Source organism: Blennius ocellaris, assembly GCF_963422515.1.
Source record: "Blennius ocellaris genome assembly, chromosome: 7".
Taxonomy (NCBI): Eukaryota; Metazoa; Chordata; class Actinopteri; order Blenniiformes; family Blenniidae; genus Blennius; species Blennius ocellaris.
In genome coordinates this window covers 29,816,852-29,945,575 of record NC_137656.1, presented here as the reverse complement: position 1 = coordinate 29,945,575, position 128,724 = coordinate 29,816,852, and the positions used below count along the sequence as shown (strand labels likewise).

Sequence of the window (128,724 nt, the reverse complement as noted above, 5' to 3'; positions counted from 1 at the left end):
CCTGGTTCTTGATAAAAACAATGAGGTCATCCGCATAGGCGGATAAAATCACGCCTTCACTAAAACCCGGTAAAAACACCCCCCCCCCCCCCACCCCCACCCCCCCACACTAGAACGTATCTTATTGAGGAGGGGTTCCAGAGAGAGTGCATAGAGCATCCCAGACAGAGCTCAGCCTTGCCTGACACCTCTAGACACTCTAAAAGGAGCACACAGACTGCCGTTTGAACTTCAGCACACTCTCAATGTCTCTGTACAGCACCTTGATCTTGGCTATAAAACCAGCACTGAAACCGAAGCTTTCCATGACCCTCCAAAGGAAGTCGTGTTCAACACGGTCAAAAGCCTTTTCCTGGTCTACTGAAATCAGACCAGCATCTATATCCAGAGAACTAGAGACTTCCAAAATACCCCGAATCAGGTGGATATTATCCACCCATGGACCTGCCACGGGTAGGTCTGATCCCGGTGGAGGACCTGCTCTCCATAGCTCTCCCCCAGCCTGGAGGCCAGGACCTTGGAAAGGAGTTTGTGATCCACACAGAGCAATGACACGGGGCGCCAGTTTTTGATGTCCTGCAGGTTCCCTTTCTTAGGGAGCAGAGTGAGGACTGTCCTCCTGCAGGACACTGGCATGGAAACCAGAGGCCAGACATTCATTGAACACGTCCAGGACATCCTTGCCCAGGATGTCCCAGAACGTTTGATAAAATTCAGCGGTGAGCCCGTCAATCCCGGGAGACCTGCCCATTGGCATTGCCCTGCAGTGCTGCCCGCAGCTCCTGCATTTCTAGGCAGGCCTCCAGATGTTCGTTGGTCTCCTCGGAGACTTGAGGCAGTTCCCTCAGGAACCCCTCGAGGAGACCTTGCTCCTCCTTGTACTCGCTCTCGTACAGGGACGCGTAGAAACTCACCGCTCTCTTCCTCATCTGGCTTGGTTCCGAGATCTCCTGCCCCGTGTCTGAGAGCAGTGTGTGGACCACTTTCCCCTGGACATTCTTTTTTTCCAGGGCTGAAGAAGAAGCTAGAGGGAGCATCCATCTCATTGATGTTTTGGTACCGGGACCGGACCAGTGCGCCCTGCACTTTAACGTTCAGCAGGTCGGCTAAAGCCATTTTTTTACTTTTGAGGCTTTCAAAATAGCCTTGATCTCCTGTGGACTCTCTTAGATGTTCCAGTTCCACTATCTCGGTCTCTAGTTTCTTCAAAGATCTGGTGATGTCACTTGTGACATTTAGGGGTGTGCTGCTGACACAGGAGTTTGATTTGGGTCTTACCGTGGTCCCACCACTGCCTAAGACTGCTAAAATCACCTTTCCTCTGTCTAAAAATCTCCCAAAAAAAAGCTAAAGCCTCTCTAAAACTTCTGTCTAAGGTTAAAACTGAGTTAAAATGCCAGTAGGCGCTTTTTGGTACAACATTCCGGACACAAATACTATTTAAAAGTAAACAATGATCAGTAAAACCAATAGGTAAAATGTCACATCTCTTAAAAACATTAAAGTGATGTTTAAAACAATAAATACGATCTAACCTGGCTGAGGAGATCCTGCTCTCTCTAAAGTGGGACCAGGTATACTAACGGCAGTCTGGATGCATCCTTCTCCAAACGTCCACTATGCCCTGAGAGTGGACCAGCTGCTTCAAGGCGTGCTGAGAGGCTGGATGAGGCTCTGCATGGTTGCGGTCTAAAGCCGCGTTTTCCGTACAGTTAAAATCCCCACCCAGAAACAAATAGTCCTCCGACCCACACCCACTTACCACCTCAGTTAACTTGAGGAAAAACTGCTTCCTCTCTGCACCGGCTGTTGGGGCATAACAATTAATAAAAACACATTTAAAATGGTGGAACTGAGCTTTAACTAAAAGCAACCTCCCCCCCTACACAGTGCTGGACCTCCAGTGAGTTGGGGTTAAAAGCCCGGGAGAAGAGGAGGCCCACTCCTCCACTGAGAGGAGTGTGGTGACTCAAAACGGCCTCCCCTTTCCACTCCTGCCTCCACTCAGCCTCATTGCTAAAATCACTATGGGTTTCCTGAAGGAACAGGACGTCTATCTTTTTGAGTGTGGCTGTCTCATAGATTGTTTGTCTTTTCCTCAGAACTCTGGCTCCGTTTACATTTAAAGTACCTAGTTTAAAAACATCCATAATAAAGGAGATGTTTAAAACCAGGATAAAAACAATAACATTAGTTAAAATAAACTTGGCTGTCAGCTTCATCTCGTAGCTGCTTTTTTGTTTTCAGCACAAGTTTCCTGAGTCTAAAACCCTCCTGCTCTGTGAGGCCAGACTGTCTGCTGCTCATATGGAGTCTGGCCGAGAAAATAAAAAGACTGAGGTCTGGGAAATGCTCCTCTATTTTCACTCCGTGCTGATTTTTTGTCTGTTGTAAAAAGATTTTTAATTTTTCTGCACTGTATGGTATTTTTTGTTGTTTTTTGAGAACTGTTAAAATAAATATCGCTGCTGTCTGACACACATTCACTTTCACCGTCTTCTGACACTCTGTTTTCTCCACAGCTTTTCTTTGCATCTGTGTTTTTGGTTTTTTTCCTCCTTTTTGTAGGTTTGTTTTTTGCGCTCTTTTCCTCCTCCATCTCTGCCTCCTCCACCTGCTCAGCCCAGGCTGCACTCTTTTCTGGCTCCTCCACCTGTTCTGCTCTGCAGCTCCTTCCTGCCCTCCTCTCCTTCCTCCTCCACCTGCAGCTCCTTCCTGCCTCCTCTCCTTCCTCCTCCACCTGCTGCTCCTCAACAAGCTCACTTTTTTTGTTGTCTCCTACTTTTTCTCCTTTTCTTTTTTCTCCCTCCACCTCACCAGTGATATTTACAATTGTTTCATTCACGCTGCATTCAGTGCCATTCACTCTTCCTCCCTCCTCCCAGCCCCACCCGACACACTCTCCTCACTCACGCTCACATTCACACATTCCCCCGGTGTATTTACGTCACTCACCCCGTGCTTGGTGCTCTCCTGGTCGGTCACAGCACCGCATCTCCCGGGAGCCCGGACCGCGGAGTCACCGCCGGGGGGGGGGCCCCCCAGGCGGAGGTCCGCGGGTCCCCGGCACCGCGGGTAGCGGAAGCCGCGGCTGGCAGCGCCGGGGGTCTCCGCAGAGCCGGGCTGAGTCGACTCAGCTCGCAGCGGACAGGATTTCACCGTGTGTCCCTCCTCACCGCAGCCCGAAACATTTCATTCCAGCTGAGCTCGCGGAAAACAATGTAGTCATAATCATTTACTCTCACACGGAAACGGAGGCTGAGCTCCTCACACCGGTTATTGAGTATCATAAAGACTTGTCTCCTGAAACATGTCGTGTGTTTCAGCAGCGGAGACTTAATTCCAGAGGCGATGTCTTTGTAGCTGGAAACTACTTTGCCAAATCTGGAAAGCTCCTTAGTTAGGAGCTCGTCTGGCGCATAAGGAGGGACATTGGACAGGATGACCCGGACAGCCGGCTGAGACAGCGGCTGCACCTGGACGAACCTGTCCAACACGGTGATTCCTGTCTCCACTACGGAGTTGGCATTCTCCACCTGGTCCACAAAGACCACCACGGCGCTGTTCATCCGGGCCGCCGCCTTCACGCTGCTGTAACCGACCTTCTCCCCCACAGCCAGAGCAACCTGCTCCACGCTGCAGGGGAAAGGTGCAGAGATGCGCACCCCGTGTTTGCGGGTGAGCTTCCTGAGCTCCGACATGGCGGCAGCCAGTCCCCCGGCAAACACGGACCACACAAACCCACCGAACCCCAAGAAAGATTGAAATAAAACAAAGGTGCTCTGTGATTATTAAACTACAGTGATTGTGAACATTGACAAAGAATAGAACAAGAAAAAAAATCACATAAAACTGTGACAAACGCTCCCCGCTCACACACGCTCCCAGCCCTTCCGCACTCCCAGCAGAGAGAGAGAGAGAGAGAGAGAGAGAGAGAGAGAGAGAGAGAGAGAGAGAGAGAGAGAGAGAGAGAGAGAGAGAGAGAGAGAGAGAGAGAGAGAGAGAGAGAGAGAGAGAGAGAGAGAGAGAGAGAGAGAGGAGAGAGAGAGAGAGAGAGAGAGAGTTTTTTTTTTGATTTTTAAAAACACTTTTTTATTTACACTAGATTGTCAGAAGACGGTTACATTGTGTGTCAGACATTTTTTGTTGCAAACAATCATTTTTTTAAAAACCGTGTAAACTGCAAATCTTCATTTTCTAAAAAGCACAGAATGTTCTTAAAACACCAGACCTCTTTAAAAGAATTCAGGTTATTGTTTTGTTTAAAAAAACGGTATTCAAGCCAGAGTCTGGATTTGACATTGACTCGCCACACTTCCATGACATTCCTGCCCTCCTTTGTTCTCCACCTTGTTCCTCCTGCTGACGTAGATCGTCATCTTGGCTTCACCTGAGAGGAAGTTCAGGAGCTGCCATTTGGCTTTTCCACTTTTTTTTGTAGCCAGCTCCCATAACAAAATTCCTCTCAGTAAAAACAACACTAAAAAGACTAAAAACCATTGTTAAAGAGTGAAGAACCTGTGAGTCTCTTGCACCCGATAAAAAACATGGAAAACAGTCTCTCTCTGTCCACAAAATGGACAAGAGTTTAAAACAGCAGGTTCATGATGGAGATAAAAGCATTTGAGGCGATCGCAACCATGTAAAATCCTCCACTGAAGGTCTGCAGTCCGTTTCTTTAAGGGGGGTTTGTAGAAGATCCTCCACTGTGGACCAGGTCTGCCCTGACCCAGTCTTTGTGACCACACAGTGGGGGGTCTGTAGAAGATCCTCCACTGTGGACCAGGTCCACCCCTGACCCAGTCTTTGTGACCACACAGTGGGGGGTCTGTAGAAGATCCTCCACTGTGGACCAGGTCCACCCTGACCCAGTCTTTGTGACCACACAGTGAAGGGTCTGTAGAAGATCCTCCACTGTGGACCAGGTCCGCCCACCCTGACCCAGTCTTTGTGACCACACAGTGGGGGGTCTGTAGAAGATCCTCCACTGTGGACCAGGTCCACCCTGACCCAGTCTTTGTGACCACACAGTGGGGGGTCTGTAGAAGATCCTTTAGAGAGACCCCTGTCCGCCACCACTCTTAACGGACAGCTGTGGTTGGCCGGTAGAAGTGTCACACAGGAGCATGGCACCAGCATCACCGAAAGGAGCTAGTTCAAGGCTGGTGCCAGGGCCAGTTCTTAAATGAGCATTGCCAAAGAACTAGTTCTATTTCCACCATTAGCGGAGCCAAGTGAGAGAGAGAGCACGCGGGGCTAATTTTATAACATTTGGGCATCGCATTGTGTTGTATTGTACATTTCTGCTCTTTTCACTTTATTTCTGGACGTTTCTGAAATGCTTCAGCATCAGGAGGAATGGAGGTGTAGAATGATAGAACGAGGAATGGAGGTGTAGAATGATAGAACAAGGAATGGAGGTGTAGGATGATAGAACGAGGAATGGAGGTGTAGAATGATAGAACGCTGCTCTAAAGCCATTTATAATGGAAACCTATCTAAACACACGCTGATTAAAGTTCTCTTTCACATGAAGCCATTAAAAGTCTCATTTTATGGCTAAAAAAATCCAAGCATTCATTTACAGTAGTATGTAGTTTGTTTTGTAGTTGCTGATGAACCAAAAGTGTTCCTTCATTATAAAGTTCTGTGGTAAAAAACAGTGGAGCGTCTCGTCGCGGAGCACAACGCAGCCTCACACTGCATTGCACAGTGGCTGCAGCACCGCATCCTGCGGTCATAACACGAAACAGGACATGGAAGTGAAGTTAGTTACAATGATGTTACCATGAAAAGCGTGAACACAATGGAAAACTGCTTCTAAATTCTATATCTCACGCAGCTGACAGCACAGCAGAGGAGCTCTGCGCCTCGAGAGCCGCAGTGCCGTGATCAAGGATTAAATGATCTCATTCCCGCACCATGCAGTCTCTTTGTCCTCAAAAAAACATGGTAGCAGTCGCTAATTGCAGTCCATGTCCTCCTGCGGAGATCTCTGCCCCCGAGGCAGGAATAGTTCTCCTCTGGGTGCCCGTGTCGCAGAGAAACTTGTGACCGGAAAAGTAGCAGGTTTAGCATTCTTTCCATGAGCTGCGATGGCTTGCTATTACCCAGGCCTTGAATGGCGAAAATCCAGCGGGTCTCTCTTTCAGGGACAGTTCGAAAGTCTTAAGAAGGTGGACTTTGAAAGTTAAGTATTTGTCCTGGTTGGGGGGATTGCAGATGAAACCCACTAACCTGGAAGTGGTAGAGCTTCCAAGCGCTGCCACCACGTGGTAGTATTTCTTTTTTTCATCCTCGGGCATGCCAAGTGTGCCTCCACATGAGCGAACTATGTTCTAGCATCGCACTCCCAGAACTCCATCAATCGCACAAAAACATTGTTGTTAGCCATGTTCGCTACCACCTCGGAAACTTCCTCAAGACCTCAAATGTCGCGTTCACCAGTGTAGAGTCGAGGCACGGGAGTCGAAGGCGACGTGTTCAACAATGAACTCCAAGTTTTCTTTTCCATTCCAACCCAAACACTTCTCATAAAAACACCTTTCTTTTCTCTTTTTTTCCACCAACAGAACAGGCCCTCTACTGGAAACTCGCCAGTGACTCTGAAAGGGCCCCGTCTGGGGGATTTTCCATGTGGTGTCATTGCATCGTCTGATGCAGTTACGTTATTTTGTCATTGAAATTGGCTGTACCTCGGACCCCCCTTCAGCTCGGAGCCCTATGCAATTGCCTGTGTTGCCTACCCCGTTGCGATGCCTCTGTGAGTACTAGGTGCAGTATCAGAACCGATACTTAATACTGGTACTAGTATTGGTGCATATCCTTCCCTAAATTTACTCCTGAACTCGTTGACTACAACTGCAATAGATTTGATAGAAAATGCCTCAAAAACAAATATTGTACAAAGGTGAAAGTTGGACAACCGGACTTCAACAACCAAAGCTCTTTTGCAGTTCTTTAAACTGAGAAGAACCTGTTTAAATTGGGCCGCAGTGTTAACTCAACACACAACAAGCCGTTCACGATGGACTCATCCTGTCAGCTTTCAAATGAAAGTCTACATATTGTAGAAAATGTTTTGGAGAATTAAACCAGTGTTTTTCAACCTTTTTTGAGCCAAGACACACTTTTTTCTTTGAAAAAATCTGGAGGCACACCACCAGCCAAAAATGTTAAAATGTGAAACTCTGTAGCCTATTTTAACAATATAAAGTCTTTCTCATCAAAGTTTTATCAACAGGAATCAAGTAAATCCAGAAACCAAGTCCTTTTTTTAATAGTGCCTCCCTCAGTGTGAAACCTGGACCTGATGGATGAAGAGCTGAGATCCTGGTTCACATTCTTCCTTTTCAAAAACTTCTCCATCACTGTCACTGACACAGTACTTTGATACAAGATGGTAGCAGGAGGTGGAGATTAACCACACTGACGTCTGTTAAGTTTCGATTTCAACGGCAAAGTTCTGTGCTGCCCTCTAGTGGTGAAGAGTATTTATACATGATTACTCTGCACACACTGCTCTCACAGCCGACAACGGTTGAGAGAGCAAATGTTTTTTTAGAAAAAAATTTGAAATTGGATAATTTCCCACGGCACACCTGACTATATCTCGTGGAACACCAGTGTGCCGCGGCACAGTGGTTGGAAAACACTGAATTAAACTACACTTTGTGTTCAAACTGTGGGTCAAATAATGTGATAAAATAATCAAGAGAATGTGAAGAAATCATTGAAGGCACTTTCAGAGCTAATGGCTTATTTAATGAAATGTTGAGTTTTGTGCGTTCATGGACTTTTGGGAAGTGGGGGGGGGGGGGGGGGGGGGGGGGGGGGGTTCGATCAAAAAGGTCTACTGCCCGATATTACAATAACTAGTAGCCCTGCTGTTGGTTAATGTTGTCACCAGACAAATATGGAGTTATTATTGTGTGATCAGTTCACAAATTTCACTTCAGTGTTTGGACATTTCCTTTTTACTGAAAGCTTCAACATGTAGTGTATTGGAAAATGTTAAAATGGAATAAATATGTTGTGAGGGACAAATATATAAAGAATCCATTTTATAACACAATAGTTTGAGAAGTGATTATATTTCCATTCTTCTTCTAACTCCAGGCTTGACATAACCCATAAGGACAGGTGTCATTCAAAGCCTGACGTAAATGGACAGATAGACAAATAACATTCTGGTATTTGCACAAACTTCATCTCCAGCAAACCTAAACTCCCAGTAAACTGTTTAATATACTATCTGTATATTAAACAGTTATATACAAATAGACTCAAGAATATATCTAGATTCTAGAAAGACAACATAAGTGTGGAAGAACAATCAGTTCTTTATAAGAAGGTTCAGAATTTGAATTTTTACTGAATGAAAAATAGTGTAAATAAATAAATAAATAAATAAATAAATAAATGAATAAATAACAAAAGGGTTACGTAGCAGAGTCGCCTGACCCGGAAATGACCCTGACAAGAACTTCCTCCACCATAACCGGCAAGATGGCGGCGGACACGCAGGTTTGTGTGGCTTCTTCTTTTAAATCTCCTTGACCCCCGAGAGAGCTGATCGGAACTAACCTGGCGGCAGAATCCGCCGCGGTTGTGTCGTCTCTTTTCATGATTTGGACGTGTGTCCTGAAGTAGTCGGACAACAAGTGGACGTAGTGTTGCAGCAGGTTAGCGGTTAGCTCCGCTCTCCATGTAGCCTCAGCGTGGCTTTCGATCACCGCCTCACACCGACACCGGCTCCCGGCGTCTGCTTGCAGCTCACCGGAGACACTTCAACTGCCCCGAACTGACTCATCCTAGGCCTTTACCCCCATTTAGCAGCAATTGATCAACAAACTACACGTCCAGGCTGTTAAAGCATGAAGCAGGCCTCGACACGGGGGCTCCAAACACTCCAGTTAAGGCAGGGTCACTGGAACCAAACAGAAAGACCGTATCCGGTCCCAGAGGGACATTATATCTAGCGTTGCTCCACACAAGAAAGAACACACAGAAAGTTTAAGTTAAATGGCAACAAAACATAATTGAAAGAAAATTGGCAAAATTAAATAATCTATACAGGTGTAGTGAGTTTACACAATTCACCAACGGAACCTAAGTTAGGTTAAAGGTTTCCGGTGGGACAGTTGATGCCGGTGGTATCTTCCTGTTTTGGAGTTAGCATGTTAGCCACCGCCGAGTTGAGAAGCCGTTCTTTACTGTTCTGTAATAACTTCTGAATCTCAATTAAACTGCCGACGTTGGCACCGTCTTTTGACACGCCGCCGGCTGAGCAGTGACTTAAATAAGCATAGATGAACGACATTAACACAACACACATTATTTACACGAGGAGTTATAATCTCTTGTTTCCAGAGGAAATAATGACCAATAACTAACTTGCACTATCTTCCCTTGTGAATTTGTATTTATTGGAGTTTTATGGTTAATTCCACTCCATTATGCGTTTTTTGGTGAGAGTGCTTCTAAACGTGGCAGAAAGAGGAGACAGGTGAACCATTTTAACATTAAAATGGTTCACCTGTCTCCTCTTTCCAAACTGACTTCAACCCAATCTGGCACATGGGTTGAAGTCAGTCTGAATTCAATCTTTCCATCAGCAAGAAGTACTCTGTGTTTCCTAGTTGTGTTATTAGAAATGACAAGCTGTTTGCAGAGTTAGAAGTAAACAAGGTGAGGCAGCTTTTAGTTTCTATGCTGCTCGTTTGTGGAACAAACTCCTTCACACACTAAGCTCTTTTAAATCAGGTCATAAAACACTATTATTTGCAGAGGCTTTCCACAAAGGAATAGATTGAACTTATTTTTATTCCTTTATCTTACAAGGTTTTCACATTATTTGTTATCCTTTCTATGCCTTTCTTAATTGTCTTGTTTGAATGTATGTCCTTCATTTCCCTGTAAATCACTGTGAAATTCCTTGTTTGAATCCCCCCCCCCCCCAAAAAAAAGAAAGTGGAAAATGCAAAGAAAGAACAAGCTTCACAAATTGGGAGTTGTTTATTATCTCCGCCCGCCCACCAGAAGCTCCGCGTCGGCGGAGCCATGGTGGCGACAATGGTGAAAGACATTTTATTTTTAATGCCGTCTTTCAAGACTGCTACAGCAAATCTGTCCTCGGTGGGTTGTTAGAACTACGTCCGTGCCAACTGTCATGCGTAACAACTTTATTTTGTACTGCGCAGTGGAACTGAGGCTTTAGGACGGCCTGGGCAAAGGATGCTGTGCAGCGCAAACTGGATGACTCGTAACTGCGCCGAGCCATTTCCAGGAAACGAAGTGGGAGTAGGAACACAATCCACTCTCTGGTGGTTAGCCTGAAACGCATGGTGGAAAGTGTCAGCAGTCTGCGTCAGAGCTCGCCTGACCCGATCACCCGAAACGCATGTTAACGCCATGTCTGAACGGACCCTTAAGCCTCCCACAAACTGCGCGATTCTCGGCTATCGGGATCATGAAGGCCTTCACACTGTTCACAACTGTACAAGATGAGCTTAAATCATTGTTTTTGCAGACTGCATGAGCAGAATCTGAGCAGACTCGTGATTTTGCAATCAAATCGGCATGGCCACGCACAAATTAATCGTCCTAAGCGTGCACAACCCGTTAAGAAAAAATTAAGGTGCTAAAGATGACCAGAAAGTCTGCCCTGGTGGTATTCTTATTTGTGGAGACAAATTCCAACAAGTCCATAAGCAATTCGCCTTTGGTGTCCCACATCGTTCCAATCGCCATTAAAGCTCTTGTCCACTATACGTCGGTCAGCGTTGGTCTGAGCGTGCTTTTCTGGTGTTGTGTGGATAACTGCATCATGTCACACTGCATTTCTATACGTTTGTTATAAGATGACGTATTCAGATTCACCACTATGACTCCTCCAATATCAGACACAATCTGTTAAAGGTCACAGGCTCCCTACCGATCGTTCTGCTCTTTCAAAACTGCACAAAGCTTGACCAGTTTCAGGCGGGACCGTGGATCGTGTCATCGTATTCTCACACTCCGATCTTTCATCTCAGACGGCCGAGAATACCAGTTTGTGTGAGCCTTGAGTGGCCTTCTATTTTTAATGCACTTTATTGCACTGGTGGTGGCAATATTGAGTGGCTCTATATTGTAGTGGTTCGCACTCTCGCTGGGATTAGTTCCAGCAACCTGTGATCCTGAATAAATAAATAAAGCTCTATTCAGGATGGAGCTTATCTTGACTCGGCCTGCACACGGTCACAGATTTGTTATTGTTACATCAACATTCTCAATATAAATATGGCACAAGACTTGCTGCAACAAATTGTTTCCATTTGCGTCTGTGCTCTGCATACAGCCCTATAATGTATTGATGAAGCATTGTTTTTCTCTTCCTTATTTCAATTTGGTGGCAACAGGCCTGAAGTCAGAAGCACAAATATCCAGGCAAAGTTACTCAAATCTGCCACTGAAACACTTCAGTAGCGATGAGGGAAACAAATGTAGCGCAGTTGATTTCGGTTAAAATTAGATGCAAAAAGAGAGAGTGCTGTTAATGGGGAGTACAATTAAAGATTTGTACTCCACACTGCACAGAGACATTGGCACTATGTACTTTGTTGGGGTTTCTTCAATTACAAGTCATATTACAATGGTAATACTCAAAAACATTCCATAATTTGTTCTTAACCATTATCATCCAGCCTGACACTTTCATTAGAGAAACATCATCATCATGTACCACTCTGGACCACGAGCAGTTTTTAATATACGTTAAATTAAAGACTGATCATTTTAAATGGGTCCCACATTTCTAGTAAATCGTTTTTCGAACCCTGCTGCCAGCAGGTCAACATTGTGGGTCCCTGAGCATGGTCTTTAGTCCCCAAATGCACAGTTGCTTCAGGAAGGGTAAGACTGCCAAATCAAACATGCAGATCACATGATTCCCTTTGGCAGAGCCGTGCAGGAGCAGCGGAAATACAACTTTGTCCAAGGAAATTCAACAAACAATGTTTATGACTTTTATGTAATTTTTAATTTGACTTCAAAACTGCCTTCCAAAAACTGTAATCTTAACCAGACCTGAGCATTGTCATGGACTTCTCCTTGGAGTTTAACATGTGCAACATAGTTATCACGCTTAATTCTTTTAAAATGCGTCAAACGTTTTAGTTAATATGGAATGGGGATGGAAATAAATGACCAAACATTTGATTTTCACTGTGTTCTAATCATTTCAGATTATAGTTGTCCTTTTCACCTCCAAAATGATGAGCATATAAATGTCATTGTTTCTTCTCATTAGGTTTCAGACACCTTGAAGAAATTTGCAGTAAAAGTGACCACAGCCAGCGTGAAGGAGCGCAAGGAGATATTTGGAGACCTGAGACGATGTATAAAGGGCAAAGGTGATCAACTGTGTGCTCGTTGAACTCCCTGCATGATAATATTGATATATTAATGTTACATATTATATATGAATATTAATTCATTAATATATGAGTTTAATTATATTGAAATGTAAAGTTTCTGCTTCAGTCAGTAATAACCCTGTTTTAAATGGCATCTCTTTCAGAGTTACCGGAGCCTGCCATCAAAGGACTGTGCAAACTCTTCTGTCTCACGCCACACAGATATCGGTGGGTTTTTCACTTCATTTCACATTAGCTCTATCAGGATGGGATTTAGTTTTTCTGCAAAATGTAAAAGAAAAAAAAGGTTTCTCAAAGCGTGAAGAAGACGCTTGAGCCATTTTAATGACTCGTGTATGTCTGCAAACCTCTATTGTCTTTCTGTTCTTTCTTTTTCTTTTAATGAATGGGGGTGCTAGTTGAGTCTTCATATTCTTGGTGCTTCTTAGGGATGCGTCATCGCGCAGAGAGCTGCTCTCAGTCATCACGCTGCTCGCCGACTCTCAGCCCGACATGGTGGTCACCAGCCTCCTGCACTGCCTGCTCAACAGTGGAGTCATCAGCAGGACTGGAGAGCCCAGGTAACTCACTCAGTTTAGGTGTCAGCTTCACTTTCCAGGTTTTCAGCCGTAGGGATACGCAAGAGATCAATTGAACACGTTGCTTCAGAAATGTCAGTGTTACGCATCATGACTTTACCTGTGTGTTTGACAGGTAGGGTTGCAAGAGTTAACGCTTTGATAACGTTTAGAATCAGCGCTTCTGCCACCTCCCCTGGACGGAGCCCAAGCTTTTCCAGAAAGTCTTATTTTCTACTGTTTACACAACAACAAAGCCTGAGCATTTTCAAAATGTGCAGACAGAGCCCGAGTTTCCTAGAAAATCTTGATTTCACCTGTTTACGCAACGACGGAGCCCAAGCGTTTTCATAAAGTTCCATCTTGGGAGCAGTTTTTTTAGTGAATCTGAGCACCATTCTCATGTAAACAGACACCCAGAGCACAATGAGTGTTTTCAATTGAAATCATTGCTGTGTAAATGGCGCCTAAGTTTCCATTTTTCAGATTAAGGCTTTTCCAAAAGTCATTAGTGTATATTAAAAAAAGAGAAATAATAATAATTAAATTGATTAGAATATGTTGTCATGTTGTCTGAACTATAAATATAATTAACACAACATGAAAACATCAAAGTCCAACTAAAACATGGCAGTTAAAACCAGCTATTAAATAGTTTGTCATCAGATACAAATTTTCCAGGCGTACAACATGCTGAAGCAGTGAACATTTCCTTGTCTGTTTCATCCTGCTCATGCCCGTCCTGTTCTATTTGCAGTAAATGCACTGGCTCTGCCGCCTTCATCGGCCTGTCCTGGACCTGCCTGCTCGTCCCCATCGTGTTTTCCACCCCAGAAAAAAGACAAGGACCCATCTGGAAGAAAATGGTCAGTGAAAGACATTTGACCCTTGTCTGATGTGTTTTTATAGGTCATGTGTCCAGTCAGTCTTAACTTCATTTTGTTGGGCCCGGAATCCACGCTCTCCTTCAAGCAGTTCTCCCCCAAGAGAACCGGCTGCTAGAACAATGAGGAGATAATAGAACAGCAGGGGGGAGGACAGGGACCTGAGGGCCACAAGCCCCAGGTTGGAAAAGCCTCATCATTGGTCAAACCTGACCTGGACACAACTTGGTCAAACTGTCTCCCAACCAACTGTCCCCTCTTCTCACCCTGGTCTCCTACCAGGGACCAGGTCCCCTCTTCTCACCCTGGTCTCCTACCAGGGACCAGGTCCACTCTTCTCACCTTGGTCTCCTACCAGGGACCAGGTCTCTGCAGCACCAGGAAGACCAAGAGAGCACAAAGTGGACCACAAGAACCAAACCAAGGTTCAGCCCTCTGGCGAGCAGAACACAGAGTTTGGACTTTCCTTTTTCTCTTTCTCTTTCCCTGTTTTTCTTTTTGTGGATCCTGGGAGCCAGATGTGAAGCAGCATCCCCCCCCCCCCCCCCCCCCAGCTGCAGTGCTCTCCACGGACCTGCAGGAAGACCAGGCAGGTCGGTGCTCCCACACCGCTGCAAACCTCAACCTCACTTAAAGCCCAGCAGGGCCGTATGGACGCCCAGCCCGCGGACGGTGCTGGACCACACAGTGCAACGGAACTGTAAGAGAGCTTTTGTCTGGGCAGCACTGCCAGATTAGCCTGAAGCTAACCTGCAACTGTGTTTCACGTGCCGCTGATGAGCATCTGTTGTGTCCGTGCGTTCACGTGCACCATCGCAAGTTCAGGACTGTGGTTTTCCCCTCAGAACAGGAGATCCAGTGAGCCTCCTGCCCACTGGAACTCTGTGGAGATCCAGTGAGCCTCCTGCCCACTGGAACTCTGTGGAGATCCAGTGAGCCTCCTGCCCACTGGATCTCTGTGGAGATCCGAGCCTCCTGCCCACTGGAACTCTGTGGAGATCCAGTGAGCCTCCTGTCCACTGGAACTCTGTGGAGATCCGAGCCTCCTGCCCACTGGAACTCTGTGGAGATCCAGTGAGCCTCCTGCCCACTGGAACTCTGTGGAGATCCGAGCCTCCTGCCCACTGGAACTCTGTGGAGATCCAGTGAGCCTCCTGTCCACTGGAACTCTGTGGAGATCCGAGCCTCCTGCCCACTGGAACTCTGTGGAGATCCAGTGAGCCTCCTGCCCACTGGAACTCTGTGGAGATCCAGTGAGCCTCCTGTCCACTGGAACTCTGTGGAGATCCAGTGAGCCTCCTGTCCACTGGAACTCTGTGGAGATCCAGTGAGCCTCCTGTCCACTGGAACTCTGTGGAGATCCAGTGAGCCTCCTGTCCACTGGAACTCTGTGGAGATCCGAGCCTCCTGCCCACTGGAACTCTGTGGAGATCCAGTGAGCCTCCTGCCCACTGGAACTCTGTGGAGATCCAGTGAGCCTCCTGTCCACTGGAACTCTGTGGAGATCCAGTGAGCCTCCTGTCCACTGGAACTCTGTGGAGATCCAGTGAGCCTCCTGTCCACTGGAACTCTGTGGAGATCCGAGCCTCGCCAGAACTTTCCTCCTCTCTCTCTCTCTCTCTCTCACTCATGGTCATTACATCCCCACTCAGACTCTCACTCAACTCACACACACACACACACACACACACACACACACACACACACACACACACACACACACACACACACACACACACACACACACACACACACACACACACACACACACACACACACACACACACACACACACACACACACACACACACACACACACACACACAAACCCTCTTTCTTTGTACATAGTGTTGCTGTTTAGTAGATTAGATCTCTGTGTTAAATCACGTTTGTTACTTGATTGTGTTGGTTTAATAAATAATTTCTGAATTATTTATGAATTAATGCATTTTGTGAATAAACGCCTGTTTTCTGAATCGATGGATTCCTGGTAATCATTGTGTATTTATTGTTGACAGTTCACTGGTTTGTAACAGTCTGAGCTAGAATCTCACACCTTCCCTGTTATTTAAGATTGTTATATTTTGCACAGGAATATTAACTAACTTAAATAACCTTTTTCCAAACGAGACTAATGTTTTGGTATTGGCTATTTCCAGTTTAGCTGGTGGTGCCTCAATTTCATTATTATTTGATAAATAATCAATTCACTCAAATTAGTAATTTTTCATTAATAAATAATTTTTGATGATTTATAAACCTTTGAGTAAATACTCAGTTACTCTAGGAGTTGTTAATGAGTGAATGACATTTTACATCCATTCACAATTTCACGTTTCCATAAATTACTTCCAGTAATTTATTACTTTCAGTAATCTATTACTTAGTTATTTTAACGCTAATAGCCAGCCATAAATCCCTACATAATAGTGCCCCGAGGGCTGCACAACATTTGAATGGCTAAATTGTGTGGAGTTGACATGTCTTGCTGTTTCCTCATGGTCTGTTTTCTTGTTTGTGTCTGCAGGTGGAGACTCAGAGCCTTCTAGTGGCCGAGGTTGTTGGGGGAGCCAAGACCACAGCGCAGAAATCCAGCCTCAAGAGTCTCAGTCACCTCTGGGCGGAGGTGAGCGTTGATGGAGCAAGCTGCAGAAGACACATTCAAGTCTTAATATTTTTGTCGAAATTGTGGACAACATGCTGCAGATTATTTTTTAAAAAGCTTTTCAACAGGATTTGTCTGGATTTTTATCTCTGTGGAATAATCAAAAATGTGCAAGCATTAAGCTCTCTGCTCCTCAGTATTATTGTTTTTATGAATCTTGCCTGAGCTCAACACTCATACTGAAGAAGTCCTGTGAAGAGTAGTTCTGGTCTTAAGGCTCTTTTTCTGGTATTTTATCCCAAGGTATTCTGAACATTCTGTCATTTATATCTAAATGAAGAAGTAGTGCTCCTGTTAAATCCTGCCTATGGCTAAATGGCATTGAGATAAGAACCAATTTAACACATATTTTACTTTAAATTCAATGTGTTTGCACCATTTTAATGGGTTATTTTATTCGCTCTCTTCACTCTTTCTATCCCAGTTTTTCTCTTTCCAATACATTAATTTGAGACAAGTTCTTTGCTTACACGCCATTTTACTTTTCATCCGTTTTAATGGCTTAGCCAACCACGAGTGAAGCACTTCCGAATGAGGCTTTTTTTTTAATGCAGACTGACGGAGCCACAGAGATGCTGATGTGAGTAACTCATGAACTGTGTCAGCTGTGACCATTTGAATTGTTTAAGCAGGAACCCGGCCTGGTGGACCAGTACTTGAGCGTGCTACTGACTTTGGATCAGAGCCCGACCAGGCTGGCCCTGCTGGGTGTGTGTTTAGACTTCTGCTCTGCTCAGAAAGACAAAGCCACAATCACCAAGCATAAGGTGAGACTCTTTTTTGTTTTTTTGTTGTCACTTCTCTACCTCAATGCTGTCAAACTGTGTGGATGACTCGGTGCACATGTCCTCCATTCATCTGTTTTTCAGAGTGCTATATTGGATCTGTACCTGAAATCGGTTCTCATGAGCAAAACAAAGCCCCAGCTGCACGTTTTGGAGAAAAGTGGCTCTTTGTTGAGACACGTGTCCCACCCGGAGTTCCGAGAGCTTCTGCTGCCCGCCCTGCAGAAGACCATGCTCCGTAGTCCAGAGAACGCCATGCAGAGTGAGATGCCTCCACACCCGCCGCCGCTCAGGGTTTTGACTTGAAGCAGTCGTCTAAAACAATCTTCTGTGTCATTGTAGCCATTTCCTACCTGCTGGCAGCTGTGACTCTGGACCTTAGTGAGTACGCCATGGACATCGGAAAGGCCATCGCAAGTAAGACTTAAAAGTCAAAGACACAACCCAACTAATTCAAAGACAATTATAAGAAAATACAAATATTACATTTTTCAGTTTTGTTTAGATGTGACGTGTAAAAATAACATCAGAAGAAAAAATGTATTTCTTTAGTCATTCATTTCCATATTTATTGATTTATATCCAGATGAATTGTTATTCCAACATGTATTTATTGATTTTTAATTAGAATTAACAGTGAAAGTCATAAGCCATGCAGGAGCAGCGTTTTGGATCAGCCTGGAGCTTGGAAAAAACTGAATTGGATGTAACAAGAATACATGCAGTTGCTATAGTAATATATTTTATTGATTAAAGCGATCATTGTAAATCTAATAAATTAATATATAATTTTGTAAAGAAATTTAACTAAAATGTGTGGTTCATTGAGATTCAGCACAAGTGATGAAAAACATCAAATTAAAAATGCATCATTTCAAAAGACGGAGAGATACTGAAAGCAAGTTTTCTGAGTTGTGGTGAGATATGATTGTAGAATTCCACTCACTCTCTATGCATTTGGTTTATTCTCAGAGCACATGCTCTGCTGTCAGAGAAGTTTCTGGATCATGATGTGTAGTGTTTAATTCTCTCTCCAGGCCAGCTGAAAGCGAACAACGCACAGCTGATGGAGCAGGCCGTCCAGGCCATGCAGTACTTGGCCCAGCAGTGCAGTGACCCCACTGCGGTGCAGGACGTCACCACACACCTCTTCAAGATCCTCGCAGGTCGCTGAATTAACAATACAACCCCATCACAAGGCAGCCATTTTTAGTGAACACGCAAAACATTCGTTGCATTTCGGGTATTTGCTCACACGACAACGGTGATCAGATGTTTCTAAAAAACATTTTTTATAAAATGAACAGAAAAATTGCAAGACAAGTGATTTTCAGGTCTATATTTCCAATTATGTCTATAAATAATACACATTTAGATATTTTCTTGCTTGAAGAAAAAGGCTTGATTTAGTGCAACAATCAGTATTGAACTTGTATTGTGATTATTATTTATTGGCACCATGCTGCTCTGGCTGTTGTTTTTTTTGAGATCTTGAAAGAGAGGTGTAATTCTTGTGATCTTAGGCTCTGAAGGAAAGCTCACAGTTGTTGCCCAGAAGATGAGTGTGTTGTCCGGTGAGAGGCCTTTCAAGTCCTTTTTCATATTTGCTCTCCTCGAGACAGAATTGGCACTTGATGTGATTTTCCTGGTTGTGTTGCAGGAATTGCCAGCTGCAGCCGTCACGCCGTGTCGGGAGCCTCCAGCCAGACGCTCAGCTCTGCAGTCACCGTGATGTTCATCCCCTATTTACAACAAGAAGGTACAACCGCTCACTTTTGTCCTCCCCTCTGTCACCAAGAGGACGAGATGCTGTTTGCTCGCTAAGAGGGTGACGTCTCAGCCTCTTACTAACTTCTTTCCCACACTGTGTGGAAGTTCACGAGGGCACCCTGGTGCACGCGGTGTCGGTGCTCTCCCAGTGGAGCAGCCGCCTCACAGTGGAAGTTCCCTCCTCTCTGTTGGACTGGCTCAAGAAAGCGTTCACCCTCAAGACCTGCACGTCTCTGGTTCGACATGCCTACCTTCAGGCCATGCTGGGAGCCTTTAAAGGTCGGTTTCATTTCAAATTAGGCTTAATGGCATTTAATAGATACTTGTAGTGGCACTCAGTATGGGCAAGTAGCTCAAGGTTGGTACTCATACTTTTACTGGTCCTTTAAAAAAAGTGCATTGGTGCCTCCCTACCTGAAACCTACACATCCTCCTAACTGAAGGCAATCTTCTCATCACTTTTCTCTAGACCTGCCGCGATAATCAATTAATCAATTAGTTGCATGATAATTAAAAATGAGCTCGATAATGTTTCATTTACCAAAGACACTGGATAATGAGTTAACTTCGCTGCATCCGTCTCGACTGACGTATGAGGAGTATGACGGCGTTCTGCCCCGTGGGCAGCAGAGCGGCGTTCTGCCCCGTGGGCAGCAGAGCGGCGTTCTGCCCCGTGGGCAGCAGAGTGGCGTTCATGAAATACGTCGGACATCATTAACGATTAAAATGCCCTCTGTCTGGTTAATATCCTCTTAAAACCGGTCTCATGTCTGAATTTTGTGTTTATTTCACGGTGTAATGAGTCAGGAATTCAGTTCCACAGTGTGTAGCCAGCGAGGATGCTAGGGAAGTAGCAATGCTGCTGTCCAACTTTTCATCACGTGTTGCTGTTTGGACGTATTTTGGTCTGTTTTATATATTGGTTTTGGTTGTGTGGTTTTTATTCAAGTGCACTTTTTGTTTACAAAGGTCCTCACTGGATCGGCAGTTTTGCCTGTTAAATAGCTTAAAGGTATAGTAGAGGATTTTCTTCTTCCGGGTGGATCATCAAAATAACTGGTCCTCCCAATTGTCAATCATTCTGGTGATATATGACGTAAGCCCGTCGTACGTGCTCGTCCCTGCGCGCAGCTCACTCCACACGGTTCTCATCATGCCGGTGGCCGACCCGACGCATTATTCTGGGACATTTTTACACAGTTTCACCCCCTCTGGTGCAAATCTTCTTGTAAAGTGAGCTTATGTGAGCGATGCCGACTTGTGACTTGTAAACAGAGCGTGCACGAGGAGAACTGGGCTCGTCACGTCTCTCGCACGCGTTTTAGTAGGCGTTCCGTCTCGGGAGCAGGTACAGCGTTGCGCATGCGCATTTTTTTCAAAAGGTGGAGAGGGCGGTTCTTTCCTAAAATTCCTGAAAATCCTCCCGTATACCGTTAATGTCTGAGCCTAATGTTTAATATATATTGAAGTGCAATTTTGTTTACAGAGACTTTATACTTTATTTATTGTTTCGATTGTTTGAAGGTTTTTATTCAAGTGCATTTTTTCTTAACAGAGACTGACAGTCCATTTTATTTATTATTTTTGGTTTTGATGATTTATTTTGGATATTTACAATGTCTTTTTTCATAATGCATTTCCAATCTTAAATATTCTTAATACGTTTATTTATCTTTCAAAGGGTATACTTGCATTATTATACCATTATTATTATATCAGTGGGAAAAATGGTCTTAAAATGTCAATTGTTTATGGCAATAATTCGCGGGACAACTTATGGTCCAGCAAAATGTGTTATGGTGACGAGCCTACCTCTTTCTTCTCTGATGTTCAGGTGACACTCTGGCTCAAGCCTCAGACCTCGTTCCCTTGCTCCTGCAAGCGGTTGAGAAGGCCGCCGCACAAAACTCCCAGCATGCACTGCTAGCAGAAGGCTTGGCGGCTTCCGTTCTTCTGAGTCGACTGGCTCAGCTGGAGACGCAGCCTGGTGAGGCTCTCGGATGTCTGCTGGAGATCATTTTGCAAACCAGAGGAGAAAATGACTGTCTGGTTTATTTTCTCTTCACAGAGGGGAAATTCACCAACTTTTGGATGCTGATCTTGGACGAGAAGAAGCCACTTTTCACTACAGAGAAGTTCCTCTCTCAGGGGAGTGATGAAAGTAAGACCACTATAAGTATACAGTGGACTCATGAGAAACTCTTTGCACTTGCTGGTACTTGCTGGTAGAAATCTGCAAACTATTATAGTAATGATAGACTGGCATTTATCTTTACTCCATACAGCCTAACTATTCACTGTATTCAAAGACTCACCTGTTAATGAAAAACTCATTAGACTGAGGAAGCGTGTGCAAAACTGTCAACAAAAGATTCATTTCAACTATAGAACGCACTTTTTTAACCACTTTATTATTTACTGCATAATTCTCCATGTCCTTTCATAGTCTTGTTGTCTGCAAAATGTATCTACATTGTGTGTGATGAGAATCTACAAAACACACAATGAAAATGTGCCTGATATTTTGACTGATATTTATATCATTAGCACACGACTACAGTAATGTATGCATAAGCATGTGGTGCATTGTTCTTCTAGACAGCTGAGAATCTAAACCTGATGGCTCAATGACACTCTGGGACTCGTCTCACTGTGGAGATAAAAATTGAGAATTGTCATATGGCTGAGGAACGAGACTAACTCATTAACATCCTCTGATTCATCCGAGAACTTTAAAGCTGAGGAAAGTCACACATCTGCAACTCTCTGTCCAGAATGTGTCAAACACCCTGAAGTGTAAGAGTTACTGTTGGGGAAGTCGTAGTTATCTCTGAGTTTATTGTGAGGTTGCTGGATGTAGGTCACCACAGGTTGTTGAAATATAACGTGTGTTTGTGTCGGCTAGTGCAGAACAAATGCAAGTTAAGTGAATTTAATTAGCTAAAATACTGCTCTTGACTGCTTTAAAGACATTAATTGATGGTTCATCTGTGCTGTGCTCCACATCTAGCTCTGCTCACAGTCCTGCTCTTGTGTGAAAGACTGTTTTTGGATCATGCCCACAGACTGAACACCAGCAAATCACAGTGAGTCTCTTCATGAAGAGGAAAAAGCTACACGTCTCCAGAAAACTGTCCAACATATGTGATAACCTCCCCAGCTTAATTTGCCTCGTGAGAAGTGGAATATTAATTTATTTCTTTAATTAACATGACAGAAGTTGAACTTCCAAAGTTCCACCTACTATATAGGAAGGGTGAAGTGGAATTTTGAATGTACACTGCTCAAAAAAATAAAGGGAACACCTAAACAACACAATGTACCTCCAAGTTTATCACACTGAAATCAACCTGTCCAGTTAGGAAGCAACGCTACTTGAGAATCAGTTTCACCGTCAACATGGCTGGTGGTTGTCCTTCACTCCTGTCAGCCTCGAGGAGACCAAGATTTCAGTGGGCAAGCTGAAATCCTCATCAACCCCTGCGGACATTATACCCACAGCTCTGCTCACAAATATTTTTGATGGAGTTGGTCCTTTGGTTATAAAACCGATCAACCTCTCACTTGAACCTGGCTCGTCCCCAGCTCCTTAAAGCATGCTGTGGTGGACCCTGTTCTAAAAATACCAACTCTCGATATCATGGAGCCAAAATATTACAGTAGTAATGATTGTGAGTAGTATGATTTCAAACCCAGATCTTGAAATGATAATTCATGCTTTCATTTCGTCTCAATTCCATTTTCACCTGCTTCAGTAAGACCGTCCTCGGCAGACTTCAGATCCAGGGCTCGATATTAAGGATTGCCCGAACATCAGGGGCTAGTAAAAGCTTTGCTCGGGCAAGTGTATCATCTACCCACCTTGCTTGTTCAGCCCAACACCCTGCAGGGCCATTGGCATTGGCCAGAGAACTGCAATATTGTCAAATTGGCCAATGGCGCCCTGTGCTCTTCACTGATGGGAGCAGCTTTACACTGAGCACATGTGACAGACGTGACCGAGTCTGGAGACGCCCTGGAGAACGTTCTGCTGCAGCAATATCCTCCAGCACCGTGGAGAACGTTCTGCTGCAGCAACATCCTCCAGCACCGTGGAGAACGTTCTGCTGCAGCAACATCCTCCAGCACCGTGGAGAACGTTCTGCTGCAGCAATATCCTCCAGCACCGTGGAGAACGTTCTGCTGCAGCAATATCCTCCAGCACCGTGGAGAACGTTCTGCTGCAGCAGTATCCTCCAGCACCGTGGAGAACGTTCTGCTGCAGCAACATCCTCCAGCACCGTGGAGAACGTTCTGCTGCAGCAGTATCCTCCAGCACCGTGGAGAACGTTCTGCTGCAGCAATATCCTCCAGCACCGTGGAGAACGTTCTGCTGCAGCAATATCCTCCAGCACCGTGGAGAACGTTCTGCTGCAGCAGTATCCTCCAGCACCGTGGAGAACGTTCTGCTGCAGCAACATCCTCCAGCACCGTGGAGAACGTTCTGCTGCAGCAATATCCTCCAGCACCGTGGAGAACGTTCTGCTGCAGCAGTATCCTCCAGCACCGTGGAGAACGTTCTGCTGCAGCAGTATCCTCCAGCACCGTGGAGAACGTTCTGCTGCAGCAACATCCTCCAGCACCGTGGAGAACGTTCTGCTGCAGCAATATCCTCCAGCACCGTGGAGAACGTTCTGCTGCAGCAGTATCCTCCAGCACCGTGGAGAACGTTCTGCTGCAGCAACATCCTCCAGCACCGTGGAGAACGTTCTGCTGCAGCAATATCCTCCAGCACCGTGGAGAACGTTCTGCTGCAGCAGTATCCTCCAGCACCGTGGAGAACGTTCTGCTGCAGCAGTATCCTCCAGCACCGTGGAGAACGTTCTGCTGCAGCAACATCCTCCAGCACCGTGGAGAACGTTCTGCTGCAGCAATATCCTCCAGCACCGTGGAGAACGTTCTGCTGCAGCAGTATCCTCCAGCACCGTGGAGAACGTTCTGCTGCAGCAACATCCTCCAGCACCGTGGAGAACGTTCTGCTGCAGCAATATCCTCCAGCACCGTGGAGAATGTTCTGCTGCAGCAGTATCCTCCAGCACCGTGGAGAACGTTCTGCTGCAGCAATATCCTCCAGCACCGTGGAGAACGTTCTGCTGTAGCAATATCCTCCAGCATCGTGGAGAACGTTCTGCTGCAGCAATATCCTCCAGCACCGTGGAGAACGTTCTGCTGCAGCAATATCCTCCAGCACCGTGGAGAACGTTCTGCTGCAGCAATATCCTCCAGCACCGTGGAGAACGTTCTGCTGCAGCAATATCCTCCAGCATCGTGGAGAACGTTCTGCTGCAGCAATATCCTCCAGCACCGTGGAGAACGTTCTGCTGCAGCAATATCCTCCAGCATCGTGGAGAACGTTCTGCTGCAGCAATATCCTCCAGCACCGTGGAGAACGTTCTGCTGCAGCAATATCCTCCAGCATCGTGGAGAACGTTCTGCTGCAGCAATATCCTCCAGCACCGTGGAGAACGTTCTGCTGCAGCAATATCCTCCAGCACCGTGGAGAACGTTCTGCTGCAGCAATATCCTCCAGCACCGTGGAGAACGTTCTGCTGCAGCAATATCCTCCAGCATCGTGGAGAACGTTCTGCTGCAGCAATATCCTCCAGCACCGTGGAGAACGTTCTGCTGCAGCAATATCCTCCAGCATCGTGGAGAACGTTCTGCTGCAGCAATATCCTCCAGCACCGTGGAGAACGTTCTGCTGCAGCAATATCCTCCAGCACCGTGGAGAACGTTCTGCTGCAGCAATATCCTCCAGCATCGTGGAGAACGTTCTGCTGCAGCAATATCCTCCAGCATCGTGGAGAACGTTCTGCTGCAGCAATATCCTCCAGCACCGTGGAGAACGTTCTGCTGCAGCAATATCCTCCAGCACCGTGGAGAACGTTCTGCTGCAGCAATATCCTCCAGCACCGTGGAGAACGTTCTGCTGCAGCAATATCCTCCAGCACCGTGGAGAACGTTCTGCTGCAGCAACATCCTCCAGCAATATCCTCCAGCACCGTGGAGAACGTTCTGCTGCAGCAATATCCTCCAGCATCGTGGAGAACGTTCTGCTGCAGCAATATCCTCCAGCATCGTGGAGAACGTTCTGCTGCAGCAATATCCTCCAGCACCGTGGAGAACGTTCTGCTGCAGCAATATCCTCCAGCACCGTGGAGAACGTTCTGCTGCAGCAATATCCTCCAGCATCGTGGAGAACGTTCTGCTGCAGCAATATCCTCCAGCATCGTGGAGAACGTTCTGCTGCAGCAATATCCTCCAGCATCGTGGAGAACGTTCTGCTGCAGCAATATCCTCCAGCACCGTGGAGAACGTTCTGCTGCAGCAATATCCTCCAGCACCGTGGAGAACGTTCTGCTGCAGCAATATCCTCCAGCACCGTGGAGAACGTTCTGCTGCAGCAATATCCTCCAGCACCGTGGAGAACGTTCTGCTGCAGCAATATCCTCCAGCACCGTGGAGAACGTTCTGCTGCAGCAACATCCTCCAGCATCGTGGAGAACGTTCTGCTGCAGCAATATCCTCCAGCACCCTGGAGAACGTTCTGCTGCAGCAATATCCTCCAGCATCGTGGAGAACGTTCTGCTGCAGCAACATCCTCCAGCACCGTGGAGAACGTTCTGCTGCAGCAATATCCTCCAGCACCGTGGAGAACGTTCTGCTGCAGCAATATCCTCCAGCACCGTGGAGAACGTTCTGCTGCAGCAATATCCTCCAGCATCGTGGAGAACGTTCTGCTGCAGCAATATCCTCCAGCACCGTGGAGAACGTTCTGCTGCAGCAATATCCTCCAGCACCGTGGAGAACGTTCTGCTGCAGCAAAATCCTCCAGCACCGTGGAGAACGTTCTGCTGCAGCAACATCCTCCAGCAACATCCTCCAGCACCGTGGAGAACATTCTGCTGCAGCAATATCCTCCAGCACCGTGGAGAACGTTCTGCTGCAGCAATATCCTCCAGCACCGTGGAGAACGTTCTGCTGCAGCAATATCCTCCAGCACCGTGGAGAACGTTCTGCTGCAGCAATATCCTCCAGCACCGTGGAGAACGTTCTGCTGCAGCAACATCCTCCAGCAATATCCTCCAGCACCGTGGAGAACGTTCTGCTGCAGCAATATCCTCCAGCATCGTGGAGAACGTTCTGCTGCAGCAATATCCTCCAGCATCGTGGAGAACGTTCTGCTGCAGCAATATCCTCCAGCACCGTGGAGAACGTTCTGCTGCAGCAATATCCTCCAGCACCGTGGAGAACGTTCTGCTGCAGCAATATCCTCCAGCATCGTGGAGAACGTTCTGCTGCAGCAATATCCTCCAGCATCGTGGAGAACGTTCTGCTGCAGCAATATCCTCCAGCATCGTGGAGAACGTTCTGCTGCAGCAATATCCTCCAGCACCGTGGAGAACGTTCTGCTGCAGCAATATCCTCCAGCACCGTGGAGAACGTTCTGCTGCAGCAATATCCTCCAGCACCGTGGAGAACGTTCTGCTGCAGCAATATCCTCCAGCACCGTGGAGAACGTTCTGCTGCAGCAATATCCTCCAGCACCGTGGAGAACGTTCTGCTGCAGCAACATCCTCCAGCATCGTGGAGAACGTTCTGCTGCAGCAATATCCTCCAGCACCCTGGAGAACGTTCTGCTGCAGCAATATCCTCCAGCATCGTGGAGAACGTTCTGCTGCAGCAACATCCTCCAGCACCGTGGAGAACGTTCTGCTGCAGCAATATCCTCCAGCACCGTGGAGAACGTTCTGCTGCAGCAATATCCTCCAGCACCGTGGAGAACGTTCTGCTGCAGCAATATCCTCCAGCATCGTGGAGAACGTTCTGCTGCAGCAATATCCTCCAGCACCGTGGAGAACGTTCTGCTGCAGCAATATCCTCCAGCACCGTGGAGAACGTTCTGCTGCAGCAAAATCCTCCAGCACCGTGGAGAACGTTCTGCTGCAGCAACATCCTCCAGCAACATCCTCCAGCACCGTGGAGAACATTCTGCTGCAGCAACATCCTCCAGCACCGTGGAGAACGTTCTGCTGCATCAATGGTTCAGTAATGGTGTGGGGGGGCATTTCTTTGGACGGCCCACAGTCCTCAGTTCCAGGATGAGCTCCTCAAATCCAGTGTGAGACCAGATGCTGGTGCAGTGGAACCTAGGTTCCTTCTGATGCAGGACAATGGCAGGCCTCATGTGGCTGAAGTGTGTCAACAGTTCTTCAGGATGAAGGTGTTGATGCTCGTCCCCCAGACCTCAGTCCAGTGGAGGACATGTGGAGACCATGTATGATTCCATGTTGCACCACAGACTGTCCAGGAGTTCCTGATGCTTTGATCCCTGTCTGGGAGGCCGTCCCTCAGGAGAACCCCCCCCCCATCAGGAGCCCAGGCGTTGTTGGGAGGCCATACAGGCACGTGGAGGCCACACACAGACGTTGGATCAGCCTGGACTGTGATTCTTCACTTTTATTCTGAGTAGGATTCCAAATCCAGACCTCCATGGGATAATCATTTTGATTTAAATTGATCATTGTTATTTTGTTCTCAACGCACTCCGCTATATATTGAATAAAGACTTTCAACTGCAATACTTCATTAACTGAGATTTTGGATGTGTTATTTTCGTGTTCCCTTTTATTTTTTTGGAGCAGTGTATTCAAGACGGAAAATGATCCACAAGGGCACATTTGATTGAATTTGGAAGAAGCTGATTGATTATGGAAACCCAGCTATATGCTTTTAAACGGTCCCACTTGGGATCTTTCAATTCAATCATATATTGGTAAATGTAGAAAAGGTAAATTAACAAAGTTTGTTGGATATTGGGCTGTTCTCTTAACTTTAATAAGAAAAATTGATTCTAGAGAATAAAAAAAGAAAAAAAGCAGTCAAACGCTTTAACCATGAGAAAATATTTGAACTTGTGACAGAGGTAAAACGTTTTCTCCATGTGCAACCGAGCAGGATGTACCATCACGCCACAGTGGCGGTCCTCCTGTCTCGGAGCTGGCGTGTGAGGAAGAGGGCACAGCAGACCATCAGGAAGCTGCTCTCCTCCCTGGGTGGATCCAGCCTGGCGCACGGCCTTCTGGGAGAACTCCGAGCAGTCATCAACAAACACAAAGTACAAACTCTGTAGATTCCGCATTCACATACGTTGTCAAAAGTAGATTTGGACATGTCAAAGAAACCCACAAGTCAAGGGACTCCTCTTTTTGTGTGTTTCCTAGAGGGCGTCCTTAAGTGTTTCGATGCACTTAAGAAAACAAATTAGTGTGGGAATTGAGTGTTGCTTCCCTAGCAATTATTTTGGAATTATTCTAGAGCATTCATTTTGGCAACCTAAATCCCTGTTAAGAATCCGACTGCGGCCTGATCGCCCATCAAAAACTGAATGTTGTAAAACAGTGTAATGGGTGTCATGTCGTCATGATGGAAAACTACATGGTTTCACAGATCAACAAGGGTATCTTTGTTCCTCAATAGACATGTTGACTAATGTTCAAGATATAGAGAAAATTGTCTTTTAAGTTCATCTGCAAATGGACAAATACTACTTTTGGAGAGAATTGTTGAATAATTAAAAGGACTGACCTTTATTTATCCTGCTGTTGCTCACCTGTGGTTGTTGTGATGATGAAATTGTGGGTGTTGGTCCTGACTGACTGTTGCACACTTTCAGGTGTTGCCTCAGGATGTCCTGTCACTAGAGTCCGGAGAAGTGACGGAGCTGGGCCGCAGCTACATTCCCCCTCGAGTCCTGCTGGAGGCGCTCTGCGTCGTGTGCTCCTCCGCCAGCCAGTGGGGCGACCCCACCGAGGCCGAGAATCTGGCAATGGAGACTCTCATAGTGACACATCATCCCTCCATAGGTTTGATAAACATTTGAACGTTGTGTATGTTTAATCACTTTCAAGTTGGTTGAAGCCGAGTTTCAACATTTCTCTCACTGTTCATGTTTTCCAGTCGAAGCTCGCTCCGGTCTCTGGCCCGTTCTCCTCTCCTCCATGAACCTTGAAGCTGACAAGTTTATTGACAAGAACCTGGAAATTATTTTACCTCATTTGCTGGAAGTCAATGCTGACAACCAGGTAATAATTACTGAATGGATGAAACAAAACAAACATCTTGATGTCATTTCAAAGAAGAGCCAAAACTGCGAAACCCTTTTGGAAAACAGATTCGTCCATCTTTCAAGTTCATCTGTCTCCTCATGTACTCCAAACGGACTGTGGCGGGCTTGTGATTACTTCAAGGTCTCCTGATTTGTCTGCACACCCTAAGATGGCACAGAATGTCATCTTTGAGATTATTGTCTTTCACGTAAATCTATGGTCAGATGTGTTCTTGCATGGCGAAGCAGGAGCATTTCAGATCTGCATAAAGCTGCATCTCCACCGGTTCAGGAAGTGAGAACTACTCCCATGTGTCTCCTCAGGCGGTGAAGAACGCAGTCGGCGCCCTCTCTTGCCTGTCCCCCAACAAGCTGCTTCCCCGTGTGATCAGCCACGTCACCACAGAGCTTTCCCGGCCCGCGCTGGTTCAGGTCACCAGGGAGGAGTACGCCATCATGCAGACCCCAGAGGGGGAACTGTACGACAACAGCATCATCCAGAGGTGACGTGCAGTGTCCCCTCAGTGTTGATCATTTAATCCTGTCAAAAAGCCCTCAAGCTCATTTACATGATCAGAAAGTATGATAGCTCAGCGTAATCAGTAAATTGTAGGAGTCGGTGTTATTCCAGTTCCATCATGCTTGAAGTTTTTTGTTTCCAAGTAAGCAGGTTCATTACACACAACACATTTACACAAACGATGAAAATGTAATCATTCACACACTACCAGACAAGACTAAGCAGCAACACTGAGATTATACAACAGCCCAATGAAAAGAGCGAAGAGAAGTCAAAGATTGGTCTTTCTGCACCTCAAGTCTTTTAATCAGTAGTGTGTGGTGGTGTGTCAGTCAGGGCCAGCAGCAACAAAATACAACCCCCCCACCCTGCCACACATTATGTCCTACAGTAAATACACACTGTGAATCCAATGTAAGGCCACTATTTTGCATCAGTATTTAATCCACACCAACATGACAGCTGATCAACAATCACTGAATTAAACTCAATTAAAAACTGAACAATTGCACCTGAGCTAGCATCATGCTAATGGGAAGGAAAACGTCTTTTTACCAAGAAGAAACATACAGGACCAGGCTCATTCTACCGGTACTGGTTCTCAGGGCTCGACATTAAGGCTTGCTCGAATGTCCGGGGCTCGTAAATGCTTTGCTCGGGCAAGTGAGTCATCTACCCAACTAGCCCGAATGGGCTAGTTGGGTAGATGATACTGATGATTTCTTTTCGGCAAAAATCACTTGGTGTCGCCAGCGGATCATGCCATCACCCGGTATAACCATTTCTTGCCCCAAGTGTGTGATCACGTAATTCTCGCGTGAACGCCGATGATGGTAAGTGAAGACCGCGGCCGCTATTGTCTTCCAGATTCGTGTTTCCCATTGTGGTCAGTGACGCTGCGTCTTACCTGGAAAACGCGCATTCTGATTGGATCGCGTGAAATGACGTAGTTGGGGGGGAAACTCCTCGTCGTGTGCCATTTTCAATGTTTCAGTTCCATCAATATTCAGATCGTAACCGGGGAACGTATTAAAACTCAGTTGAAATCAACATGTAAAAACAACTTCAACTAAAGCAACGTATTTTTGATTATTTTGACTTTCTAATCCTGAAGTTTCCTAACTTTTTTTAATATATATATATATATATATATATATTTAGTGTCAAACAAGAACACTGCATTGTTTACCCTCACACATTGCATCCAATTTGAGAGACATGATTTGTCCATGGATGCAATTATACTGAGAAAGCATCCACGGTGCCCCCTCACCCCCTGTGACTTGGCTTCAGGCCGACTGCTGTTAGATGACTTTTGGCCTCAGAGCGTATTAAGGAAGGTGAACTCGCAGGACCTGCCAACCTGCAGCCTCCACCTGTCGCCATCTTTTGCAGTATCTCTCTCACTCCACTCCTAAAGAGAGAAGATACCAAAGACTGCAGCAGAGACACACACAGTTAGTGACTTTTAATATTGAGCAGAACGTATGAGAGTAACATTGATGAAGGTCTCCCAGCAGCAGAACTAAGAAATGGTCCTTCAAAGACGAGTCAGCAAAAGTCTACAGTCGGGTTAAAAGTGAACAATTGGTGGCAGCATGCAAACAGCAGTGCACTGAAACACTTCTACCTCTGTGAACATACATTATGTCCTCAGCACATATTCTAGTAAGGGTATTGTTTGACATTTACTTGTTTTTATTCATCTATAAACATCCTGCAGTGCCCAGAAGGAAAGCACCAAGAAGGTGAACATGAAGAGGGAGAACAAGGCCTACTCCTACAAGGAACAGATCATTGAGCTGGAGTTACAGGAGGTAAAAACTGAAGTCATCACCGTCACTCTTCAAATTATATGGTTATAATAGTCTGCAGGGGATTTCCAATGTGTATTTTGTCCCTTTGTGTGATCAAACAGGAACTAAAGAAGAAAAAAGGCATCAAGGAGGAGGTGCAGCTCACCAGCAAGCAAAAGGAAATGATGCAAATCCAACTGGACAAGGAGTCCGCTATTCGTACAAAACTTCAAGGGGTACAACGCCAAATCCACAAAATCAGGTTTTCAAAATAAAATGATTCAAATGGTGGAGTTTAAGGAACTGTGTTGCTCTTCCTCCAGTTGGATGCAGAGCTGCAGAGTGTGGTGGGACTTCTGGAGGCTACTCTCAAGGACAAACCCACTCAGATCACCAGGGAGTTTCCGGCCGTTCTTCAAGCCCTGACGCCTCTGCTCCAGTCTCCCCTGGCGGCTCCGCGCATCCAGCAGGTCTTTCTGGACATCGGAGTGTGTCTCATGCCCAAACATCTTCACCACCTCGGTATGAGGAAAAGCGTAGCGTCACACCAACGGCCACAGTTCTCGTTGTATCCGGAGTCAGTGTTGATCTCTGGTTTCTTCCCCTCAAGCTGTGCTTGTGGGTCATGTGACCTTACGGCTGCTGAAGCCCGAGTGCGAGCTGGACGAAGCCTGGGGACAAGAAGACCTGGACACAGCAGCCCAGCGCACCGTGCTGCTGCTACATAACCACACCGTCCCCCAGAGGGATGGCAAGAGTAGCGGTGAGCAGAGATTCATGACCTTGTTCTGGAGGGACCCACACTTTTAACACTGTGAGCTTGGGTAGCCCCCACCACACTATACAATTCCCCCCAAAAAGTTGCAGAAAGCGCATAATATACTTTAGGTAAACCACACTTTCATTGTTGTATTCTGCATCTAACTCTTTGGGTTCACCCTCCATCTGTCCAAAAATCACACACAAACAGCAGATTCTTTATACAATACAATATGAAAGCATTTGTAATACGAGGCAAACAAAAACCACATAACAGATGAACTAAAATAATCTGTGATAAAGACCATGAAGAAGAAATCAGTCTCACTCACTGCTCCTCCTTTTTTCTGTCAGACGTGGCTCCGTTTTCTGCTCCGGCCTTTTCCTTCTGCTTCCCTCTGTTGAACGCCACGCTCAGGGATTCTTCAGGCGGCCCTGAGGAGACGGAGGCCACGATGATCAGAGCGCTGCAAGTCATCAACGAACACTCGCAACTCCGGGCCGAAACAGACAGCAGCGACATCACGATAGACGAGGTAGGACCAAACCAAAAAAGCCTAAGAAAAACAGTGTCTGTGTCGATTTCTCACCTTTTCTTTAAACTATAAATGTTATTTTAGGCTGATCTGCTTTCTCACTGATCTTTGAAGTAGTTTCATGTTGTAGGTGTGAATTTGTTGGCTCCATGCACTGCGCTCTTTACATTATTAATTTATTAGTATTAATGAATATAAGTGCATTCTGTATTTTCTCAGAACGGTCCTGAACTGCTTCCACGTGTCAACATGCTGTTGCTGCTGACCAGAATTATTTCCACTGCATCTCCAAGACTTCAGGTAAACTACAGAAACAGAGGAGAGACACTTAATTTATTCACTGTACTGATGAGACATGGCGTCAAACAGCTGTTGTCAAAATGTGTGAAATACCAGTCACTGGTATGTAAACATGTTCAACAGTGCAACTTTGCTAAAGTCCAATTTTTAAGGTACATTTATAACCATCTGCAGGGGTGGAAATAACAAATTTCAAATACTCAGTTACAATAATTAAGTAAGGTTCCATACGTTTTGCTGAATGCAATTTTTAAAATGTAGTCTACTTTGCTACTTTTAAAAATCTGAGTTTCTACTAAGCACATTTGTATTGATCCCAAAGAGCCATCAGCTGTGCTTTGGTGGCAAATAGGTAATTATTATTATGTCAGAATGTTCCAGCTTTATATTGAGGTTTCTTATCAACACATATAGTTATAATGTGTATTTACATCACTGATAGTCTTTTACATACGCTTGGAACATGTATATATTTAAAACAATTACTCAAAGGCCTGCAATAAAAGTACAGAAGTTACTAATACACATTTCTGAAAAACGTACATGTTTCCACCTGCTAGGTACAATCGTACCATTAAACTAAAAACGTACAAGCAACTTTGATATTTCATTTGATAACTGTGGCTCCAGGTTGAAACAATAAGAGCGTCACGAGCTCGATTGTCATTCAATAAAAAATGACAATAAGATACAGATAGCTGCAGGGAGGTAGAAATGAGCACAATTGTAGTAAAACAATTGACAAGCTGCAGCGAAAAGAGAACCAATAAACAAATAATCATTTGTAAATATTAAGAACCCTTATCAATAAAACCCTCGCAGTATTAAAAATAATCCAGTTTGCTGATATGTTTCATTCTCTAATATATGTGACTTAATTACTGTTGAACGCTTTCCATTCCAGTTGTTTCCGTCATCTCAAGTGTCCTGCGTCTCGGTTTCAGGTGCTGGCGTCTCGGTGCCTGACTGCTCTGTGTGCCAGCGCTGGAGGAGGCGACGGCTGCACCGTGGCCGAGCAGCCAGAGATCGACGTCCTGCTCAGCGCTCTGCTGTCGCCTTGCTTCTCTGTGCGCGACGCCGCCCTCAGGGTGAGATTCTGTCACACGCTGGATCCAGTTACAATATGATACACCACGTGACCGGCTTCATGTGTGCACGCTAACGTTCAGTGGTGTCTGTGCTTCAGGGGCTGCTGGAGATGGAATTCGCCCTCCCGACAGACGGCACTGAGGCCAGCGGCTTGAGTCTGCTGCGTAGGCTTTGGGTTGCCAGGTTTGATATTGAGGAGGAGGGACGAGCTTTGGCTGAAAAGTATGTGATATGTCATTTCTTGTTCTTCCAGTTCAATCTTTGCTTACCATACGACTCTGCATGACTACTGGTTTAAGCCGTTACTGGAGAAGTTACCATATTTAGTAACTTCCTTATATCGTCTTGGTCCTTCCAAATCAACTGTGATGAGTTGGAGAAAACCATAGAAGACTTGAGAAAATGGTTTTGCGATACTTGTCAACAGGTGCTGCATGTGGAGCAGAATTTGTTTGATTGTCATACGTCTGCTTTATAATAGTTATATTGGCATCAAAGCTCATGTGTTTTGCCCATTACCCTGTAAAAGCACCTTTTACTCAAAATAAGTACCCTATTACGACTGAGGTTTAAATCACAGCATTCTTTTATTTACTGTAAAGCTGGATCATGACATTCAAGATGTTTCTAGTCCAAAGAGAAGCTGGACTGCTGACACATTGTTCTGGTTTGTTCTTCTGCTCAGACTGTGGGAGTCTCTGGGTCTGGAGCTGGTCCCGGAGCTCTGCTCCCTGCTGATTGGAGACGTCACGCACCACGAGGAGGCCATCCGTTCCGCCGCCGCCGAGGCGCTGTCCAGTGCCGTGTCCCAGTATAAAGACCAGTCAGCCACGGTTCTCAGCCAGCTTACAGAGCTCTACCACCAGAGGCTCTATGTAAGACCACAACCCACCCCAAGCCTCAACAGGTTCATATTATCCAACAGTCTTTAACAACCCCACAATGTTTTTCCTCTTTGAAGAGACCACCTCCTGTGCTGGATGCTCTCGGCAGAGTCATTTCTGATGCTCCACCAGACCAGTGGGAGGCCAGGTAAGAGACATCAAACGTTTTTATTTGTATCAGAGCACCCACACAGTAAAATGACGAACACACATTGAAATATGAACAAAATCCTCAAACTCCACTAATCTACATAGTCTGATGGGAGCAGGAAAATCATATCAGAAGCTTTTGGCTCTGAAAACACCTGTTCAGAAAGCACGGGCGCTTTTTATATACTGTTGAATAATGGTATATAGATACATATAGAGTCAAGTGCATTAAAAAGGCTCCTCCATTTCTCTAAACCTATAGCAGGGTACCTATGAAATGACTCTGAGAGACCTGAGCCAGCCCTGACTATATAAATCTTACTCAGTACGTGTTTTCACAGATATAATAGAAGGAGCAATTAACCTGCAGGTTCTCCAATAAGGCCAGAATAGTCTGCAGCGTCTAGTATACAATCATTTAAAGTCCTAGTGAAATGAAAATTCGACCACCAAAACACTCTGGCTATCGCTTCTAAGGACATTTTTATGCTAACTGGCCCAAGGGTAAAATGTTAAGACATGGCAATCTGTGAGAAAATAGCCGATAAACGGCGGTATTTTCGCTGCTGGCCGGAGCTTCTGACAATAATAGAGTGACGTCACGAGTTGTGCACACACCCAAGTTGTGTTTACATTATGGAGGATCAGAGTTTTGACCACGAAGAGGCTGAATTTAACCATATTTCATCATCATCGGGCATTTCAAACCCAGTGATTGATGAAGAAGACACAGAAGGTGGTTCTGCCATCGGTGACCCCGTCTGGAACATGTTTGAGGAAGCAGAAGACGCTTCGTCCTCGTCTCCTCGCCTCAGCAGCCGCCAGTTTTCACCTTTGAGGCTTTGAGGCTCCTGACTTATGGCAGAACGACCGGCTTCGTGGTTCCAGCATGTCGAAGCGCTTTTCCGACTGCGGAATCACCGAAGATGAGTCCAGGTATTACCTGATCGTCTACTAGCCGCCCGAGCTAGCGGCTCCCGCTGCCTGTGCTCCTTTTCTCCTCTCTGGTCTCTTCCAGGCTCAATCTTTTGTCAAGCCTCATAAAACGCCGACTATAACTTCAAAGCACTGTAAAAACTTGGATAAGAGGAAAACAAGCCAATATAAACACAACAGATGGAGATCTGCACAACTCTTGACGTCACGCTCACGAAGAAGGATTCCCCCGACTTCCTCCGCTGGAGATTCAAAATTCAAATAACTTTATGTAACAACAGTGGAGGAGCAGAGTCGGAGGAACCTTGCAAGTAGTAGACCAACTATCGTTTTTTGCAAAGTGGTGTGTTACATTTCACTCGGCCTTTAAATGAAGATAAATAATGTTCTCATGGCGTTCAGTAAAGAAACCGATCCAAATCTCAAACCCTGGTTTAAAAAATAAATTCTGTATTGACTTGTGTGTCTCCTAAGCTTCACCAAGGCACAGATATCTAATAATTATTATCCCCCGCCGTGGCTGATAGGCCCCGAAGGGGGATCTTGAAACAGTCTCTGTACGTACGTCCGTACGTTTCTACCTATATCTCGGCAACCCCTGGGCCCACAGTGACCAAACTTCACATGTGGATACATCTCAGAGGGGGAAGGGATACTATGGTGACCTTGACCTAATTTGCATATTAAGTAGGTCACAGGGTCACGAAGTGCTTAAAAACACATTTTGGGCTCTGGAGGCCTAGGTTTTTGAGCTAGGGCTCTGAAATTTTATACACACATGATACACACTCCAGGGATAACCTCCAGTACACCAAGTGACCTGACCTTGACCTTGACCTTGAAGATCGGTAGGGTCTGAAGTTTGGTCGCCATGGTTAGACAGTACATGTATTTTCATATAAACATTTCTCCTCATTTCTCAGCAGTTCCTGGGCCCACAGTCACCAAACTTCACACATGGACACTCCACCTGGGGAGAAGGGGCACCATGGTGACCATGACCTAATTTGCATATCAGGTCACAGGGTCACTAAGTGCATAAAAACACCTTTTGGGCTCTGGAGACGTATTTTGACATAGCTTACGAAGAAGACCTTTCAGATTCTACATAATGATCTACTAGGACCCATGGAACACCCTCTAGTGTACCAAGTGTGCTGCCTTAGAGCTGCTTTGTGAGAAAATATAAAGCCCTCTGGCGGGGGATTAGCCCAGCAACGGCCTTCTTGTTGTAGAGTGTGATTGTAATTGTTAAGGCTGATCACCGCCCACACCTACTTCTAGAAATGACTCTCTTCATTTGTTTATACCTCCTTTTCTTTATTATCAGCTTCTTCTGTGAAATGAAAACCTATCGGTTTGGTCTGACCTCTTTTTTCCCCTCTTCCTCTTCAGATGTGGTATTGCTCTGGCTCTGAACAAGCTGTCACAGTACTTGGATGAGTCTCAGGTCACCCCTCTCTTCCTCTTCTTTGTCCCCGATGCTCTGAACGACCGCCACCCTGAGGTGCGCCGCTGCATGCTGGATGCCGCCCTCTCAGCACTCAACACTCACGGAAAGGTACCGACCCTTCCTCAAGCCTCGTCCTGTTTTACGTTGTTTTAAATGGAAGGTTGGCGCTGAAGTGAAGCTGCTTGGTGTGACAGGACAACGTGAGCTCCCTGCTGCCAGTGTTTGAGGAGTTTTTGAAGGACGCCCCGCAGGACGCCAGCTACGACTCTGTCCGTCAGAGCGTAGTGATTCTCATGGGCTCCTTGGCAAAACATCTGGACAAGAACGACCCCAAAGTCAAACCCATCATGGCCAAACTCATCACCGCTCTCTCGACACCTTCACAGCAGGTGAGTGACTCATCACAGTCAAAAGTCCTCAACCAGACAATTTAAAAACATGACAGGACTGTAAATACAAGACAAATTTATTGGGAAAAGGATTACAAAGTAATGAACTGCTGATCTTAAAGTCAGTTTTTATACCTTTTCAACATCCCCTTCGCTTATTTAACTTTCTCATTTGTTATATTTTGTTTGTTTTATTTGCTTTTATAAATGTAAAAATAAGTACTTGATTAGTTTTCTACTTTTGAATGAAATAATTCACCGTTTCTGTTTCTTCACCAGGTGCAAGAGTCTGTAGCGAGCTGTTTACCTCCTCTGGTTCCCGCCATCAAGGAGGACGCTGCAGGGATCGTCAGAAACCTTCTGCAGCTGCTGCTGGAGAGTGACAAGTACGCCGAGAGGAAGGGAGCCGCGTACGGCCTGGCTGGCCTGGTCAAAGGTCTGGGGATCCTGGCCCTGAAACAGCAGGACATCATGACCACGCTGACAGACGCCATCCAGGACAAGAAAAACTTCAGGCGGCGGGAGGGTCAGTGACAGTTATACAACCACTCCAGTCTTGATTGATAAACAGCACAAAAAGTAAAGAAAGGGATATCTGGTCAATTCTTTCTTTGTTGTAAAAGTGTTTTTTATGGTCAAATCTTAAAGGCCCAGTGAAATGTAACACACCACTTTGCAAAAAACGATAGTTGGGTTCTACTTCTAAGGTTCCTCCGACTCTGCTCCACCACTGTTGTCGCATAACAAAGTTATTTGAATTTTGAATCTCCAGCCGAGGAAGTCGGGGGAATCCTTCTTCGTGAGCGTGACGTCAAGAGTTGTGCAGATCTCCATCTGTTGTGTCTATATCGGCTTGTTTCCTCTTAAATATCAAGTTTTTACAGTGTTTTGAAGTTATAGTCGGCGTTTTATGAGCCTTGACGAAAGATTGAGCCTGGAAGAGACCAGAGAGGAGAAAAGGAGCACAGGTATGATCCCGGACTCCCGCACGGAGAAATGTGGGAGTGATTGGAGGTCCGGGGGGGGTGAAAGTGTGAAAATGTGTCCGAAAATAGTGTTCGATCCCGGACTCGCGTGGCTAGCGGGAGCCGCTAGCTCGGGCGGCTAGTAGACGATCAAGTAATACCTGGACTCATCTTCGGTGATACTCTGATCCTCCATAATGTAAACACAACTTGGGCACAGCGTGTGCACAACTCGTGATGTCACTCTGTTATTGTCTGCTACCTCCGGTCTGGTCAGAAGTGGTTCACCGAGCAGTGAAACTGCCTCTGTTTATCGGCTATTTTCTCACAGATTGCCGGGTCTCAACATTTTACCCTTGGGCCAGTTAGCATGAAAATGTCCCTAGAAGAGACAGCCAGAGTGTTTTGGAGGTTGAACTTTCATTTCACTAGGACTTTATATTATGGGCCGAAACATTGAGTTTGTGAGTGTTGCCTGTGAAAAGTCATCAAATTCTTCTCTGCATATTCTGTTTGTGGCTTTTATTTTGTGTTAGACTCTGATAGTAGCCTGAGGAAATTAGACATTTTGGCATTTTATTAATTCAAATTGTAGTCTCAATGAAATTTGCAGCGACTTGGTCTAACATCAGGTTGAAGTTAACCAATAAACTCCCATTTATAATAAAAGATTTATTGTAATCTTAGAATCTATCAAATACATTGTCCTTACTTTTTCTTTTGTGTCGAAGCTAATATGATACTAGCAAGAGAAAAAGCATTTCACGCTGGTGTTTGTTGCTTGCAGGCGAAGCATGTGAATCTCCATCACTGACAACGATTCGATACGACTCGATACTCCACCAGTGATACGACGCATTAGTGATTCATTGAATCCCCTGGTGACACAATACACCCTGATTCAATTCAATATTGATTTGATGGCGATTCAATTCTACACAATGCAGTACAAAGCAATTTGGTGCAATACAATTTAACATGATGCAAAGAAAATATATAAAAAATTTAAATAGAAAATAACAAGCTGCAATTCCGTATGGTACTAGAGGCAGAGGATTTATTCTTTAGTCCAATTGTCATAAGCAGAAAATTTAAGAAAAAGTTTTCACATTTTGCTTATAATCTCGTAGAACTATGCTTCACTTTATGCGTCTTCTTTTTATCCTCTTAAAAAGCACAAGACAAAAAACAGGCCTTTTCACAGCGGTGAGATTTAGACCAGATTCAACATAAGGAACAGGAAGTGATTCCTCACATTTGGAACAAATTTTATCACACTGTTATAACTTAAAGGCCTCGTGAAATGAAAATTCAACTTCCAAAACACTGGCTATCTCTTCTAGGGACATTTTTATTCTAACTGGCTCAAGGGTAAAATGTTGAGACCCGGCAATCTGTGAGAAAATAGCCGATAAACAGCACCAGTTTCACTGCTCGGTGAACCACTTCTGACCAGACCGGAGGTAGCAGACGATATGTGAGTGACATCACGAGTTGTGCACACGCCCAAGTTGTTTACATTATGGAGGATCAGAGTTTTGACCACGAAGAGGCTGAATTTAACCATATTTCATCATCATCATCATTTCAAACCCAGTGATTGATGATGACACAGAAGGTGGTTCTGCCATCGGTGACCCCGTCTGGAACATGTTTGAGGAAGCAGAAGACGCTTCGTCCTCATCTCAGCAGCCGCCTCCCGCCGCCGCTGCACGCAGCCATGGCTAACTCTTGGTGTTTAGCCGAGGTTGTGCTGTTCTGTTTTCATCTTTATCCTGCCACATTGGATATTGTTTCCCTCCTTTTCTCCTCTCTGGTCTCTTCCAGGCTCAATCTTTCGTCAAGGCTCATAAAACGCTGACTATAACTTCAAAACACTGTAAAAACTTTGATATTTAAGACGGGAAACAACACAAGCCAATATGAACGCCACACAACAGATCGAGATCGTGTCCAACTCGTGATGTCACACATAGGCTCCGCCCACAATGCCCACGAAGGAGAAGGATTCCCCCGATTTCGTCGGCTGGAGATTTTCAAGTAGTACCCCAACTATCGTTTTTTGCATAATAGGGTGTTACATTTCCCTAGGCCTTCAAACTGTAAACAGCAAGACGACAACAATCACTATCAATGAGGAACTCAATAGTGCAATGTCCATATTCCTTCTGACACTAAACTAAGATTTCAAATGTAGATGATACAAATAATATAAACCTTTAACAAGTATGGTAGGTCTTAAATACAACATGCGAAACAGTTTTTCAGGATGTATTTTTGGAAAAAGTACAACGTGAAAAAATGCAACAGTGGATTTTACCGACGCAGTGACCAATGCATCTCAATTTCACCCGTAAATTACCGATGCACAATGAAATGATCGATACTCGCATCGCGCACATTTGTATCTAGATACAGATTCATATCCATTAATCTCCACATGCTTTTTGCAGGAGCTTTGTTTGCCTTCGAGATGCTGTGTAACATGTTGGGGAAGCTGTTTGAGCCGTACGTGGTTCATGTGCTTCCGCACCTCCTGCTGTGCTTTGGAGATGGAAACCAGTATGTGAGAGAGGTGAGTGTGCCACCGCTTCCCCTGTGTCTCCATATTTATTCACTTGGAATCTCATATGAGTTGGTACATGCATTTTCATTGGGCATGTATTGATCCGCTACAGGCTGCAGACGACTGTGCCAAGGCTGTGATGAGAAACCTGAGTGCTCATGGAGTCAAGCTCGTGTTGCCCTCTTTGTTGGTAGCTCTGGAGGAGGAGTCCTGGAGAACCAAAGCAGGTGAGGAACCAGTTCAAGTGAAAATGTCTGAGCCAGCTTTTGATTCAGGTGGTTGCTGGGAAAATACAGCCCCGACATTTTAGGCTGGGATGATAGTGGGGGAATGGGATTTGAGTCATTTAATCGAAAGTGTCTAGTTGATTAGCAGGGAATTCATCAGTATTTGTTGGTGACAATCCTTTATAGCTGAGAGGAACTGATGCTGCTTTAAAATCAGTTGAAAAAAACACGAGCAGAGCTTCTTTTAAAAGATCTTTGAGATGTATGCACATATTTCCTTTGGATGTAGTCTCACTCGGATTACCATCACTTTTCATGTTAAGAATCAGAATCAGAATTTACTTAATTGTTTTTGTACAAGTAAAACGAAACCCAAGATACCCAAGATACACTCTGAATAGAGTGTTGAAATGTAACAACCTTGTGTGTGACGATAAACATCAAAACAGTGTTGCTTTTTATCAAAATTCAAGCAGTGTTTACTGATTCTACACAACAAAATACTGTGTGTGTGTGTGTGTGTGTGTGTGTGTGTGTGTGTGTGTGTGTGTGTGTGTGTGTGTGTGTGTGTGTGTGTGTGTGTGTGTGTGTGTGTGTGTGTGTGTGTGTGTGTGTGTGTGTGTGTGTGTGTGTGTGTGTGTGTGTGGAAAACCAGGGAAAACCACGGAATTGATGTCGACACAACACACAGACACTATATTAAAATTCAAAGAGTATTTTTATAATGTGCTTTTAGCTTGTGGGTGAAACTGTTTCTGTCCAAGGTCAGCAAAATAATAGAAGCATAAATTAATTAATACATAAGTCTGGACTTTGTTAGAGTGCCGGTCCACCACTTTCTCAATCCGCCGCCAGGGAACTTTTTATCGTGAAACTTTCTGCCTTAATATTATTCCACTCGGTATTGTGCTGCTCTGTTATGATGGTGGTGCATCAAATGCTTGTCCACTATCTACTGCACATTTGTTTGTGCAGGGGGCACAGTGGCGTAGTTCTAATACATTTATCATGATTGAAGTGAACTGATCAGTGTATCCTGATGTTGATTTGAGGCCATATTGCCCAGCCCGATGTCATTATCTACAAGCTACTTGTTGATCATCTTATTGACCCGGCACGGCCCCCGAGCCATAACCAGTTCTCCCCTGCTTTGGTTTCCAGAAAGCTCAGGCACTTGTGCACCTTGTCCATTACCAGGTGTCTCTTTTATTCCTCCTCTAGCAGCTTTGTGGAGCAGTTCAGTCGTTTTCCAGTGGCCGTTTCTCCGCTGTCTCTCACCCGGCTGTCTTTCCTTCAGGCTCGGTGGAGCTGTTGGGAGCCATGGCCTACTGCGCACCCAAGCAGCTGTCTTCCTGCCTGCCCAGCATTGTGCCAAAGCTGACGGAGGTGCTGACTGACTCCCACGTGAAGGTGCAGAAGGCCGGCCAGCAGGCCCTGCGGCAGATTGGCTCCGTCATTCGCAACCCTGAAATCTTGGGTGAGTGACGATCAGATTTTGAAAACCTATCGAATGCATAAGGCCGACAATTTGCAAAGCTTACAGACAGTACAACATGAGCAAAGTAAAGCATGTTCCCATTTCATTAGAGGATACTTCAGTAAAAGTTGACACAGTGCTTCATGCATATTTGTGTGGAGCCCCGTCTTCTTCTTCATTAATCTGTAAACATGGAGGAAGTGAAGAGGTGGATTACCGGAGGTTCAGGTTCACGGTGGAGGATTCTGCATTCAGCACCCAGACTCTTCTCCTGAGTCCATGCTGTTGTGAAGGAGACCATGTGTCTTTAGCGTTGTCTTGCTGAAACACGTCACCGAATACAGACAGTCCTCATTCTCATGCTCATCCTTTAAAAAAGTGCTATCGGTCCCTTCCCACTTCAAAGTGTTGGTGACATCAGGGTGGAGTGTGTGCTTCTTCTCTTAGCTATCACCCCCATCCTGCTGGACGCTCTCACCGACCCGTCCAAGAGGACGCAGACGTGCCTGCAGACACTGCTGGACACCAAGTTTGTGCACTTCATCGACGCCCCCTCCCTCGCTCTCATCATGCCCATCGTCCAGAGGGCCTTCCAGGACCGCTCCACCGACACCCGCAAGATGGCCGCCCAGATCATTGGCAACATGTACTCGCTCACTGATCAGAAGGTACGACGATCCACACGCTAATAAAATCTGCTTCAAACTGGGTCTTCCGAATTGTTTTAACTTTGTCGTGTGTCGTCGCTGGTAGGATCTGTCCCCCTACCTGCCGAGCGTCATTCCTGGTCTGAAAGCCTCCCTGCTGGACCCGGTGCCTGAGGTGGGTTCATGACAAACAGGAAGCATAATGATGCATTAAGAAGTAACGGATGCAAAAGTAACACTGAATGTGCTCCTCTTGTCACACATGAGAACAAAGTTGTAGACTTGCTAGAAAAATCTACCGCTGAACCTCCTCTTCTCTTGTAGGTTCGTACGGTGTCAGCTAAAGCTCTGGGTGCCATGGTGAAGGGGATGGGGGAATCCTGCTTCGATGACCTGCTGCCGTGGCTCATGGAGACGTTGGCCTCCGAGCAGAGCTCCGTGGATCGCTCTGGAGCTGCACAAGGTACGTCCTTGTTGCATTTTTTGGGAATCGTTTCAAAACGTGCAATGACCGAGTACATCTGCCCCTTTTTCCAAGATTGTGCAGGATGGAAAATGTTTAAGACACACTATGATTGTAAGAAAGTCTTGTGAAGAGAAACTCTGAGGGTTTCCGTCTTCCTCTTCAGGTCTGGCTGAGGTGATGGCCGGACTGGGAGTAGAGAAGCTGGATAAGCTGATGCCAGACGTTGTGCAAACGGCCAGCAAAGTGGACATCGCCTCCCATGTCAGAGACGGTTACATCATGATGTTCATCTACCTGCCTCTCACCTTCGGAGATAGATTTACTCCCTACGTGGGGCCTATCATACCCTGCATCCTCAAGGTACTGACCCGCATAGAGGCCCCGTTTACACCAGCTGCTTGTAGAGGGGCACTTTAAAGAATGTTTGAGAAAACAGTTAATGAGAGGGAGATCTCAAGTGCTTACAAGTAGCATAAAATCAAGACTTGAAAGTGCAATACAATACAGTGAAAACGTATTAAGATGCTTATATAGCTGTTTAGTGATTAATGAGATGAAAGTGTCACCTCTTTGATTGTTCACTGTGCCAGTGATTATTCTCTGCAGTGCCCTGATCCTCTCTCCTCCTCACCCTCCAGGCTCTGGCCGACGAGAACGAGTACGTGCGCGACACGGCGCTACGGGCTGGACAGCGGATCATCAGCATGTATGCCGAGACCGCTATTGCTCTGTTGCTCCCCGAGCTGGAACAAGGCCTGTTCGACGACTTGTGGAGAATCAGGTGTGATCCACACACAGTCATGAGTTAGCGTGGTTAGACGTCTTCCTCCCTCACGCTAACGGTCCGTGGATTGCCTGCGCTCTTTGTCGCCGCCTCACAGGTTCAGTTCTGTGCAGCTGCTTGGAGATCTGCTGTTCCACATCTCTGGAGTCACGGGGAAGATGACCACAGAGACCGCCTCGGAGGACGACAACTTCGGGACGGCTGCTTCCAACAAAGTACACACACATTTAGTCCTCTGAACCAACCCTGCAGGGTCATTCAAGTTTGCATTTATTATACGGGTGGCCATATTTGGTAACGGTTTCTTACAAGTTGATGATGGTCATAAAAGCAAGGATTTCATTCTTTCCACACGATATTTGGCAAAGTGTGTCTTCCTGCCAGTCAAAAGCTTTTTGGTTTATTTACCAAAACAAAATGTGTTCAATGGGCACATTAAAGTAGTGCAAGTGGCTGTGACAATTTTCAAACAATTGATACTTTTTAGTTATATATCAGGTATTTTTAAGGCCAATAACACAAGTAGTACAATAAACAATCAAGTTGTTGGTCTTTCTTTCCTCATAAAGATCACTAGGTAGCATTTAGTTGGTGCGCTCCCTCTTCACACGGGGAACCATTTATGGTGTTTGGCTATCAATAATGATGAATAATTATCAAAGATAGTTATTAATAATGTTATTGAAATGTAATCTGATGTGTATCAGAACCTCGGAGCTCCACCTGTCTTAACAGGAAATGATAGTCAATTCAGTTCTATCAGTCTCATAAGATATACTAAACAGTTAATCAGAAATTTGAATTAATAATTAAATTAACTACAATTACCAGAATTAACAGTAAAGATTGAAGAATTTTGGAGTTCTTAACACAGAAGAAGTCGACATTTCATTCACCTTTGTGCTCATTAATAAAACAGCAAGTATGATTCCAAACATTATATTTGTTAACAATGAAAATTGCTAAAAAAAAAAAAAAAAAAAAAAGCTCAAATTGGTTTACAGGTTGATAACTGCTCCTAATATCATTATCAATAGAACTCAATCACTGTAACAGAATTAACACATCTTCATGAAGTTAAACAGTTCTATCATAGCATCAGGTTTAACTAATCTCAGGTAAAGCCCAGTTGTTGTTCCCACTTCCTTGAAGGAGTTCAGTTGTTGTCCTGCTGGAGGGAAGCTGGTGTCTTCTCCTGTAGTTAGCACCTCCTGCTAACTGTGGTTGCTGGTTCTGCAGGCTGAGGAGAAGAAGATGAAGTTGATGTTTCAGGAGTCCTTCTTTGCAGCTCCTGGTTGTTCCTTTTGTCCAGACTGAGGATCTGGTCACTCAGGTCTGTGATGGTTTTCCTGCTGGTTGAGGAAAACACAAAGAAGTTCTGTGAGGCGTCGTTTCCCTGGTCCGTCCTGGAGGAACTGGTTGGTTTCCCTGGAGATCAGACTCTGGGTGCTGGTCTCTGGACCAGGGGAAGGTCTGACCCTCGTGGTGGGTCAGCAGAGGAGTTGAGGAGTGAAGGCCTCTGGTTGCAGGCCTCTGGTGTTAGCTGTATGCTAACGCTGGGTGAGTGTTAGCTGTATGCTAACACTGGGTGAGCTGCCTCCAGCAACCTCCTCCTCCGTCGAAGAACAGGAGCAAAAGCCTTTTGGGCAGCTCCTCCCTGGTGTTCACCGGGGAAGACTCGGGGGCAAGACTCTTTCAAAGGTGAAGGTTGGGGAGTCGAAGCTGTGAAATCCTGAGAGCTACCAATCAGTGACGGGCTGAGTGCATGGCGGAAGTGTCTTTTGAGCAGAAAGTGGGGGAGGATTTGCTGTGGCAAAAGGTCCCCCCACTGGGTGTGATGGTCAATCACATTCCTGGGTCAGAATTCATATGTCATGATTGTGTATCATGACAAATGAAGATTGTCTTTCCCTAGAAATGAACAAACTTTCTGTGATCTTGTGAGATCCCAACAAAGTATATCACCAATCCTTCACAGAAAATACAGTAAAAAATACTCATGTGAAAAAAAGTATGACTTAATTCCACTTTTAAAATCATGAGTAGCTATTGAGTCCACAATGTGAATCAATATAACATAAAACAGTACTTATGTAACCAACGACTTGGAGAGAAATACTGATTCACTTTTGATTATCATCGTATAATTATGTACTTACAATGTGCTTTAAATATAAAAATTCATGGTTAATCAAATGCTATTGACAATTCAGTTAAATGCAGTTAAAAGTAACTCATTCTTGAGTAGTTCCTGGGAAATGTACTTCAATGTTTTTTCAACAGCATTGCTTTTGCTTGTAATTCAGTGCAATACAAAGTAGTTGTGTTTGATATTCAATACCCCGTCCACAGAAATGTTGGTCATTCTAACCTTTGACCCGCTCCCCGTCAGGCCATCATCTCTGCGCTGGGTGCGGAGCGTCGTAACCGCGTCCTCTCCGGCCTCTACATGGGCCGCTCGGACACCCAGCTGGTGGTGCGACAGGCCTCCCTCCATGTATGGAAGATCGTGGTTTCCAACACGCCCAGGACTCTGAGAGAGATCCTGCCCACGCTCTTCACCCTGCTGCTGGGCTTCCTGGCATCCACCTGCCCCGACAAGAGAACGGTATCACCCCTCTGTTTCAATGTCATATTATTGAAAAGACAACCGGCAGGACTTTGAATAATTTGGTGGGCTAATTCAACACATTCTTAATTGGAATACATAGACTGCATCTTTTTCCACCTCAGTCATTTCCTCGATTTTAGGAATGTTTATGATCATTTCTGTCCAATATAGTTACTCTTTTCCAAAAGTAAAATTTTGGTTTTCCTTTTTGTGATTCATCCAAATGCAGTGGTTGTCATGTTTTGAAGAAGCTTTCCCCAAGAATAGTTTTATGAATACATTCCAGATAGTTTTCTATCTCTGCAGCTCCACATTGAGCTTCATTACCTGTGTTTGCTCTCGGCTATCAGATCGCTGCTCGAACGCTGGGCGACCTGGTGAGGAAGCTGGGAGAGAAAATCCTCCCGGAGATCATTCCCATCCTGGAGGACGGGCTACGCTCTGAAAAGAGTGACGAGAGGCAGGGCGTCTGCATCGGCCTCAGCGAGATCATGAAGTCCACCAGCAAAGACGCGGTGAGTCCGACAGATGGAAGTCTGCAGTTTAGAATTGTAGCTTGTGGTGTTGAGGTAAAGGTACATTAAGAGCCTGAAGCCTTCTACATGCTGCCGTTTTTATTCTTTTATTTCTTGCATGTGGTGGTGGGGGGACCTTTCTCCTGAGATATTAGCTAAGCTCTGACAGACATTTGCATTTTGTATTGTAGGTGCTGGTCTTCTCCGAGTCACTGGTCCCCACAGTAAGGAAGGCTCTGTGCGACCCCCTGGAGGAGGTCCGAGAGGCCGCCGCCAAAACCTTTGAGCAGCTGCACGCAACCATCGGCCACCAGGCGCTGGACGACATCCTGCCAACTCTGCTCAGGCAGCTGGTGAGCGCGAGGGAAATGATGAAACTCACCAAAGGATTGAAAAGCATTCCGCCTGTGTGACACTGGGAGCATGTTTCTTTCCTTAGGATGATGAAGAGACGGCCGAGTTTGCGTTGGACGGCCTGAAACAAGTGATGGCGGTGAAGAGTCGATCTGTGCTCCCATACTTGGTCCCAAAGGTAAAACACAAGTCACCTTTTTTCATTTTGTGAAGGTTTTTGTTGTGTGTAGCTGTACTGCTGAATCCAATGTTTGCCGATCGCAGTTGACGGCTCCTCCCGTGAACACCCGGGTCCTGGCCTTCCTCTCTGCTGTGGCTGGAGATGCTCTGACCCGTCACCTCGGGGTCATCCTCCCGGCGCTGCTCTCCTCTATGAAAGGGAAGCTCGGCACGGACGACGAACCTCAGGTGAAAAACAAGAACTGCTGCGGCGTCTGCTGAGTTTGAGCTGTTTGTTTGAAGGAAGGGTGTCAAACACGTTAGTTCAGGAGCCACATGCAGCCAAATGTCCTCTTGTGTTGCAAGAGGACTTGGACCGTGGACTGGTAAAATAATAACCTTTAAAATCAAGTTTTTCTTTGTAGCACAGAGTACGCATTACTACAGAAAAGTACTACAATCTCAACAGAAAGACAACTTGAATGAAACGTCTGGTACAAAATCCAGTGAATTGTCCAAAAAACTGTTGCATTATGGGTGTTTTTACCCTCATCCTGACAGCATGGCTTTAAGACTAAAGCTGATATCTCAGCTCAGGTTTCAGTGTCACATTGTTGTCTCTCCTCTTAAGAATTTTTTTAGTTTTTTTTTTTTTTTTTTAATGTTTTCTTTGAAATTTTCACAATATACCAGTTTTGGCCCACAAGCCTTATGTTTGACATCCTGGTTTACAGGACCCCTGAATATGTGTGGGATGAAATGAATCCTTATGAACATAAATGTGCTTTTCTGTTTTTTATTGTCCGTTTTGAACCCCAGGCCACAAACTTGCACTAAATTTAAAAGTGATCTGATCGTTAGTGTTGTTTAAATCCAGCCCGCCCTGCTGAAGCTTCATCTGACAGATAAACTGACGCCACTGCGTCTTCCTGCCTCAGGAGCTGCGCAGCTGTCAGACGGTGATCCTGTCTGTGGAGGATGAGGTGGGCCAGCGGATCATCATCGAGGACCTGCTGGAGGCCTCGCGGGGCTCCGACCCCGGCCACAGGCAGGCAGCCGTCACCCTCCTCAACGCTTACTTTGCTCGCACCCGCCTGGACTACAGTGCCCACACACGCACTCTGCTGTCTGGCCTCATCCGCCTCCTCAACGACTCCAACCCAGATGTCCTGTCGCAGAGCTGGGACACCATCAACTCCATCACCAAGGTGTGGGCTCATGGACACCTGCAACTCCACAAAAGAAATCTCTTTTTTTTTTGTGGTTTCCAAGATAAAATGTGAACTGTTTTGTTTGAATCTTTCCTGAAGAAACTGGATGCGAGCAGTCAGCTGGCCCTCATCGACGATCTGCATCGAGACATCCGATCAGCAGCTGCAGACGTGAAGGGTCCGCACCTGCCCGGCTTCTGTCTGCCCAAGAAGGTAAGAAGTCTCATCCAGCTCATCGCACTGATTCACTTTATCCTTCCTCCTTGTGCACCCCTGCCCGTTTCGCTTGTTCATCAATGTAAATTTCACATCGGAGTTACTTCTGCAAGTTTTCCCCACCTTATATTTGTTGATGTAACTTCACGTTTGAGGTTTTTCTCACCATTTACCTTTTGTCAGTGATTTGTTCTTATCGGTGTTTTCCTTTTTTCTTCAAGATAAAGAGAATTCCAAAAAGTCACTTTAGCCGTGTTTCCACCGCACAAAAAGTTCAGGGACAGAACGGAGCGCTACGGCAAAGCGTAACCGGAGCCAAATACCCGTTTCTACTGCAGAAAGGAGCCTAAAAAGTAGGCGGGGCTTAAGAGCTCCACAGATATGTGACGTTACAACAGTCGTCTCAGCCTGGAGGCAGATCTGGATCTTAGAATTCCTCTGTTGTTGTTTACATCCTCCCCTTTGCACTAGTTGTTTTGTTAACTTTTATTTTTTGCAGTCACAGAGCTGCAGCTGCAACTTCCGTGTTTGTCCCGAGAGCGCGAATGCTCCAGTGACTTGCCCCACACCGTAATGCGCCGGGTCGCTGCTCTGAGACACGGGAGCCTTTAGCTTTCTGCTCAAACGCCAGAGCAGCCACTCCAGTAGCTCCCGCACTGCGCCTTCTGCCTGACCACCGGTAGCGCAGATGCCGAGCTTTCTGTTCAAATGCGATGCAGCGGCGCTGACCGCGGTTGAACAGAACACTGACCGCCGCTGCATCGCGTCTGGACAGAAACCTCAGACGTGATGCAAAGACACACCCGGCACGGCGCTCTGATGCGATGCAAAGTCCCGTGCCCCGGTCTCCCCCTGCCTCACATCACATCTTTCACGACCAACACGAAAGTTGAGCAGCAAAGAAAAACAAAAAAACAACCAGTGTAAAGCTGACCACACTAACAGCAGAGGATCCATCCAGCCGACACATTAAAATATTGAGGGCGTGTAGTAAATAACTGACCAATCAGCAGACAGCTCCTCAAACTCAGACCCGTTCCATAGTCCGACGGGGGGGGGGGGAGGGGGGGGAAGTGACCGCCTTTGGAGCGGTTGTTAATGGAAAATCACAAATTCTTGCGATGGAAACGCGAACCATAACGGACTATACCGGTCCATTCCCGTACTTTTTGTGCGTTGGAAACGGGGCTTTAGGAGCTCAGTCACCCTTAGAGATAGGGTGAGGAGCCCAGTCACCCTTAGAGATAGGGGGAGGAGCTCAGTCACCCTTAGAGATAGGGGGAGGAGCTCAGTCACCCTTAGAGATAGGGGGAGGAGCTCAGTCACCCTTAGAGATAGGGTGAGGAGCTCAGTCACACTTAGAGATAGGGTGAGGAGCTCAGTCACCCTTAGAGATAGGGTGAGGAGCTCAGTCACCAGGGAGGAGCTCAGTCACCCTTAGAGATAGGGTGAGGAGCTCAGTCACCCTTAGAGATAGGGTGAGGAGCTCAGTCACTCTTAGAGATAGGGGGAGGAGCTCAGTCACCCTTAGAGATAGGGGGAGGAGCTCAGTCACTCTTAGAGATAGGGGGAGGAGCTCAGTCACCCTTAGAGATAGGGTGAGGAGCTCAGTCACCAGGGAGGAGCTCGGAGTAGAGCCGCTGCTCCTCCACATCCAGAGGAACAGCTGAGGAGGCTCAGGCACCTGTCTCAGATGCCCCCCGGACGCCTCCCCAGGGAGGTGTTCCGGACATGTCCCTCTGGTAGGAGGTCTCAGGACAGACCTAGGACACCTGGAGGGACTATGTCTCTCTATGGCCTGGGAACACCTTGGGGTGCCACCAGAAGACCTGGAGGAAGAGTCTGGGTGAGGGAAGTCTGGGCAACTCTGCTCAGACTGCTGCCTCCACGACCTGGCCTGGATAAGTGGTAGATAATGGATGGATGGATTTTATAACCTCCTTGGAGGTAAAAATTCTTATATTTTCCTTACAAACAGAGCTCCTGCTGTTGCTGCCCGTCTGTGGGATGGGCAGCGAAGCCGAGTATGTGCTTTGCTGCTGTGCAAGATTCACCAAATCTTCTCTGCTGATGTGAAACAGCTTTTCCTTGTGGTCTAGTTTGGTGGTATTTATGATGAATTTTCCATACTTACCCACTTTCAACAGTATCAAACCTTTTTACACTTTCACTTACATTCAAACAGTAAATGTGACGACTGAATGCAAGGAGCTTTGCCTCCACTGGGAGCATTTTGTATTTATTGTTTGCCCCAATAAACATATACCGACGAAGCAGGTGATTAAATCATTGATAATGGGATTGGAGGGGAAACCACGCAAGCCTGGGAGCTACCTCTGGCCATGGGAATTGTTGAGAAGTTCATCATGGAAGTGGCTGAATGTCTTCTCTCTCCTTTGTGTTTGCAGGGTGTGACCTGCATCCTGCCTGTCCTGAGAGAAGGGGTCCTCACAGGCAGCCCTGAGCAGAAAGAAGAGGCAGCCAAAGCACTGGGAGGAGTCATCAAACTCACCTCTCCTGAGGCTCTGCGGCCGTCCGTCATAAACATCACCGGGCCGCTCATCCGCATCCTGGGAGACCGCTTTGCCTGGACAGTGAAGACGGCTCTGCTGGAGACCCTCACTCTGCTCCTGGCTAAGGTCTCACTGACACACTGCTGTTTTCCTCTGCCGAAGGTGAAGTGGCGGCGTTTCGCTCCAACCTGCAGCCTGCCTTCTCTTCCCAGGTGGGCATCGCATTGAAGCCCTTCCTGCCTCAGCTGCAGACCACCTTCCTGAAGGCCCTGCAGGACTCCAGTCGCGGTGTGAGGCTGAGGGCTGCCGAGGCTCTGGGTCAGCTGGTCTCCATTCACACCAAAGTGGACCCGCTGTTCACCGAGCAGCTGGCCGCCATCCGCAACGCCGAGGACTCCGGAGTCAGGTGGGTTACGCTCCGGGTGTGTGGTGGAACTCGCTGAAACGTTCTTTCCAACGAGACGGAGCAACGGCGAACCGAGCCGTTTGATTGAAGTCTCGGTTTAAGTTGTTGGCCATTTTAAACACTTTAGGCTGCATTCACACGTTGACGTTTCAAGTGAAAACGCATCAATTTTGCGTTTCCTTTTCAGAAAAGTTTCATTTACATGGAGATGGCAGAAACACAGAATAAGATGTAGGTATACATGCCAGGCCATGAGTTGGCCCTGTTTGTTTTTGCAAGGAAATAACACACAGAGAGAACATTAACAAAACGTAAAACGCATTAGCAATGGGAGAACACAGACATTCTGGTGGACAAATGACCAAGTTGGATTATTACAGTTACTCTCAGCTATAAAACTAGCCATACAACACAGACTGTTCACCCTCTGCCCTCAGGCCGGAGGTACAGAAGCTTGAAATGCAAAACAAATGGACTCAAAAACTCTTTCTTCCCCGTTGACATCAGACTTTTGAACAGCTTCTCACATGTTTACATTTAATCTGTACAATTGCACATCTCACTTTCTGACTAATATTTTGCACTGCTCTGTTATTTTATTTTATATTTTATTTTATTTTATTCTATTTTCTTGTGTATATACTTATTTATTTATGTATGTCGGCACCAGGGTAGACGGCAAAGTAAGAATATCATTACGCTGTGAAACCTGGCTTTTACTGTTGAAATGACTAATAAAACACCTTGAACCTTGAACCTAATGCTCTCTCCTCGGGCTGTGTGCTCACAGGGAGACCATGCTGCAAGCCTTGAGGTTTGTCATCCAGGGGGCCGGCTCAAAGGTGGACCCCACCATCCGCAAAACCATCACCACCACATTGCTGGGCATGCTGGGACACGACGAGGTATGAAAAGAGGAGCGGATGCATCGCAGCACAACCAGCTGGCCCTCTCTTCAAGGTCCCCCTTGTGCAGAATTCACTTTCTACTGGTTTTCTAACAGTAATGTGTCCCCACAGCCGGTGTCTTCTCCCTCACTTGCTCCACTTTTTCGTGAAAGTGTGCTCATACAGGAGAATCACACATTTTCCTTTCATGGTGTCATGCAGAAAAAATAGCAACTGCCTCTGGTATTGGACGCTCACTTTGACCTTCCCGCAGGGAGAGAACAACTGACGAAGGTTGCTGATGTACTGAATAAATTCAGTATGATAGAAAAAAAACAAACATTGCCCTTACAATTAGCAGCTGCTAACGTTGGCTACTTTGCAGCGCCTTCTCCAGGGTTGCCAGATCCGACTCACTATTTCCAGCCCAAACACAACGTGAAACCTCCCCACCTTAATAAGAACCAGCCCAAATCTCAACCTCTGTGGAAAGTTGTGTTACAGCCATTAAAATATTATATGTGCGATAAGGAACACATCACAACTGCACTGAATTAACAAAGAATAAATGTATCACGAACAGGCTCTGGAAGAAGCCCAATTTGGTGGAAACCCACCCAATCTGGCAACACTGATCTGTGTTGATGCCTGTGGAGTAATGGAGTAGGCATGGACAGACAGGCTCATGAGCATTTTAAGGTCCAGACACAGAAACAGCCTGTTCTCAGTAGAGCTGACGAGAGGGACTTTTAGACTAACATTTAGGACTCAGGCTGATTTGGGGAAATGCCCTTTGAAAGCAATGGTGTTGGACCTCCGACAACAATATGAAATTATTGAAAGACTGCACAGTATGAGACCTTTAAATCTGTAGCTGCCAAATACGTGAAGCCATCAGAGATTAAATGAAGCGTGACTGTACGAGACTCGTAATTTCCTCTGAGCGCAGTTCATACTAAAAACGGAAGTCAGGCAGACAGGATGTGGTATTCAGAAGAGGTAGCTTTTGATAATAAATGACACAGGACTGTGTGTGTGTGCGTGCAGGATGCAACCCGCATGGCCTCGGCTGGCTGCATCGGGGAGCTGTGTGCCTTCCTGTCGGAGGACGAGTTGAAGACGGTTTTACTTCAGCACATCTTGGGTTAGTGTCGACGTGTTCACAACAGTGCTTGTGTGTTCTTCACTCGGTTACAAAGGTGGGGAGCAATAAAGTACATGCTGCGAAGAAGTTATGCCAAACATTGGCAACATATTCCCAGATGAACTCTTGTGACAAAACTGGGATTCTTTGAATTAGTCAATCTGTTAAAAATGCACCATTAAGAGGGAAAACACCATCTAGGACATGAAGAAATCACACTGATCTATACGTTTCAGTATTTATTTGCATTATTTATTTCACATAAATGAACTAAAGCAACTTTTTCAATGAATCAATCAAGACAAAACTTCATACACCATCTGAAAGAAAGAAGGCCAATTTTATTAGTTTGATATTTTCTCCGCAATGTGGTAAAACAAAGGACCATTTCAATATTGAAGAAGTCTGACTTCATACAAACCGCGTTTACATGGTCATTGTTTTTCTGTCTGAATTCTTTTCCGCCAAGAGACCAGATTGTCCCGTTTACATGAACACCGAATAAAGTGATCAGATTCATGCGCCAGGATATCATCCTATTCAGGCAGTTGATCAATCCCAATGATGCTTTGCACCAGGTTCTTTGTCGCCCTACATATGACCCATAGCCATTTCTTTCTCAACACTGAAGTGTCACATGCTGAGATTCAGGCCCCGTTTGCGCTGCGTTTTCATTTGGGAATAGTTTTGCGTTCATATGGCAACATTCTGAAAATGATGTCTGACTACACAGTAACGGCAGAAACAATGAAAACAAGCAAGTTGGGCCGCGAGTTTGCGATTTTGGTTGTTTGGTTTCAAACCAAAAAAATTGGGAAAACTATTGTAATTGAAATGCTTTATTGCTTGATTAAAAAAATCTTCATTTTGCAGTGCAAATACTTGGAACTCATAACGTCTTACATCAGTGCCCACATTTAAACCATTTTTATTCGACAAAACTAGATTAATTTTCACTCTGACATCTTTTTACGAACTAGTATTTATAGTCTTTAGTTTTAAAAACCTGTTTGCATCTAAAAGCAATACCACCATGACTTTTGTGGATTCTAATGCACGACGGCCAAAAAATAAAGCTTCAAGTGAGATTAGCAACACAACTCAAGGAAACGCATCAGAGGGAGAAGGAAGGTTTAATATTATACATTACATGTTGGGTGGACGCAGCAAGATACACTGAAGATGAGGCAGATGTCTCTGTCGTGCCAGTTCACCAGTCAAAGATGTGATGTTTTCTGCTTTGAGAGCAAAAAGACTAAGTGTCCTGTCAGCCTCATCTCACGTTATTCTTCCCCGAGGGGCAATTCAAGGCACATCAAGCAGCATACAGACGAGTGACATACAGGCATGCTGGATTCAGCTCACCGTTCCCCGGATCTAACGAAGCGTCTTCCTCCTTGGCAGCCGACATGTCCGGCGTGGACTGGATGGTTCGTCACGGTCGCAGCCTGGCCCTCTCCATTGCTGTCAAGTGTGCTCCCGAGAGGCTGTGCGGAAAGGATTACTGCGAAACCGTGACCGAGATGATCTTGACCAATGCCACCGCTGACCGGGTACGTTCTGGTTTCACACGTCAGAGTTCTGCAGCGAGGGTATGAAGTCACTACTCTGGTTTGAGAAAAACTGCCCAAATGTGTTTTTGGAAATGTTTTCCAATTATGTTACGTTAGCGTTATCAGGCTTAACGTTATACGGGGAGACACAAATGACATGGGTGTGGTGCTTAACGTGTTGTTTAATAATTCCAGCCTTCAGTTCAACAATACGTGTCCGTGTGGGAACATTTGATGACACAAACATTAGCTCCACTTTGTCCAGCACCTCCCCTCTTAAGTCAAAACGTCTTTTTTTTTTTTTGCCGACGCCCACACAACTTCCACACATTCAATATAAACATGGCAATTAACTTTTCTTTCATTTTGACATTTGTGCCAGAATACAATACATCTCTAATAATAACCAGGAATATTTCTTTCTTTACTTTAATACACTTCACATCTGTTTCTTCTTTTTTTTTTTTTACAGACCTTTTCCTTTTCTTATACGACACATTAGTACACATTAATGTACAGTAACCTTACAGGTCTAATTGTCTCAGTGGACGGGACACTCATCCAGATGCTGTCACATCAGGTGTACCTGTAGTTTCCTGCACGTCACTACTCGATGTGATTGATGTACTGCTTGTTTGTATATCTCTTGTACTTGGTTCAAGAGTAACTTGAGTATCAACAGGTGCTTGACATAAAGGCCTCACGTGTGCGATTTTGTCTGATATGGCCCTCGTCTGTGTGACTCACATATGATCTCGGTGGAGTTGCTTTTTCAATAACTGTCCCTCTTTTTTTTTCTCTTGGAAGCCACGGATTTTGACCCTGATGCAAGGGTATTCGTGGACGGGCCCTGTGGCGACGGTTGAAGTACCGTTGCTGGTTTTCTTTCGACAGTCTCTGTTTGGTTCTGAAATCTTTAATATTTGACCACAGTGGTAGTGGTCAAATATTATATAATATATGCAGCCACTGCATATAATATATGCAGTGGCTGCAACTTTCGTGTTGGTCGTGAAAGAGCGTACATGAGGCAGGGGGAGACTGGCGCTCGGGACTGTGCATCGTGTCCAAGCTGCCGGTTGCGCTTCCAGTGCGCCGTGTCGGGTCTGCCTTTGCATCGCGTCCGAAGTTTCTGTTCAAACGCGATGCAGCGCCGATCAGCGTTATGTTCAAATGCGGTCAGCGCCACTGCACCTCGTTTGAACAGAAAGATGCATCGCATTTGCGCTCCAGTGCGCTGCAGTCTGTCTTTGCATCACATCCGAGCTTTCTGTTTGCAGCATCGCCTCCAAGCTGCCGGTTGCGCTGCCGGTTGCCGCCTGGTGTGCCGCGCCGGGGTCTGTCTATGCGTCGCGTCCGCGCTTTCTGCTCATGCACGGAGGTTGGGGTGACTCTGTGCGGGGACGGAGGGCGGACGCGATGCAAAGCCAGACGCTCAGAACAACCTCGGTATTCCGGCACGGAGCAGCTGGAGTGGCTGCTCCGGCGTTTGAGCAGAAAGCTAAGGGCTTCCTTGTCTCGGTGCAGCGCACCGGCACAGGGCACGCTCGGGTGCGGGGCAAGTCACTGGGGCGTTCGCTATCTCGGGATCAACATGGAAGTTGTAGCTCTGCAGGGGTGCAGTGTGGATTGGGTGGCAGTCGACGGCAGGGGCCTCGGCGACCCTATCCCCGGACACAGAATCTTACTTTTGGGACATGGAACGTGACCTCACTGGGGGGGGGGGGCCCGAGCTTGTGCGGGAGGTTGAGAGATACTAACTAGATATAGTCGGGCTCACCTCCACTCACAGCTTGGACTCTGGAACCCAGCTCCTCCACAGGGGCTGGACACTCCACTTCTCTGGAGTTGCCCTCAGTGAAGCCAGTAGGCTGGAGTGGGCTTGCTTATTGCCCCGCAGCTCAGCTGCCATGTGTTGGAGTTCACCCCGGGGAACGAGAGGGTTGCGTCCCTACGCCTTCGGGTAGGGGACAGGTCTCTGACTGTTGTCTCGGCCTATGCACTGAACAGCAGTTCAGAGTACCCAACCTTCTTGGAGTCCCTGTGAGGGGTGCTGGATAGTCCTCCAACTGGGGACTCCATTGTTCTCCTGGGGGACTTCAACGCCCACGTGGGCAATGACAGTGAGACCTGGAAGGGGGTGATTGGGAGGAACGGCCTCCCCGATCTGAACCCGAGCGGTGTTTTGTTATTGGACTTCTGTGCTAGTCACAGTTTGTCCATAACGAACACCATGTTGGAGCACAGGGGTGTCCATAAGTGCACATGGCACCAGGACACCCTAGGCCGGAGGTCAATGATAGACTTTGTGGTCGTGTCATCTGATCTCTGGCCGCGTGTCTTGGACACTCGGGTAAAGAGAGGGGCAGAGCTGTCAACTGTCAACTTCCGTCAAGCTGAAGGAGTCCTATCGGGAATTCTTAGCTCATAGGAATCCCGAGGCAGCTGACAAGCCCCGGCAGGCCAAGCGAGCCGCAGCCTGGGCTGTGGTGGAGGCAAAAATCCGGGTCTGGGAGGAGTTCGGGGAGTCCATGGAGGAGGACGATCAGTCGCCCCGAGGAAATTCTGGCAAACCGTCCGGTGCCTCAGGATGGGAAAGCAGTTTTTCACCAACACTGTTTACAGTGGAAGTGGGGAGCTGTTGACCTCAACTGGGGATATCGTTGGGCGGTGGAAGGAATACTTCGAGGACCTCCTCAATCCCACCATCATGTCTTCCGTTGAGGAAGCAGAGGCTGGGTTCTCAGAGGTGGACTCGTCCATTACCCAAGCTGAAGTCACCGAGGTTGTTGTGAAGCTCTTCGGTGGCAAGGCACCGGGAGTGGATGAGATTCGCCCAGAGTTCCTTAAGTCTCTGGATGTGTAGAGACTGTCGTGGCTGACTCGTCTCTGCAACATTGCGTGGGTGCAGTCTTAGCTGTTGGTGAGTAGTGTGCAGTAGTAGTTGTTAGTGAGTAGGGTGCAGTAGTAGTTGTTAGTGAGTAGGGTGCACTAGTAGCTGTTCGTGAGTAGGGTGCAAGAACCCAGTTCAGTTCAGCTCAGTTTTCAGTTTCTGATAAGCATCCCTCTGTAGGGCTTCCCAGTGCCTCTCGTTCTTTTCACTGAGAAGGTCTTTTATTGGTTTCATGTAAGATGCGAGATGAGAGAGAAACTTTCCTAATAGTTGGCCATGCCCATTACTCTCCTCACGCTGACTGTGTCTGTCGGCTCGAACATCTCCATGATTGCTCTGACTTTGTTTGGATCTGGAGACACGCCAGCCCCATAGTGTCCAACAATCATGATTTTGTCTTTTGAGAACTCACACTTCTCGTTCGGTGTTGGTCCTTCTTTCTGAAGAGTCAGTAGCACTTTGTGTAGCCTCTCGTTGTGCTGCTGCACATCATCTCCAAACACTACAGTGTCATCAGCATGGCAAACTACTCCCTCACACCCCTCCAGCATTTGGGACATGCTACGCTGAAAGTGTTCTGGAGCAGATGACATGCCAAGAAGGCAGTTGAAGGCATATCTGCCAATAGGGGTGATGAAGGTCATGAGATGCCGGCTTTCCTTGGCTTGCAAAATCTGCCAAAACCCAGAGGTGGCGTTCAGTTTTGTGAATACCTTTGCTCTGGATAGGATGGCAAGTGTGTAAGGTGTGTCTCTCTCTCTCTCTCTCTCTCTCTCTCTCTCTCTCTCTCTCTCTCTCTCTCTCTCTCTCTCTCTCTGTCTCTGTCTCTGTCTCTGTCTCTCTCTCTCCCCCCCCCCCCCCCCCCCCCCCCCCCCCCCCCCCCCCCCCCCCCCTTCGGACTGGCTGTTGTCTTTTTGTTGTTTCACTTTGTCTCACTTTCGTCATAGCTTTTTCCAATCCTGTATAAGCTAATTTCTCAATGTACCAAACTCACAGTATTCGGCCAACGTGTGCACTGCTGTTATGAAGGACTCCACACTTTCCCTGGGCTCCTGACACCTCCGGTTGAAGTGTGCTTTTTCGAAGATGACATTCCTCTTGCTCACACAAGTCGTGAAAGCCACTGTTTCTGCATCGTATGACTTTTTCTGAGCATCAGTCAGTGGCAGGACGTTTAAAATGTCCTCTGCATCGTCACTGGCAGCATACATGTCGCTGTTTACTTAAACACTTGAGACTGCTTATCTCGTCCCGACGCTATTCTGTTGTGCTCAAACCGCTTCAGCCATCTTGGCCACTCAAAGACTTTTGCAAAGTCGAACCTGCTTGGGGCCTCGAGCTCCGCCGTCTATTCTGCCTTTACGCCGCATCCTCCACACTCATTATTGTCTGTTTTCTTCTGACACCATGTTACGTTTGCGTTATCAGGCTTAACGTTATACGGGAGAGGCAAATGTGCTTAAAGGTGCTTAACGTGTTGTTCATTAATTCCAGCCTTCAGGTGCGCAACAATAGATGTCCATGTGGGAACATTTGGTAACACACGCATTAGTTCCACTTTATCCAACAAATTACAGCACAGGTGTCAAAGACATTTTATTTCAGGGGTCAAAAATACGAACAAAATTTCGTCTTTAATGAGCCAGACCAGTAAAATTAAGCCATAGTAACCTTTAAATTTAAACGTTAAAGTTGTTCTGCATTTTGCACCTTTCAAGATTGTTTGACGAGGTGGTGGAGACCAAATGCAGAGCTATAATAGTGAACGGCTGTTATTATTCCCTGAATGTGGGACTGCAGTTGCTTCACTGTAGATGAAAATATAAGTGGATTTCTTCTCTTTCCTGCATTTTTTTATTTGTTATTTTCCAGATTCCCATCGCTACCAGTGGCATCAGAGGTCTGGGCTTCCTGATGAGGCATCACTGCAGGACGGAGGGCGTCGGCATCGTCACCCAGCGGTTCATCACACAGTTTGTTAAGGTAACATCCGTACTCTGCTACTTCCTCTTCTGATTTCAAGTGAAAAAGCTCAAACTTTCTTCACGTCTTGGGGGTTTGTTTACCCGACAAAAGTTCTCCATCTTTTTAAAAATGGTTCACAAGGTTGTTTTACTTTTTAAAAAGTGTGTTGCTCCAACCAGCCAATCAGAAATCAAACCCTATGTAGTGCCATCGGGGTTCAGCCAATCTCAATCAAGGTAGGCTCCTCCCTTTGACTCCTCCACAATTAGGCAGCTCTGCTCTGGCACATGGCACCACGAGAGGAAGTCCTTCCTCCTCTTCCCAAGATGGGTGTGTGTGTGGGGGCGGAGCCAGTCCAGCTCACACAGACACAGCAGATTCTGAATGCAGCTCCAATGATCCAATATTCTAATGGAGCGAAAATGAAGGAAATGCTGGATTTGGTGGCAATAAACTTTAAATACAATGTTTTTGGACCAATTAGATCATGTGAAAGTGTTGAAAAGCTGAATAATATGACCCCTTTAAGTATTGACATAACATTTGAACAAAATTTTATCTCATGCCATCATTTTCGAACTGAATCGTCAAACACTGGATTCTGAAGAATTTGCTGACTTTGTTTACAGGGTGCTGAATGCTGGTGGTGGTTGGATTTATTTGGTCTTTACCTCTTGGCGTCTGCTTCTCCGCAGTGTATGCAGAACCAGTCCAGCGACATCCGGCTGGTGTCGGAGCGGGTGGTGTGGTGGGTGTTCAAAGACCCGGCGCCACCCTCGGTGGACGTGGCCCTCATCAAGCCGCTGCTGAAGAGTCTGCTGGACAACACCAAGGACAAGAACACCACAGTGCGAGCGCAGAGCGAGCACACCATCGTCAACCTGCTGCAGCTGCGCCAGGGAGACGAGGTTATGCAGGTGAGCGCAAAAGACACACGGACGTGTTTCGGCGGTTGGCATTTGACTAATTTGCTGAGCGTACCACTTCCGATCCGATCTCCATACCTGAATTTGGATACCTGCCGACACCAGAGCTCTGTTTGCTTTAATATTATTGTCATTATTGTTGATTTTATATGAGGCAGTAATCAACTCCTCTACAGTAAAGTATGAAATGTAGGAATCTTTGCATGTTTTCTCTCAAAAGACACGTTGAGGTTAGTAGAAGGTGAGTGTTGCGTCCTGGCGTTGTGTGTGCACGCTTCTCACACTCCTGAACATCTTCTGCTGGGAGTCACTCCCAAATGAGGAGGCTGTTCATTTCTTTCCCTCATCTATTCTAAGCAGGGGAAAAACCTTAAACAAACAAACACCAGTGTAACTATACAGGATGAAATAAATAAACACTTCAATCGAACAAAATTACAGAAATATGACATCACAATTATAGTAATCAATTTAACAAGTATGCAACATATTAAATACCTTTACTTTAAAATACAAACTATTTCAGTCAAAATATCAACAATTTACAAATGAATCATTTAGCCTAAATCATGCTGGTATTTAATGCATTAAGCAGTATAAAATATAATGATGAAATTTGATGTCATATAATATATAGCCTGGTCAACATTCACTGTTCACACAGCCAGTCTGATACCGACTGGAGAAAATCTACATGTTGATCGCTCACACACACTCAAAGTGTGTGTGAGGATTGTCAGTTTGAAAAGGGCTGAACTTCCTCTCCCCCCTGTGTTTCAGAGCATGACGGCCATTCTGGACTCTGCCAGTAACGACCTCCTGTCAGAGTGTCAGCGGCGCTCTCTGAAGAAGATCTCCAGTGCGCCAGACTCCAATGAAGAGATCGACGACACCATCCTAACATAATGGTGCAGGACTGAAACCGTCAGACGTCCCCCTGCAGGGCCACTGACGAACCAACCAAATCCTGGGAGTGTGAGAACCACAAACACACTCGTCACACTTGGCCTGCTCCCCTCCAGCTCACACCAGTCGTGTTCTGACTGGGTCCCTACATACTGTACTTGCTTCTTTTTCTTTCTCACTCCCTATTGTTGTTTTAAGGGCCTTAAAGCCCAATGTATGACTAGTTTCTTTTATCTGGCGACGTTGCAGATATTCTAACAGAAGGATGAACTGCATTAGAAATACACAATGCCAAATCAGTTTTGATATTCCAATATTTTGCTACTTATTTTACCAAACATTATTTCAAGCATTGAAAATGCCTCTTGTGACATTTGACAAAAAAAAAAAAATATCAACATTTAACTTTTATTTGGCTCGTGTGTGAGTGGCTTGGGGGAGAATTCGGCCTCTTATCAGGAAATCAATCAATCATGATCATGTGACTTAACCATGTGAATGATGTCAGTGACACAATTGTAAAAAGGCAATACAGAATAAACGGATCTTGATTTCATAACGTGTGTGAATGTTTGTTGGCACTTGAGATCATTTCAATTATGGGCGCAATCTTCACGTTTGAAACATGCAATCATATTTAATGTGTCTATAATTAATATTGTTTACATGTAATCCATGACCTACAATTAGTGTTGATAAAGGGACAGTTTATTATGTCATGTTGGTAATAGTCCATTATGTCTGTGTTGTTATGGACTTGTTGAGTGAAACTCCAATAAGACATTATCAGAAGGTGACAAAAACTATCAAGGAGACACAAAAAGTAGTATACCAAATATGAGATTAAAAATTAAAGATTAGGATTAAGGATTTCTGCAATATGCTGGCATACAGTGGGTACGGAAAGTATTCAGACCCCCTTAAATTTTTTACTCTTTGTTAAATTGCAGCCATGTGCTAAAATCATTGAAGTTAATTTTTTTCCTCACTAATGTACACACAGCACCCCATATTGACCGAAAAACACAGAATTGTAGACATTTTTACAGATTTATTAAAAAAGAAAAACTGAAATATCACATGGACATAAGTATTCAGACCCTTTGCTCAGTATTGAGTGGAAGCACCTTTTGAGCTAATCCAGCCGTGAGTCTTCTTGGGAATGATGCAACTAGTTTTTCACACCTGGATTTGGGGATCCTCTGCCATTCCTCCTTGCAGATCCTCTCCAGTTCTGTCAGGTTGGATGGTGAACGTTGGTGGACAGCCATTTTCAGGTCTCTCCAGAGATGCTCCATTGGGCTGGGCCATTCAAGAACCGTCACAGAGTTGTTCCCAAGCCACTCCTTCGTCATTTTAGCTGTGTGCTTAGGGTCATTGTCTTGTTGGAAGGTGAACCGTCGGCCCAGTCTGAGGTCCTGAGCACTCTGGAAAAGGTTTTCGTCCAGGATATCTCTGTACTTGGCCGCATTCATCTTTCCTTCAATTGCAACCAGTCGTCCTGTCCCTGCAGCTGCCAAACACCCCCACAGCATGAAGCTCCCACCACCACACTTGACTGTAGGGATGGTGTTGGGCAGGTGATGAGCGGTGCCTGGTTCTCCACACATACCGCTTAGAATTAAGGCCAAAAAGTTCTATCTTTGTCTCATCAGACCAGAGAATCTTATTTATCATAGTCTGGGAGTCCTTCATGTGTTTTTTGGCTAATTCTATGCGGGCTTTCATGTGTCTTCCTCTGAGGAGAGGCTTCCGTCGGGCCACTCTGCCATAAAGCCCTGACTGGTGGAGGGCTGCAGTGATGGTTGACCTTCTTGAACTTTCTCCCATCTCCTCACTGCATCTCTGGAGTTCAGCCACTGTGATCTTTGGGTTCTTCTTTACCTCTCTCACCAAGGTCTTCTCCCCCGATTGCTCAGTTTGGTTGGACGGCCAGCTCTTGGAAGAGTTCTTGTCATCCCATACGTCTTCCATTTAAGGATTATGGAGGCCACTGTGCTCTTGGGAACTTTAAGTGCAGCAGAAATGTTTTTGTATCCATGGCCAGATCTGTGCCTTGCCACAATTCTGTCTCTGAGCTCTTCAGGCAGTTCCTTCCACCTCATGATTCTCATCTGCTCTGACATGCACTGTGAGCTGGAAGGTCTTATATAGACAGGTGTGTGGCTTCCTTAATCAGGTCCAATCATTAGAATTAAACACAGCTGGACTCCAATGAAGGTGTAGAACCATCTCATGGATGATCAGAAGAAATGGACAGTACCTGAGGTAAATATACAAGTGTCACAGCAAAGGGTCTGAATACTTATGGCCATGTGATATTTCAGTTTTTCTTTTTTAATAAATCTGTAAAAATGTCTACAATTCTGTGTTTTTCTGTCAATATGGGGTGCTGTGTGTACATTAAAAGGAAAAAAAAATGAACTTAAAGGATTTTAGCAAATGGCTGCAATTGAACAAAGAGTGAGAAAAGGGGGTCTGAATACTTTCCGTACCCACTGTAAGTCAAGACAAAGTCAGCAGAAATGCAAATGGTTACTGATGTAGCACCTTCTTGACGGACATCACGTAACGCTGGACCAACATGAAACTCAGAAGTGATACGAAACTCACATTCTAACAAAACTCAGTCAAAACATTTTACATTTTAAACGGATGGATGATCACGGAGACAAATTACCAACAGGCTCAAAACAGACAATTAGAAATAATGAGACTTGTCACAGACACAATGTGATGGACAGCAACAAAAAGACGGTGTTGGCCCTCGAAGACACAAAACAGGTACGATGGTAAGATTCAGAAGAGAACGGCGACAGATGACGAAACAAAACGGCGTGATTCACATGGGCCTCAAAACGGTCAGAATGTGATGTAAAAGCTGTTAAAAAGAAACGGGGGCTCAATGAATTAATGTAAAAGGACAGAACAGAACATTTTTTTACATGAAGCCAAGAATAATGTGCAAAATGTAAAATTTTACAATTTCAGAAGTAAAATGACTAAAAACAAATTCTGTAAGACAATGACTTCAAAATCATGTAGAAATGAAGCAGGAAGCGACCAGAAGCTCCATACATGGAAGCATCAAGTCAGAAGCAACACTGGCCGAAAGAAAACAATGAGATTCAGAACAACACCACACACAAACATCCTGTACTAGTAGAACGAGACGCTTGGTACTAAAATATCAGACACTACATAGAAAATAGGTCCAATATCAGAAGGATTAAAACAATAACCTATGAATCAATGCAAAAAGAGTCATGAAACAACAATAATGTAGTAAAAATATAGAAACACACTCGTCAGTCTTAAAAAAGTAGAAATGCACAAATACTTTACAGTAGTCAACATTAATGGATGATAAATGTAACCGTCAATACTGGGCTAAAATTGGATATATGATTATTTAACCATAGAAAAACATGTTTGTTTGTTTCATACTATGGTTTTCACATGTCTGAAACAATTTAATATAGCGTTTTTCCAAAATGTATTAAGATATGCAGAATATGACAGAAAATATTAATATTCCGAGTGTGGGTTTTTGGTGTTTGGCTGCAAATTCAATTCAACTTTATTTCTATAGCACCAAATACAACACAGAGTAAATAGAAAATCTCAACGAATCCAAATGAGCAGCAGGTTTATTTGCGACTGTGGAAAGAAAAACTCCCACTAACAGGAAGAACCTTTGTAGAAACCAGAGGTGGAGGAGAGGGGGGGAGGGGAGGGGAGGCGAGACGAGGGGAGGGAAGGGGAGGGGAGGGGAGGCGAGGGAAGGGGAGGGGAGGGGAGGGGAGGGGAGAGACAGATTCTGGCTCCAGGATGTAAACCTTGATTTGGGTCTTCGCCGGGAAAGCGACCCTGGTTGAGGTCAGGAGAGAGAGAGAGAGAGAGAGAGAGAGAGGTAAAGAGAGGGGCGGAGGTTTGAAGCAGCCATAACTGATAGCTTTAATAATTACAAACATTTTCAGTCCTGCCTTAAAAGTAGAGACTGTTTCAGCCTCCCTAACTCACCGGTCCCCCAAACTACGTCTCACCTCTACATTCGGCCCGGCCCCTGAACTACCAGAGACGCAGTTTGATTTTTTTTTTTTCATATACAGTCAGGCCTCGACATTAAAGGACCATATTGTGTATATTCCATGTTCCACAGTCCCTCCTCTGCTCATGTGGATAATAATGTAGGTGATCCAGTAGAAACACTCACAACTAGTGAAATTCTAGTATTTCTTGGACTGAGCTGACGTCACCTCATGATGGTGGTTCTCAGCTCCTCCACCTCCTCCACCCTCACGGAGACTGCAGCCCAGCCCACAGCCGCCTCCTCCACCCCCTGGGTGACGTAGCCAGCAGCTCAGCTGGTAGTTGTAGTAATGTACTGACACATCTCGGCCCTCCTTAGTCTTTTATTGTGGGAATAGCAGCAGGTTTCAAGAGGAGCTTCTGAGGAAGTCCAGTTTCAAAGTACCGTAGTTCTGGAAGCTTCTTTGGTGAAGAGTCGCTCACAAACAAACATTGTTTGTGGAAAACAACAACAAGTCCAGCCACATTGGCCGCTGGGCTTCTTCTTCCACAAGACAAATAGTGAGGAACCATACTGGTACCTGAAAACACATTTTCTCCAGTGGACATGAAGGTGAAAACACATTTTCTCCAGTGGACATGAAGGTGAAAACACATTTTCTCCAGTGGACATGAAGGTGAAAACACATTTTCTCCTGTGGACATGAAGGTGAAAACACATTTTCTCCAGTGGACATGAAGGTGAAAACACATTTTCTCCAGTGGACATGAAGGTGAAAACACATTTTCTCCAGTGGACATGAAGGTGAAAACACATTTTCTCCAGTGGACATGATGGTGAAAACACATTTTCTCCAGTGGACATGATGGTGAAAACACATTTTCTCCAGTGGACATGAAGGTGAAAACACATTTTCTCCAGTGGACATGGTGGTGAAAACACATTTTCTCCAGTGGACATGAAGGTGAAAACACATTTTCTCCAGTGGACATGGTGGTGAAAACACATTTTCTCCAGTGGACATGAAGGTGAAAACACATTTTCTCCAGTGGACATGAAGGTGAAAACACATTTTCTCCAGTGGACATGAAGGTGAAAACACATTTTCTCCAGTGGACATGATGGTGAAAACACATTTTCTCCAGTGGACATGATGGTGAAAACACATTTTCTCCAGTGGACATGAAGGTGAAAACACATTTTCTCCAGTGGACATGAAGGTGAAAACACATTTTCTCCAGTGGACATGAAGGTGAAAACACATTTTCTCCAGTGGACATGAAGGTGAAAACACATTTTCTCCAGTGGACATGAAGGTGAAAACACATTTTCTCCAGTGGACATGATGGTGAAAACACATTTTCTCCAGTGGACATGATGGTGAAAACACATTTTCTCCAGTGGACATGAAGGTGAAAACACATTTTCTCCAGTGGACATGATGGTGAAAACACATTTTCTCCAGTGGACATGAAGGTGAAAACACATTTTCTCCAGTGGACATGGAGGTGAAAACACATTTTCTCCAGTGGACATGAAGGTGAAAACACATTTTCTCCAGTGGACATGAAGATGAAAACACATTTTCTCCAGTGGACATGAAGGTGAAAACACATTTTCTCCAGTGGACATGATGGTGAAAACACATTTTCTCCAGTGGACATGATGGTGAAAACACATTTTCTCCAGTGGACATGAAGGTGAAAACACATTTTCTCCAGTGGACATGAAGGTGAAAACACATTTTCTCCAGTGGACATGAAGGTGAAAACACATTTTCTCCAGTGGACATGATGGTGAAAACACATTTTCTCCAGTGGACATGAAGGTGAAAACACATTTTCTCCTGTGGACATGATGGTGAAAACACATTTTCTCCAGTGGACATGATGGTGAAAACACATTTTCTCCTGTGGACATGATGGTGAAAACACATTTTCTCCAGTGGACATGATGGTGAAAACACATTTTCTCCTGTGGACATGAAGGTGAAAACACATTTTCTCCAGTGGACATGAAGGTGAAAACACATTTTCTCCAGTGGACATGAAGGTGAAAACACATTTTCTCCAGTGGACATGAAGGTGAAAACACATTTTCTCCAGTGGACATGAAGGTGAAAACACATTTTCTCCAGTGGACATGAAGGTGAAAACACATTTTCTCCAGTGGACATGAAGGTGAAAACACATTTTCTCCAGTGGACATGAAGGTGAAAACACATTTTCTCCAGTGGACATGAAGGTGAAAACACATTTTCTCCAGTGGACATGAAGGTGAAAACACATTTTCTCCAGTGGACATGAAGGTGAAAACACATTTTCTCCAGTGGACATGAAGGTGAAAACACATTTTCTCCAGTGGACATGAAGGTGAAAACACATTTTCTCCAGTGGACATGATGGTGAAAACACATTTTCTCCAGTGGACATGAAGGTGAAAACACATTTTCTCCAGTGGACATGAAGGTGAAAACACATTTTCTCCAGTGGACATGAAGGTGAAAACACATTTTCTCCAGTGGACATGAAGGTGAAAACACATTTTCTCCAGTGGACATGAAGGTGAAAACACATTTTCTCCAGTGGACATGAAGGTGAAAACACATTTTCTCCAGTGAAGGTGAAAACACATTTTCTCCAGTGGACATGAAGGTGAAAACACATTTTCTCCAGTGGACATGAAGGTGAAAACACATTTTCTCCAGTGGACATGAAGGTGAAAACACATTTTCTCCAGTGGACATGATGGTGAAAACACATTTTCTCCAGTGGACATGAAGGTGAAAACACATTTTCTCCAGTGGACATGAAGGTGAAAACACATTTTCTCCAGTGGACATGAAGGTGAAAACACATTTTCTCCAGTGGACATGAAGGTGAAAACACATTTTCTCCAGTGGACATGAAGGTGAAAACACATTTTCTCCAGTGGACATGAAGGTGAAAACACATTTTCTCCAGTGGACATGAAGGTGAAAACACATTTTCTCCAGTGGACATGAAGGTGAAAACACATTTTCTCCAGTGGACATGAAGGTGAAAACACATTTTCTCCAGTGAAGGTGAAAACACATTTTATCCAGTGGACATGAAGGTGAAAACACATTTTCTCCAGTGGACATGAAGGTGAAAACACATTTTCTCCAGTGAAGGTGAAAACACATTTTCTCCAGTGGACATGAAGGTGAAAACACATTTTCTCCAGTGGACATGAAGGTGAAAACACATTTTCTCCAGTGAAGGTGAAAACACATTTTATCCAGTGGACATGAAGGTGAAAACACATTTTCTCCAGTGGACATGAAGGTGAAAACACATTTTCTCCAGTGAAGGTGAAAACACATTTTCTCCAGTGGACATGAAGGTGAAAACACATTTTCTCCAGTGGACATGAAGGTGAAAACACATTTTCTCCAGTGAAGGTGAAAACACATTTTCTCCAGTGGACATGAAGGTGAAAACACATTTTCTCCAGTGGACATGAAGGTGAAAACACATTTTCTCCAGTGGACATGAAGGTGAAAACACATTTTCTCCAGTGGACATGATGGTGAAAACACATTTTCTCCAGTGGACATGAAGGTGAAAACACATTTTCTCCAGTGGACATGAAGGTGAAAACACATTTTCTCCAGTGGACATGAAGGTGAAAACACATTTTCTCCAGTGGACATGAAGGTGAAAACACATTTTCTCCAGTGAAGGTGAAAACACATTTTATCCAGTGGACATGAAGGTGAAAACACATTTTCTCCAGTGGACATGAAGGTGAAAACACATTTTCTCCAGTGAAGGTGAAAACACATTTTCTCCAGTGGACATGAAGGTGAAAACACATTTTCTCCAGTGGACATGAAGGTGAAAACACATTTTCTCCAGTGAAGGTGAAAACACATTTTCTCCAGTGGACATGAAGGTGAAAACACATTTTCTCCAGTGGACATGAAGGTGAAAACACATTTTCTCCAGTGGACATGAAGGTGAAAACACATTTTCTCCAGTGGACATGAAGGTGAAAACACATTTTCTCCAGTGGACATGAAGGTGAAAACACATTTTCTCCAGTGGACATGAAGGTGAAAACACATTTTCTCCAGTGGACATGATGGTGAAAACACGTTTTCTCCAGTGGACATGAAGGTAAAAACAGATGTGGAACAACAGAAACAGTTGAATGTGAAGCAGCAGAGACTGCGAGAGCAGAGAAGAGGCTGTGAAAAGATTTAGGGACCCCCTGACATAAAGGACTGCCTCTTTTCACCTATACAATATGTCCTATGCGAACTTCTTCCTGTGAGGGCCACATAACTTCTCTGCTGGGGGCCGGCGTCAGTTTGAAAAAGAAAAAGTGTGATGATCACGGGGGTGCCTCAATGTAAAAAATTGTTTTCTAGAAAGCCACACATAACCAAACACCCCTGTCCGGGTTCTTCACAGAAAAAAAGTCAGGAAATAAATAACCCGATTTATGAAATAAACAATAACAAAATAACCCTCTTTGAGTTCTTCACAGAAAAAAGGTATTTTCTCTATTATATTGGTCAATAACAAATGAAATCCTGTCTCTGTTCCTCTTCCTGCTCAACTTTTTTCTGAACCAAAAAAGTTATGAAACTTTGGGATTAGTAAGTCAAAATAATCAAAAATATGTTGTTTTAGTTGAAGTTGTTTCTATGTATTGAATTCGAGTGGGTTTTCAATAGGTTGAGGTGACGATCTGAAAGTTTACGGAAGTTAAAAATTCCAAATGGCGGACGACGAGGAGTTTCCCCGAGGAATTACGTGACGCAATCCAATCAAAATGCATGTTTCCCAGATAAGACACGGCGTCGCACACCTGAATGGGGATCTTGAATCGGGAAGACAATAGTGGCCTCGATCCACGTCAAGCGTCTTCCCATGCTATCAATGGAATTCACGCCAGAATCACGTGATCGCACTCTCGGGCCGAGAAACGGCGGCGCCCTGTGGTGGCATGAACTGCTGGCCATACCAAGTGATGTTTGACGGGAAAAAAACTTCTAAATATAGTAGATGATTCACTTGCCGGAGCAAAGCTTTTACTAGCCCCAGCCGTTCGGGCAAGCCTTAATGTCGATCCCTGACTGTATATGAAAACAAAAATCTAAATGCGTCTCTGGTGTTGTTCAAGGGGCCAAATAGTCTGGGGACCACTGCTTCATGTCTTCCAGACAAGCTGCTCGTTTAGAAAGTTTTGTTCTTATGGTCAGGGTTCTACGGTGGCCCTGAAGTGCAAACCACAACAACAACTCACTGAACACAACAACAAATGGAAAAACACAACTGCAAATTCCAAAACACAACACAAATGAAAAAACACAACTGCAAATTCAAAAACACGACAACAAATTGAAAAACACAACACAATTGAAAAACACAACAAATGGAAAAACACAACTGCAAATTCAAAAACACAACAACAAATGGAAAAACACAACTGCAAATTGAAAATCACAACAACAAATGGAAAAACACAACTGCAAATTGAAAAACACAACAACAAATTCAAAAACACGACAACAAATTGAAAAACACAACTGCAAATTCAAAAACACGACAACAAATTGAAAAACACAACACAAATGAAGAACACAACTGCAAATTGAAAAACACAACAACAAATGGAAAAACACAACTGCAAATTGAAAAACACAACAACAAATGGAAAAACACAACTGCAAATTGAAAATCCCAACAACAAATGGAAAAACACAACTGCAAATTGAAAAACACAACAACAAATTCAAAAACACGACAACAAATTGAAAAACACAACTGCAAATTCAAAAACACGACAACAAATTGAAAAACACAACACAAATGAAAAACACAACTGCAAATTGAAAAACACAACAACAAATGGAAAAACACAACTGCAAATTGAAAAACACAACAACAAATGGAAAAACACAACTGCAAATTGAAAAACACAACAACAAATGTAAAAACACAACTGCAAATTCAAAAACACAACTGCAAATTCAAAAACACGACAACAAATTGAAAAACACAACACAAATGAAAAACACAACAAATTGAAAAACACAACATAAATGAAAAAACACAACAGCAAATTGAAAAACACAACAGCAAATTCAAAAACACGACTGCAAATTCAAAAACACAACAGCAAATTCAAAAACACAACACATGAAAAACACGACAACAAATTCAAAAACACAACAGCAAATTCAAAAACACGACAACAAATTCAAAAACACAACACAAATGAAAAACACAACAACAAATTCAAAAACACAACACATGAAAAACACGACAACAAATTCAAAAACACAACAGCAAATTCAAAAACACGACAACAAATTCAAAAACACAACACAAATGAAAAACACAACAACAAATTCAAAAACACAACACAAATGAAAAACACAACAACAAATTCAAAAACACAACACATGAAAAACACGACAACAAATTGAATTGGCACCTATAGGGGCCACATCCACCCTAACTAGAGGTCCGTTTCACGAAGCAGGTTTAAGAAGCCCTGAGCTTAACCCCGAGCTCTGAGTTGAGTTACACTGAGAAAGAAAACACGGAGTTTTCGGTTCCACAACACCGGATTTTGATCAGTTTGATGAACTCAGAGTAGTTTCACCTGGAGTCAAGCGCGTGCACCACGACTCTAAAAAGACCACATCAATGGAGCCCCGATTCAACCAGTCACCATGACAACTGAGACACGGAGGGCGGAGTTTTTGACGCCAGTGGAGCAGGAAGTATTGATCCCATCATATGGCGAATATGAACATATAAAAAAAAAAAAAATGCAACGTTGCAGCGGCTGCTAAAGAGAGGGAGGCGGCGTGGAAGAAGATTGCTGCTCAAGTGAATGTGTAAGTTCAAACGTCTTTGTCATCACAACATTATTGCAAGGGAATACTGCTTGATGGTAGCTTATTAATTTATTTCTTTTAGGTGTAATTCCGCGGGGGAGAAGCCTCTTGGCAGCAGCTGAAAGTGAAATATAAAAACATTGTCCAATCGGGTAAGACCGCTGCTAATTTAATTGTTAATCAATACATTTCTTAACGTAATTTCGATCATGTGTGACATTGTACAGTAAATATCAAGTGGCCATTGGACTGTGAGGTGTTTTATTCCAACATAATGATGTTTTCAAACACATAAATGTCTTCTCACCCATATCATGTGCTGTCAAATAACTAAGGCTAAACTAACGCACACTTTACTCAGCCAACAGAAAGAAGGCAGATGTAAAACGGGTGGTGCCCAGTATAACGGATGGTGGCCCAGCACCTCCACCTTTAACAGAGGCAGAATGTTGGGAGGCCAGTGGCTGAGGGAATCCCTGGAGGAGCTCCTCTTCAGAGCTCACCCCTCAAGATACCACTTCCTTCATAATATATAATATGCCGAGGCCTATATATCTCTTTAAGCCTCCTTTTGTTCATCTTTATTTCCCCATCGTGTCTTTGTTTTTGTCACCCAACAGATTGTGATGGTGCTCTCTGCCTGCTGGACCCCCTCATGCCACAACAGACCTTGTAAGTAGGCAACACTCCAAAGATCTTTCAAAATGGTAGTTTAAATATACTGAAACATATTCATGTAGGATGAAGAGTACAGGAAACCCTGTCTGCTGCCTTTACAGAGGAGGATCCACAAAGGCCTATAGAGGTATGATAGTTCTCATCCCGTTTACATTTCTGAAACATTGTGGTGGAATAAAGAGTGATATTTTGTCTACACTGAAGTATTGACACATTATTTTTAACAGGGCCTGGCTGGGCAGCAGCAGGAGGGTCCCTCAACATCCACTGCAAGGACTGACAGTGAGACAGATGTTCAGTAAACACCAGAGGTTCATTCTGGGGAATTCATGTCCAACTGTAATAATTGAATGTCCTCCTTATGTCCTCCCAGTTATCTGTAAAACACATCTATAGACTCCACCTGCTCCAGAAGATGGAAAAACCTGCTAAGGAAATGCAGATCTGTAAATTGAACTACTGGAGCACAAGTTAAGGGTGGGTGTACAGTCCCAGGTGAATTATGCTAACTACTAACTACATTAACTAAACTAGCTCTTGTATTTGTAGGAAATAAAAAAGACCAAATGAATTGTGCATCATGTCTTTATTTGGTGGTGGTGGTGGTGGTGGTGGTGGTGGTGGTGGTGGTGATCAGACCCCGAAGTGATGATGGCCTATGGTGTCTCTGACAGCTCTGCTGTCCTGCATAGCTGACAAGTCAATGGGCTCATCATCATCATCGGGTAAGGGGTCAGCAGCCGGGGTTGTCATGGTAACCCCTGTCAAAATCTGCTTCATCTTGTGAAGGAGCTTTGATGGGGATGTGCGCTCCATCAATGCAGCCTATCACATTTAGGAATCCTGAAAGACAGGACAATTACTAATCCCACTCAAAGATTGCAGCACAATATCATTAACACAATGTTATTTAATATTTATTTATTGGATCTCATCATTCACCTGCAATCCTGTGGAACTCCTCCTTGATGACTCTTGAAGGTTTCTCTCCAGGGAAAACAAAAGTTGCTAAAAACCTTTTTAGGGCCAGGCACACCTTTCTGATTGGCTGCATACAGTGGCCTTACTCAGGTACTCTGCGTCTCCAATATTGTACAGAAAACTGCCATTTGCGAGGAAACGCAGCGCAACACACACTATCTCCTATGACGTCAGGGCAAGGCTCAGCTGGTGATGTTGTTAATGTACAGAGCGATTAAACTGTGGATGTACATAATGGTCTCTGCAGTAAAACGGTACGGCTCAAAAAGGAAGGTGTCTGCAAATGCCAGTACATCTCTGGTCTGATGATGATCTGTCTGCCAATATTAAATTCTCGGCGAAGTAATGCTGCGCCTTCATCAATCGGATCATTATCAAAAGCACATTCCATATTGAGGGAATAAAGTTGACGTCTAATTTGCCTGGGGAATAAGGCACTGCAGAACTGTTTCACCAAAACTCCCCCGCTGAATGAGGAAATGAAATCTCGTGCCCGTCTGAAAGGGGGCGGAGCCAGAGCAAAACTCCGTGTCCACTGACAAAAACCTGCTCCCGACCAGGTTAGTTCTAGAGCGTCTGTTGCCCCGGTAACTGACCGGAAGTTGATGTTACACCGCTTCGTGAAACAGGCTTGAGTTACCCCGCTTCCTCTGGTTTGAGTTACCTCCCATCGTGAAACGGAAAACCCTGCATTTCCCTCAACTCGGTGTTAATTAACCTGGGGTAATCCTTAAACCTGCTTCGTGAAACGGACCTCTGACCTCTGGAGGACCAACAAGTCAAACGTAACATATTAAACTGCAGATATGGACAAATGTTAAAGTCTTTCCTTCTTTTGATCCTTTTGTAACTGCAAGAATTTGCCAGTCTATTCTGAAATTTACATATTAAAGGAAATCAGATATGTTTTCAAAAAAAAAAAAACCCTCAGTCACCTGTATCTGGATATCATATTTTTATTCAGGATTAAAACAATTTGTCATCATCTGGAAATTGTTTTGAGTTTACATGTCTAAAGTATCACTTCACATAAATTGGACACCTTTATTGTGAAAGGTGTTGTGTTGTGACCTCCACAGATTGCATTAATTAATTCTGACCGAGGGTGGTTTTGAATGTCATTTTTGCCAATCTAGTGTTTTTAGATCAGCCTCTGTCAGTTTTCATATTTATACTTTAAAAAAAAAGAGAGAAATTACGTGGCGGGCCGGTTCTGGCCGCCGGACCGCATGACAACCCTGGTATAGGTCCTCAGTGGGGCCCCTCACTCCGCCCCTGTACTAAGGTACTTTTAAAAATTAAAAGAAGGGTGCGTTTGATTTGTTGACGTGGTGGTTGTTGGATAGCGTGTGAGCGGAGGGACGGTGCGGCTCTCCTCGGTCTCCTTGCTCTCCGGTACCCGACGCAGGTCTTCATGAATGGGCCATGACGGCGATGCCGCTGTCACCGGAGTCTGCGCAGTGAGGCCCGGGCTCAGCTGGGCGCAGCTCCACCGGAGGAGGAAGCGAAGTTTCCGGCTGTTTGCAGCAGAGGGAGAGCATTGCTGACTCCGCGAAACCCCGAGATAAACGCCGCCGGCTCGGGGGTGGCTCCCGTTTCTTAGCATCGAGAGTGCGCGTGCGTTTACACCAGGGGTTCTGGGGGCTGGTGATTTTTTTCTTTTAATTTGATTTATTCATTTACGAGCTTGGAGAGAGTCGTGAACATCAGACCGAGCAAAAGAAGCGGCACAAGGCGGGGGGCGAGCCACCAGCTACCGGTATGGCCAGGGACTACGATTACCTCTTCAAGCTGCTCATCATCGGTGACAGCGGTAAGTCGAGTCCGGGGATGTGGGACGGGAAGTAGGCCGCGCCGCGTTTTTTCGCAGTGGCAAAAACAGAAGTGCTATTATTACCCGACTGTATCGCTTGACGGTATCTTTAAAATTGATGTTTCGTTAGAGTTGAGCCATGAAGTGAACCGTGAAATCTCCACAATGGCGGTATCTGGTGGCGGCGACAGGGCGGAGGTTATGTGTCCGTGCTGGGCATGTCAGCCGTGAGGCCGGATACCGCATCCAGACCTTCACGGCGTGTCCTTTTTTGAACCAATTAAGAAAAAATATCACTGGTTTATACCGTAGTCAGCTGGGGCGTTTGTCTCAGCTCCACACATTAAAGCACAAGATAAATAGTCAGATTTGATTCTGTATTTATTAAATTGTCTGGTTTGTTTCCCTGTTAGCTGCTAGCTCGCTACAAGCTAGGCTAACAGTAGACCTTCAGTCTTGTGTTTGAAGATTTGTTATTTAAACATCACTTTTTCCCTCATCTGGTGTGACAAGAGAGGGGGAATGTGTGGAACACTGTGTATCGACCTGCATAAGACATACATTTCATTCGCGTAAGAGAAAAAGGGTCCAAAGGTTTTGCAACACAAGATAGCATGAGGTGAAGCGGGTGAGCAGGTCAGTAGGTGTGTGAAGTGTGTTACCTGTTGTTAATCAGTTTAGTATGACCTGGAATACATCATGCTTGATTGCAATACAACATGTGAGGAGTTGCATTTGTTCGGATCCGTGGATTGAGAAATGTTTTGTGCACAAGCCATACAATAGTGTTGGAAGAACGGCTATCATTGGTGCCTTTTCTGCAAATGTTTGTTAATTTGAGACCTTAAGATCGTCGTGCTGAACCATGTTAGGCACAGGTTTTGCCTGATGTGTTGATACAACAGTGGAAATTATGCTGCCAATGTGTTTTAGTCATGCTTAGTTAAGAGATCAGTGTAGTTTGGGGAATGTGTCCACAGGCAGTTTAAAACCGAGAAAATAAGTTATCTTGATATGCGTTTAGGTACAAGTCATTCCTGATGATGTGTTGAAAATGGATTATCATCTGAACTTGTGTTAGTAATGTTTGTTGACTTGAGGATTCAAGAGGAGGCCATACAGACATCAATTATGTCTCACAATTTGTTTAGCAAACTCTAAAAAGTCAGTACAGCAAAAGGTTCAAGGCAAATTAGATAATTATGTCAAAATAATGATGCTCAAAATGTGTGTGAGCTTGGGAGTGACTCCACCTCTGTGACATTTTAATTTTGTTGACTTATGGTGCCTTGAAACGGTTGAAGTTGGTAGTTCTGAACAGAAATCATAACTTTTTGTGAAATATATGTTTTATATTGGAGGGAAATCTGGGCTTCTGGGCATAATGCTGCCAAACTTTGTTAGACACTAGTAATGTCTGTCAGTGTGTTGGAGCAATACATGAAGGTGTTGATGGTTTTGTTGTAAATGCGTATGAACGGGTGAATTTGAGTAGAACTACCAGGATGCAGCTAAAATGGTTAGTTTGTTTTTGGAAGTGTGTGTATTCAGGCTGAACCACCAATGTATTTTGGGGACAGGTCATGTCTGATTTTGTTTTGAAAAACATAAACGGATAGTATTTGTAGATCTAAGTGCTTGTGAACTTGAAGCTTGAGGCAGTGATAATGTTGCCAGAGTTCTCACTGCCAGTTTTACTTGAGATTGTCGTGGTGTTCTGTGTACTTGTGGGTTTGAGCGGAGATCCCACAGCTCGTTTTATGCATAAGTCATCTCTTATAACATGCGTTGATCCAGAGACAAGTTTGACTTCTGATGGCGCGCTGGCTGGAAACTGTTGCAGAGTTGAGCAGGTCTTTTCCCAATGTAAGATGGACAGTCCATTCATCTGGACGCCTTTCTCACACAGAGGTCGTGATGTGTGGCGGGAATGAGTGTGTGACTGTCAGAAGTGTTTCAGACTAAACCTGTGAAGAGGATGTCTGTACCATAAATGTGTGTATGAACTTGTTTCTGAGCAGAAAAGCAGCTGGTCCTAATGTGTTTTTGATGTAGGTCATATATGATACAGCATGAGTCAAAACAAGTAAAGATGTGTGTGGGTGGTGTCATCAGATGGCTTGTGGAGATGCTGTACAACCTGTGCAGAGGCTAGCTGTGTTGAGCCCTGCTTCCACCACACAGAGTGCAGAGATGGAAAGGAGCGGTGCAGAGCAGTAATTCAAAGTGTAACCGGAGTTCAATCTGGTGCGTTTCCTCCGCAGAAAGTACGGTAAAATATAGGCGGGGTTTAGAGTTCTGCAGATATGAGGTTGCAGCAGCTGACCTGGACCTTGTGAATCCTCTGTTGTTGTTGTTGTTTACATCCTCCACTTTGCACTAGTTGTTTACTTGACTTTTTCCCCCCCCGCAGCCACAGAGCTGCAGCTGCAACTTCCATGTTGGTTCCGAGAGAGTGAACGCTGGCTGTCCCCGGCTCGGTCCACCGGAGAATGCTCCGGTCGGCTGCTTGTTGTGACAGACGCAACTTCCGCGTTGGGGGAGAGATCGCAGACGCCATGTGAAGACGGACACCGGGACCCGGAGCAGCTCCGGTGTCCCAGTGCACCGTGTGTAAACGCAGTCCGAGTTTGATTGTCGCGTTGCGTCACTTCACACACCCCGGCGGGTTGTGGAGCTCCAGCGTGGGGGAACCGGAGCTCCGGGGCCGGCCAGTGTGTGTGGACACGTGGCGGCCCAGCGACGCGACCAGCAGACTGGGCAGTGCAGCGGTTATGGCTGTAGTGTCTGCTCTTGACTTCTGGTTTCTATCCCTGCCTCGCATCTGCTCTTTCGGGATCAACATGAAGGCTGCGCAGCAAAAAAAAAACCGACCAGTGCAAAACTGAAAATGTTAACAGAGGATTCATACAGCCGACATATTAAAATATTGAGGGGGTGTCTTAAATCAGTGACCAATCAGCACTCGGCTGCTCAAACGGACCCCATCTTTTGTCCTGAGACCCCCAACAGAAAGGTGGCCGAAAAGTAGCCACCTCTGGAGCGGTTACTTCTGGAAAATCCATAATGACATCAGATTTAGTGGCTCTTGTGGAGTGAATAACTGCCAATATTCTACGTGCTCCCATGCCGTCATGTTGTCGATAAACGTATTGAAAACCACACTGGTTTTTTGAGAGCACTTCTACCTAACTTCCTGCATCTCCTTTAAAGCTTCACCAGTGAGGGGAGCTGCTGGCTGACCCGGTCTTCACAACTCTGGGCAGACCGCTGTGTGACGGTGGAGCAGCACCACTGTACAGGAATGAATCGGTCAACATTTAGCCATCTCGTCATGGATCCTGTATGACCTTGTCCCCTCAACAGGAGACGAGTGTTTACAGGTGATAGGAGTGACGGCCTGTTTACACATCAACAATGTCAAGTGAAAACTCCAAACTTGTTTCATTCTTTGTGTGTGTGAAACGACAACCGTGCTCGGAGCCACTGAAAATGCAACTTTTTGAAAGGGATGCACCGATACCAGTAACAGTTCGGTACCAGACACGAGTCCTCATACTCGTAAAGCTTTACGGCAGCGCACGGTTTACGACACTTCACTGCAAAGTGTGGCAGCCGGTGAGGGGCACAGTTTGCTCAAAGCCCCTCCCCCACCCCGGGTGGTCCGCCACTCCTCAATGAATGTAAAGGAAACCCTGCAGTTTCTGACTAAGTTTTATTGAAAGCACTTTTGTTAAATGTTAGTTCTCAATTCATGACAAAGTGTTAACCCTCCCTGCACCAGTCTCCAGACCATGGTCGGAAGACGCAGGGGAGACCAACTTCTATTGCAGGGCGAGGCTGTCCTCAGCTTCAGGGTTAACTCCCTCACCTGACAGCCAGAAGAAAACAGGATATGGAACTCAGTTTCTGAGATGAACACTTGTAGCTTTTATTGACCACTTGCTTTTATGTACAGCTTCTTGCTGGATCTGCTCGGCACAGCACGCTCACTCCCTCAAGCACACTGGTCAAGCGAGCAGTGTGCCTGTAAAATTAGGAATATAAGGAACTTTACTGTCATTGTAATAAAACAACAAAACTTTGTTGGTGACAACCAGTCAGTAACAGTAGTATGATCAAGTAAAAGCGGTATGACAAAGTAAGAATAGTATAGTAAAAACCGAACAATATAGTAAAAACATGGCTGATTCAGAGATGGCAGCTCTTGGCTTTCGGGGTTCTGCCACTCGGCAGCGGTAGAACGCCCGGGTCCTTGCACCCTAGACACACACATTGCATCCACCTCTGCAAAACACAAATACACACCTCTACATGCACCCAACATCCCTCAGGGTGGGGGGGCTCCCCCCAGCACCTCCCGCGAGTGCGGCTGGAGTATGGGAAGCACGCTCGCTCAGGCATGGCACTCTCGGGGGACTGGGTTGTGGCTCTCCCTCCCTATTCGCGGTTGCATTGGTGGGGGGGGTAGCCTCTCCGGGTCTGGGTCAAGGTGACGGCGTCCAGCCCTGGTGGCCTTGGGCCCTGGGGTAGTGCTGCAGCCCCCCCACAACAGTTCCAACCACACCCAGTGGACAAACCACACACACACACACTTCCACTCCTCATCAATGAGTGTTGTTGTATTGCCTCCCTGCTAATTTATGCTCTTGCTTGAAAATCATGTTACTGTCTAGATCAGGGGTGGGCAACCCTGGTCCTCGAGAGCCGCAGTCCTGCACGTTTTAGATGTTTCCCTGCTCAAACACACCTGTTATCATGATGAGGCTTTGCAGAAAGCTTGACAAGGAGCCACTAATTGCTGTATTGAAGTGAGGAGACATCTAAAACCTGCAGGGCTGCGGCTCTCCAGGACCAGGATTGCTCACCCCTGATCTAGATAGAGCTGCTCAGGCTGGTTTAATTTAGAAAGTCATGTTCTTGTATTTGGACTATTTGGAAATATTTCCTCATTCACCATGTGAAAGCGGAGGAGCTTCCTTGTTTGCTCTGGGTCCCTGTTTTCAAAACACCCATATTAGAAGACTTTGGAACTATGCAATGTAATAATAAAATGTTATAAACACGGTCTCTACGAAACAAATACACACGGAAGCGACAGACAGCAGTGCTACTGCCGTTCTTTCGAGTATAAAACACAACAGGGTTATATAACTTTAGAAGCGTATATATGTGAAATGCGAGTCCTTCGGTGCCATGTCCTCCTACCCCTCTGTTTAAAGTGTGCATCTGTACAAGCTCCGTTTCGAGGGGTGAATAGCCCTTCACCTCACCCCTCCGCCTCTGCACAGTAGTGAAATGGGACACCCCTCAGACTCTCGTGAACGCGCATTTCAAAGGGGAAGGGGTAAGATGAAGGGTTAAGGGGTAAGATGAAGGGTTAAGGGGGAGAAATGAGACACAGCCTTGGTCTCTTCCTGTTGCCAGAGCAAAATCTGTTCTGACATCAGAAGCTCTCAATCACATCACATTGTCTGCCCAAGCTGCCGAACAGGACAAGGGAAGGAAAAAAAGAGACGGCAGCTCAACCATTCGACCACTGGTAGTGCTACTGAAAAGGACACACACACACACAATTTTCTCACCGTATATGTGGCAGTGCCATAAAAAACAAATTTTGAATGCGAGTACATCACAATGTCGGAATGTTGTTCAAATAACATCTTTGAAAAAAAATGTATGCGTATTGCGTAGGTCCTCGGTGAGTGGTTTCATTACCAAAACAACCAGCAGCGCCAACTCATGGGCCGCATGCCAACTACATTGTTTCTGCAGTTTTGGTCTAAACAGACATTGCTTTCAGAACGTTGCCGTGAAAACGTGAAACTTTTATGAACTATAAAACTGAGGTTTTCACTTGAAACATTGTCGTGTAAATGGGGCTTGTGAAGGGTTATTCTTTAACACCAAGACTTGAGACAATCTTTCTTGCAGTGGCATGATCCTAATACAACCAAAGAAATTATTTTTTGCAAAGTTAATAAATTTTCTAATATCACAACATGTAAAACTCTTACCTTTGTAGGTGACACATGTTCCACGCCCTAACCCACTCCGCAACCTTAAAGGCCGAGTGAAATGTAACACACCACTTTGCAAAAAACGATAGTTGGTCTACTACTTGCAAGGTTCCTCCGACTCTGCTCCACCACTGTTGTTGCATAACAAAGTTATTTGAATTTTGAATCTCCAGCCGAGGAAGTCGGGGGAATCCTTCTTCGTGAGCGTGACGTCAAGAGTTGTGCAGATCTCCATCTGTTGTGTTTATATCGGCTTGTTTCCTCTTAAATATCCAAGTTTTTACAGTGTTTTGAAGGTATAGTCGGCGTTTTATGAGGCTTGACAAAAGATTGAGCTTGGAAGAGACCAGAGAGGAGAAAAGGAGCACAGGCAGCGGGAGCCGCTATCCTTTAGCTTGCGTGGCTAGCCATTAGCTTGCACGGCTAGCCGTTAGCTTGCGCGGCTAGTAGACAATCAAGTAATACCTGGACTCATCTTCGGTGATTCCGCAGTCGGAAAAGCGCTTCGGCGTGTTGGATCCAGGAAGCTGGTCGTTCTGCCATAAGTCAGGAGCCTCAAAGCCTCAAAGGTGAAAACTGGCGGCTGCTGAGGCGAGGAGACGAGGACGAATGGAGGACGAAGCGTCTTCTGCTTCCTCAAACACCCCAGACGGGGTCACCGACGGCAGAACGACCTTCTGTGTCGTCATCAATCACTGGATTTGAAATGATGATGATGATGAAATATGGTTAAATTCAGCCTCTTCGTCGTCAAAAATCTGATCCTCCATAATGTAAACACAACTTGGGCGGGTGCACAACTCGTGACGTCACTCTGTTATTGTCAGAAAGTCTGCCCAGCAGAGGAAATAGCTGTTTATCGGCTATTTTCTCACAGATTGCCGCGTTTTAACATTTTACCCTTCAGCCAGTTAGCATAAAACTGTCCCTAGAAGCGATAGCCAGAGTGTTTTGGAGGTCGAATTTTCGTTTCACTAGGACTTTAATGCTCAAAGAGCCATTTGGTCCCAACTCCCACTGAACACAACACTCTGGGAGCCGCGCACAGAAACAGCGCCTCATAATGTCGCCATAAAATTATGGAGAGCAATGTCAAAGAAGCACGTTGGCGATAAAGCTAACGCTTTACACCAGCCGTGCGCAAAAGTCTTTTTTATTTTGACACTCACACCAACAGGAACACCAGGGCAGGAGTACACTACACACAAAACCTTCTTCACTCCTGGTTGCCAACTTACAATAAATAAACTAAACGAGATGAACTAAGCAACAAAAACACAACACAGTCATTACCAACACTACAAACCTAATGTAATATAATCCCCAATAATGACATCTCAAACAAAATGGCTAGAAACTCCCACAAAGCATTGCAGCTATCAGCTCCTTTATCGCTACACGTTATTAAAATGGTGTTCTGGAATTTTGGAACCATGATAGTGAGTGGTGGGGCTTTTAATGTAATTTATTTGTTGTGCGACTCACTATTGCGTCCCAACAAGTCCGCAATAAACCCTCCTGTTACTGTCGGCGCTCCACAACACTGCGATATTCCTGTGTCAAAGATACAGGAAGCTCCCGCCTCCAGACCACCGCTGAGCTGTGGAGCCCGGAGCTGCCGTGACCTGCGGCCGCAATTCCACGTTCTTCGTGCCATTATTGTTGCGTAATGACCGTACATCGCTGCATCGTTCACAACCAGCCTACATTTGACCACTCTCTGTAGTGGGACCAACCAACACAGTTGGTCTGGAGGCACTTTGCTTTACCGTCCCGCCCCACTCCGGGATGAACTGCAGTGGGACCGAGGCCCAAGGAGCCGTAGCAGAGGGGCTGAAGAGCCGTGGGTTACCGACCCCTGCTCGAACCCTTTCATGTGCTGGATCGTCCAAATTCCCTGTGATTCTAGTTATTATTCATCAAGTATCTGTATGATTTATATACAGTGGTTGTAAAAATAACCTGCAACACTTGAAATCCGTAAAGTAGTTAGTTTAATTTTATGTTTTAAGGCTGTAAAACCCCTCACCACACACTTTATACACTTTTGTCAGATAGGAATGAACATTTTCTCACATTTCTCTCCTGTTTTAAACACTGTCAAAGTTAAATTTGACAGTGTTTAACAAATTACATTTTAATGATCAACCTATGAGTCGGACACATAAGAAATTCACTGAAGTGGTTGCCAAGCGATCAAGTGTTAGTCCATCATCCTCGTCTTTATCAGCACTTGTGTCCTCTTCTTCCTCTTCTCCCTCATCCTCGCTTGGTGGCTTCGTCATCTCTGCCAGGTCTTCATCAGTCAGCGGTTGTCAGTGGGCACCAATCAGGGCGTTAATGTCAGCAGCAGTCGTATCATTAGACTCATCTCCGCCAAGCTGTTTAGCCAGATTCACTGCTGTACCTACCGCAGGGTGTGGATCTCATCCAGAGAGCATCCAGTAGGTTTGTGCACTGCCTCTGGCCACAGTTTTTTTCCAGCAGGCATTTTAAGTTTCAGTTTTCTTCTCCCGATGAATGGCCCTCTGAATATTTTGCATACATGACGCAATGGCGTATCCCCACCAGTAGGCCTTTAGTGAGAAGTCTTGATCCAAGTCCACAGCTTCAACAAGATGTTGCAGGGTGTTGATCGTATAGAGCCTTGACAGTGCGGATGCTGCCTCGGTCCATGGGCTGAATCAGCAATGAAGATGTTTGGCGGCAGAAAATTGATTTGCACGACAAATCCTCAGCGTTGTCTCCAAGCAGAAGCACTTTAAAGTCCAGTCCTTCTCCTCTCAAATAACGCTTGACCTCCAGGATGAATCACTGTTTCAACCAATCCCGATTGAGCACTTTTGTCATAAAGCCTTTGCGTCGTGCATCCATTAAACGGGCAACGCATTCTGGTTTTTTTTTAGGGCTCGAGGATTTTTTGACTTATGAATAAGCCCTGGTTGTATCATAAAGCCCGCAGCATTTACACACATAACCAGAGTCACACGGTCTTTTTGGGCCTTAAATCCTGGGGCTTTGGCTTCGTCTTGCATTATAAAGGTGCGAGAGGGCATTCGTTTCCAAAATAAGCCTGTCTCGTCCATATTAAAAACTTGTATCCCCTTTCCTCGATGATCACTTTAAATTTGTTGTTCACGTATGCCTCTACTCCAGTCGTATCCACAAAGGCAGCCTGTCCGTGCAGTTTTAAGTTCAAAGCATTTCTGAAATGCTTTGTCAACCCGGCCCTTGCTGGCTATAGACGGGCTTGGTACTGCGTGAAAAATACTCGTCGATGCCCTGGTCTCCGCATCCTTCTCCTCCTCGCTGTCCTGAATGTCACCGCTGGCAGCAAAGGTTTCATAAAGCTTTTTAGCTTTTGTGCGGATGATGTTGGTATCCAGCTTAATGTTCTTTTTCCTGCTGTCACTGATCCACAAGGCTAAAGCAGACTCCATCCTTACGATGCTCTTGCTGTGGACAGTTGCAACCATTTTTGCATCCTTGTTAAAACTTACTGCTGCTGTTGTCCTTATGTTATGTTCCTTCTTCTTAATGTAACGAACCAAAGATTAATTTATTATGTAATGGTGCCCTACAGCAGTGCAACTTCTACCTTCCTTCAGCATTTCCAGAAGTCCAAGTTTTTGTGCATCTTCCTCCGCCTTTTTGCTGCAACTGCCGGTGCCTTTATTGGTGCAGAACGTTTCATCGACATTGATGGGTTTGTCGGGGAGTCACACTGCTAGTGATCAGACATTAATGTAAATTTGGCAAGCCGAACACATTCAGGAGACACCGCACGGAGGAGATTGATTAACAAGGGTCTGTAGTCCCTTAGCCAACCAGGATGCCGCAGAACACACTGCGCAGTTCCTCCCTTAGCCAACCAGGACACTGAACACTGTAAAAACGCTGTAAAAAACAAAAAATTAGCATGAAAATTGTATACAAAAAAATCCACCACACAGTGAGGCTGTGAAAGATTAACCGTGTTAAACTGAGGGACAACTGTATTTTGCACATTTCGAGCACAAATCATGTTCTTTGTCACTGCAAAAAGCCGGTATCCATGGCAACCACAGTGTGACTGCGGTCATATTGATGTGGCTTTGTGTACAAGAGTCGTGTTACTGGCGTGTGCATGTGAGAATATTGTTTGAAGGTGTCTAGTGCACAAATGGGTATCAACCTCGTCGTTGCTGCAGATTTAGTTGTTGGGTTTCCTGGCGTGTCGCTCCAAGCTGCTTGAACCAGGGGAAATTCTGCTGCGTGGACTTGAAGCTGGTCTAATTATAGTGAAGCGGGACAAACAAAGTGGTGAGCAGCTACTGATGTGTCACTTACTTTCCAGGATGACTGGAACACGTTACCGTAATTAAGTACTTTGGCTTTTGGTGTTTGTACTTGTGTTCAAGTGTGTTTCATAGTCACATACAATTTACACTATGTAACATACTTTACTACATTTAAGATCCATATTTCCAGCTTTGTTCCTATTTTATTGAAAAACTAAAGATGACACCGTAGTTTTTTTTTTTTATTTTCTTTGAGAAATGTACTCCAGATGTAGCTTTTAAATTTAGATCTCAAATTTAGATTCAAATGAAGCTTAACAATGCAAATTATTATGATAGAAAAGTAACTATTGCTGTGTACAATTCAGGAGTACCTTGCACTTTTATTTACGTTTACTTTTGACTGAGTACATTTTAAACGCTGTAACGAGCTTTCATTTTGGACGAAGCCTCCGACTGATTAGATGAATAAAACTTAGATGAACGTTCAATAAACAAGCCAGCAGTCGCAGCACATTATAGACGTCTGCACACGTGCTCCCTTTCATATGAAGGTGTAAGTTGTGCCTCTTTAATGCTGCTGGCCGTCTTTGTGAGCTGGGATCTTTGCGTCCATTGATGAATCCCCCTCCCAATCCTGGCACCGCCCCATCGCCTGCTCCCCCCACAGCGGAGGACAACAAGGCAGCGCAGCGAAGACTCGGCCGCCTCCCACACACAGGAGCCAGTGTCCGACAGCTGCAGCCTGGAGGCTCGCCTGTCTGCTCTGCTGCACTGAGGATATTCGGGGAAAGATGCGCTTTATTGCTGAATCTCTGGGTGGTTCTGGTGCATTTGGCTGGGAGGCGGGGCCTGCTGAAGCTGACCTTCTCCCTCCTCCTCTTGAAGCTTTTATCATGGTTTGGGTGAACAGAACTCTGCAGCAATGTGGAGATTGCAGGAACCTGAGAGGCTGTACATGTCCAGGACCAGTCCAACACAATAGGTGGCCCACATAACAGGCTTGCAGGTTGAGTCTCCACCCCAGGCTGTGAAGCAGAGTCACTTCCTGACCTCCAGTTGTTCCCTGATAACGGATCCGTCGAAGACGAGGTGCCAAACCCTTTCAAGCCAACCACGTGTTCTCCACCGTCTTTACAAGCTGTCCACTTTCCATCCGTTATCTCCTCTGAAAACCATTTTTAAACAAATATTTTTAGAAACCTGCTATATTTGTTCAGTCTCCTCTTTTTTTTTTTTTTTTTTTTTTTTTAGCTTTCAGACATTGTGTGTCAAAATACACAATCCTTAGGTACACTAGGATCAGTGGGACTGTGCAGGCTGACGTCACGCCAAGAATTACACGTGCAAACCCACAAAGTGGTGGACCACTCCTTCCAGACCTTACCAGTCTCGTGTATTGTTGAGAAGTCAAATTATTCTGTTCAAGATGCTTTTATTGTGATACTGTACTGTAAACCTCCTTCTGTGCTTGTGTTTCTTCTTCAGGAGTGGGCAAGAGCAGTCTCCTCCTGCGATTTGCAGACAACACATTTTCAGGTTTGTGGCTATGACTAATCATTTTAGCACTCTGCATGTTAACTGGCGTTGATAACATCTGTTATTTTGATTTCTCAGGTAGCTATATCACCACGATTGGTGTGGACTTCAAGATCCGAACAGTGGAGATCAATGGGGAGAAGGTGAAGCTACAGATCTGGGACACGGCGGGGCAAGAGCGCTTTCGCACCATCACCTCCACGTAAGTCACGTGCAGATGCTAGCTTCCACGTTGGGGGTTTCAGCTGAAACGGTTTCAGTTTCAACAATATCTGAAATCCAGACAGGGTCTTTGTGGTCTTCGAATTAGAAATGATTTGAGGAAGCAGGTGTTTCAAACAGAGGTGCAGGGACTTTTTAAGACCCGCGGTCTTAAAAAGTCTTAAAAGTATTGAATTTACGCATCTGCATTTAATACCTTAAAAAGTCTTAAAAAGGTGTTCAATTTGATATTATAGGTCTTAAATTTTGTAGAGCTGCTGCGAATAGTCGACACAACTGGAGATAAAAATTGTCCGAAGGCACCATGTGTGCTGCAGTCGCTGCTGAACCTGCTCCTCTTCCTCCTCTTCCTCCTCTTCCTCCTCCACTCCGGCGGCTTGAAAACGAGAGCGCGCGAGGCAGTCAAAATGAACATTTCAGATATCGACAATGTAGGAATGACGTCATTTGTATGGGGCACGTGATTACAGATATCATGAATTCAAGTACGAATATCCACAATGCGAGATCCTGATGTATACAATTCCATTGTGACTAGTCACAATTTCAAATCAACATACAGGATATCTCGAACTCCGTCCATTAAAGATATCTGTAATGGCAATTGTAGATATCTTTAATTACATCTTTGTGTCAGAATGACAGTACAGAGATCTTGAACTGGAATTGCGTCTCGTCAGAATTGAATTGTAGATAGCTCTAACTTGTATTCTGACACGTCAAACTGGAATTACAGATATCTGGAAACAGATTTGACTAGTCGAAATGACATTGCAGATTTTTAGATTTTCTAATTTAAAGGGACTTTCTCCTTTCTCTGGCTGGGCCTTTGAAGCCGCTGCAGCCAACAGTCCACCAGCCTCTCAAATGGCGGTTGCAGTCATCGTTAACATGGTTATGAAGAAGTAATTGCATGCACAGGACGCACAATACTGCTACAACAATTTGTTTTCACACATGGGCATCAACACACACACACTGATTCATATAGGGACAGAAGAACCCCCCCCCCCCCCCCCCATTAGGGGGTTTGCATTTCAAAAGGTATTAAAGCAATAGAAATTGTAATAGGAGACGCCCCCACTCAGGGGTGTCAGAAGAAAAGCCATGAGATACAGTGATTTGGTTCTTTTTCTCACAGCAGCCTCCAGCGAGCAGACGCAGGAAAAAGACCATTCTGCTTTTACGACTCTGTAACTTTTCACACAGTAAAACAGTGGCGTTGGCGTTCAGTTGAGAACCACAGTCTAGTGTTGTTATTTATACTGTAATGAGAAAGCAGGACAGGGGAGGTGCAGCGGCTTGGAGGAGCGAGCCGGGAAGGAGAAAGGCCACTTTAGTTAGACAATGCCAGACATCTGCAAGGTCATTTCTACTCGTCAAAACTCTGTTTCCAGATATCTGTATTTCCAGTTTGACGTGTCAGAATACAAGTTAGAGCTATCTACAATTCAATTCTGACGAGACGTAATTCCAGTTCAAGATCTCTGTACTGTCATTCTGACATATTAAAACGTAATTATAGTTATCTACAATTGTCATTGCAGATATCTTTAATGGATGGGAGTTTAAGATATTGGTGAAAAAACACCAATAGAGCGACGAGTCGATGTTTCTGTCTCTTTGGTCTGAATCTGAGGTTCAGGACAGACAAGATGGAGCGACCTGGACCAGACCACTGTTACAGTCTGGTTCCTGGACCAAACCACCGTTACAGTCTGGTTCCTGGACCAAACCACCGTTACAGTCTGGTTCCTGGACCAGACCACTGTTACAGTCTGGTTCCTGGACCAGACCACTGTTACAGTCTGGTTCCTGGTCCAAACCACTGTTACAGTCTGGTTCCTGGACCAGACCACTGTTACAGTCTGGTTCCTGGACCAGACCACTGTTACAGTCTGGTTCCTGGTTCCTGGACCAAACCACTGTTACAGTCTGGTTCCTGGTTCCTGGACCAGACCACTGTTACAGTCTGGTTCCTGGACCAGACCACTGTTACAGTCTGGTTCCTGGTTCCTGGACCAGACCACTGTTACAGTCTGGTTCCTGGACCAGACCACTGTTACAGTCTGGTTCCTGGTTCCTGGACCAAACCACTGTTACAGTCTGGTTCCTGGACCAGACCACTGTTACAGTCTGGTTCCTGGTCCAAACCACTGTTACAGTCTGGTTCCTGGACCAGACCACTGTTACAGTCTGGTTCCTGGTCCAAACCACTGTTACAGTCTGGTTCCTGGACCAGACCACTGTTACAGTCTGGTTCCTGGACCAGACCACTGTTACAGTCTGGTTCCTGGTTCCTGGACCAAACCACTGTTACAGTCTGGTTCCTGGTTCCTGGACCAGACCACTGTTACAGTCTGGTTCCTGGACCAGACCACTGTTACAGTCTGGTTCCTGGTTCCTGGACCAGACCACTGTTACAGTCTGGTTCCTGGACCAGACCACTGTTACAGTCTGGTTCCTGGTTCCTGGTCCAGACCACTGTTACAGTCTGGTTCCTGGACCAAACCACCGTTACAGTCTGGTTCCTGGTCCAAACCACCGTTACAGTCTGGTTCCTGGTCCAAACCACCGTTACAGTCTGGTTCCTGGTCCAAACCACTGTTACAGTCTGGTTCCTGGTCCAGACCACTGTTACAGTCTGGTTCCTGGTTCCTGGACCAAACCACCGTTACAGTCTGGTTCCTGGACCAAACCACTGTTACAGTCTGGTTCCTGGACCAAACCACTGTTACAGTCTGGTTCCTGGACCAAACCACTGTTACAGTCTGGTTCCTGGACCAGACCACTGTTACAGTCTGGTTCCTGGTTCCTGGACCAGACCACTGTTACAGTCTGGTTCCTGGACCAGACCACTGTTACAGTCTGGTTCCTGGTTCCTGGTCCAGACCACTGTTACAGTCTGGTTCCTGGACCAAACCACCGTTACAGTCTGGTTCCTGGTCCAAACCACCGTTACAGTCTGGTTCCTGGTCCAAACCACCGTTACAGTCTGGTTCCTGGTCCAAACCACTGTTACAGTCTGGTTCCTGGTCCAGACCACTGTTACAGTCTGGTTCCTGGTTCCTGGACCAAACCACCGTTACAGTCTGGTTCCTGGACCAAACCACTGTTACAGTCTGGTTCCTGGACCAAACCACCGTTACAGTCTGGTTCCTGGACCAAACCACTGTTACAGTCTGGTTCCTGGACCAAACCACTGTTACAGTCTGGTTCCTGGACCAAACCACCGTTACAGTCTGGTTCCTGGACCAAACCACCGTTACAGTCTGGTTCCTGGACCAAACCACTGTTACAGTCTGGTTCCTGGACCACACCACTGTTACAGTCTGGTTCCTGGTCCAAACCACTGTTACAGTCTGGTTCCTGGACCAAACCACCGTTACAGTCTGGTTCCTGGTCCAAACCACTGTTACAGTCTGGTTCCTGGTCCAAACCACCGTTACAGTCTGGTTCCTGGACCACACCACTGTTACAGTCTGGTTCCTGGACCAAACCACTGTTACAGTCTGGTTCCTGGTCCAAACCACTGTTACAGTCTGGTTCCTGGTCCAAACCACTGTTACAGTCTGGTTCCTGGTCCAAACCACCGTTACAGTCTGGTTCCTGGTCCAAACCACTGTTACAGTCTGGTTCCTGGTCCAAACCACCGTTACAGTCTGGTTCCTGGTCCAAACCACCGTTACAGTCTGGTTCCTGGTCCAAACCACTGTTACAGTCTGGTTCCTGGTCCAAACCACTGTTACAGTCTGGTCCCTGGTCCAAACCACCGTTACAGTCTGGTTCCTGGACCAAACCACTGTTACAGTCTGGTTCCTGGACCAAACCACCGTTACAGTCTGGTTCCTGGACCAAACCACTGTTACAGTCTGGTTCCTGGTCCAAACCACTGTTACAGTCTGGTTCCTGGTCCAAACCACTGTTACAGTCTGGTTCCTGGTCCAAACCACCGTTACAGTCTGGTTCCTGGACCAAACCACTGTTACAGTCTGGTTCCTGGACCAAACCACTGTTAAAGTCTGGTTCCTGGTCCAAACCACCGTTACAGTCTGGTTCCTGGTCCAAACCACTGTTACAGTCTGGTTCCTGGACCAAACCACTGTTACAGTCTGGTTCCTGGACCAAACCACTGTTACAGTCTGGTTCCTGGACCAAACCACCGTTACAGTCTGGTTCCTGGACCAAACCACCGTTACAGTCTGGTTCCTGGACCAAACCACCGTTACAGTCTGGTTCCTGGTCCAAACCACCGTTACAGTCTGGTTCCTGGACCAAACCACCGTTACAGTCTGGTTCCTGGACCAAACCACCGTTACAGTCTGGTTCCTGGACCAAACCACCGTTACAGTCTGGTTCCTGGACCAAACCACCGTTACAGTCTGGTTCCTGGACCAAACCACCGTTACAGTCTGGTTCCTGGACCAAACCACCGTTACAGTCTGGTTCCTGGACCAAACCACCGTTACAGTCTGGTTCCTGGTCCAAACCACCGTTACAGTCTGGTTCCTGGTCCAAACCACCGTTACAGTCTGGTTCCTGGACCAAACCACCGTTACAGTCTGGTTCCTGGTCCAAACCACCGTTACAGTCTGGTTCCTGGACCAAACCACCGTTACAGTCTGGTTCCTGGACCAAACCACCGTTACAGTCTGGTTCCTGGACCAAACCACTGTTACAGTCTGGTTCCTGGACCAAACCACCGTTACAGTCTGGTTCCTGGACCAAACCACTGTTAAAGTCTGGTTCCTGGTCCAAACCACTGTTACAGTCTGGTTCCTGGACCAAACCACCGTTACAGTCTGGTTCCTGGACCAAACCACCGTTACAGTCTGGTTCCTGGTCCAAACCACCGTTACAGTCTGGTTCCTGGTCCAAACCACCGTTACAGTCTGGTTCCTGGACCAAACCACCGTTACAGTCTGGTTCCTGGACCAAACCACCGTTACAGTCTGGTTCCTGGACCAAACCACCGTTACAGTCTGGTTCCTGGACCAAACCACCGTTACAGTCTGGTTCCTGGTCCAAACCACCGTTACAGTCTGGTTCCTGGACCAAACCACGGTTACAGTCTGGTTCCTGGACCAAACCACTGTTACAGTCTGGTTCCTGCTCCAAACCACTGTTACAGTCTGGTTCCTGGTTCCTGGACCAAACCACTGTTACAGTCTGGTTCCTGGTCCAAACCACTGTTACAGTCTGGTTCCTGGTCCAAACCACCGTTACAGTCTGGTTCCTGGACCAAACCACCGTTACAGTCTGGTTCCTGGACCAAACCACCGTTACAGTCTGGTTCCTGGACCAAACCACCGTTACAGTCTGGTTCCTGGACCAAACCACCGTTACAGTCTGGTTCCTGGACCAAACCACCGTTACAGTCTGGTTCCTGGACCAAACCACCGTTACAGTCTGGTTCCTGGACCAAACCACCGTTACAGTCTGGTTCCTGGTCCAAACCACCGTTACAGTCTGGTTCCTGGACCAAACCACCGTTACAGTCTGGTTCCTGGTCCAAACCACTGTTACAGTCTGGTTCCTGGTTCCTGGACCAAACCACTGTTACAGTCTGGTTCCTGGTCCAAACCACCGTTACAGTCTGGTTCCTGGTCCAAACCACCGTTACAGTCTGGTTCCTGGTCCAAACCACTGTTACAGTCTGGTTCCTGGTTCCTGGACCAAACCACTGTTACAGTCTGGTTCCTGGTCCAAACCACCGTTACAGTCTGGTTCCTGGTCCAAACCACCGTTACAGTCTGGTTCCTGGTCCAAACCACTGTTACAGTCTGGTTCCTGGTCCAAACCACCGTTACAGTCTGGTTCCTGGTCCAAACCACTGTTACAGTCTGGTTCCTGGTCCAAACCACCGTTACAGTCTGGTTCCTGGTCCAAACCACCGTTACAGTCTGGTTCCTGGACCAAACCACTGTTACAGTCTGGTTCCTGGTCCAAACCACTGTTACAGTCTGGTCCCTGGTCCAAACCACCGTTACAGTCTGGTTCCTGGACCAAACCACTGTTACAGTCTGGTTCCTGGACCAAACCACCGTTACAGTCTGGTTCCTGGACCAAACCACTGTTACAGTCTGGTTCCTGGTCCAAACCACTGTTACAGTCTGGTTCCTGGTCCAAACCACTGTTACAGTCTGGTTCCTGGTCCAAACCACCGTTACAGTCTGGTTCCTGGACCAAACCACTGTTACAGTCTGGTTCCTGGACCAAACCACTGTTAAAGTCTGGTTCCTGGTCCAAACCACCGTTACAGTCTGGTTCCTGGTCCAAACCACTGTTACAGTCTGGTTCCTGGACCAAACCACTGTTACAGTCTGGTTCCTGGACCAAACCACCGTTACAGTCTGGTTCCTGGACCAAACCACCGTTACAGTCTGGTTCCTGGACCAAACCACCGTTACAGTCTGGTTCCTGGTCCAAACCACCGTTACAGTCTGGTTCCTGGACCAAACCACTGTTACAGTCTGGTTCCTGGACCAAACCACCGTTACAGTCTGGTTCCTGGACCAAACCACCGTTACAGTCTGGTTCCTGGACCAAACCACCGTTACAGTCTGGTTCCTGGACCAAACCACCGTTACAGTCTGGTTCCTGGACCAAACCACCGTTACAGTCTGGTTCCTGGACCAAACCACCGTTACAGTCTGGTTCCTGGTCCAAACCACCGTTACAGTCTGGTTCCTGGTCCAAACCACCGTTACAGTCTGGTTCCTGGACCAAACCACCGTTACAGTCTGGTTCCTGGTCCAAACCACCGTTACAGTCTGGTTCCTGGTCCAAACCACTGTTACAGTCTGGTTCCTGGACCAAACCACCGTTACAGTCTGGTTCCTGGACCAAACCACCGTTACAGTCTGGTTCCTGGTCCAAACCACCGTTACAGTCTGGTTCCTGGTCCAAACCACCGTTACAGTCTGGTTCCTGGACCAAACCACCGTTACAGTCTGGTTCCTGGACCAAACCACCGTTACAGTCTGGTTCCTGGACCAAACCACCGTTACAGTCTGGTTCCTGGTCCAAACCACCGTTACAGTCTGGTTCCTGGACCAAACCACGGTTACAGTCTGGTTCCTGGACCAAACCACTGTTACAGTCTGGTTCCTGCTCCAAACCACTGTTACAGTCTGGTTCCTGGTTCCTGGACCAAACCACTGTTACAGTCTGGTTCCTGGTCCAAACCACTGTTACAGTCTGGTTCCTGGTCCAAACCACCGTTACAGTCTGGTTCCTGGACCAAACCACCGTTACAGTCTGGTTCCTGGACCAAACCACCGTTACAGTCTGGTTCCTGGACCAAACCACCGTTACAGTCTGGTTCCTGGACCAAACCACCGTTACAGTCTGGTTCCTGGACCAAACCACCGTTACAGTCTGGTTCCTGGACCAAACCACCGTTACAGTCTGGTTCCTGGACCAAACCACCGTTACAGTCTGGTTCCTGGTCCAAACCACCGTTACAGTCTGGTTCCTGGACCAAACCACCGTTACAGTCTGGTTCCTGGACCAAACCACCGTTACAGTCTGGTTCCTGGACCAAACCACTGTTACAGTCTGGTTCCTGGTTCCTGGACCAAACCACCGTTACAGTCTGGTTCCTGGTTCCTCTATGAGTGCTGTCAGTGCTAAATTAGTGAAATCAGTGAAGTATCATGTTTTGGAGTGACATAATGAGGTGGCTCTCACTTGGCTCCGTTAACGGTGTAAAAAGAACCGGATCTTTGGCGGTGCTCATTTAAGAACTGGCCCTGAACTAGAACCTGGTTCTTTTTGGTGAGTTGAGTAAAATTAAAGTGTTCTACTTTTGTGGTTGTGAAAATGTTTTATTTGTCATAAGGTTTACTCTTGATCTCATCTGGACTTGGACTTGGAGCTCGGACTTGGACTTTTGTGACTCTGACTTGACAAGCCCCTACTTGGACTTGTCTTGGACTTGATAAAGGTGGACTTGACTACAGCCCTGTGTGTAGCATCGCTAGCATGTGGCCCCAAAACTCTTTAGCATGGCTTGGAGTACCGTGCTGCACCTGGTTGGACAAACACGTCTCGGGGACAGGCTCTACTCAGCCTCTGATTGGCCAGCGTGAGCTGCTTTTTGTAATCTTATTGGTTCGGGTCTATGTTTTCCTGTAGCATGAGGGATGTTTTTGCTGCGTATTGTGTTTCAATGTGTCTGGCAAATGTCCAAGCTGCAAAGAAAGTAACATTAATGGGTCCTGTTCCAATTAGGAACCAATATACGCTGACCGTGAACATGCTTTGAAATGGGCATTACATTTTCTTCCAAGTTGTCTTAAAAAAGTCTTCAATTTAAGTTATAGAAACATGTAGGAACCCTGAGTTGGTGCAGTTTTCTGAAACTGTGTGGAATTCCCCACATATCCTAATTACAGTTGTGTGAGTCTCCTGGTCCCAAACTGCAGTGCTGCTGAACGGGACTGCTGCTTGCCGTCATTCAGCTCCAGTTCACATCCACATAAAACACAACTTTCACAGCTTTCATGGGAAAGGATTGAACTTAATTTGTTGATTTTTGTCCTAAATAGATTGCATACATACATCTCAGAAAGCCCAGGAGCCAGTAAATCATGCAAAGAGGAGCATTATAGGATATACGCGATTACACAAAACAAATCGTGAAGCAATACTGGTGTTATCTTTTAAGTCCGAGACTCGGCCTCGGCACATTTTCTCACAGTGGCATTCAACCTTAATCAAGTCATGTTTCATGTGGCATCACGAGCCCCGTGTTCCACGTCGTATAAACACAGATGCCTCTGCCCACCATGTGTTGAACATACCAGCCTGCGAGGTAAATTCAGTTACTTAGTGCTGCTGTTCAGTCGAGCTTCGTATGAGTCACGCAAGAAAAAATCCAACCAACCGTCCCCGTCGACACTTTGAATGGAAGTTGAGTTGACGCGTGCAGCTCGCAGCAGAGCACGGGGAGGATTTTGGTGTTGGAAGACCTTCTTGGTGATGATTGTAGTACCTGTTTCCATGGCGACAGAGACGGAGCATTTTCGGAAAGTTCCACCTTGATAGCCGTTCTCAAAAAGTAGAATTTTCAGTTGCACAGTTGTTGTGTAAATTGACACAAAAAAAGTAACAGAAGTTTTGCATTTCCACGTGAAATTGTTGTTGTGTAAACAGGGCCTGAGAAGAAATCGATAGTTTGAGCAAACGTTTTTGGAGTAAACTCTCCCGGTGGAGAAAAGAAGCACATGCAGTGAGCGGCCAGCACATTTAAGTTCATGTTCGAGGTTTTATGAGTGTCTGCAATGAATGTTGGGACATTTGGAAGAATTTTGCACATGAAATGAGACATTTGTGAGCTAAAACATGTGGCTAAACTGTTGGTGTGAAGTTGCACTGCCTGCATGAGGCACAGTGGGGTTAAATTACTCAAATTCTGGCCTCTGCACATCCAAAACCGTCTTTTCATAACAGAAGTCGTTTGGAAATGATGAACTCATTGATGCTGTGGGAGGAAACTGGAGTAAAACCTCAGTAGTCAAGTTCTAAAAACAATCACAGCAACTTTACATCCATTGTTTTACATTAAGAATGAATAAAATAATGATGAAATCAATACCAAAGACTTTAAATGAATAGTGATGGTAACTGATCTTGTTGCTGTTCAACTTCCTGAATGCGACTATCGTACATGATTTCTCTCCTCTTGTAACGTGTTCTGCTTTTCGCCTGTTTTCTGTGTATTTCACATTGGAAAGCTCCGATGTGAGTGTGTAGGTGTGTGTCACCGGAGGAGTTGATGATGTCTGAAGGCCTGCAGCACAGACTGCAGCCCTCTTTCCCGCCTTGGCGTGGTTTGACGGTGACTGAGGCAGACGCCGGCTGCACTCCCACTTATTAAAATGCCCTGTCTGTGCTCTACTGCAGACTGTGTCATGCACGATTCATCTTCTGTTTTATCGTCGTCACTGCTGCAGCCACACGCTGCGTGAACAAATCCAGCAAGCCCATATGAGACTGTTTAATGGGATTTGAAATGAAAGCTGAATAAAAGAGCCAGGGATGTACGATGATTTTCTTTTCCTACCAATAACCGATAACTTCCTGCTTATAACATTTTTAATAGTTTGTATACACACATCTGAGGCAAAGTTGTGTTGTACTTTTTACCCCCGCTTGGCACTTCGGCTAAACATTTATACTTCAATTGCCTTGTCTTTTTCAGAGATGGTGAATAATGGCCACCCCAGTGATGGCGGCAAAATGTTTGAGGTGGCTCGTCAATATGACGTTGCGCTCAACAACAGCAGGCAGCAGTCACAGGGCAAACAAAAGGACTGATGAGTGAAATCAAAGCAATGTTGGCTATTTATAATGAGGCCTCATCATCAGTAAAGAGTTTATCATTATTTATTATCTGACTTATGTGTGTGATGTCATTTTTCCCAAAATTGGGCTGATGATTACCGATAGTTATCGTGTATCCCTAAAAGTGACTATTCTTAGGCCACGTAGGAAAGTAAAGAAGGGGACAATGAACTAAAAGAATGTGCAAGTGAAGGAATGTGTATGTTGATGTAGTGTGTTGAATTCGGTGGGGATGTTTAAGATCTAGTGATCAAGGTGCAGCGGAGAACAATCCACTCTAAACATTAACAACGGGAGAACACAGGTGTTGGGATTTATGGTTGGTTGTTGGCATTAAATTACTTGTCAGTAATAATTACTGAAACTAATGGATCACTGGAAGTCATTTTTGACAAATTTTGATTATTAAAGGTATAGTAGAGGATTTTCTTCTTCCGGGTGGATCATCAAAATAACTGGTCCTCCCAACTGTCAATCATTCTGGTGATATATGACGTAAGCCCGTCGTACGTGCTCGTCCCTGCGCGCAGCTCACTCCACACGGTTCTCATCATGCCGGTGGCCGACCCCACGCATTATTCTGGGACATTTTTACACAGTTTCACCCCCTCTGGTGCAAATCTTCTTGTAAAGTGAGCTTATGTGAGCGATGCCGACTTGTGACTTGTAAACAGAGCGTGCACGAGGAGAACTGGGCTCGTGCACGTCTCTCGCAGGCGTTTTAGTAGGCGTTCCGTCTCGGGAGCAGGTACAACGTTGCGCATGCGCATTTTTTTCCAAACGGTGGAGAGGGCGGTTCTTTCCTAAAATTCCTGAAAATCCTCCTGTATACCGTTAATGGAAGTAAGCATTCACTCATTAACAACTCCAAGAGGAATTGAGTAATTACTCAAAAGTTAATAAATTATTGAAGATAATTTATTTATGAAAAATGATTAATTTGAATAAACTGCTTATTTATCAAATTATAATGAAATTGGGGCACCACCAGCTAAACTGGAAATAGCTAGTACCAAAATATCAGTCTCGTTTGTAAAAAGGGTTATTTAAGTTAGTTAATATTTTGCTTTAAATATAACCACCTTAAATAACGGGGAATGTGTGAGATTCGAGCACGGACTGTTACAAAACAGTGAATTGTCAACAATAAATACACAATAGTTACCAGAAATCCATCAATTTAGCTAACAGGCGTTTATTAACAAAAATGCATTAATTCATAAATAATTTAGACATTATTTCGTGTGTGTGTGTGCGTCCGTCTCCCCCCCACCCCACCAGCTGGCGGCGGAACTTGGAGGGTCAGGTTAGTGGGTGTAATGATCTTGAACGGACACCGCAGGGAGGGAGAGTGCAATGACTCGATGTGACCACCAGGTGGGCGTAGTGAGAGATTGCGATGACCCACGCTGCCACTAGGGGCGTTTGAGTCGAGCTTTCTGGAGCTTGAAGGAGAGCGTGGATTCCGGGCCAAACACACATGCTCGTGAACAAACCACCAAGTTGGATTGTTATTACGGTGACTGTCAAAATAAAACGACCACGTTCCAGAAGACTGTGGACTGGGAGTTATGATACTCTGGAGGAAACATTGTTCTTATTGGCCAGCGACTGTGCATGTGCAGAACAACTATTGACTACAGCCGTGGTTCACATGATGAGCCCCAAGCCTTTCAAGGAGGATCATTTTCGCCCATTTCCATGGCAACAGAGCCCGAACATTTTCACAAACGTCTGCCTTGGCAGCTGTTTTCAGAAAGTTGCATTTTCAGTGGATCCGTTGTTGTGTGAACAGACGTCCAAAACACAATTTTTTTTTTTCACTTGAAATCGTTTTACACACACACACACACACACACACACACACACACACACACACACACACACACACACACACACACACACACACACACACACACACACACACACACACACACACACACACACACACACACACACACACACACACACACACACACACTAATCACCAGAAATCTCAGTGAGAAAGAAAGACTTTGTTTGCTCTGAGGTGATTTTCTAGAATCTGAAACTGCTCATAGCTTTTAAAAGCTCCTGCGCTTGTATCTTTGTGAGCGTGACCATGTGTTTGGCGTCACTGCAAATCAAAAATGGCGTCTGCAGCCACTAGTGGAGGACTTCTGAGAGGAGAACCCAGGAAAAGGGTTGGAAGCTTCATTATTAATGTTCCCACCCTGTTGGTGTGGCGTTTCACTGCAGGACGAAGGACGCCAAGCCTTACTCCGTGGTCGTTGGACGTTGGTGGGACATGCTCAGACAAGGCTGTACACGCACATACAAACACGGGAAGCCTAACAAAAGGTTCTTTGTTTGTTGTGGCTCAGCGCAGCTCCAGTGGGGATTCTCCCGCTCTGCAGTTTGAAGCCTCTCTAGTGGCTTGTGTGTTGTTGAGCGTTGTTTATTGTACAATATTTTCACAATTCTTATTATATACTTATTTTTAATGTAAATTTTACAATTTACTTTTTTTTCATATTTCGACTTGTGTATGTATCATGTTTTGTCATCGGCTCTGCTGAACTGATTCTGACCATTCTTACTTTATTGCTGATGGTAGACCAGTGTTTTGCTCTGTGGTTCCTTTCTAACGTGATTCTCTCTTCCTCTGCAGATACTACAGAGGGACGCACGGGGTCATAGTGGTATACGATGTCACGAGTGCGGAGTCCTTCGTCAATGTCAAACGATGGTTACATGAAATCAACCAGAACTGCGACGACGTGTGTCGAATATTAGGTGGGAGCAGTTTTAGCGCTCTGGGTCGTTCTTATTGAAGCACTAAAACAAGATCTTGTCACCACGGTGCTTTCTCTCTTTAAAAACCGACTCTACATTTCACTCCAGCGTGAGGACTCGCTGGCTCCTCACCTGACGCTGCCTCTTTCTTCTAACCCTCAGTGGGAAACAAGAATGACGACCCCAACTCCAAGGTGGTGGAGACGACCGACGCTCAGAAGTTCGCGGAGCAGATGGGAATCAGCTTGTTTGAGACGAGTGCAAAAGAGAACATCAATGTGGAAGAGGTAAGCCTTTGTTTCCCGGCAGGCCGACGTGTTTGTCCAGGCCAGTTAGCAGAACACATCAGGTATGCAGAGCAGCCGGTCAGGAGGAGAATGTTCTGGAAGAAGTACTGATTTACGCCCTGAAGGGACAAAACATTCCTCAAGGGAGGAGCAATCCTGCAATTATTTCACCGATTAGTGCAAAAATGCCATCAAAGAAACCAGAAACTGTTCAAGTCAGTGGAGTTAATGAATAAAACTCTTTTATTTTCAGGACTAAGACCCCGTTTCCACGGCAACGTTTCAATTGCAATTTAGCATTTCTTTGTTTTTGTTTCAGAGAAACTTCCCGTTTAAACGGTAACGATAGAAACTGTGAAAACAAAGCAGCTTTCAGACCAGGCCACAGGTTGGCGCTGCTATTTGATTTTCTCAACATTAACACTAGAAGGACATACGGGCTGTGAGTCATGACCCTCTGGAGGAAACCTTGTTCTGATTGTCCAGGAACTGCTACGACTCCACACAAGTTGTAGAGGTTAGAGGCAGGAAATGATGGACACAAGTCAGCAGTGGAGTCTTGAAGAAGTTCTCTTTTGTTCCATGTTGTCTTGAGTAAAGAAAAGAGCAGTTTGACTTCCTGCTCATGAACCTGATCAGTCCTCAAATGACTTGATTGTGTTTTTCATCATCAACAAAGCAAAAGTTTCAGTTCACATTTAGAGAAGCTGCTTTATATCAAATGTGCTGTAAAGGTGCCAATGATGATTACTTCTATCACCTCTATTATTTAGTGATCATGACATTTTATTGCATTTATAACAAGGTTATAAACATCCCTCTGGCAAAAACTATTCATCTTCATACAGCCGTAAGACAATAGAAATCACATTTCTATCTTATCATTTAAGGCTGTTGTAGAAATAAAAAACGGAATGAATCTGATTTGAACTCTGCTGTCAGAACAGCGCCTTTCACAGACCAAGGTCACAAAGCGCTTCACAGTTTCAGTAAAAACATAAATAGGAATAGGGTTAGTAAATACAGATTTAAAAGGCCAAGACCTTATGATATACATAACATCCCTAAAAGAACTAAGCGAAAGCCTGAAGGAATAAATAGGTCTTAAGTTGACCCTTGAAGGAATCAACAGACTTAAGAGAACGCAGAGAGAGCGGGAGATCGTTCCAAAGCTTGGGAGCAACAGCCTGGAAGGACCTGTCTCCTCTGGTCTTGAACAGAGTACGTGGAACCATCAGGAGGTTCTGATCCACAGACCTCAGAGGGCCATTTCTGAGTAATTGCTTTCTTTCCTGCTAGTAATGTTTTCAGGAGGCGTCTTGTCATTTCGTTCTGGTTAGTGCAGGGTCGTGTCAGTAGTGACTCCCTGAAGCTTTCTGAAAATAACTTCTAAAAGTTTTGATTTCAAAATAGTCTAATCTCCAGGATAAAAACAGCTAAATAACATAAATCAGCTACAACAGCCAGAATAGGTGCACTTGACCCAAAAAAGGTATAGAACACCTAATAATAATAATAATAATTAAGTACAATTTTCTTTAAATATTTCAATTAAAATTACGAATAAAGATGTTTTTTTCAGGAAAAGAAAAAAGGAAATGGTTAAAGGAAAAAGGGGGAAAAGAAACGGTCAAAAGATTAAAAAAGAAAAAATGCTAACGATGTTAAAACCACGAGGAAATTGCAGCCATCAATAGTAAAGTGGTGAAAATCAATGAAAACTTAATTTCTAAAAGTGGCTATAAGAGTTAAAGTACAACAAAGTATATCTGAATTGTACCTAAAACACCTTGTCTTTTTCTAAATGCGCTCCAATGACTAGAGTCCTGGAGTCTTAAAGAGACAGGCACACACAATAACGTTTGAGCTGCTTCTCTCGCCAGACATTAAACCGCCGTTGCGCTAGGCGCTGGCTCTAACGTGTGACGCTGACGTCTCTCTGCAGATGTTCAACTGCATCACGGAGCTCGTGCTCCGAGCCAAGAAGGAAGTTCTGGCCAAGCAGCAGCAGCAGCAACAGAACGACGTGGTCAAACTCACCCGGAACAGTAAACGGAAGAAGAAATGCTGCTAGCAAACTGGAAGCTGTCCACCAGAGGGCGCCAGTGTGTCTTCTTCTCACACACGCGCACACACACACACACACACACACACACACACACACACACACACACACACACACACACACACACACACACACACACACACACACACACACACACAATGGGACTCAGAGCGTCTAAATTAAAGAGCAGATTTAATGAAAATACAGTGAAAGATTTAAAATGAATAACGGGAATAAATGTGTCCCTTTTGGACAAAATAATCATGAAGACTTTAAAATAAAATGTACAGATTTTATCTGACGTCAGATCAACTTTTATTTGGAATTCATCTGTTGACCTGTTGAATGACGGATCTACGACACCTGACCGCCATCATGCTCGGCGTTCCATCTTCTGCGCTCCCCCAAAGATCATTGCACCGCCACACGGACGCTCGACTGGAGTCGGAGAAGTGACGACGACCTGGATCTACTTATTAAAAAAGCAAATTGGGAGGGGTCGTCTGAGTCGGTCAACATTTCATATGTCTGATCATGAACTGATGGATTTAGTTTTATTTGACTCGACAGGGCAGAAAAGAAACCACCTAGAGGATAACACATTTGATTTCTTTGTCTTTACTTTGCCAACCCCCCCCCCCCCCCCCCCCCCCAAATGTTGAGCCAACATCCCCCGACTTCCTCCTTTTGGTTTGGTTTGCAGCTGAAGCTCTGCCTGTGTCTCACTGCAGTCTTACCTCCCTTTTAAACCATTCATTTAACAAACGATACTGCCAATATTCATCACCAGGAGCTCATCGGACCCCCCCCCCCCCCCCCCCCAAAAAAGCATGTTGTGTAACACATGATGGACATTCAGTATCAAGACTCATCCTGACAGTTGACTAATATTTAAAGTCTTGCATAGTTTTTAGGGTTGTTTTGTTTGGAGAATGGACAGTTTTCCTTCCTGTGATGATGAGCGACCCTGAGGGGGGGGGGGGGGGGACTGCAGCACTGGATCCTCTCTCTCTCTCTCTCTCTCTCTCTCTCTCTCTCTCTCTCTCTCTCTCAATATGCACCGCCAGGTTTGTGACAGAGGCCAAAGCTTCACAACATTCATTTCCTTGATTTCTTAATTGGGAGAGCAACAAAAGCAAAGTGTTCCTGTGGCCGCCGGGGTGACGTCCTCACAAGGAGTCACATCTTACACGCTATGATTTCTTGTCATTATGTGTTTGTATATATAAATATATTTGTGTGTTTATATTCAGTTTAGAACATACACACAGACTTGGCACCCTGACATGTGTGCAACATGTGTCCGTGTGCTTCGGTGGAAACGCCCGTCAGCTGTGGTTTGCTGTACACTGGAGAAGAAGATGTACTATTCATTTTTTCCCGACATGAATTTAATCGGTAATAAATGTTTTAAAGGAATAAATATTTGACACATAATGACTTGACCTCATTTTGTCAGTGATTTGAAGCTTGGCCCCATTTTGATTCAAAACCTGTGTTTTTGTTTCTTTTCTTCTGTGAATAAAAATGTCTGCAGGAGGTGTTGATGGTCTTAATGCTGCAGCTCAAAACTGGAAGTTACCACTTGGGAAAGTCCCGTTTTCCCAGTTTGATGACAAGATGTCTGCTGAAGAGAGATTATTGTGATTTACAGGGGAATGACATCTGGTTGGTTTCTCAGTCCATCATGAGGGAACAGTACTGTCGGTACATCATGAGGGAACAGTACTGTCGGTCCATCATGAGGGAACAGCACTGTCGGTCCATCATGAGGCAACAGTACTGTCGGTCCATCATGAAGGAACAGTACTGTCGGTACATCATGAGGGAACAGTACTGTCGGTCCATCATGAAGGAACAGTACTGTCGGTACATCATGAGGGAACAGTACTGTCAGTACATCATGAGGGAACAGTACTGTCGGTCCATCATGGGGGAACAGTACTGTCGGTCCATCATGAGGGAACAGTACTGTCGGTACATCGTGAGGGAACAGTACTGTCGGTACATCGTGAGGGAACAGTACTGTCGGTCCATCATGGGGGAACAGTACTGTCGGTCCATCGTGAGGGAACAGTACTGTCGGTCCATCGTGAGGCAACAGTACTGTCGGTCCATCGTGAGGGAACAGTACTGTCGGTACATCGTGAGGGAACAGTACTGTCGGTCCATCATGGGGGAACAGTACTGTCGGTCCATCGTGAGGGAACAGTACTGTCGGTCCATCGTGAGGGAACAGTACTGTCGGTCCATCATGGGGGAACAGTACTGTCGGTCCATCATGGGGGAACAGTACTGTCGGTCCATCGTGAGGGAACAGTACTGTCGGTCCATCGTGAGGGAACAGTACTGTCGGTCCATCATGGGGGAACAGTACTGTCGGTCCATCGTGAGGGAACAGTACTGTCGGTCCATCGTGAGGGAACAGTACTGTCGGTCCATCATGGGGGAACAGTACTGTCGGTCCATCGTGAGGGAACAGTACTGTCGGTACATCGTGAGGGAACAGTACTGTCGGTCCATCATGAAGGAACAGTACTGTCGGTACATCATGAGGGAACAGTACTGTCGGTCCATCATGAAGGAACAGTACTGTCGGTCCATCGTGAGGGAACAGTACTGTCGGTCCATCGTGAGGGAACAGTACTGTCGGTCCATCGTGAGGGAACAGTACTGTCGGTACATCGTGAGGGAACAGTACTGTCGGTCCATCATGGGGGAACAGTACTGTCGGTCCATCGTGAGGGAACAGTACTGTCGGTCCATCGTGAGGGAACAGTACTGTCGGTCCATCATGGGGGAACAGTACTGTCGGTCCATCGTGAGGGAACAGTACTGTCGGTACATCATGAGGGAACAGTACTGTCGGTCCATCATGAAGGAACAGTACTGTCGGTCCATCGTGAGGGAACAGTACTGTCGGTCCATCGTGAGGGAACAGTACTGTCGGTCCATCATGGGGGAACAGTACTGTCGGTCCATCGTGAGGGAACAGTACTGTCGGTACATCATGAGGGAACAGTACTGTCGGTCCATCATGAAGGAACAGTACTGTCGGTACATCATGAGGGAACAGTACTGTCGGTCCATCATGAAGGAACAGTACTGTCGGTACATCATGAGGGAACAGTACTGTCGGTCCATCATGAAGGAACAGTACTGTCGGTCCATCGTGAGGGAACAGTACTGTCGGTCCATCGTGAGGGAACAGTACTGTCGGTACATCGTGAGGGAACAGTACTGTCGGTACATCGTGAGGGAACAGTACTGTCGGTCCATCATGGGGGAACAGTACTGTCGGTCCATCGTGAGGGAACAGTACTGTCGGTCCATCGTGAGGGAACAGTACTGTCGGTCCATCGTGGGGGAACAGTACTGTCGGTCCATCGTGAGGGAACAGTACTGTCGGTACATCATGAGGGAACAGTACTGTCGGTCCATCATGAAGGAACAGTACTGTCGGTACATCATGAGGGAACAGTACTGTCGGTCCATCATGAAGGAACAGTACTGTCAGTACATCATGAGGGAACAGTACTGTCGGTACATCATGAGGGAACAGTACTGTCGGTCCATCATGAGGGAACAGTACTGTCAGTACATCATGAGGGAACAGTACTGTCGGTCCATCATGGGGGAACAGTACTGTCGGTCCATCATGAGGGAACAGTACTGTCGGTCCATCGTGAGGGAACAGTACTGTCGGTACATCGTGAGGGAACAGTACTGTCGGTCCATCATGGGGGAACAGTACTGTCGGTCCATCGTGAGGGAACAGTACTGTCGGTCCATCGTGAGGCAACAGTACTGTCGGTCCATCGTGAGGGAACAGTACTGTCGGTACATCGTGAGGGAACAGTACTGTCGGTCCATCATGGGGGAACAGTACTGTCGGTCCATCGTGAGGGAACAGTACTGTCGGTCCATCATGGGGGAACAGTACTGTCGGTCCATCGTGAGGGAACAGTACTGTCGGTACATCATGAGGGAACAGTACTGTCGGTCCATCATGAAGGAACAGTACTGTCGGTCCATCGTGAGGGAACAGTACTGTCGGTCCATCGTGAGGGAACAGTACTGTCGGTCCATCATGGGGGAACAGTACTGTCGGTCCATCGTGAGGGAACAGTACTGTCGGTCCATCATGAAGGAACAGTACTGTCGGTACATCATGAGGGAACAGTACTGTCGGTCCATCATGAAGGAACAGTACTGTCGGTACATCATGAGGGAACAGTACTGTCGGTCCATCATGAAGGAACAGTACTGTCGGTCCATCGTGAGGGAACAGTACTGTCGGTCCATCGTGAGGGAACAGTACTGTCGGTACATCGTGAGGGAACAGTACTGTCGGTACATCGTGAGGGAACAGTACTGTCGGTCCATCATGGGGGAACAGTACTGTCGGTCCATCGTGAGGGAACAGTACTGTCGGTCCATCGTGAGGGAACAGTACTGTCGGTCCATCATGGGGGAACAGTACTGTCGGTCCATCGTGAGGGAACAGTACTGTCGGTACATCATGAGGGAACAGTACTGTCGGTCCATCATGAAGGAACAGTACTGTCGGTACATCATGAGGGAACAGTACTGTCGGTCCATCATGAAGGAACAGTACTGTCAGTACATCATGAGGGAACAGTACTGTCGGTACATCATGAGGGAACAGTACTGTCGGTCCATCATGAGGGAACAGTACTGTCGGTACATCATGAGGGAACAGTACTGTCGGTCCATCATGGGGGAACAGTACTGTCGGTCCATCATGAGGGAACAGTACTGTCGGTACATCGTGAGGGAACAGTACTGTCGGTACATCGTGAGGGAACAGTACTGTCGGTCCATCATGGGGGAACAGTACTGTCGGTCCATCGTGAGGGAACAGTACTGTCGGTCCATCGTGAGGCAACAGTACTGTCGGTCCATCGTGAGGGAACAGTACTGTCGGTACATCGTGAGGGAACAGTACTGTCGGTCCATCATGGGGGAACAGTACTGTCGGTCCATCGTGAGGGAACAGTACTGTCGGTCCATCGTGAGGGAACAGTACTGTCGGTCCATCATGGGGGAACAGTACTGTCGGTCCATCGTGAAGGAACAGTACTGTCGGTCCATCATGGGGGAACAGTACTGTCGGTCCATCATGGGGGAACAGTACTGTCGGTCCATCGTGAGGGAACAGTACTGTCGGTCCATCGTGAGGGAACAGTACTGTCGGTACATCATGAGGGAACAGTACTGTCGGTCCATCGTGAGGGAACAGTACTGTCGGTACATCATGAGGGAACAGTACTGTCGGTCCATCGTGAAGGAACAGTACTGTCGGTCCATCATGGGGGAACAGTACTGTCGGTCCATCATGGGGGAACAGTACTGTCGGTCCATCGTGAGGGAACAGTACTGTCGGTCCATCGTGAGGGAACAGTACTGTCAGTACATCATGAAGGAACAGTACTGTCAGTACATCATGAGGGAACAGTACTGTCAGTACATCATGAGGGAACAGTATTGTCGGTACATCATGAGGGAACAGTACTGTCAGTCCATCATGAGGCAACAGTACTGTCGGTCCATCATGAGGCAACAGTACTGTCGGTCCATCGTGAGGGAACAGTACTGTCAGTACATCATGAGGGAACAGTACTGTCAGTACATCATGAAGGAACAGTACTGTCGGTCCATCATGAGGCAACAGCACTGTCGGTCCATCATGAGGGAACAGTACTGTCGGTCCATCATGAAGGAACAGTACTGTCAGTACATCATGAGGGAACAGTACTGTCAGTACATCATGAAGGAACAGTACTGTCGGTCCATCATGAGGCAACAGTACTGTCAGTCCATCATGAGGCAACAGTACTGTCGGTCCATCATGAAGGAACAGTACTGTCGGTACATCATGAGGGAACAGTACTGTCAGTACATCATGAAGGAACAGTACTGTCGGTCCATCATGAGGCAACAGTACTGTCAGTCCATCATGAGGCAACAGTACTGTCGGTCCATCATGAAGGAACAGTACTGTCGGTCCATCATGAGGGAACAGTACTGTCAGTACATCATGAAGGAACAGTACTGTCAGTACATCATGAGGGAACAGTGCTGTCGGTCCATCATGAGGGAACAGTACTGTCAGTACATCATGAGGGAACAGTACTGTCTGTCCATCATGAGGGAACAGCACTGTCGGTACATCATGAGGGAACAGTACTGTCGGTACATCATGAGGGAACAGCACTGTCGGTCCATCATGAGGGAACAGCACTGTCGGTCCATCATGAGGGAACAGTACTGTCGGTCCATCATGAGGGAACAGTACTGTCGGTCCATCATGAGGGAACAGCACTGTCGGTCCATCATGAGGGAACAGTACTGTCGGTCCATCATGAGGGAACAGCACTGTCGGTCCATCATGAGGGAACAGCACTGTCGGTCCATCATGAGGAAACAGTACTGTCGGTCCATCATGAGGGAACAGTACTGTCGGTCCATCATGAGGGAACAGCACTGTCGGTCCATCATGAGGGAACAGCACTGTCGGTCCATCATGAGGGAACAGCACTGTCGGTCCATCATGAGGGAACAGCACTGTCGGTCCATCATGAGGGAACAGCACTGTCGGTCCATCATGAGGGAACAGCACTGTCGGTCCATCATGAGGGAACAGTACTGTCGGTCCATCATGAGGGAACAGTACTGTCGGTCCATCATGAGGGAACAGTACTGTCGGTCCATCATGAGGGAACAGCACTGTCGGTACATCATGAGGGAACAGTACTGTCGGTCCATCATGAGGGAACAGCACTGTCGGTACATCATGAGGGAACAGTACTGTCGGTCCATCATGAAGGAACAGTACTGTCGGTACATCATGAAGGAACAGTACTGTCGGTCCATCATGAGGGAACAGTACTGTCGGTCCATCATGAGGGAACAGTACTGTCGGTACATCATGAGGGAACAGTACTGTCGGTACATCATGAGGGAAATTAGATTTTTTTAATTGATGCACATGTGCTGCAGTACTGAGTGAAGTATCTACTGAGAGCTTTTAACAGAGTTCAACACTTTTAAATGTTCAAATGTGTTTTAACGCACTGGAAAAAGCATGGATTTCTATTTTTTGTATAAAGTTATAGACCAATTATCCATCACAGATGCCATAATAGAGAACTAGTATAGAAATAATTATTCTCATTTTATAAATAGATTGTTGTCCCAGTTGTGCATGAGAAGCTCACTGGAGTGATTTCCACCAGTGTCAAGGCTGTAATGGCAGGAGTACGCCAGAGAGTGGCGCTGTGGGATTGGAGGTTGAGTGACATGTTAAAGACAAGAGGGTTTAATAAAGTATGGAGAACATAGCACCTTGTTGAGTTCTTGGGATAGAGATCATCAATACGTGGCGTCAGAAGTGCTACACATTCAGTTTAACATGCCTGTGAGCACCAGTTCGACCACGTTGACGTTTGGGGAGTGAAGGTGCATCACGACAAGGCTAAAAACAAGAGGCTAGTCTCCTGCCGGAAAGTGTTAGCGGACGAGCTAAGCCGTCCAAAGTTATTCACCAAGGGCCACATATCGAAAAATACACAAACAGTCGGGCCACTCACTCCACTTGAGGTACATATTGCCTCACCTGGTTTATTAAAGTAATATAAATCAATTAGCCGACAACACTGCTTTTCATGAATGGGATTTCCATTATTTTAGAAGAAAAAAGGGTGGCAATTCATTCTTCAAACAGCTCCTCTGATTGCTTCTGATGGTGGCCCTCCTTGACAGACCTGTATGAGATGAGGGTGTGGATAAAAACATTATATTTATATATACTGGGTTGTTAACAGATCAGCTAATGTTTGTTTTAAAATTGCTATCAACACAAAATGATAACATTTATTATGTAATAGGGCTTAATAACACATTGAATGTGGAACATATTTTGAACTCACGGGAGCATTGTTGCGCTCAGTGGGAACAATGAAGTTGTTTTTGCCCTGCAGGATGGCTGGCAGGTCTGGAGTCAGTTTGCTGGTTGAAATGTGAAGGACGTCACAGAAGATGGTCATAGGTCATTTTAGTTCTCAGTCTGCTTTTGTTCACAGTCGTCAGAAAAAACGTTCGTATGTTGAGCCGAACAGACTCGCCATTGTTTTTGCGTGGCGTCTCATCAACGGAAACTTGACTTCTTCCAAGCGCCGGTAAAAGTCAGGTAGGGAGAGAAGCTGATGCTGATTCTTAAGAGAATCATCACGCTGCATTTCTATAAGTTCTAATTGCAGACTCTCTTCCACTTGGTCTGCATTTATCATGAAGGGAGTCGCAAACAGCTTGATTTCGTTCTCAATGGCAGAAAAATCTTGAAAGCGCTGAGAAAATTCCGTCATGAGATGTGATCACAGACATATTTCCCCATTTTGTCAGAGATCGGCCTTTGGAAATGCACATGTGATTTCGGACAGTGTGGGAAAAGTGCGCCACATTGAAGGTGTGTAACTTTGCCTCAAAGAGTCGGAGCTTCACAACAAAGGCTTTCATGTGCGCGTAAAGCTGCGGCACGAGTTGGTCTTTGCCTGGTAGGTTCTTGTTGAGTGTGTGGAGGTGAAAACGCCAGGTCTGCCAGCCATAAAGGGATCAGCTCGTGAAGAGGTCCGTCCTTTTCTTTCAACAACTGGTCCATCTCAGACAATAAAACCGCCAGTGCACTTCTGAATGGTAGAGCAGGTGTCACAGCCCGCAGAGGTCTCCTGCTGTGTTTGTGTTGTTGTGTGTGTGTGTGTGTGTGGGTGTGAGCGTAGGCGGAGCAGACGGAGCAGGACGCACACCTGAAGTGAATGAGGGAAGCCAGTATTTAAGGGCCGTCATCGCCAGATCGTCACATTTACCCTGCGGTACCTCGACTCTGCCCCTCAAGCCTTTGGTTATGAGTTTGTTTGCTTGGTGTTTGGAAGCTTCTGAGTGTCCTGACCTCTCTTTGTTCTCCCTGCAGTCCTGGTGTGCACCGCTCTGTCCTGCCTGAAGATCCCATCTCCATGACGACCACCTCCGCTGCAACGACCCCTCGCTACGGATTGTCGCTCTGTTGGAGAGACTTAAATAAACTTTATTTTCAATTTTGAATCCTGCACGCCACCAATCCTGACAGCAGGCATTCAGCATCAACATCAGTGAAGAACGTCTGAAATTGTCTGTGGTAGAGTCCTCCTGCATGAATGATGTTCAGTGTTTTCAGAACGTTTTCACAACACATTGTTAAGCTGGACTCTCTTGGCACAGAGAGCTTCTTGGTGGATGATCCAGTGCATTTGACAGCCTCACCTCCGCTCTCCTGCACCTTGGCGCCCACCATAGAGGCCATACCTTTGTGCTCGCCTGTCATAGCTGGAGCCCCATCCGTTGTAACTCCACACAGCTTGTCCCATTTAAGTCCCACCTTGTCCATCGCATTTGACACAGCTTCAAAAATGTCTCTACCCGTTGTTGTGGTCTTTAGACTGCTGAGATCAAGCAGCTCCTCCATAATGCTAAAGTTGTTGTCAATTCCCCACAAAAAAAATGAACAACTCTGCGGTGTCTGTGACGTCTGTCTCTCATCACATGCAATGGAGTAGAAATCCAACGCACCCGTTTTGTCCGACAGTTGATGTTTTATGTTCGCTGACAAGTCTTTGATTCACCGCACATCTGCGTTTCTTGACGGGCTAACGCCGTCGAATTCCGGACTTTTTTCTGGGCACACTATTCCTGCCACTTTCGTGAAGTCACCATCTGAGAAAGATCTCCCATGTGGAGCAATGAGTTGATCGACCTCACCGCTGGCTAATGTGGCGTTTTCTTGAGTTCTTTTGCCACGGGGAAAATACTGTTGTTGAGCTCGCTGTCATTTGTGCCGCCTTACGCTCTCGTTCTACACCAGTGGAGGATAAATAAGTCGGATGTTTGGTTTCATAGTGTCGTCGTACATTGTACTCTTTCATCACTGCGACACTTTCATTACAAATCAAACACACACACTTCCCCTTGACTTCCAGGAAAAAGATTCATTTTCCCACCGTGTCTGGAATTTTCTGCACTCACTTTCTATCTTTGGTTGTGCCATTTTTGGTCCGCTGTGGTAAAATTCTTCTTTCCTTGCTTTTGTTGATGAATGCCTTATTCAAGGCAGTAGCTCCCCCTGGAGTTCAAACATAGAACTGCACTACCGCCAAACCAAGTTTTAAGTACGTGCCATATTCCAGTATTTTTTTGGAATTTGCTGTGAGACAATTAAAAATGGATCACTGGCCGCAGTTGGCCCGCGGGCCGTAGTTTGGACACCCCTGAGCTAAACCAACCCACCGTCAATGCTGCCCGGCCAATATGGAGCAACTAGTGACTTTTTCCCCGCCTGAAGCCTTTGACTTTGAACCTAGCTTGTTGCAAACATGGATCAGACGGTTTGAATGCTTCAGGACAGCATCAGGACTGGCAAGCAAAAAGGGGGATTATCATGTAAATTCCTTGATCTACATAATGGGAGACAAGGCTGATGATATGTTGGGGTTCCTAACACTGACCCAGGAGCAGCTAGAAGACTATGCAGCTGATAACCATGTTTTCAGTGTACACAATTTCATATACTGTATGAGTGGGCAGAATTTTACAAAAGAAGTCAGAGAGAGTGCGGAGCACTTTATTACAGATGTACATAAGATTGCAGAACACAACAGCTGTGGGGACTTGCATGAAGAAATGATCCGTGATAGGATTGTTGTGGGGATACGCGATGCTGGCTTGTCAGAGAGACTACAATTAAATTTCAAATTAGATCTTGCCACAGCAATCGCACAAGTGAGACAGCATGAAGAGGTGAAAAAGTAGCAAACAGTTTTACGCTCAGTTGGTTCCCCTGCCCACATGGATGCAGTAGTACCTAATAAATACATGAAAAATAACTCCAAACGGAAAACAAAGCAACATCATGCCCAAGCCTCATACCAGTTCACCTCTATCCAAGTCAAACCCTGTGGGGAATGTGGAAAAACCACAAACCATTCACGGAGTGAGTGCCCAGCATAGTATGTGGAATGCAGAAAATGCCACAAGAAGGGACATTTTGCAGCGTGCAGGTCAGCTAAAACCCTCCATTCTGTAGAAGCAGGGTCAGAGGGCGAAGATGCACCATATTTGGGCACAATGGCTCCACTGATTCCACAGAAAAGGCCCAGATGGACAGAAAATGTGATCATAAATGTGGCGCCTGTGTCTTTTAAAATAGATACAGGAGCAAATGTCACTGCAGTACCTACATTTATATACACGCGGGATAGATGTGACCCACTGTCACCTCCCAACAAACCCTTGTATGGCTCTAATAATACACCACTGGACGTGTTAGAGTATTATTCCATTTAGTTACCATATTCATGTCACGGCTGGGAGCCGGTGCGTGGAGCCTGAACCCAGAAGCAGACCTCAAAGCAGAGAATTGGGTGCAAATGTCAGTTTTATTGTGCAGGGAGGGAAAGGGGAGCTGGAACGGAGACGGGACCCGGGGGAACTCTGGGGGGCCTCTTGGAACCGGGACGGGACCCGGGGAATCTCTGGGGGGCCTCTTGGAACCGGGACGGGACCCGGGGGGGAACTTCTTGGAACCGGGACGGGACCCGGGGAATCTCTGGGGGGCCTCTTGGAACCGGGACGGGACCCGGGGAATCTCTGGGGGGCCTCTTGGAACCGGGACGGGACCCGGGGAATCTCTGGGGGGCTTCTTGGAACCGGGACGGGACCCGGCCAATCTCGGGCGTCAGGGAACAGCAACGGGAACCACCCCGGGGAGGACACTCACTCCCCGGGGAGGACAACACCGACTCACCTGCGGCAGCAGCCAACGGACCAGGCAGCACGGACTGGAGACCAAGACAATCCTCTGGCCCCGGACCCTCCTCACTGCAGGGCTTAAGTGCTTGGAGCAATCAATTAACTGATTGCCTGCAGGAGCGTCAATCAGGGCGGGTCCGGAGCTGGAGTGAGGTGTGGATCCTAACAATTCATGCTTAATCTCAGTCTTGTTTCTTCTGTCTTTATTTAGCAGCATCACTCAGGCGCTGTTGTTTAACTTTGACTAATCATGTGTTCTGAGTCTTGGTAGAAGCACTCTGAGCAAGACTGAGCAAGACTGATAAAACAGGAACATTGTGTCTTCCCCGTAGCACCACCTCGGTGGTGATCCACGCGTAGAGGATGCCCTGAGATTGTGCTTACTCTTGATAACTGTCAAGCGCAACAACTTGTCTATTTCTCTGATGCATATCCTGTAAACCCTCCCATTTGTTAATCGAAATAAAGAGCACAGGAGAACGGCAGAAGCTCAGAGGGTCAGGAACGGTGACTAGAGCACTTCCTGTCCGTTCTCCTCATGAGTAAAAGAAACTTACCCTTGTTGTCTTCTTCTTTCTTGCAGATTTAATAAATGTCTATAGCCTTGTTGGGATCTGCAGGACCACAGAAAGTTTGTTCATTTCTGGGGAGAGACAATATTCATTTGTCATGAGACGCAGTCATGACATGAATTCTGACCCAGGAATGTGATGGCCTTTCACACCGAGAGTGGGGAAGGGGGGACATTCTCCAGGACCTTCCTCCCCCCCCCTTTCTGCTCAAGACTCTTCCCCCATGCATTCAGCCAGTCACTGATTGGTTAAAGCTCTCAGGCTTTGACACCTCTGAATCCACACGTGGAACAAAGAGCCTGCGAAGCCAGGCTTCTTTCTCAGAGGACTCTTGCAAAGCAAACTCCAAGGAGGTGAGTTGCTGGAGAGCAGCTCATCCAGTGTTAGCACACAGCTAACACGAGAGGCCGGCAACCAGAGGCCTCCACTCCTTAACTCATCTGCTGACCCGACCACGAGGGTCAGACCTTCCCCTGATCCAGAGACCAGCACCCAGAGTCTGATCTCCAGGGAAACCAACCGGTTCCTCCAGGACGGGACCAGGGACCCTCACAGAACTTCTTTGTGTTTTTCCTGAACAAGCAGGAAAACCATCACAGACCTGAGCGACCAGCTCCTCAGTCTGAACAAAGGAACAACCAGGAGCTGTAAAGAAGGACTCCTGAAACATCAACTCCATCTTCTTCTCCTCAGCCTGCAGAACCAGCAACCACAGTTAGCAGGAGGTGCTAACTACAGGAGAAGACACCAGCTTCCCTCCAGCACGACAACTGAACTCTTCCAAGGAAGTGGTAACAACTGGGCATTACCTGAGATTAGTTAAACTTGATGCTATGCATAGAACTGTTTAACTTTCATGAAGATGTGTTGATTCTGTTACAGTGATCGCGTTCTGTTGATAATGATATTAGGCACCGTTATCAACTTGTAAACCACTGTTAGCTCTGCCACAGACACAGGGTCTGCATGCTAATCTGCTTTACTAACTTGTTAACTCGCAATCCTACACATATCACATCAAAGACAACATCACACAGTAACTGAACACCATCTGACGACTCCTGACGTTTTACAAGACAAATCGCATTCACATCAAGTCATTCTAGAAATGGTCCTTTAGCAGAGACACACAGGAAGCAGATGCTGTGGCTAGCTTCTATTGTTCTTTTGCTATCAGCACATGGCCGAGCTGTAAAGGACAGACCTCCTGTTCTCTGACAATCTCCATTTGGAATGTAGTTTCTTGTGATCCGCCATCTTGTTTTGTAGTTCCATCACACGTCACACACACACTCCCTCCAACTCTCTCTCTCTCTTTCTCTCTCCACACACACACATGCACCTACACACACCAAGCTGTATATAGGTAGTTAGAATCTGTGTTTTATTCGTTTTCATTGTTAATAAATATAATATTTGGAATCATACTTGCTGTTTTATTAATGAGCACAAAGGTGAATGAAATGTCGACCTCTTCTGTGTCAAGAACTCCAAAATCCTTCAAGCTTTACTGTTAATTCTGGTAATTGTAATTAATTTAACTATTAATTCAAATTCCTGATTAACTGTTTAGTATATCTTATGAGACTGATAGAACTGAATTGGCTATAATTTCCTGTTACGACAGGTGGTGCTCCGAGGTATCTGATACAGGTCAGATTAAATTTCAACATTATTAATAACTATCTTTGATAATTATTAATCATTATCGATAGCCAACCAAAACATAAATAGTGATCCATATGAGGACATAATGGTCCCAACATAATGGTGCCCCGTGTGAGGCATAGCAAAGTCGACTTTCATTCATATTTGTGCAATATTAATATCAGCGTACTTTGGTACAAACCAAAAAATCTCTGATTCCGGTGTGAAATCTCCCAAAGCTTTCACATCCACCATTGTCTTCCTGCTACCGCAGTAGACATCCTGCCGTACTCACAAAAGTACGACGTGGTGAAAATTGTTTTATTCACAGCTGAATCAAAATTGAGAGACAGTGTGTGAGCAAATAAGCCCTTTGAGTTACACTGGAGTTGCTGCTCCAGCTGATGTCTCCAAGTTACTGCCCTGCAGTGAAACATTAGCATTCGAATGGCACCCATTCAATGCAACTAGAAGCAAAGTTGGTGATTCCATTGTCCTGAAACTTATCACATCAGTGCCACCGGCCGTGTGATACTTGAAGAGTGAGTGAGAATCAGCTGATACTGCCAACGCATATCAGCATAAGAGCATTTTAGCCACAGTGACCAAAAGCACTGTGAAGTTTTTACCTCGCTGTTATTCCCAAATTCCAGCTTGAGTTAAAGTTAAAACTTTTCCTGACTGATACTGCCATGCATTTTAGTTAGTGTATGTTTTAACCCTGGTACGCATTTACAATCGTAAATTCCTACCTGATCTTATCTGTGTGTGTGAAGCTCTCTCTCCACAGGGAGTCCCCCTCACACCACAGAGAAGAACAATCCTTTGATCAGGCTAACCACAGGAACATTTATGGTGTCTGCTAGACAACTCCATAAACACACATTTAAGTTTTCAAACGATAACTTAATCTTAGCCTCATCATCAGCATCCCTTTTGAAACAATGGAAATCAATAATGTTGACGAGTTGATCGCTTCAATTGCAAAAAGCTTGAAACCTGGTTTCACGGAACTCATTGGCAGATTGAGTCTGGTTGAATGCAATGAAGAGATAATCTCTCTAATTAGTGGTTCTGGTAATGCACAGACTGCATCCCATGGTTCATTGTTGAGATGTTTGCTTCTAATCTTTCATAGGCAAACCACCCTCGCCTGTAAAATTAAAGCAGACTTAGGAAAGGAAGTAGAACTTTTAAAAGTGCAAAATGCTTCTCTCCTCCATGAAGCTGGAACGGCGAGTAGAAAAGCATTACACTACTTAAAAGATCTACACACAGCAGAGTCAGAACTCTGCTCACAAAGAGAAGAACTGTTCAGGCTTAGATCAGAGAATCTAACCCCAGTCAGATCTTCCAGCCAATGTGACTCTGGTTTTTCAGATTCATCCTCTGTGGAAGAGGAGCAGGGATCCCCACAGACGGTGAAATCTGTCCCAACCGAGTCAATGTCTTTGGGACTCCAGTCATCTGTGACCTGTCTGTCAACAGACAGAGACAACAATGACTTGACTTCCCATATTTCCGACTCAGATTTTGAGGAGACAGTAAGATTATCTTCCAGATTCTCTGATCAAAGTCCCTCTCATCCATCTTGTGACTCCCAGGTCAACAGGAGAAGGGAGGTCAGCTGCTTCACAGCTCCCCCCGACACACCTCCCAGACCTGAGGTATGTGACTCAAGCCATACCTTTTCAAATGCTAATTTAGTCCTGTCTTTATCAGAGAGGAAATCCAAGATCCCTCGCTTTAAAGAGCTGACATTTTTAGCAGAAGACATGCCAATATTTGATCCAGACAACTCTGATCAACATATTGAGGATTATTTGAGAGAGTTAGACACTCATCTAGTTGATCTTCCACACGCCACCAACAGGGAAAGGATTCTCTTTTTGCGGAAAACCAGCTCACGAGCAGTCCATAAGTTTATCCAAACACAACCTCCCAGTGTGCAAGACAACTACACTCAGCTTCGCCAAGCGATGACTGAAGAATTTTCTTCTGCCGTTGACGAAACGGACTGTATAGTTGCAGCTCTCCAAATTAAACATTCACGTCTTGAAAATCCCAGGGATTTTTATCAACGTTTGAGACACACGTACTTTCAGGGTAGAAACGCACTGGGCTTGGAAGAGAACCCAAAGTTCAAATCCATGTTCTTGCGTAACCTGCACCCTTCCATACGTGTTCACGTTGCACTCATGACACTTAAAGGTATTCCATCCATGCATGAACTCAGGAAGATCACACAAGCAGTCTGGGAAACTGCTGTCACTTCCAAAATCATCGCAAAACCATCTGAACCTGCCAGTTCCAATCCTACAGTGTCAAACAGATTTTCTCCCCCACACCCCTCTCACAACAGTTGGAGGGGGGGTGTGAAAAGACAGCAGGGAACCCAGAAGCGTAACCGCTGCATCCCACAGCTGCCTAGAGATGGCCATGCTCAGAACAGAAGCTGCAGAAGACCATACTGGGAGATTCTGTCTCAAAACCAAGACGTGCACAGTGACCGGTCTGACAGCGACGCCCACTCTGACAGTTCGGACAGTTCCAGGCACAGTCAGGACTTCTCAGACAGGGACAACGCCTCCGACCGTCTCTCTGTCTCCCGCAACCAGGAGCGTTACCGCCCGGAGCCCCGAGCAAACCACAGATGCTCCAGGGCTCCTCATAGTCCATCCCTGCACTGACATCAACACAAATGCTAATCCAATGTAGCCACCTTGTTCCCTGCAGTTAGGCAGACTTGAGTTGTCAGCAGCAGCAGAAACTCCGTCCCTAAACAGTAATAGCAAGACACCCTGCTATTAACTTGGTAAGCCTAACTCCTGAGTGGACTCAAAACACCACTGTCCACTTAACAATGTTGGGGGCCACTCAACCTCATGGAAGGGGGAGGGGTGACCACGTTTTGAGAACAAAGAGATCACATGGTCAGAATGAAAAAAGTTCGCCATTGATCCCGGATCACCCCCCGGATCACCCCCCCTCCAAGGTGCAATACTAGAGGCCAACGGCAGGGGGAGCCTGAGAGCTCCCTCACCAGCTGGAAGGTCCAGGGCGGGCCCTCCGTCAGGATTGGTCCACATGACCCAGAGCCGGCTGGAAACCCGACACCAGCCAAAAGGTATAAAACACCCCGGCGGGGGTGACTTCTTTCTCTCCAATGTTGAAACTTGCGTAAAGACGGACGCATCCGTTTCGCACGGAGACGAAGTGCCACGTGTGCCCGCTGACCGGGCCGGAGTTCCACACCTGGCCGGACGAGCCGACCACCACCGTGGAACTACTTCTACTTTTCCCTTTTTCCTTTTTTTTCTTCTTCACCGGAGTCCGAGTGTGCAGCTGCCAGCGCACCGTCCTCCCGCATGCAGACCTGAAGCCGCTTCTTCTCCCACCTCCTCAAAAGAAGCGCTTGATCATCCTCGGATCATCCTGTGGACTTTTCCCTGTCCACAGACCATTTTAGCTTGTTTCCCTGGGAAACAAGCTAACAAGCTCCAGCCGGGAAATCAACGCACTTTCCCGGCCGCCGGCAGCACGTTCACCCTCATCAAACTGAGTAAGGCTTAGAGTCTGGGCAGACAATGAGAATAACGTGACTGTAATATTGCTGTGTGTTTATTATTGTGTTGAAGTCAGGGACGCCGATCCCTGTTTCCAACCAATCTGTGTCTGCGCGTTGGATTTACATCCACGCGAACCTCCTCTCTCTCTCTCTCTCTCTCTCTCTCTCTCTCGCTCACTCTCTCAACCTGTACAGACCATTTCTAGACTGTGTAGTCCAAGACAGTGTGCAGAGCTGAACATATTCTGTCCACTGCCCTTCTCCCTCCCTCCTTTTCATTTTTCCTCTCCTCCTCATAAATGATCGCGTAAAAGCAGCCGCGCGCTGCTGCATGCGCTTCTGTGACCGTGTGTAGTTCACTGTCCCTGGGATTTCTCAGCCGCGAGCCCCCAGGCGCGCTCCAAGCAGGCTCACGAGCCGTGCACGAGCACAGTGACGTCACGCCGTCCAGAAAGAGTGCGCCAAGCGCCTCTGGTGGCCGCGTTGGTGATTGCAATCTCTTGAAAGACCGCCACTCGGTGGACAAGTCGAGTCATTGCATTCTCCCTCCGTGCGCCGCCGCGCCCCTAGTGGTCGTTCTGGTTACTGCCTCGAACTAGACGCCTGCCGCCATCTAGTGTCCGTTCGAGGTCGTTACACCCACACACACTGACCCTCCAACGCCTGCCGCCACCTGGTGGACGTTCGTGGTCATTACACCCACACACACTGACCCTCCAACGCCTGCCGCCACCTGGTGGACGTTCGTGGTCATTACACCCCACTCAGGCTTCCACACACACACACACACACACACACCCTCTTTCTTTGTACATAGTGTTTGCTGTTTAATATATTAGATCTTCGTGTTTGATTGTTTATTACTTAATTGTGTTGTTTTAATAAATGATTTATGAATTATTTTTGAATAAATACTTTTTGTTAATAAACGCATTTTAACTGAATTGATCGATTCTTGGTTATCATTGTGTATTTATTGTTGACAATTCACTGGTTTGTAACAGTCTGTGCTCGAAGCTCACACCTTCCTTGTTATTTAATATTGTTATATTTACACAGAAATATTAACTTTATTTAAATAACCCTTTTTGACAAACGAGACTGAAATTTGGTATTAGCTATTTCCAGCTTAGCTGGTGGTGCCCCGATTTAATTATTATTTGATAAATAACCAATTTATGCAAATTAATAATTTTTATTAATAAATTATTTTTGATAATTTATTAACTTTTGAGTAATTACTCAATTACTCTAGGAGTTGCTGATGAGTAACTAACCGTTTACTTCATTAGTAATTCCAATTTTTCCTAAATTACTTTTAGTAATCCATTACTTTCAGTAATCCATTACTTACAGTAATTATTTATGCTAATTACCAACCATAAATCCCAACATAATGGTGCCGCCCGTGTGAGGCTGTTTTAAAACCAGTATTGTCACAATATCTGCATAATTTATCCAGAATTGTCTGTTTAGTTTTACAACCGATAACTTTGTTTTTCTCAGAACTTAGTTTTTCGAAGAACACGTTACAGCACTGCTAAGCAAAGTCAATTGTGTTTGTGAAGTGGTAAAGCCTTCTTTTTCTTGCATTTTCATGCATTCTTTTATTTCTGCCATAGAGATAAATGTACACTAACCAGCTATTTCTCACCCAAGGTGCTAACACCACCCTGTTAACTTGAGAGGTTACAGTTAGAGCAATTAGCAACCTTTAGAGTTGTAAGCTACAGGTGTAACCATCACCTGTGCATTAACAACATTTTGGCACTTTTCAAAACACAGCTTTCGCGTGACTCCTACCATGAGTAGTCAGAGACACTGCGTGCTCGGAGCAGAGACTCCTCGGGAGTCACATGACCCAGCCCTGCAGACTGTGGTCGCTGGTCTCCTATGCCTCTCCACACAGGAGAGAAGAAACCTCAACAGCTACAGCTTAGAGACCTGTGAAGCAGAGATCAGGCAGCTGTTAAGCTCTGTGAGGAACCCGGTTGGTCAGGTAGAGCTCACCATTCCGGATGTGTTAGGCCACATTGCACTGCTCTACCAGCGCAAGGCCGAGCTGCAAGCTCTCGAAGCTCAAGAGCAGCTCTCCCAGCTGCAACTTTACAGTTGGCAGCTGAGGATTAACACTGCCCAGCTGAAGCTGGAGAACTCCCGCCTGCGACAGGAGATCCAGGCCAGGGACCATCAGGCTCCTTATACGGAACCTATTGGGTTACTAACCCGAACTTCTGTGAAAGAAGTCAAAACAGACACATCATCTGATGATTCGTCAGACGATGAGTCAGGTTATGGCTCTCCGCATAATGAGCCAAACCACATGGGGGTAAAACCTGGTGCAGCTCTCAGCAGAGACGCAGCACATCTCCGCAGTCTGGAAAATGTCCAGTCAGATGGACAAATTACCCCAGTTATGCGCATTCTTGAAGCTGTCCAGTCAGGTGGACAGCCTCCTCCAGGTCTCTACAATCCTGAGGTGGTCCAGTCAGGTGGACCGACCACCACAGGTGAGTACAGACTTGGAGCTGTCCCGTCAGGGGGACAGACGGCATCAAGCTTCCCCGCAGCCATGGCGAGGGGGGGGCTTGACACACAGCCAGGGGGGCGTGGCACAAGACACCTGCCCAGTGTTGTGGGAGTTGACTGCATCCCACTGAACCGACACCCAGCCCCCCCAGCTTTTCACTTTAAGGACCGCAGGGTCCCGGTGTGCTATGACACACATCCCTCGGTGCTTAGCCGCACCTCAATGCGCTCTCACAGCTCTTTCACTCCTGTCCAGGAGAATGAAAAGAGTTATTCTCCAGCACCTCACCGTGCTATCAGCTTTGGTCCTCCACTCACTGGAGACCCTCTTGGTCATCATGACCCTCACTCTCTCCACCGGAGAGAACCAGGGGGGTCTAGCTCAGATGACTCGGACCGTTCCGGTTCCCCAAGGGAACGTGGTCTTCGGACCCGCCAGCTTGAGTCCCTCGCAGAGGATATAGAGCAGTTCAACCCAAACAACAGGGAGGTTAGTATAGAGGACTACCTCCGGGAGGTTGAACGCTGCCTCCTTGACCTGCCTCATCCTTCGTCACGTGAGAAGCTGAAGCTTCTCTGGAAGACGACGTCCAGGAGCGTCCATGTTTACATGGAATCCCTCCCACCTGCCGTCAGAGACCATTACTCATCCCTCTGTCATGCACTTAGGGAAGAGTATTCTCTGTACAATGATCCTGCCTCTTCAACCTTTGGTGCACTTGCCATTACTCAGAAGGAGGCGGAGCCTCCCAGAGAGTACTATAGGCGCCTTAGGGCCGCCTACTTCCAAGGCCGCAGCGCACCGGGGTTGGATGAAGACCAGACTTTAAAGTCGCTCTTCATGAACAACCTCCACAACAGTGTGTGGTTCGATGTCGCTCTGTTCTGCAGGACTACAAACCCCACCATGAAAGACCTCCGCAAACACGCGCAGATGGTGTGGGAGCTGCGTCACAGTTCAGGTGAAAACCATGATGGTGACGCAGGCGCCCTGAGAACGCAGGCGACTGGAAACACGAACCTGTCACCTGTAGGTCACGAGGTCCCCTCCCCCGCACTTGCTGTGGATGGGGGACCCGTTAGATGTCCACAACCTCGACCACGAGGTGGACAACGGCACAGAGGTAAGAGATCAGGCAGACCGAGACCTCACCACTCCCAGCGGAGAGGTAAGTCTCACAACCGAGGCCGAGGTCAGACCCAAAACCACTGGGACGCAGACGTCCCACAGTGGGTTAAATCCTGCCTCAAGGAGGTGATGCGGGACCTGGACCCGCCTGGTCAGAAGGGACCCGACTCCCCTGAGGAACCGGACTCCCGGCCCCTGACCACATGACTAGGCCGGTCGCCTCTCCCCTCCGTACACAAATTTTGCTTTGTCAGGAGGAGGAGGAGGAGGTCCAGGAGGTCAAAGAGGCCCTCAGAACCAACAGAGGAGCCCCCTTTGACATTCTTGGGTGATCTTGTACGCAATGGCAATGCCAACCGCGTATACACTTCAGTGATGGTAGGGGGTGTAGACACCCTCGCCCTGCTTGATACTGGGTCAGAAATCACCCTCATGTGTTCAGCCACCTTCACGCAGGTTGCTAGAACCATGCGTGCCCTAGGAAAGCCACTTCAGGTGGAAGAGTGTAGCATAAACATCAGAAGCTTCACTCAGGACTCGTCTCCCATCACTAAACGTGTCTGGGTCGACATAACTTTCCAGGACATGTTGGTGACACATCCCATCTATGTCACTGACCTGAACACAGAGGAACTGCTTATTGGTCAGGACCTCTTAAACCGACTGGCCGCACTGATGGACTGCAACCAATGGCGCCTTTGGTCCCAAGTCACCAGCCCGACTCCCCTTGGCCCTGAACCAGGCCACCAAGCTTTCAACAGCAGAGTCGATGCCATCCAGTCTAGAGGTCCCCTACCAATACTTGGGTCTCTCCCAAAGTTTGACCCCAGCCAATCCACTTCAAGGCTCCCTGACAGTCAGCATCCGCCGCAGGTGACGAGCCAAGACCCAGTTCAAGCACACCACTCTTTACTCTTGTCACTGAAGGACGCGAGTTCTTCTTTCTACATGAGTACTTCTTTGCACGCCCACCACACCGTGGGGGGTGCACACATGGATGGAACCTCGGTTCCGGAGGCACCTTTGGCGCGCTGGTCCGAGAGATCGGCCACCGACGCCGGCCTGCTCAAAGTTCCGAGCCATCGCTCACTTTCAGCATGGTCACTTCAGACCTTAACCAAGGTCCCTGGTTCATGTGCCTCCTTGACTCGCTGTCCAGATCCCGACCCGGTGATCTGTGACACATCTCTTCTGGAGCTGAACAATCGTTCAGCCAACCCGCGGGTCCACAATCTGACACACAGTCAGATTAAAGTGACCGCATTTCCACCTTTAGAGATGTCAACTGACAGTTCATTTCACAATCTTGAACTGATGGTGCCTCTCACTGACAACCTGCTATCGTCCCCCACCCGTGACGACACGCATGACACCGCTCTCCTCATTCCCACAACCAAAGCCATTACCAGCGCTCACCATGTTAACCTTGAACAGGTTCTCCATGGAATAAAACCGAGCACTGAAGGTGACCTGGTTGTGCAGGCTCCGATGACTCAACCAGAGAATACAGACACTTCAGGTAAACAGACCGCGTCTGAACCAGGAGAACCTTATTCAGGTTTCGAGTCAAAGACCGAGCCACACTCTGCTAAAGCTAGCGCTTTACACAGCAGAAACGAGGAGATGCATTCATTGAGGTCTTCCGCGATTATCACACGATCTTCGCGCGGGTCTCGCACGAAAGGGGGGTCACAGACCTCCCTCCGGCGTGCGTCCCCACTGACCTCGAGGCACCGCCATCTTGTGTACACCAGTACATACTCTTTCTAGCTGTATACGCGGTAAAGCGGTGCTGGACCACGAAGGTGGTCCCCGCTAACCAGTAGCAGCTAGTTTCTTCCTTTGGCAACCGCCAGTTCGCCTGGAACCGGTGCCACTTCGGCTACTTAGACCCACCATCGGTGTCTACCATCCTTCTCCACACCATGATGAGTAACATTGCTGCTCACGGCAACCCTCATCTATGTGGATGACTTCCTCATGCGTCACTGCACCTGTGAGGAACATTTAGCCGAGACACGACACGTCCCTTATCAACTTCTGGTAGCGTGAACCAAACTTGCTCTC

The 128,724-nt window shown here is 46.1% G+C and overlaps 2 protein-coding genes across 2 annotated transcripts; both read left to right on the top strand.

Annotated features, from left to right (window-relative positions):
* The first annotated feature begins 8,500 nt into the window (after positions 1-8,500).
* On the top strand, positions 8,501-63,989 carry gcn1 (GCN1 activator of EIF2AK4). The gene is made up of 57 exons (XM_080499620.1): positions 8,501-8,526; positions 12,293-12,395; positions 12,563-12,626; positions 12,848-12,979; positions 13,734-13,842; positions 16,388-16,486; positions 17,158-17,292; positions 17,395-17,572; positions 17,653-17,727; positions 18,348-18,476; positions 18,834-18,884; positions 18,971-19,069; positions 19,186-19,359; positions 20,915-21,067; positions 21,149-21,241; positions 22,091-22,166; positions 28,078-28,237; positions 28,796-28,985; positions 29,080-29,204; positions 29,552-29,730; positions 31,471-31,564; positions 31,666-31,779; positions 31,867-32,065; positions 32,154-32,306; positions 32,657-32,838; positions 33,058-33,138; positions 34,083-34,226; positions 34,325-34,449; positions 34,913-35,102; positions 35,189-35,259; positions 37,593-37,758; positions 37,845-38,039; positions 38,319-38,565; positions 41,458-41,579; positions 41,683-41,797; positions 43,095-43,274; positions 43,722-43,942; positions 44,028-44,096; positions 44,246-44,384; positions 44,551-44,747; positions 45,026-45,168; positions 45,269-45,386; positions 47,564-47,779; positions 48,133-48,297; positions 48,489-48,650; positions 48,737-48,829; positions 48,916-49,059; positions 49,749-50,018; positions 50,121-50,234; positions 52,646-52,876; positions 52,963-53,156; positions 53,947-54,061; positions 55,091-55,187; positions 56,592-56,740; positions 61,506-61,616; positions 62,294-62,515; positions 63,305-63,989. The coding sequence occupies exons 1-57, from the start codon at positions 8,509-8,511 to the stop codon at positions 63,428-63,430; spliced, it is 8,016 nt and encodes a 2,671-aa protein (XP_080355746.1). The 5' UTR covers positions 8,501-8,508; the 3' UTR covers positions 63,431-63,989.
* A 13,558-nt stretch (positions 63,990-77,547) lies between these two features.
* On the top strand, positions 77,548-106,894 carry rab35b (RAB35, member RAS oncogene family b). The gene is made up of 6 exons (XM_080499859.1): positions 77,548-77,815; positions 89,604-89,654; positions 89,733-89,856; positions 102,877-103,001; positions 103,164-103,288; positions 105,234-106,894. Exons 1-6 carry the CDS (start codon positions 77,764-77,766, stop codon positions 105,360-105,362), a joined length of 606 nt encoding a protein of 201 aa, XP_080355985.1. The 5' UTR covers positions 77,548-77,763; the 3' UTR covers positions 105,363-106,894.
* The last annotated feature ends 21,830 nt before the right edge of the window (positions 106,895-128,724 follow it).

Coding starts and splice junctions, on each gene's coding strand:
- gcn1 (XM_080499620.1), top strand. Junction 35,103..35,188: donor TCTACCACCAGAGGCTCTAT/GTAAGACCACAA, acceptor TCCTCTTTGAAG/AGACCACCTCCTGTGCTGGA. Junction 55,188..56,591: donor TTTACTTCAGCACATCTTGG/GTTAGTGTCGAC, acceptor CCTCCTTGGCAG/CCGACATGTCCGGCGTGGAC.
- rab35b (XM_080499859.1), top strand. CDS start 77,764: ATGGCCAGGGACTACGATTACCTCTTCAAGCTGCTCATCATCGGTGAC. Junction 89,857..102,876: donor TTTCGCACCATCACCTCCAC/GTAAGTCACGTG, acceptor CTTCCTCTGCAG/ATACTACAGAGGGACGCACG. Junction 103,002..103,163: donor CGACGTGTGTCGAATATTAG/GTGGGAGCAGTT, acceptor TCTAACCCTCAG/TGGGAAACAAGAATGACGAC.